Consider the following 144,179-nt stretch of genomic DNA (forward strand, 5'->3'; position numbering starts at 1 on the left):
TCAAATTCATAAAATTAGACATCAAGTTGGCAAGCAATGATTTCAACTCTTAGCAAAGTACCACTGTCCTTACATGAATCTGGAGGCAGTAGAGATATGACTCAAGAGCTCCCTGCCAGAAAGTGTCTCCCATTTCCAGAATTTTCAGTTCCAGCATATTTCACTGTTATAGCTTCTATACAAAACAGTGAGAATGTTGAAAAGAAGACTTTGGAGATTAACATAAATTATTTCTATTATCACAGTAGAAGGTCTTCAGCTACTCTAGAAAGCTAATTCTCTTTAAGCCAGGACTGGCTGTTGTGGATTCTTAATGCTGGTGACAACATTCAAACCAAGGATTTGCTATTCTGTCTCCAAAAGTGCTCATAAATGGACACTTAAAGCAGAAAAACTTACGTAATACCTTCCCCTAATATTCTCTCAGCCTCCAGCTTCATACATCTCTGGTGATTTTCTAAGTGTCTTGTGGCTTGTTCGTTTAGAATCCTAAATCATCTCTTTTTCAGGTAATTATACAATTTTTCCTTGAATCAGTGTCCACACTTGCACCCACAATAACAAGGAATCTGCTATCCACTGTGTTTAAAACCAGCTCTCCTGGCTTCATTTGATAACCCATAGCTCTTGGAATGAAAGAGATAATAAAACAGTTGATTCCAGTCTTTTACTTACATGCCATCCCTTATTTTGCAGACTTGTACCAAATTCTTTCAGATCAGCTCATTTTTTCAGCCTCTTCATTTTGACCCTAGCTATTTTTTGGTTTTTTAAACCCAGTCAGAGCTCTTTCTTTTCTCCCTTAGCTAATTGACTTTGGTGAAGAATTTTGTCAAAAACCTTTTTGAAATACAAATAGATCTCCCTTTTCTGCAAGGATCAGCAAGGCAGGATTTCCCTTAGCAGTTTCTCACAGCTCTGGCAGTTTTCCATACTCTGTAGATGCATCCTTTATTACAGTTTCTGCTAATTTGCCCAGCGTTGTCATGATTACAGGCCTGTGATTCCTCAGATCTCCCTGGAACCTTATCTTAAGGATTGATATTGCATCCATTCTTTAGACTGGAGGATATTTTAGTTGGTTGGTCTGCTTACAAATTGCCATTAGTAACTCAACTATTTGATCTGAGTTTTCTCACACCCCCTGGGTGACTGCCATCGGTTTTTGCAAAGGCTACTGGTCATGTGGAGCTGAAGCTAACCAGTGTAATTGTATTATCTGCCCTCACTGGCTCTCTGGTTCCTCTCAGCACAGAGCAGTCACTGTCAGCAGCTCCCTAAGGGACATCCTTACCGCTACTGGATGTGGTTCAGTATGGTCATGTGCCCCTCTTCCCCCTCTAATGATGTTTCTGGAGCTAATCCTCCTCTGCAAGCCTCTCCCCATCCTCTTCCTGGGAAGATGCACTCAAAGATAAATGGAAACAAATTTGAATACTGGACCTTTCTCTGCTTCCAGCCTGCTCCTGCCCCGTGCTGTGCCATAGTCAGCTCCCTTTGTAGGTGGTATCTGGTTGCAGCATTAGGGTTGAGCTGAGAAATCAAGTACAGTTGGGACGATGGCATCTATTGTTTCAAGGTTTTTGCAGGATGGGGTGGGTTCCAAGTTTAGTATCTGAGAAATATTTGATTTTTCTGTAATGAATCTGGAGCTCTAATCTCATCATGGGATCTGAAAACGAAGTAAGATCAAATAATATTTACTCCTCTGCCTTGGTCTGCTGTCAGAAATGTGCCACGTGACCCTGACAGATCAGCTGAAGACAAAGAAGAGATTAAACAGGAGCTATTTACAGATGCTTAACTTTGGTGCTGTCACCTTCATACATGGCAGAAATGTCACCTTCTCCTACACACATGGGAGAATGCTCCCTACAACAGCTGTGGTCTGTCAGTGACGAAAGCCAGAGTTTGTGGTAGGATGTGAAAGTGTGAAAATTGGCCATGATCAGCCTTGGGAACTTTTTCCTGTTACTGCTGCTGGCAAGCTTTCTGCCCAGAAGCTGGATGGCTTTCTGGTGTTCTGTCACCAATGTAGCTTTAGATTTGGACAAGTATCCTATCTGAAGGGCATATTTGGTCTGGGTTTCTGTTTCCCAAAAAGCTTTATAGACCTTCGTAGTGGCTTGACTTGTGTACCTTGACTGTTACTCCTTCTATTTTTCTTTATGCATAGGTGTGCCTACTGTTAATGCCAGGATGGCAAGGTTGCATAACAACATGCAGAGGCTGTATATTTTAATTTTTTTTTTTTTTTCCACCAAAGACTCTTTGTAAGTCATTTTATTCCTCATTCAAAATTCAATCCTCTTCCCACAGTTCAGTGTCATTGCTAGCATTTGGTAAAATCGCTCCTATAATGAATTTGAATTGAGATGTATGAGGGTGACCAGTGGCTTAATGGCACAACTGTAACTACTCCTTGAATCAGCTCCTGGGCAATAAACAAGGTAAGAATAGCTCCTCATCTTGTGTGCTGCACTACCTGAGGTTCCTGCAGGCAATCATTATTACCTGCTACTTCATACTCTGTTTGGCCAGATAATGTCTTGCAATTAGGCCTTAAGAGCAAGCGATGGAAAGCTCTCCATAAAAGCTGATTATATTTGGGCCCAGCAGCACATCTCCACCACCATTCTCCAAGATTTATGACCTTTCTGATGTCTCTCTGCTGCTGCTCTGATACAGAGGCAAGCTGTTTATCCAGGCTGCTGCAGTGCAAACCTTCAGCAGTGGTGCTCTGGCATAGCTGCGCTGAAGCCAAGGACAGTATGGCTTGGCTCCTTCTCACTTACATCCCCTCATATTCTGTAATGTGAGCTGTAGCCTCTTGGCACTTCTTCACCTCTTTTATTGTCACACTCATTTTCAGCGGGTAGAAACACCATGTTGACATTTACTCAATGGATCCACCGTCAGAATCAGGCTGGCCTCACAGTTTTTACATGATGATGCTGAAATGTTTTTGGGGGCTGGGGGAGATAGCACAGACGCAGAAAACCTTGAAAGTTTGGTGAATGTCACTAGAGTTTGGAAATGAATCTTCCCTGACATTTACATTTACACTGCCATGTGTGGAAGGGATGGAGAGTTAAACTGGCCCCAAGAGCAGCCCCACATCCCAAGGGCATACAAGCTCCTTTGCTCCTGCATAGCAGCAAGCATGCACAGCTGGCTCCCAAGGAGGAGCAGCACTGCAAGCCCAGGCTTAACAGATAATCCAGCTGGGAATCTGTAAGGGAATCTTCAGCTTTCCTGCACTCCAAAGAGGCCATGCACACATGGCAAGATGCCCTCTTTCCCCTTCCCAGAGCTGCTGTGGCCTGGGAGGCTGTACAACAATATTCTCTTGCTTTGTATTTGGACAAACATTGATGTCCCCAAGGCTGACAGTGCAGTCTCCAAGGGCACACCACGTGTTACGCTGTGGGCAAAAGCCACATCACTTTACCCATGGGCCAGGCCAGTCAGGAATTATGTCAGGAGATGCATTAGTTAGCACCAAACATGAGCTAATGAGCCCTAATGAGATTTCTGTTCAGCTTGGAGCACATGCAGAATAAGCTGGTAAAATGTAATCATATCACTTTCTAAGAGACAGAACAAAAACCTCACCTGAGAGCTTCTGGGTCTCCAAGCACCTTGAACTTCTTCTGGGCAAGCAAATGCTATTCAAGGTCTGGTCTTCATTACTTCATATGACAGCGTTTAACAGATTGTGTTTCACCTTTGTGGTCCATCTTAACAACACCAAAGGAAAGTGGCCATGAAAGGTGAAACAGTCTTGCAGTTTGGTTTGGGCTGTTATGCCTAAACTGTGGTCAGCTTAGTCCCAAAAGTATTTGTTTTTTTCATCTCATACAACAGGATGTGTCAACTGTTGATAAACTATATCATGTTAAATCGTGTCATATGAGCGAAAGAGTAAGGAAAATTGTAGTAGAGATAGGAAAAAAGGAATATATTGAGGTAAGAAAAGTTAAATATTTGGTGGGGTATGTCCCTTCTGCTTTTAGCTTACAGCATTCAACAGATTTAAATGTCTTTTCAATATCTAAAACTTTTCTTCTCTAACCCAACAGTGAGCTACATCCCAGCATTGTCACAAGGGTGGTAGCAGCCACAGGAGCCCTTCTGAGTGAAAGACATGCAATCTGTCAGGGTGGGCAGGCTAACACAAATCTGTTAGCACTTGCTTTTCCTACACAGGTCAGAGTCTTCAGAACACTGGCCAGATTTCAATTTGGGTAGCTATACATCTGTTAGGACTTACTGTGACTTGTAAAGTTTGTTTGGATCCTTTGAAGAGCAAGTAAATCCTATGGAAATGTCAGGTGGGATGGGGTTTCAGAGACAAGGGAAATTTGAGCTCTTGGCTGGGATGTGAGGAGGAGCCACAGTGCATCACTGTCCTTCCCCAGCTTCCCATGGCTGATGCCAGTGAATCCCTGCAGGCAGCACGGATGCTTCTGCATTGCCAGGTCACAGCTGGATGTGCAGAGAAGCACAGTGCAGATGCCAAAAGTGACTGCAGGCGGGCCAGGGGAGGTCAGAAGTCCCGTGTGTGTGTGTGTGTGTGTGTGTGTGTGTGTGTGTGTGTGTTTGCAGCTCAGGACCCCAAAGCACAGCTCCCCAGCTTGGGCACATCTCTGTGGGGTTATACTTGTGCACAAATCCGCACCTCTCTGGGGTTTCTGGCTGCACTCCAGGGGATCTACTCATCACCAGGCAGTCGATGTGCCATTAGTTTCCCTGACATCATCTGTAAAATGATGCTGGAGGTCTTTCTTTGCTACAGAAGTGGGACAAAAATGGGCACTGGAGCTGTGGAGCACTTTGATAACATGGTAATGAGGACCACAAAGCACCTCAGAGAGATGGACAAGCTTCTTTTTCATCATCTGCAGAATCTCATTAGCCTACCTGCCATTCCATTCTGTGCCTTAAGAGCAATGTCAGGACCTTACTCTTCTCCTCTTGCAGAGAGCTGTGCCTGACCTGCTCCCTCTGCATTGAGAGCAATTGCAGGCAGATCAAGGACCGGAGGCTCCTCTTTGTCCCCTTCCATGCAATAACCTGCTTCCTGACAGAAAAAGTGTCAAAGGACAACTATTTCAAGGATGAATATATCACTGCACAGTCTTACAGCACTAATTTGAGCTTTCTGAAGCAACTTGGAGCTGTTCTTTTTCATTTTTTCCAGGGCTACAGCTGCATAAAGACTTAGACATGCCCAGCCTTCCTTTCAATGCTCATTTGCCTGCTTTTAAGTGCATGTGTCATTTTTCATTATTTTACATGCTAAGGGGCAAATCCTGAATTTTTTTAGGCTTGTTTGGCAGAACCTTATTCCATAAATAATCCTATTAACTCCAGTGGATCTTTTTTGTGGAAAACAGCACTGTTCAGCAGCAGCTGAGGAATCCCAGCAGGAAGCTCAGGGAAGAGTGGAAGAGGAAAATGGCTGCCAGAGAACAGAATAATATTTAGGTTTTAATGTCGTTCCACATCAGACACCGAATTAAGTAAAATAATTTTTTTTACTTTGTTGTAAAAGCACCAGAAAAAGTAAGAAAAAACCTTGGATGACCTTCAAGAATGCTTTAAAACAAATGTGCAATATTCATTCTCACTGTATGGTGCTAAAAGAAGACTCAGTGACTCTTTGGCCCCTAATTGCCACCTCAGGCAGCTTATTTAGCCTACTTGTCATGAAGGTAAAAGTATACAAAACACTGTAACTCCTGCAAAGAAATTGAGCCCCCTTTTTAGACTCCTTCTATCAATATTAATAACCTATTCTAGTTGCACAATGTTTCTTTTTTTTCTTTTCTCCATCTTCTTCAATCTGCTATAGGGATTAGTTAGTCATCTGCTTCTTCTTTAGAGGCTTTAACAAATGTTAATTTTTCACTCTTCCTTCTTTTATTTTTTTTTTTTTTATTAAGTGTCAGAATGAAATTAATTTCCCGGAAGAGTATTTAGTGTCTTTCATGTATCAATCATAGCCGAGTTCTTCCATTTCTCATGCAGAGATGGTTTCTCTTAGGCTGTATGAGGTTAAAAAAAAACCAAAACCAGAAGATAGGTATATTGTAAAGATATTTCCATTTCAGACCCCTTTAATGTACTTTAATGCTAGAAATGCTCACCTAACCTGAGTGAATTTAAGAAAATTTGGTTTCCAAGTGGACAAACAACAGGTTGTTAGCACTGTCCATGGGCCAATTTTAAGTATGAAAGGAATTAAACAATTTTTATTTTTACAGATATCTCCATACTTCAAACTTTGAAACTTCTCATGTATGCTCTGCCAGGCAGCTCTCTTTCTTTAATATGAGATGATAATTATGGCATGTTGTGGAGGCATCATTAAAATTTCTTTAATTTATTTTATGTCATAATAAATTGTACTTGAAAGAATTAATAGCCTCTTGAATTCTAAAGAGTAAGAACTTCAGGTTTGTCGCTAAACTGTCCTGAATGTCAGGTTTGTGAACTTTGAAATGCTGGACAGAAAGCATTGCTGGCCTATTTTGTTCATGCTGAAGAACATTTCTCCTTTCTTTAGGGATTAAAGACTAATAGCTGAGTAGTATATTGTAACCATCTCAAAAGCAAGTGGCAGTGTAGGTTTGAGGAAAAGCATGAATAGTCAGTCTCTATTTTAAACATCCTAGGGAGATTTTTTTTCTCCCTGAGTCATAAGTAGAATCACAAAAGAATTCAGGGGAAAGAGGGACCTGGGGAGGTCCCACGTGTTGCTCAGTGTGAGGTCAAACTGGGCTGCTCAGGGACTTATTCAGTCTGGTCTTTCAAGCTTCTATGGAAGGAGAGAGTGTGACCTCTGTAGCAGCCTGTGCCTCTGCTTCACTGTCCTCAAGGTGAAAAATTATCACCTTGTAGCCACTCTGATTGCCATTTATTTCAACCCAATCTTCTACTTTTTGCCCTCTCACCTTTCACCTCTGCAATGAGCCTGGGTTCACTTGTTGATCACCATCCTGCAGCAATCCTGGGAACTGCTTTTATGTGTCCACAGGCCATCCCTTCCCTAGGCTGAACAAACCCTGTTCTCACAGCTTCAGCTCACAGAGCAAGCACTCCTTCTCTGACCATCTTGGTTCTCCCCTGCCCTCCCTCAATAAAATGATGTCTGCCTTCTACTGGACATCCCAGAATGGATGCAGTGCTGTCCACGTGGTCCAAAAGTCCTGAGTAAAGGGCAATAATCACATCTCAGTTTACCAGCAGATCTGCTCCTTGAACAGGCAGTGCCCAGCCTGCATCCCTGCAGGGAGTTTGTCCCCCAGAGGTCTGGGGCTCTGTGTTTGTGCCTGTTGGATTCCATGGGTTTCCCCCGGTGCTGACGTGAGCACTGCATGGTTGCTGATGTCTGTGGGCAGGGCTCCTTGACTCCACAGTCAGGCAAGGTTTCTCTTGCCTCACATCTCTGACCTTCAGGTACCTTCTGCTGGCTGGGAAAGGCGTCAGAGGAGAATATTTGATGCAAAGTGTGATTCTAGGCAGGCTTTGGTGCCTCTTGTGCATTATTTTGGTCTAGTCAAACCCACTCATGGACAGTGCAAAGAAAAAGTACTTCTATAAGTGTGCTTCTACAGACATGTGATAGAAACCTAGCAGATGGGCTGCGTCTTTTATTATCGTCTGGGGATGAACAGACCTGAACCCGAGGAGCAGCACTAGATGGAGTGACAAAGATGATTCTCTAACTTTGCTCTTGTCTCTTGCATATGTCTCCTGTGGTCTGAAAATACATGAGGTGCTTATATCCTCAGATTGCCTCAGAAAAATCACACAGATAAAGGGCTGAGTGGGAGCTTGTTAGCCATCAAAGCCATAAAAGTATTGGGGCAGAGTGAAATAAAGAAAGTCAAAACTCCCCCGTTGCCCCCCAGTCCCTAGCACAAGCACAAGTCCACTGCTGAAAAGTGTCAGCAGAAACATGAGAAGTGTCTGAGACCTTTCTGAGCCTACCTTTAGAGAGGTAGGACTGCTTACACAAGATCCTAATTTGTCTTCAAGGAGGAGGGAGGGAAGAGCCACAGCACAGCTGATTGTTGCTGCATCGGACACAGCTCCATGTGATGTGCAGTTTTCTGCAGGGATGTACTTTAATAAGAGACCAACTCATCACAGCCAAGGTGTGAAGCCAAGAGTCAGCCACACGAAATCGGCATGAGCATAATTCCATGCAGTTTCTAATCCTTTCCCTTACACGTGTGTGTTCTATTCCCGAGTCAATGCACTCCCTCTGGTGGCTGATTTACTGTCTCAGCTTCACTCCGTGTTGGAGTTGAGGTTTCACTCGAGCAGATGGCTGAAGGAACTGAGAGAGCAATAATACTGCTTTCATTAGTCTACTTTACCGCTTTATGTTCTCGACACCAAGGGCACAGATAAAGCCTGTCCATTCAAATGTATTTAAAAATAATCCCCATCCGTAGAAAAAGGTGAAGCTAAAAATATTCTGTTCAGAACAGCTATTTCTGGAAAGCGCCTAAAATATTATATTTTTATCAGGTCTATGATCTGTTTGCCTCAATGATCTGCTGATTTAAGACCCATGTTGGTCATTCACAAAAGGTAAATCAGTGATGTGTCAAAGTCCTTTTCAGTCATTTCCTCTATTTTCCTTTTAGGATCTGCTCCACCTCACATTGCCAGCTTTTCTGGATAGAAAACACCTTTTTCTTCTCATAGCATGGCAGTCAGGACAATAGAGGCTGTTGCTGCTTGCAAAGCCACAGGGAGAAACTATGTGCTGGATATCATCAAAAGAGAGGGAAATAACCACTCTGAAAGGATAAACCTCTTTTGGATGTGTTTTTTATATCATCTGTTCATGCAGGTGATTGATTTCCCTACACATTTTTAGAGAATGCTTATTGTTAAGCAAAGCCACTGATAAAGAGGCATTCAGTAATTAAACACTGTTCTGAGGCTGGGAAACATCAGTAGAAACAGTATTTACTTAATTGGCTGTCATGCTGTGTTTCAGAGGAGAGAAACACAAGCAGATGCTGCTGTGAGCTTGCTTGCCTGTAGCTTGATGCACTCCAGCACCTGGTGACCTTCCTGCCTTAAGGAAAAGAGCTGCTCTCACACGTCCAACAGCTGGATTTAGGTGCTGACCTGGCCACATCCACGCTGTGGTGACGGAGCTCAGAGCTGTGTTTGAAGCAAGTTTATTGAGGGCAAGAGAGAGAGAGTTGGTATGGCTCCTTTTATTTCCCACTGTAACCTCATCGACCCAAGTCAGTCAGCACAGCCCAGGACAGGCACTGCTGCTTGGTCAGAGGATGGAGTCTGCAGATCCCCTTGCTTCCTCTTGCAAAATTCAACCTGAGCTAATTTTAGAGGCCAGTGCTGACTCTAGAGGCAGTCCTATCAAACAAACTCCCTTACCACCATCCCCAAAAAGATCCCCTGTTGACTATATAACCTTGAATTAACTATTTGTCCCAGACATCATCTAATTTCATAATCTGTAACATCATCATTGAATATCTGTCATAATTCATTTAATTGCATCTCTGTTGCTACAGTGCTTCAATTTGGGGAAATTTCTGTTTTCTTACTCAGAAAAACAGTTTACACTCTCAAGACCAATTTGCCAGCTGGAGCATAGTTCTTCTGCAATTGGATGCAAAGATAAGGCTCTCATAAATATCTGAAAGCACCATCATCTCTGCATTTGCACATTCAACAGCATGAATCTCAATGGCAGTGCATCCTTGCTCCTAGCACAAGATGCTCTGATGGTGTTCCCCTGCAACAGGTCCTGTGGGTTTTCAGGCATGGTCATATCTCCAATCTGGCACTCAGGAAAGACTTGGGAGTGCAAATTCCACAGAAAGATACCCGGAAGTTTTTTCCCCCCTCTTTTATAAGAATTTTCTTCCCGAGAGGAGATAACTGTGCTCCTGAACTGGGAGTGACAGGATCACCAGCTGATTAATCCATGCAGGGGATTGTGCAGATGTGGCTGTGTGCCATTTGACAGTCATGTGCAGAAATAGGACAGATTTTCCCAGTTCAAAACATTAACAGACACCAGAATCTATTCTTTAAGAGCTAGGATCATATGTTTAAAACAACTCAAGAGATCCTTCTGAATCTTCATGTACCCTCAGGGAGTTTTAGTGTGGTCCTGATTTAGTGCTTATTCCAATATGAGTGAAATGTCAGTTCTGTTTAGCATACTAGCCTGATTTTATTGGATGTAATGATACTTGCATATTTCCATCAAAGTCTTATCTCCGTGGTATTATAAGAGAATCTTGCAGTCTGGTAAGGGGTTTATATTACTTAATAATTGTCATCTCATTCTTAACTGATGTAAGTGAAAATGGAGCAATGTAATGTACTGATAAAATGGCCTAACTGGACAAAAATGGAAAAGACACAACCTCCCTCCAATTTTTGTTCATTATGTTCATGATTTGGTACTGAACCAGACCTGATGTTTTAAAATACCTCTGCTTTACTAGTTTTATTAAAATAAAACATACTTATTGTAGTTTTGGTTTCCACTAATAATTGGAAAAACACTTTGTAATCCTCGTGATATTTTTGATCTCCTGACTTTTGCACATAGAGGAACTATTGCTATCATCTGAAACAACTTTCGTGGTTTGACATATGAAATCCAAAGTTAATCAAATTGCAATGTCTTCATATCTGTGAAAATTGTTTTGACATTCAGAGAATGTTACCACTTTTTACCATTTATATCATAAATATTACTATCCATTTCATCAGTATAATATGACCATTTATACTGATGTATTTCAGTATGAAGAGATACAGCTTAAATTCCTCTGTATCCACATATTCCTGTGCCACTTACATTCCTCAAACTTCACATTTCATATTTTGGAGATTTTTTCAGCCTGCTTTTACTCTACGACTGCAGGAATTAAAGACTTTGTATTGAAAACACAAAACCCCAAAAGCCTCAAATGATTTGTCTTCCTGGCATTTGTTTAAATCCTGAAGTGTGCCGTTATTCCAACTTTCAGTAGGCTACAGCAAAAATTTAACTAAATAGGAATTTGTTTGATCATAGGGTGCAATTCTGCAGTTTTCATCCCATTGAGGATGAAGGTGACTGAAGGTTTCACTCATTTCAGAAGACCTTGCAGGTTGAAGATCTTTCAAAGGAAAGGGAAGAGAGAGAGATAAGGAAAAAGTCACTAAAGTTTCAGAAATTCTTTTTTTCTGGCAGTCACTGTCATTCTCCTGAAACTTAGAAAAATGGACTCTGTTTTACACATACAACTAAAAGAATACTCTTACAACTCATTATAAGCCTACCACTGTTAGAGAAAGATTGTCATGATTTTTCCTTACTTTTTTTTTGTACGTGAATATAAATTCTCATCTTGTGTAGGTTTAAATGACTGGGTGAAAAAATAACAAATATTTGGTACAATTTGGATTACTCTTAAGTTTAAGAATTATTGTAATTGTTTAAAAAAATCTTAATTAGCTCCCTGAAGAAGCATCTATATTTGAGGCTTGTTTTAAAAGTGAGAATGATGGAAAATTTTGGTCAACACAATTCAGAGAAAAGATGCTGTCTTTTGTCTCATTACATTTGTTAATGCTTCTTGATTATGAAAGAAAAAACAACAATTAAAAAAAATATGACAAACAAGCTAACAGCAGTTTTAACAAGATTAAGAAAACCTTCCAAGCAATGGGAAGGATTAAATGTGAATTAGGTTCAGCAGAATTACCCATGTCTCCCTCACTTATTTAAAATGCACATGATTTATAAGCTCTGTGTGTCTGAAAAAGCTATTTACAGTTTGAATGAAAAACAAACAAAACACACAATAAAACAAAAAAACCAAAACAAAACAAAACCACAAACACCTTTATGTCAAAATTCTCATTTCACCTCATTTCTCTACAGGTGTCTTGTAGAGAAGCCCTGGCAATGCCTTGACTCAGTCACAGCAAAGAGTTCACAGGGCCCCTTCCTCAAGGATTAATATTTGTAGAGAGATAGTTTAGCTCACTCAAAAAAGTAAACAAAAAAATTAGGGACTTAAAGACAAGATTCAACATCCAGGCCTTCTGATGATATTCTTAAAGCTGTTTTCCTCCTGTTGTGTCACAAATAGTCATTTGGCAATATTTCTGGGATTTCTGTTCCAGATGATGAAATTAGTTTACCAGTCCACAGGGACAATTTGGATTGTGCTTTTCTTCTGTTCAGGTTCCAATAAAAGTGTCAAAGAAAAAAAAGGAGATGAATCAGCAACTGCATGAAAAATAATCGCAGTTGTGAAAAAAGAGGCGTTATTTAGCGCTGGCTTCAGGTCTGTAGAGCTTTTACCCCATGAAGTAGACTATATAAAATAATAACACCTTACATTTTCCTAGAAGCATAACAAAAGCTGGGGCCCTTGGATCTATGGGAGCATAAATAGTGCTATAAATAGAGTGCTTCTCCTTCAGGGACAAAAAGGGTCTGGGCTGTAGAAAGTAAAAATGCTTTGTTGTCCCTTGGTCTCACCAAGCAAGACATGAAAAATAGTGTAGCTGAGAAAGAAGAACCTTTTCCCAGCATATTAAAAGAGCCCTGGTTAGTACAGCTGGGCCCCCTGATTTCAACACCACTTGAAATAAAAAATACTTGTGTCATGAAAAATCAGCATTGCTCATCTCTATCCCCACTCCAACTCCAAAAGGAATCTGGGGTCATGAAGTGAAACTTGCTGAGAAGTCATCCCCTAAGAGCCACATGGTTTGTCCCAGCTTTTGGGGCGGATCTTCCATCCAGGGAGTTGGCCTGGGAGGTCTCTGCGTTCTTGCCTTTGAGATAAAGGAGACGGGCACAGATGTGAAGGCAGAGATGTCTCCAGCCCTTGCCTGCCTGCTGCTGTTCCTGGCGGGCTGCCTGGGATGCCAGCACCCCGCCTGCCGCTGCCTGGGCAGGGTCTTCATCTGTCAGGAAAGCCAGGTGCTCCAGGCTCCCCGGGACATCCCTGCCAACACCACCGAGCTGTAAGTAGGGAAAGGGAGCGGCTGGGAGCTGCAGCCTTGTGGCTGGCTCTCCAAAGGAGCTGCTGCTTGGCAAGCCAAAGGTCAGGTTTGCAGGGAGTCACTTGGGAGACTCCAGGCCAGCTGTTCGCAGAGCACAGCCCTTCCTCCTACGCTCACTTAATTACACCTTGAAGCTCCTCTCCCTTCCTCTGATCGGGCTCATTGTAAGATCTCTGTTAAGAAAGGATTTTGCACGCTATAACGCAAAGGACAGGCTAAATTTGAAACAAGCATCCTTGGTGCTGTGACAGTAATTTGAAGTATAAGGTCTGAGCTTTTTTACGGCTTTGCTTTAGCGTTGTCAGAACGTGCAGAGCGACTTGTCTGCCCCAAACAACTTGATGATGAGTGTTTGTTTGTACTGCGGGAGCTTTGCAAAGGTTTGTGCTTTTTTGCCAAGAAGCAACTTAATGTTTTCCCTTTGAAACTCAAAGGCATTGCAGAAAGGACTCTCATACATTCAGGAAGGGATCCTCCTCCACCAGAGGAGCAGTGTGGCTGTGGTTGGAGAGAGAGTGAACAATGTGAAGATAGAGGAGGGGTTTTGTCTATCTTAAAGCTTCTCGTTATTTTTCATAAAAGTAACGTGAGCAATAGTGTGTGGCAGCTGTTTTCTGTGTCAGTAGCACAGGCAAGCAAAAGAGGTTGCACAATGGCAAGTATGTAACTGCTAGTGATTGTTTTAATTTCAATAGTTTTAAGGCAATTTATATCACCCTTTGCCAACGCCCCCACAGACATCTGGCATGGTTACAACCTAAAGCAAAACCAAAAGGAGTAGTCCTGGATAAAGCCTTTGATTAATAAGTGGAGTGGCGAGTTTGAACAGAGGATACAATGAAGAATAATGTGTCCCTAGTTAGTTACACACCACAGTATATCCCATGGTTATTACACCACAGTTTTCCTAGGGCTGAAGTTTAGTTTTGTTCAGAAGAGTTGTTATGCTCACTGACTAAGAAGACTGCTTTGAAAACTTGAGAGAAATGTCTGAATTAACCACAAAAGGTCAGTAAAAGTTTAAATCATTCTCACAACTAGAGGAGAAACTAATCCATCTGTGATTTAGGTCATCTAAATCCTGAGTGAACTGTGCTCGAGGCGTATACGGTTAATTTTGTTTAATTTTGCTTCGATTGTTTCTTTAGATTACACAGTTAAGGTCTGCCTTCTAGGGATTAAGCAAAAGCATTTTTTAATTATTTCTGCAAAGAAGTAGAGTATCACTGAAAAGCACCTGTTAGTAAAATGGGATTTGTTCTCTCCTTGTTAACTTCTCGAGAGTTTGTTGAGGATGCTAATTTGTGTGTTCTTAGCACAAGTGTTATTCTCTGAAACAGGCATAATACAACATTAGTGTGACTGAAAACAGCAAACAAATCCTTTCTTCTGCCAGCACTGTGAAAATACTAGAGTTAGAATCTCTCAACTTGACTCTCTTCTCACTTTCTCAAAATAAACCAGCTTCTGGTTTCTCAGGAAGTAATTCAGGTCCCATTCCATTAGTACAGCCCTGGGACTGATTTCAGCATGCCTTAAAAATTTGAAAACTGCCTAGAGTAGCTTTGAATATACCAAACCTTAGCATTACCAAAGCCAGATACATTAGCTGAAGAGCTATCAAGTGACAAATAAATCTTAGATTTTTCCTTCAGGATCAAAGGGGAACTCTTGAAAAGTGCTTTCCTCTGCATCTCTCCAGTGAGTGCCCAGTGGGGTGATTCAGGTGACTAAAATAGGTTTTACTGCTCCAGATGACACTGCAGGTGCACTCTGCAGGTCGCAGAAAAATCTTGCTTTATGTTTTCTCAAAAAGTCTCAATGAGTGAAAAGGGTTTTTAAATTGGTATACCAGCTTAAGCACAGAAGGCCATGGTGTCTAAGAACCCTACACAGGACACAAGCAGATACTTCTTGCCATGTACGGCTCCTGCAAGGTACTTTTTTCACTTAAGAGCTCATTCTGGGAGTCTGGATGCAGTCTGTTTTTATTTAATATAAAGGAGAGAGGTTTCTCCAGTACACTTCTTCACCTTCCATTATGTGATCTTGATAACTTTCCTAAGTTATCTTAGAGGCCTTCCCTGGTTCCTTTAAAATGTTGAATAGCATGCTGGTGAATGCTTTAGAGTGAGAACAGGAGCCTGATCAGCCCCAAGCACTTCTCCCTCTGCTGCATGTTTCTATTTCACTGCAGCTGTGTCTGAAGTTGGGACACTGGTATATGGCAGTTTTTTTGGTAGGAAAACCCGTGATGAAGGTAAAAATAGGGCCCTCACTAACAATTACCTCTTTGGCATTGCTGAATTTTTTTAACTGTTATTATCTTTCAGTGTTTGAGGGTTGCTCCCAAACATGTGCTGCCGTGAGGGATTTCTTTGTGATTGGCTTCCCAACAGAGAGAGCTTAGGCTCCAAAGGAAACACAAGCTCTTCATTGTGGTGCTTGAGACAGGGGTTTGATCCTGGCTGGATTAGCATCTGCTCTAGCAAGGGTGTTGCAAAGGGAAGGCTGGTAGCCTCTTACGGTGATTTCATTTTGTACTTACCTTGTGGAACCAGAACAGGGATCAGAATCCACGGGCTTTCATCACTCTAATTTCTGTCACATCTACTTTTTCACTTACAGGCCAAAATCTCGTGAGAGGATAATTACAGCTTGGTTTGTACATTGCTTTTTGCAGATTTCCAAGCGCTCTGCAGTGGCATATTCTGAGTGTTTACAGGGGAGGCTGTGGTTATTAGCTGTTTTGCTTTATAATCTTTGCCTGGATAGAAGAATTTTTGGTATTTTTTTATTGACCAAAATGCCTGAGAGGTGGCTCTGACTTATGAATTTGGAGTCAGTCTGCTAGAAACCAGAGGCCAGCAGTTCAAATGGGAGATATAGGCTCATCTGTGTCAAGTATTAACAATTCATTGTCTTGGGGGAAGAGGGGAAGGAGTGACTCAGTAGTAACTGCAGGTAGTTTGCTCCTTGAAGATCTATTCCAGCCTTAAAATCCAGTGTCAAGTTTTGTAATCCATCATCAATATTCAATAGGATTTAATTTATTCATTAGAGGTTTTTCTTTGAGATAGTAATGCAGACAAAAATAACATTCTCAGAAGGGAACCTTCTTAAAATTTAACAAACCACTTTAACCAGAAACATTTGAATAGCACCAAGCAATAGGATAACAGGAAACGGCCTCAGGTTGTTCCAGGAGCAGTTTAGGTTAAATATTAGGAACAATTTCTTCCCTGAAAGGGTCGTCAGGCATTGGAATAGGCTGCCCAGGGAAGTGGTGGAATCACCATCCCAATAAGTGCTGTGGATGTGGCATTTGTGGACATGGTTTAGTGGTGAACAAGGTGGTGCTGGCTTCATGGTTGGACTCAATTATCCAGGAGTTCTTTTCCAGCCATAATGATTCCATGATTCTAGGAGGCAGTTTAGCCATTGTCAGAGCAGTTTAGAGGTATGTTATATAGACTGTTTTCTCCCAAGCATCTGCAAACTATAAACAGCAGGGTTTTTTACTTGCTTGCTGCATAGGTGTTTTTGTGCAATTGCTCAAGGATATTTACTTTAGACTATCAAGTCAAGGCTGAGTAGATGTCTGAGCACTAAAACATCAGCTGCCTAGAAATAGCAAGTCCTGTGTTATGTACTGAGTGAGTCAGATGTGCTTCCCAGCGACAGAAGCTGCAAATGATGTGAATTGTAGCTGCAATACTATTATTGACAGCTGCAATTAGGATTTCTTTTTTTTTTTAATCTTTCACACCTAGAGTTGAAATTACACTGAAACCTGCAAACAGCTACACTTCTTGCTTGAGTGTTTATACTGATGGGCTGACCTTAACCTGAGAAAAACAAGGTGTTAGAGGATAAATAAACTAATGAAATGAAGACCCAGGAAGCTTTGAAGTCTCTGTGTTGTGGTGGTTAATCACACAGTTAATCAATAAACCCACATTTTTTTGGGAATGAGATGAGAATATTTTCAAAGCAAAGTATATTGAGAACCTATTACATGCTGACTAAAGCCTTTTTAATTATTTTAGTTTTTAATTCAAACCAGCTTTGCATCTGTTAGGGTTACATTCTTCTCTTCCTGAATTTATGATCAGTTCCTGCTCTGAAACAGAAAGCAGCAGAGTTGCTGTAAGATCGCTGTCTGTATATCAGTGCAGTGGTCCAATGCTTAGGCTGGATTCTGTATCTGACATTTTAATTGGGAGGATAAAAAGAAATAGTTAGATCATAAGAGAGGAAGAGAAAGAAACAGAAGAAAATTACACAAAAGGGTAATAAACTCAGCAGGAAAGATCCTTGGCTGGTATAAATGACCAAATATATACCCTTACAGAAACATTCCATTTCTAAACCTTCAGGAGCTTTTGAACACAAGGAGTTATACTGCACACAATGGAAGCTGCTTTGCAGTGCAGTACTCTGTTGGCTTGCTCCTGACACTATAAATAAATACCTGCACATGGCTCTCACCTTACTTACAGGGTCTGCAGCTTGATGCATGTATGAGAGAGGTATGGCCAAGTCTGAAGCTGAATAGTTGTCTGTATATATATATATATATGTATACATATATAGATATAGATAGATATAGATATATAGATATATATACACACACACACACATATATATATATGTATGTATTTATAAAATATATCTTTGAAATGAAAGTGCATTCGCTTAAAATTAAATGACTTGCTCAAACACTGAGGTTTTTGCAGGAAAACAGTGAAAGCCTAGACTTGATTTTGTTTGCATGCAGCACTGGTAGGGTACCAAAGTGATGCCCTTCACTGGGGTCAGCTACAGAGAGTATGAATGTATAAATTCTGGTTTTTCCAGCAGTCTCTTACACACACACACACATGCACAAACCAGCCAGTGTCACATACCCAAACATCTGAAACCAGGCAAAATGGGCTCCTGGGCTGATGAGCTCCATGTCCTGAAATAAAGCCTCTCTGTTAGATATTTTAGATATGTTCTGGTTCAGTTCCTACAAAGAATCAAAACATGCCTACTGAATGAGATAATAATAAATGTTTTTTCTAAAATGTTTGGAAGACTAAAGCATTTGTAGGAGTTACATTTCTTGTCTCAAATATGGTGTCTTCATCTTGTGTGTCTCCCCACTCGAGTCATGAATATAGTTAAAAACCCAGGTGAGCTTGACAGTAATGTTATTCATGAGATGGGGTCTGGTAAGTACCAAACTTAGTGTTGAGGCACAGCAGGAAAGAAAAGCTCTACTAAGATCTTAAATTAGTAGTTTTAAACTAAAATGTGGTAAAAATGGAGAAGCTGGTAAGCCTAGGGGATATTGCAAAGTAGGATGGAGGTCTATCTTTTACTTCTCCAACAAGAACATGAATCACCAAGCAGATTTGAGGAGTCATGAATTCACTGGTGTCATGCAGCAGTTAATTTCCTTTGCTCTCAATGTTATGTTAGGCTAAACACTTCAACAGTATGGATGATTTCCTACCTTCATTTACTCCCCTTACGACAGTTTCTCACAACTCATCAGTTTTCACTCAGCAGAAGTAAAACCCTGTATTTTAGACTTTGTTGCCTTCTCGTGTCTAATATTAAAATGTATTAACTCCATCTCTCATCCCATGCAGGGACACTTTGGCACAGGGACTTCTATTGAGTATCACTCAAAGATGACTACTGCTATCTGGGAGAGCAGAGCTCTAGGGAAATGCTTTCACGAGTTTGAGTGACATTAAAGTGCTTATGTGGTTCAGCCTCAGCTTCAATGAGCTGCCTTCCCATCCCTCACACGGGGAGCTCAGGGTATTTATGAAGAGAGGGATGCAGAAAAGGGCATGTGCCACTCATGCTCTGACCCAGCAGGGTACAATTGTACTGTACAGTTGTACTGAAAGAGCTACCAAGCCAGGACAGTTCATCTCTTATCCCTGTATTTGTCTACGCTGTTGTGCTTTCAGCTCCTCAGTCAGGTTTATAAATGGCATCTTGGGAATTTGAGCTAGTAATTTGCTAGATCACACACTCAGTAAATTCATATCAGCATTGCAGTCTTGAAGAGTAAAGCTCATTATTCCTTCAATATCCCAGGCCATGCCTCTTAAATAAAAAATAAAATTTAAAAAATGCTTCTCAAATACTTGATAATCCCAGATACATTTCTGAGATGATTTCTGGAGAAGAGATCCCTAATGGGATGTGTCTTTTAAAGCTGCAAATCACATTCCTCTGGAAGAGTATCACACATTTTATGTGTTACCTGATAAGCCAGCAGGAGCAAGTCTACTGTGCACCTCCAGGTTTTTCTTTGCAGGTGCTGAGGGTCTCTCACCAGGCTGACATGTCACTGGAAACACAGCTTGTGTGAGAGTTTAACAAGGGTGACAGAAGTGAGTAGATGAGGAATGCCACAAAAACAGGAAAAGAGCTGCCCAGAGGAGAGATGCTAAGTAAGAATATACGTCCCAAAGGGAGAGCTGCTCTAAGTGCCAGCAGTTTGTGTGCAGGAGGGGGTCCTGCAGAGCCAAGCAGAGTTATATGCCAAAGAAAAATAAGCAAACCTGTGAGACACCCAACTGAGGAGCCAAAGAAACCCATGCAGAGTTCAACATGCCTCACTCTCTCCTCTCTTGCTGGCAGTTTAGTTAGTTCTGCTTAACTTTCCCAAGTCCTTGTGCAGTCAAGTCAACAGATAATTTGGGTAGGCTCACAGTTAATTTAAATTGTCATAGCTTCATTAACTTCAGTGGAAAGAACTCTGTTCATTCTCACCCTCTGGCAATGGGGACCTCTCTCAGCCATGTGTTGTTCATTTTGGCAGCAGCAGCTGATTGGGAATGAGTGTGTGTGTCTGTGTGTGTGTGTGTTCAGTAAACAAGATAGCTTCAGCACAAAAGACAGGTATTATTTTTCATAGCAGTCTATTAGTTTTACACAGTGAGGGGCAAGCACTCTGGTAGGAAAAGCCACTTTTCTTTGTTTAAGACCTTGACCTTTTCAGACAAAATCTGTAAATTATTTCACACACTTTGCCTGTAGTTTGATTGGGCTGCTCTTATTAGCAGTGAAATTTAAGTCATTAAAATCAAGCTCATTTCAAATTATAGGTCAGACCAAGCATGGATCTCATGTAAGAGTACTGAAATTATTTCTTCTAATTGTCTCGCATATATTATAATAAGGAGCCCAGTTTCTGCCTTTTATTTAGGTGTAATTTCTTTGAACTTGAGGGTCTAGGGTCAGAAAAGCTTGTGGTTTGTTTACTTTTGCTCAATGTTTTCCTCCAACATTCCTTAAGTCTTCCAGGAGCTCAGCCTGGGAGGTAGGGATGCTTTTTATCTCCCATTACCTTATCAAGCCACCTACAATCACTTGCTCCTGGGTAGCTATAGGAGAATTTACAGACTGTTATTATATGCAGAGGGAGATATGTGTCTGAGTGAAATGAAAACAGCCTCCAACCCAACTCAGCTGAACGAATTCTTGCTTTTCATAAGTATATTGAGTTTGCTGAGCCTCCCTCTTTGCCTGGACTAACTAAATAATGCTGTATCCTTAAATGTAACATACTCAGATCTTCCTGTAGACAGGACAGCCTCAATTTTAAGCAAATACCCACTGGGTGAGCTGCAGGCTGAAGCTTTCAGCTCTGCTCACTCTCTTATCTATTCAAGAATGCTATTACTAGTCAGCACTTTAACATATTTGCCTGGAAATTCTGTTTTCTGAGCACCTATGGAGAATGATTCTGAGAATGGTACTATCGACATGAAGTTCCCCCATATCCACATACGTGAGGGTGTGCTTGCTGATATGAATCCTTGTCCAAATACAGCCAGTTAATTGGAATTAATTTGTAAATATTTATTAGTCAGGAATCTGTGAATCTTCAGTGATTTTCCAAAAACACTGTGTGCATAAACATGCAGTGGGGAAAACTTCCAAGTTTTCAGTGTTTGATTCATCTTTTGTTTGAGAGTGAAGCAAGGGGGAAATATACTTTCAAATGAAGATCAGAAGATTTTTTTTTTTTAATTTGGACTAGTAGCATGCAATGAAGAACTGGATGTGAAGGCTGGAAAAGTGGTGCTTGTTTTCTCAGGAGAGTTTCTGGTGTCCTGCACCTATGTTCTAAACCTAAAACTTTGGGATACCATGGGGTACTCACAAAGACATCTTCCCTGCCTCTTACCCCAAAAGCAGATCCTACCCCAAGAGGTGTGTCCACACACCTGTGTATGTGCACAGGGTGTTTGTGTTTAACTTCCCCCACCAGTTTGGCCCTGGGCAAAGATGAGATTGGGAAACAGTAGCATGGATCTCTAGCTGCAACTCCTAAAATGGCCCAGGGTGAGGTAAGAGAGAGTAATAATTGAAGAAGGGACCTTCTGCCTGTCCCTTTTTCCCAGAACCAGGAGCACTGGGTGGGAAGAAGTGATATGTGGTTACTTGGGGTTGTTTTTCTTCACTGAAAAGGATTATCACATGGGCAGGCTAAGAATTATAATGGTTTTCTTTTGAACACACCTTTGAAAGCCTTTTAATGGTGTCACATTCCGTGCTATGTCTGGTGCTCAGAAATAATCTCTGGTGTAACAGTCCTGCCTACACTTGGCTTTGAGAGGTTTGGATTTCAGTTCTTACCTTCAGGGTAAGCTTTGATTTTTAAAATTTTTTTTACACTTGTACCATCACATGGTATAAGCACATTAGTCTATTGCTTTTAGTAGCCCAGTAGGTATTTTTGGGGGCCAGACCATTTGTAAAAGGGTATCCTATTCCATGGGAAGCATTCATGCCTGTGAGAGCCACAGACACTCACTGAGGTAAGAAAGCACATCCATCCCCAGCAGTGGAAGCACCACCTGTGCTGCTTTCTCTGGCGTCTCCAGTCTCTCCACAGCTTTAAAAAAAAGGAGCACAGATCAGCCAAATCAATTTTTTCCTTCTTGATAACTACTGGGAAGCAATCACTTCTGAAGAGTCTTTCCTTGGAGTCCAGTCTCCCAGCAAGGATATTTATAGATGCACATAAATTTCTAAACAAGCAAGGTATAAGGAGAGGAACTATAAACCCATGGAAAGACAGTGCTGAAAAACTTCTCTTGTCCCCAAAGTTTTCTTTGGCCAACAGAGCTGCTATGGAAATTTTTGCTTTTCATTTTTGGCAAGTGAAGAGTCATAAAAGAAGCACAGGCTGTGCTAGAAAATGACAGCAGACCAAGAAATGCCTTGGCAGAACAACTCTCTCTAGGTGGAATTGCTGGTTTGGGGAAATACTCGCTGCATCCGAATCCCACGAGCTGTAATTTCCTATCTGCAATATATTGTTGCCATGGCAGATGAAGCCCAGACCTCATTCTCCACTCCTTTGAAATCAGCATTAGTGGCCCCTGTGAGGGAATACCCTACAAAAAAATCCAGGGTCTGATTCCACAGGCATTCATACACATCCTAATTGCTTGCCCAGGCAGCTCTGCTGCTTCCCAGTTGGACAAATCACAGGTGCAAAAAGTACCTGTCTGCACATATTTGCAGATTCAGGACTTTGTGCTATTGCAGTAGACAGGAAACCACTGTGGGGAAAAATAAAATGGGCATGGAAAGCACAAGTGAAATAGGTACAAAATGTTTGCATTTATTTAAAATTATTAGAGGAGATTTTATTTGTTTTAATGGGCCACATGGAATTGATGAGACTGTCTTAGGGCTCACAAAGTTTTCTGTAAATATTAACAGATTTCACAATATTCCTGGTAAGTATGTAAATGTAATTTTATCCATTACAGTAACAGCAAAGCTCTGGGTTACAAGAGATGAGCAATTTCCCAAGAGTACAGGGTTTAACCCAGTGGCTTAGCCCCACCTGGATCACCAGACTGTTCTCCTATGGCAAAATATTTCCCTTCCCAAATAGCAAACAACAACAAAAAAATTACCTCTTGCATATTTTTATTTCTCTCTAATAACTATTTCTCAGCAGAGAAAGTTATACTTCTACTATTTTTTAATGTCAAGTGAGGCATAAAGTTTCAGGGTTTTTCCCCTCAAATGCATTTTTATTGTCTTGGTACATCTGTGTCATCACCTTTTCCACTTTCTTCATTTCTGTACTTTTCTTGTATCAGTTTCTGTCACTGTATTAGAGGAGCAGCATTTTATAGTAGTGTTACAGTCAGTAATTTAAAGAGAGCTGAGGTGGAGATTTTTGTGAGTATTTCAATTATGGCTAACTGTTGGCTCTGTTATGGTCAGTAGGGCTGCCTATGGAGCACTAATTGGAAGGTTTTCACCCTTTTATGAGCTTAATTGCTCTCTTTGTATTTCTCCTTAGCTAAAGATCTTCACAAATGCACGAATGTTACATCTACAGGAATTTTTTGATATGTATTTTCAGTATTCCCATAACAAACAATGTTTCTTTGACTTCCTTCATTTCTCTACATGTTATTGCTGTGTTATGTCAGTGTGGCTGAGCAATGCCTGGGGCCACACCCCAGAAATCATGTTGGTTTTTGAACCCTTTACCATAGGAATTGGAGCATGTCCATCCATCCAGCAGTCTCCATGAGGTTTCCACTGAGGAGTGCTTGCCCTTGGATGTACTGATGCCCTGGTCTGGTAGGGACAGCTTGTAGCCTCGGGGCTGTGGACCAGCACCAGCTCAGGCTTTGCCATTTTGTTTGTCTGTCAGAGGCGTGGACACTGTCTGGAAGAGACGCTCTGGCGGCACTGGAAATCAGGGAGACTGGGTCTTTGTTCAAGGCTTTGAAAGACTTCGCTTTTTTTTCGCCCTCTGTATCAGGCTGCCAGGAGCCAGCCTTGGTTCTAGGTGTGGATTCATCTCTTTAGTGTCCTCCAGGCCGAGTGCACACGGTGGTTATCAGCTAAAATAGGCAATGAGGCAAGGGGTGCCTCAGAAGTTCCTGCTTGCGTCTGCTGGAAGATTTTTTGCATTCCACAGAAAGCGTGTTAACCTCTGATCTGGTGGGGTGGCAAACTTCTATTTTTATTAGCCTGACTTGCCAGCTAGAGTACATCCTTACAATGTCCATTGTACAAGGAAGTTTATAGATTTCTGTAAAACACCACATGCCCGTATCCTACTTTTCTGAACAACTTTGGGCTTCAGCCTATGTTGCATAGCAACACTCAGGGTTTTGTTAGTCTGAACGCAAGGGATTCAGGATGGCGTTCAATCCTAGAATCCCAAAAGTCCCAGAAGCCTTGAGCTTCAATAAGATAACAACCGCTTTTCTAAAAATTGCCCAGAGAAGGAAAAAGGTGCACCCAGACTACGTGGAGGTCTAAATTTCACCTTCAACATCAATATCATCAAGTGTAAGAGTTTCCATGGCTTTGAGTTCCTCCTAGTGGAAGGTAGTTTTCCAACCTCAGTATCTGTATTTCAGCAGCTGCCTAATAGAAGGCACTGCCCATGTTTCCTCTGCCAACCTGCCTAGGAGCATGCTTTCCAAGGTATGCTTAGCTTGCATAGTCATCTGAATGGTCTTTGCCCTTGCTGATCTTATTGAAGAAGTGGTGATGGAAAATACTGTCCAGAAAGAAAATGGTGTCAAACCAATCACTAATCATTCCCTGTTATCTCCATGCTGAAATAGCAATACTCACTGAGAGCCTACTTCTGACAGATAAAGGATAATCAGCTAAAACATCTGTGTGCCTTGGAAGATTACCCTTGAGTGAAGGAGCTAGGAAAATCAAAAAATCATACACAAAGGCAGAAAACATTTTGGTAGTGCCTTTCTATATTTTCAATACTTGCTATATAGGATGAAGAGGTTGTGATGCTTAATCTCTTTTCTGCGTCTTTGACAGTAAGACCAGTTTTCCTCAGGGTAACCAGTCCCCTGAGCTGGTAGACATGGATGGAGAGAAAATTAGACCCCCTGTAATCTAGGAGGAAGTCATAAGTGATATGCTGGGCCACCTAGAAACTCACAAGTGTATGGAACTAGATGTGATTCTCCCAAAAGCACCAAGGGGGCTGGTGGAAGGGCTCACCAAGCCACTATCCCCCATTTAGCATCAGTTCTGATTAAACAGGGAAGTCCCAGACAACTGGAGGTTGGACAATGTCACATTCATCCACAAGAAGGGCTGAAAGGAGCATCCAGGAAACTTCAGGCCTGTCAGCCTGATCTCTGTGCCAGGGATGGTTATGGAACAGATCCCCTTGAGTGACCAGAAGTGCTCCCAGTGTGAGCACACACAGGACAACTAAGGAAGCAGACCCAGTCAGCAGGGCTTTAGGAAAGGCATGTCCTGTCTGACCAGCCTGCTCCTTTGTGCCCAGGTGACCCACCTAGTGCATGAGGGAAAGCCTGTGGATAAAGTCTGCCTGGACTTCAGTGCAGTCTTTAATGCTGTCTCCCACAGGACTCTTCTGGAAAAACTTGCAGCCCACAGCTTGGTCAGGTGCACTCTTGGCCAGGTTGGGAACTGGCTGGATGGCTGAACCCAGGGAGTGGTGTGGACATTGCCACATCCAGTAGGTGCCTAGTGCTGTCCCCCCAGGGCTCAGTACTGGGGCCAGTCCTGTTCAATATCTCTCTTGATGATCTGGATGAGGGTATCAAGGGCACCCTCGATCACAGATGACACCAAGCTGAGTGTTGATCTGCTGGAGGGCAAGAAGCCCTGCAGAGGGATCTGTAGAGGCAGGATAGATGTGCTGAGACCAACACTATGAGGTTCAGTAAGACCAAGTGCTGGTCCTGCTCGTAGACTCAGGACCACTACAGACTGGGGGCAGAGTGGCTGGGAAGCTGCCCAGCAAAAAAGGACCTGGGGATGCTGGTTGACAGCACTGAAAATGAGCCAGTGTGTGCCCAGGTGGCCGAGAAGGCCAGTGGCATCCTGACCTGTATCAACAAGAGTGTGGCCAGCAGGAGCAGTGTTTCCCTCCTGTACTGGGAACTGGTGAGGCCACACCTGACAAGTGCTGTGTCCAGTTCTGGGCCCCTCACTGCAGGAAGACATTGAGGGGGTGGAGAGACGCGAGAGAAGGGCAGTGGAGCTGGGAAAGGGACTGAAGCAGCAGAGAATATTCTTTTAAACACTTCAGCCTTATAAACAAAGCCCTGGGATATAAACATCCTTTACAACTGTCAAACTCAGAGCAAATGTTCATTTTCTCATTGCCAGGAGCACTCCTTAATCTGAGAAAGTGAGAGAGAATGACTGCGATCATACCTACTCTTTGAACAATCTTTTTGCAAGAATAGATATGAATGTCACATTAAAAAAAAAAAATAAAAAAAACCAAAAAGAATAAGTGGTTGGCTATTGAGGTGAAATAATCAAAAGGGCTGAAATAACAAGCACTGAATCTAACCCAACAGGTCAAGGGGCATAAATAAGCGGCACATTTTCTTGACAAAGTAATCAGCTACAAAATCCATGCATTCTCACTTTTTTTTTTTGCAAGGCCAACTTGTCTTTGAAACTTAAAAGACTTTTTGCCATATAAAACAGAGGAAAAAGATAGGAGATTCTGCAAGGAAGCTGCAATTAGAGCCGAGTAATGATGCAGACCTTTGAAATAAATCTGAGGGAACACATAATAGTTCTGGAACGGTAAGTGTGAAACTTTGCAGGGACATTTCAGGTTCAGTGGTTGATGCTGACTGTCATTTTTCTTGCCCTTAAGCTAAACCAAACATGGTTAACCAAGCCTCTTGCAGCAAATTCTATCAGCTAGATAAGATGTGCAGCACTTAATGTACAGAATGTTGGCTGATTGTGGATGTCGCCAGAGAAGAATGTGAGGCCAACTCATTTTTTTGTTAGAAACTCTGATTGGGACAATTCCATCTCAGTATGAAGAGATTATCACTGCACCACTGATTGGTTAACCTCTGTTCCCATTATTCAGGTTTCTGCATTAAATAAATTGTCTGTCCAATACATATTGAAAAATCAGTGGAAGAATTCCTATTGATTTCCATTAGATTGTGTCGTAATATTGGGTCCAGCTTTTTACTGCATTGCTTTAGCACTTGGTCATCAGCACTGAAGTGTCAGCTAAAAAAAAAACCCAAGGAGTCGTGTCAACATTTTTCTCATGTGACTCATGGATGGATGTTTAGAATAAAAAGGGAGCATTAGAAATAGCCAAGTTCTTATACAACTTATACCCTTTAATTACTTTCTGTCACAGCAAGTTATCATTATTTTTAATTTAGCAGACACCCTCAAACTGGCAAGATGTGCTGTTTCATCCCTGCTGGAAATGTTGGTTTAGTTTTTTTTTAAAAATTTTAATATGAGACATCAAGGAGGTGGAAGGAGAGCCGGGGTTTCAAGCGCCCTGACATCCAGTACTGTATCTTATGTTTCCCTAATTCTCTCTTCAAGGTGAGCAGTCAAGATAAGCCAATGATCTGCAGCCCATCTAATTTGTTTTTCCATCATTTTCTTAAGTTGTCTTATGTTCAATAATCATTATAGTGTAAGTGACACTACTGAGAAAATCACTTCTACCTCACTGAATAGAAAATAAATTACACTACACTAGAATCATAATTGGTATTTTGTTTATTTTGTTGGACTTGGAGTTAACCACTGGGTACTTTGCCCAGGAAAGTTCTGTGTCTTCTGGCAAAGGCGCTGCTTGCTATAAACATTAAGGAATCTACTTCCGATCGAAATGTAATAAAAAATGTTTATGGATCTACACTGAATTTTCTGTCAGACGTTCAATATTACGTCCTTGAAGACTATAAAGTCTCTGAATATTTATTAGGAAGATGGAAGTCTATTCCAGATAGTCTTTGAACCATGCTCACCACTGGAGCATGTGAATGACTTTCAGTAGTGCATCTGTCATATATTCTATTATTACAAGATTACTATTCCTCTTCTGCTGTTTATCTATAATTCAACCACAACAATGAAAGTCTCTTCTGCTCTACATGAGCACAAAGCCCACATAACTGATGCCAGCTTTTTGACCTGAGGATGAATAGGAGTTAGCAGAGGTTATCAGCACCTTGCATTGTTCTCACACATCAAGGGTGTTGTCCCATAGTGTGCCAAAAACCTCTTCAGTTTTACTGTATTTGGGAAAATAAATTTGGGACTGGTAGTTTGTGCTTGGCTTAAATTTAACAAAAAAGTTTTATGGGAGGGGATAAAAAAGGGGGGTTGGGGGTGTCTAAGTGCTTTAATTTTCTGTGTGGCACTTATTCTTCAGAGCTGATGCTCAGGGTGCTCAGGATTAAACCCCTGGGGTGAAAGGGGAGCTCCCCAGTGGCCAGGTTCTCCCGTTAGTAAGACACTGCAGCTTCCCAGGAGCAAAGTCCCTTTGGAAAAAAGAATCAAACAAAACAAACAAAAAGCATAAAGGGGAAAAAATGGTGCTTGTGTGCACCTATCCCCTCCCATTGCCCAAAGCCTGATTGAAATTATTGACATTTCCCTAGCTCCCTTCCAGTGGATAACCCTTGGCTGATTGCTGGGGTTCAAGAGAACTACTGAGTGTTCTCCAACACCCTTTCCTAACCTACTCTGTGGAAAGGCACTTTTCCAGTGATCTGAGCAAGAATCTCTTCACCTGAGCCTTAAATCCCATATATAATGCAGGATACTTGGTGCTTGCTTATCTATTTAGTTCTGTCCTCCCTGTAAATTCCTGCATTTATCTTCGGGGGAAAAAAAAAAAAGGATTATTTCTGGGTTTTATTTATTATTTTGGGTTGGGTTTTTTTTTCCCTTCTGGGGAAAAGGAAAGGGAGTCTGTGTTTATGTTTGGATAACCTGGAGTATTTTCAGCATCCAGCTCTGTGTACAGCTGTTCTGGGAGAGATACTGAAAACCTGCAAGTAGATTCTTTTGCCATCTTATCACATTCAGACAAGAGAAGACACCCCTTGTCTTATAATGATAAGCTACAGCCTTGATCGATTTGATCTGTGCTTTTGTTCTTCTTCATAATTTGAGCTATTGATTCTATTTATTAAAACTAATTTAAAAAACACAAGCCCTGAGTGCTCTGCTGTTCCAGATCAGGCTGCTTCAGGCAGTCTGATCTGAAGCTAATCCATTCACTGCTGATTTATTTTCACTTTGTTTTCAAGCAGAGCTCTGTTCTCTGTTTCATTTTTTTGGTCCTCTGTTTCTCTCTGAGAAAAAAGGCATTTTGTTTCACACCTCCAGAGCAAGCAGTGGGGTTTAGGTTCCTTTTTCTGATACATGAAGTGAACTCCGCAAAGTTTACCTGACTCTTTTTCATGCAGGTTTTGTTCAGAATGTGGCCCACTGTGTATTGTTCTTTGTTGTCTTAAATCAAAGCACTACTTTTATGCTAGAAAAAAAGAAAAGTATTTGCTTAAACTCACTCAGTCTTGCCATCTTGGAGTTAATGGGAGTCACCATGTTCCTAAACTAAGGGCCAGCAGAGGAAACCTTTTCCCTGTACTTCCTGGGAAGCACAGGTTTATCTAAGGGCTGGTTGCTAGGTCTCTAAAAATAAATACCTTTTTCAGACTTAGATAAATCAAATGAAGCCCTTATTATTCCAAAAAGATTAAAAGATGAACCTTGAGGAGATGGACACTTTTCAGCACCAAGCTGGCTTTGAGTTTCTGGGAAAAGATCAGCATTTAGTGACTCAGAAATATTTTATTTACTGTTGACGCATTTTGTTAATGATGTTATTGGGCCCTCTTTTCCCCAGTTTAACACAATTTTTTTAAATATTTAACCTCCAAATTATTTAGCTGGTTCAAAGCTCTCTGAATGTCCTGCTTGTGCAGGGACTGTATATTGTGCCTGCTGCATCTTTCAGTGTTTGCTGCTGTATTCTTTCCACAGTTTAAAAAACAAACTCATAGTCAGTTCCTAATTTATGCTGAGGTCTGTTTGGTCATCCTCTCAGTCTAAAGTCTGCAATTTCTTTTGCAGTATGTCAGAACTACCAACTGAAATCAATCAGGCAAAACATAAGCCTTGACATTGTCATGAAGGAAACAGGCGCAAGGTAATATGGAGTAATATCCTCTGAAGCCTCGATCTGGCTTTGAAAACACTGCTTTACTTCAGGATCAATATGGGCACAGCAAGATGGAGTCAGTGTTGCTGAGTATTTTGTAGGTTAGAAATGCCTTATGTAGTGCATTAGGGAGACATCTTTGTTTTGACTCGAGAGCCACAGGTAGATTATTGATGGGATACTTGCTACAACCAACATGTAAGCAAAAACACAGTTGTTCAGATGCTGTAAGAAAGAAACTCCCCACAGCTTGTTGGGGAGACAATGTGATCTTGCCCAAAACCTTCTCAGCAATGTTGTATAGTCCAGAGAGCATCTTCTGCAAGGGGTCAGCAACTCAAATTTGACCCATCAGCTCCAGCTAAGGCCATGCTATTCCCAGTTTCCACTTCCTTGCCCAGGTCTCCAGGCAGGCTTACAGCTCAGCAGGGCAGATCACAGTAAGTTTTTCCTTCTGTAGGAAGGGAACCCCTCCTTTGCCTGCTCTCTCCCTGCAATATCAGCTGTGGCTGTAAGTGAATCAAGTATCCTATGCACTACAGGGAGTCTGATGAGGGTACCTTAAGAATCAGACAATACTCCTCCAGCCTTCAAATAATTCCAGCCCAGAGGGTTGCCTGGAATTTGTGTTGAAGCATCAGTCCTTTCCCACCCTCTCCAGCATTTCTGTTGACCTCTAGCATCTTTTTAAGCTTTCCATGCCAAAAAAACAGAGTAAAATTGGTTATTCCTCTTACAAAAGTTGTATCATGTCTTTGATCAGCATTAGTGCCCTCCTCTTTACCTCTTCCAATACTCAAATACCCTTTTTGAGATGAAAAGGATCAGAACTGCACCCTCTGTTTTTACAGTAGAGAAGGGAAGAGGAAGGTTTTAGAAAAAGAGTGCAGCAAACAAGTGACACAATACCCTTAAGCATTTAGAGTATTATGAGGTTCAATTTGCCTTCTAGACCAACTCCCAAAGAGAGCCTGGGAGAAGAGAAAGGGACAACTTGGGACTTTGCACTGGCAGTTCAACTTGTCTGATTTTACAAAGATTATCAAAATTACCTAGGAAGACAATTTGTGGTGAGCTGAAACATTTTTTTAATATTTTCATTATTAAGGAATGCTGAAACGTTCTTGTCACATTTATTTTTGGTAGTGACTTGTGGAGCCAATTCTCTGCAATGAAATTAGGAGTCTGAATGAGGTGCTGAAAGCATTAAATGGTATCAGCAAGTGCCACATCCACATGCCTTTTTTTACCCAGTTTTGTGCAAGGAGATGCCTATCACAGTCATTTAGAGAGCTGATGTCACAGTCAAATCAAGAAATATGATGGAAGGGTGTGTAGGAAGGGGGCAGAAGTCTCATCCACTGAGGTTAGATGTTGCAAAGAATATATTTTCCCAGGCAAAACTGCTAAACTCTTTCTTAGAGGTCTTCCATAATCTGCAGCTGTGCCATGAGCAGGTCGTTTCTCCCATCACTATCATCCTTTTTAGGAGGACTATGTGTTTATTATTTTTAAGTTCTCCATGGAGGTTTCATGTTTGAGAAGCACTCTGAAGGTGAAAGCATGAAGCACATCTTTATTCTGAACACAACCTAGCATTTCAGTAGCCAGTGTGGTCAAGGTGGCCTCTTTCTGAAACAATACTACTCACTTTCAAATGCAATAAAGATCCATGCTTGACAACAGTGCAGGCTTTGTGCTGTGTGTTACTGAGAAGAGACTGTCAGTCTTAAAGGAAATAGTACAGTTAGTATTTTTAAGGATAGTGTCACACTAGCTGCCATGCTACATTAATATGTGAAAATAAATCCACAACTAATGGAAGGTAGACAGATAAATTCAGCTTTTTGCAGTGACAAGGTAATTCCTGATGAAATAATAGGAAAATGTAATTATTTTTTTGGTTTTGTACAAGGAGAAGTAAGGAAAATTCCTTGCTTTTTCATTCCCTATCAAACTGGTGATGTCCATGGGGAGGGACCTCAATAACAGAGAAAGACTGTGAGGGAGAAGAGATATTCTCAGGAGAGTGCAGGACAATATTGGAAGAGTCCAGGCACCTGCAGCTGATATCCCTATGATTGTTTCCCTCAGCAATCTCCAAGAGAAGAGCTAAGAAAAGTTCTTGACATGGGAGCTCTGTGACTGGGAGGAGGACCAGTGATCTTGGAGTGTGTGGTGAGCAATGGCAGTGAACAGGTGTTCACAGGACTTGAATAAAATGTGCAAAGTGCATTAAAGTGCAAGGACTGTGAGCTCTTTTACAATTACAGGAACCTGCTACTCACTTTAATCTCATGGGTGCTCCCGTTCTCAGCGTGCTTCACCCCCTTGCACATGCAGCAGCAGCAATTCCAGGAGCCAGCCCCTGAAAGAGTCAGCAGAGGCATTCAGATTAGAGGAAGGCATGACCAGAGGAGATTTCCTTTTCTGCATGGTGCTGGAGTGACCAAACTTGAGGATTTTTTCCACTTTGTCAGTTTTAGTTTTATTGCAAAACTTTGGCATTTAAAATTTCAATGTGTGCTTCAGTAGTTAAAAATAAGTAAATTGTCCACTTTGCCATGGTGCTGGAGAAGCAGGAGCATGTGGCACAAGGCACAGCACGTTTCTGTATTTCTGGATAGCTGTGTTAGCACACTCTGGCTGGTGCCCTGGGAAGAATGGAATAAGTGCTATTTGCCTCTGGGACCTCTCTTTCCAGAGAGGCTGTTTCCCGAAGAATTCCAGTTGAGTTACATGTGTTTGACACTCACTCTGCTCTTTGGAAAATACAGCACGTAGTAGACAGCAGAGAGAATATTTACTTTTGCAAAGCTTATATTCAGATAGGAAAGAGGAGTACAGCTGAGTGTCCAAGTGCTGTTTCTTAAATGCTTTCTGACTGCTCTGGCATCAGGAGTATCTGAGATCTCATTACAACTTCAAACAAACCTTTGCATGTATCCAAATTAATCCAAATATTTGGTGGGGACCCTGTTACTTATTAGACTATGTGCTAAGTAGGGAATGTAACAGTGACTGTCTTTCTTTATATTTCATTAATATTCTGGGATATTTCAGCTGTGTCCCATTAAGCAGCATAGGCAAAATGCCTATGAAGATATTGATAAGAAAGGAGATTAAAAGCACTCTGGCTGTCTCTAATGAATTTATCAAGATAAAGTGACACAGGTAAGTTATTTGGGGTTTTGCTATCCACTGATGGCTTGGCAAGAAATTTTGCAGAAAAGCTTCCTTTTATCTTTTACCTTGCTAAGGCACCCAACTCAGAACTTAAGGGATTTTTTCCCTGGTGGCTTTGTCTCAGTCCATAAAAATAGAATCATGTATGGTGGGCCTGCCAACATAGGAAGTCCCAGAGTCTTAGAGGTAGAAATGCTACACATAAAGAACATTTGTCACCTTTTGGGTACAACTTCAGACAATGAACAAACCTGTGTTCTCTCCCTGCTGTGAAGACCTTTTTTGACACATTCTTGGGACAGGAAGAGTCTAAGTGACTGGCTGTGTGTGAGCAGGATGGCTATTCTTGGACTGAATCAAAAGAGGGGAAGAAAGTTGTGAAGACAATACCTTAAAAGCCTCCCATCTGATTGGACTGTGGACGTTTTCCAGAACCATATTTGCCTTGACAAGTTGCCCATGGGAAAGAACACAAAGTAAAACATTGTTTTTGCAAGAACAAAATACCCAGTACTTGTACAATGCTCCGTTTGTTAGGAAAATATGCAGAGATATTAATATAAATAGATATAACACCAAGAATGTGCTCAGAGTGAATGAATTTTTAATGGCTCCTCCTCACCATAAAGATGGCTGCAGATATCAAGGTCAGGTTTTAAGGAAGTTGTACATTCATCACATGCTGTATGTTTCTCAAAGGCCCCTGTGAGTAAGCTGTGAGGAACAAGGATGTGCTCTTCTAAAAGTAGCATAGTGTCTTACAGGATAATCAATACTAATAAAAGTATAGCTATCTGTAAAAATAAAGCAATCACTATTTCCTGGCTCTCTATAACCAAGACAGGATAACTTCATTCACTTGTGTTATTTATCTTGCACAGAACAATTTTCACAGCATGCCTTTGACATTAATAGAAGCAATTTTAACTGTGCTTTCAAGCTTACTGCTGGCCTTTTTTGTGGTAACTCATTCCAAACAGTTAAACTCTTCCCAGATGCGACCATGATAACTGTAATTCTGCTCAGAGGCCTAAAGAGGACTTGTTTGTTGCAATTTGTGCTCGGCAGCAAACCCTTTTTCTCTCTGTTTGTATATCCTGTAGAGGAATCCAGAGCTCCAGCTTTGCTTTGCTACAGCTCTGGGTAAGGTTAAAGCAGGGAGGAGATCCTTCCTGCCAAGACAGCATTGCTTTTCCTGCTTTACCTGATGTCATTTGTGCTGGTGACATATCTTGTGCACTACTGATATTTGCACCTAAATCCTCAACAAAATTGATTGTCAGGGACTTTACATAATGAGTTAACACACACAAGGAGCTGGTCTGAATAATCACAACTCTTGTGCCTCTCCAGCTTTGCCACAGTGTAAATCAAACCAAACAAATACACTGAAATAACTACAATAAGTGTAGACCATTAAATATCTCAGAACTAGTAAAAGTCTTGGTGTTGCATTCCTTTTTCTGACTGGGAGTTTTGCCATCCTCTTTTTTTCTTCTGTTCCTCCATATCCAGATTCCTCCCACCCTATTCAAGCAGAGCTATTTAAAAGCACCTTGGAGCTTTATTTTTAACTGGCTGCACGTGTGACCTCAGAAGGAAGCTATCTGTGGGGGGATGTAGCAGTGCTACTGAGGACAGTGTGTGCTTTGTCCAGAAATGAAAAGGCTATCAGTGCTGAGACTAAACATGCCATGGCTTTGGAAAACTAAGTCAGGGAGGAGGGAGAGTAAACTTTACAAACCCATTGCTTGACCACTTTTACAGTCTTTTAGATGCTTGGTTGTTTTGTTGTTGTTTTTTGGGTTTTTTTCTCAGCAGTTTTCTGTTTCCTTATCTCTCCTTATCAGCTGTTAGCTGCCTGCGGGCACTGTGTGCAATTAATTAGCTGACCTAAGCAAGGTCCTCGGGGAAAAACAAATCCCACAGCAAATTTGCTGTGTGCCTGTGGGAGCAGCATCACAGCTCTGCTGGGAAAACAGGCATGTTGTTATCTATCCATGCTGTGGTGTTGTGGGCACCCTGCAAGTGAAAAGCCTTCAGGACATTGGGGGTGGGATTTTGAAATGCTCCCCTGCAGCTTTTTGTGGCTGGGGGAGCATTATTACATTGGGTAAGTGTTAACTAAATTTAGAATAGGAATGCAATCAGTACTATTAATTATCCTTTTAATCTAATTCTAAAAAGAAAAGGAAATTGATTTCTATGGGAGGCCACTGATAAAGATTAAGGAGTGAATTTTCATCAGCTGATGCACTTATTGCCTTTTGGATTCAGACCTGCAAAGCAAACAGACATCACTAATAACTTTATCATCAGAGTTCTAATTGTATTTACTTTGTCTGTACAATACTTTGTTTAATAGCTCACAAACCAAAATATTTTCTTCCTCATAGATGCCCTTTACATCACTCCCAGACCTGAAGAGATTCCCAAGTGGCCTTCCTGAAAGGACTTGTTCCTTCCCAGATCAACCCTTCATTTTCTGTCTTCTTCATAAAATGTGCATTGCCTAGATTTTCCTTGGAATACTCACCTTTACCAGCTTTTATTATCCCACAAGAGGAATAGACCAGCTGCACTGTCTAGATAACTTCTTTCTCAAGCATTTAAAAGGGATGAGCAGCTGACTTAAGCACATTAGGTGGATGCAGTGATCAGATGCTTCAATCCAGATTGTGCATGTTAGCAAGGGATTACGCTCTTTCTCTCATAAATCCATTTACATGTGTGTGAAGTAGGGCCTCTCAGACACACAAATCCATGGATCATGTCTCAGCTGAACAAATGAATTGCAAAGCTCTTCCTCCATTATTCAAGTGTGCCTGCACTATCGGGGTCCACTCTTTGAAATGAACCTGTAGTTACATGAATAGGTATTATTAGAAAAATATTCTGCTTGGCTTTAGTTTTCTCTTAAAATAATGCCATATCTCTCTGAAAAGACGAGCCAGCAGGATGGTGGGAGATGTGTTTTATCACTGCCTGTGCCATTCCTCATGGCCCTGCTTTACTCAGCTTTACAAAGTCCCTACTTCAGGATCCCATGGAATTGAGGTGACTAATACAAATCTTTCCCTATTCTTAAATTAAAGCCTCATGAGTGTTGAAAATAGCTTAGCAGCATGATATGAACAAACTCTAAAGACTTTAAAACCAAAAAGCAAATAAACCCAAGCTTTTTGCATTTAGCTTGATGGTTTTTGAAGCCTGATGTTTCAGCATCCAATTTATGACTTTTGTACTCCTCTCTGCCTGCTGTTAGGAAAGGAAAAATATAGCTTTGTCTGAAAGCACCTACAACCTACCTAATAGATACCAGAGATTTTCCAGCTAGGTAACTGAGTAGGAGAAATAATTTAATGTTCACATATATCTACATATGTCCCTTCCCAGTGAGATATTCACCAGAACCTGTCCCTAGCCACAGTGAAGTCATATGGCAGTGTGGACCCATTTCAGTGAGCTGGAGGCTTACAAATGTTCTTCATAAATTTAAATTAAATCACATTTAGCTCTAAGGAATCTCATGATTCATTCTAGTGAGAATTAGGACAGAAGTTTAGGGCCAAACTGACAGAGATCAATTGATTTACACCATCTGGGATGTGGTCTGCAGTATATATTTGTCTCCTATTACAGCATGAAAAGCAAAATACTCCTTCAGTGTTGTATTGACTAATCAAGCAAAAACAGAAAAAAAAAAACCCACCAGGATGCAGGATCTTGTTGATTTGTTCATTTAATCAAGAGCACATTAAATAGGTCATAGAATCATTTTGTCTTCCCCTGATGTAAAGCAAAAATTCTTCTGTTGCTTGTGCTGGAACCTCCAGCACATCTCCAAAGCAAGAAGCAAAAACAAACAACAAAGAAACAACCAAAAAGAATTACAGACAGTAAATTAAATTTCACTGTAAATCTTTGTTTGACAAAATGCACATTTCTGCAAAGGATTAGAAGGTGATAGCATCAGTCTATTAGCTCAGAGATTAAAGTAAAAATGTTCTTCAAAATCCTATCACATTTATTTCTTTGGAACCAAAGTTGGTGATTTAGCATTATGGTCACTGAATCTTTTTGGCTTTTTATTTTATTTTCCTTTGGTCTTTAAGTTATAAAGTTTATAGTATCTGCTTGATATAGTTCATTTTAACGTCAAGAATTTGCAGTTTACATGAGGCAGGGAAGATAATTCTACAATGCACACACTTTTCTGATTAACTGTGTGTGACTTAAGTAGATGTAAGAAATGAGTTTTAAAGAGTGTTTTGAAAGACCTAAATTCTGCCAGGCTTTATGATGCAGAAATCATTTTATTTTCTTTAACCAGTCTCATTTCTGATAATCAGTGCAGTTCTTTGTTGTGCAAGGTTATTGCCTGTGGCATGGGGAGGTCTTTGCCAAGGAAGGAATCTGGGAGGAGGGGACACAAAAGCAGTGTGGAAGTGAGTTCTGGTGGAAAATTTATGCCAAAGAGCACTTTAATAATTATTCAAGAAAAACTTTTGGGACCAGAGTCTGAGAATTCATTTGATGAAAATGTAAAATACATCATTCTGAACACAAATGGCTAACCTCACAAACACAGTGTGGTTACATTGGCTTCACAGGTTTCCTATGCATTTTTTTTTCAGAGACAATTAGCAGAAATTACCTGTATAGATCCATTTTTTTTATCTTTCATTTTAACAAGTCTTTTTAATCACCCATACCTTGAGCATCAGATATTTGAATAATGATGTCCAGTCCTCCATCCTTTTGCAATGAGGTCAATCTCCTTTCTATCACTGGAATCACGTGAGTTTGGATGAGAGAACATTATTTTTTCTGAAGATTTTTTTTTTTTCATGTCTTATGCTCTGCCTGTCTGAACTAATTCAGCCAAAGAAGACTCTATTTTAAGAAAAGATCAATAAATCTCCTCATCACTGGAAATGTTAGAGGGTTATTCAGGGACATTTTAGCAATAGCTGCTAATTTCTGTTCTTTGCATCATGTCCTCTGTAGGCTTTGAGATTAATTTTATTGCTGTGATATTTCTGTGACACTGGACACAGCCACACAGAAACAACATGCATTTGTATTGTTTGTTCTTCATGGTGGTATAAAGTGCAAGTCACCTGTGTCAGTGGCTTCATATTAACTGTTTTAAATATCAGATTTAGATGTCCCTATATAAATAAACAAATCTGTAGGAGTTCTGTCTTCATCCTGACACGTTTGCCTTTAAGCAGCAACATTTTTATTAGCTTCATAATAAAGGAGTTTACTCACACCCATTCATGAGACAAATGAAAATGCTATAATAAAGAGACATATAAAATAATTAAAAATGAAAAATGGAAAAAAAGCTGGGGGAATTTTGCATGTTCAGTCCAGAGAAATGTAGAAAGTATGAGTGTGATTGTAAAACTGGAGGAGACAGCTTCAGTTCCTACCAATAAATTCCTCCAGAATTATTTTCAATGGATATTTAAGTCAGGATTTAGAAACCTCTCCTGGATATCAGGGCATGTATTGAAGCAATGGACCAGACCTAAATCTGTCCTTTTACACAGTGAATAACAATAGTTAATATTGTTATTAATTGCCATTTTTCTATTCCCAGCTGCATGTACTGCCTCCGCACAACAACCGAGGATGGCTATGATGTGACCATCTGGGGCTCCTTTCCTTTTTCCTTGTTTCCTGCTGTGTCATTTGTTAAGTTCTTGGTGATTACAACCCTGGAGTCCTTTCTAGGACTTTCTCATGTCTTGTGTTGGGCACCTGGCTCTGGGTTTTCAATTCCACACCGCACATTGAACTTTTAGGCCTTTCAGTGCTTTCCTTGCTTGTGCCTAAGTGCCAACATAAATTTTTAGGACCAAATACTACATCTCTCTCTTAAGTACACATTTTTTAAAGGAAGCTTTTCTTTACTTGCTCTCTTGACATGAAACATGCTTCAACAAAGGTGGGCTATATTCATTTATTTGACCCTGAAATAGCACCAGAAACAAAACCTAGGAAATGCTTTCCATTTATTTTCTCCGTGTACCTCCAAAAGAATTGGTACTGAACAGCCAGTGTCTCATGTTAAGTACAGATTGATTCTTGGAGACTAATTGGTGAGATTTATTGACAGTAGAGAATTTGGCTGGTTATAATAGATTCTATTCATTATACAGTTGATAATTCAATGAGTAGCTGATTCTAATTTTCACTGTTAGTTATGCCTTTAAGTCTGACTTTCTATAGCTCATTCAGAGATGTTTAAGAACAATTAACCTTAATTTTTTTAAAGTGGAATATGAGATTTCAGCTATTAAACTTCAATTCTGTTTTAACTGCTTCAGGGCATTAGACCCATGGATTCTGGCATTCTGGCACCTTATTAACATGGGATATCAGGATCTTCAACAAAGAAACTCAAGGTCTGATTTTTAGTTCTATGCAGACGTGGCTTTTCTCATATCAGTAACCCCTTCTATGAATGAGGTTCCCTTTTTTTCATTAGTTTCTGTATCAGACTGTAATTTCTTGTTGTTGTGAGGCATGGCATAGGCCAGTGTTTAATTAAAAATTGCTAATGTCCCGATGACCTGCGCCTGCAGGAGGATTCATTTTAGCACATTGCCATAAAAAAAAAAATGATAGGTGGCTTTTCAGACAAAGCCCTTTTTCTAGGGCTCAGAAATTAGGCGTGCATTTCTACAAAGCAGAGTTTGAGAGAGATTTCAAAGCAGATCAAAGTTAAAGGGTTTCCTGATGGTTCAGCTTTGTAGCACTAAGCCTGCTGGGTGTTCTGCAAGGATCCATTGTACCCATCCACTCTGAAAGCACAGCCACAGCTTTGCATGCATTACAGCAGCCCTGTTTTCAGTCGGGTTTTACAAATTGCCTAATCCAGGTTAGGCCTTTTCTGGAAGCTCTTTTATCCTTCTAACATTTGCATAATGATCTCAATACTGTAATTCTTGTGTGACAGTGTGTTGAAGCTCTTTCTGATTTACATTAATGATAGTAAAGAATAATGAAATACCAAATTGACTTCATCGTCTTTCACGACTGAGAATATCATAAATTTCAATGTTTAAAAAAAGTGTGGGACCAAGTTCACTCCTGGTGTAATCACTATGACATCTCTAGAACTAGGTGAGCTGTGCATTGACTTTTTCCTGCTTAAGTAAATATTAACTCATGAGGGGGTAGATTCTATTAAAAACCTACAATTAAAAAATGTGAACTTGTCACGTTGGTACTGTGACAGAATAATAGTTTTTTCCCCAAAATTTCTGATTAAAACATAATAATCTCCCATGAAAATTCTCAGCTAATCATCTGAAATAAAACATAGATGAGAATTGCATGAATTCTTTATGTGAATGGTAAGGAAATAAGTCTCTAGTTTTGAGGCATTATGTTAAAATTTGCAGGACTGCACTGCAGGCTGAGTCCCCATTTCTGTCCTCCTGCAAACCTTACAATGAGACAGAATATGGGCTGAAAGGTGATCCCAAACAGACATACAAAACCAGTTCTGAGATGATGAAAATTAGGGGTGTCTGGCAGATGTGTTCAATGAAAAAGAGACTTCCATGGTAATGTGGAAAAATATTCATTTCTGTTTCCAAGGAAAAATAGACTAAGAAACTGAATCACAGGGTGTGATGTATGTATGTAACGGGTTCATGTATGTAAAATGGGTGAGAGTTTTTTTTTAAAAAAGAAAAAAACATCTTTTAACAACTGTCTCTCAATGCAACCAATATTATCTGATGTCTTATGATGAGCAGGTCATGTTAACATATGCATTTGTTCATGCTAGCTTCTTATCAATGATTAAATGTGTGAAAGAAAACAATCATGCAGATATTTTCTCCAAGGAGTGGTAGAAACCCTATATATAATTTGCTGACTGCCATCAGAAGTTTCCTAGTCCTTTCTGTTTATTGCAGTTAAATGAGATGACTCCAGGTTAGTAAAAAGGCTCACATGGTATTTCAAATGGGTTTTCTTCATAAAGCATATTCTGTGACCTTTAAAAATGATAAAAATGTTGTCCTGGTGCATGCGTGATCCGGTATTCCAAAGTCCCAATTTGGAGCACATTATGAACTAATTAGAAGAGAGACTGTGAGAAGCCATAAAGTTATTAAAGTTGCAATGATGGGAGACAGTAGCTGACTCCTTAAATTAGCTGTGCAACTGGTTAAGGAATTTTCCTGCATGAGCATGGATGGACCACTTTACAGGCTTGAGTAAGCACCTCATCCCAGCCTGGCTCCACAGGGGTGCTTCATCCTGTGCTTGAGCATCACTCAAAAGAGCAGCTGAGATGAGAAAGATGCTGTTCCCTCTCAGCAGACAGAGAAGCTGCAAGTCTGGATTTCTTCCTGAAGCAAACAAGGAAATGGCACCTACTGATGGAAGCTTTTTCCCCTGAGGAGAATGCTGTAATTTCCCCAATGCTGTGCTGTAATTTTGGATATTAGAGCTGTACTTAGATGCCAAAACCTTCAGCCCAGAGCTCATCGTTGTGCCTGTGAGAAAGGCCTTTCCTGTGCTGGCAAGGCTGCGCAGTCCTGTGCTGTGAATGGTAAATAATTACCCCATTTTCTCTATTTTCAGGAGATTTGTCCTCACCAAGATGAGAGTCATTCCCAAAGGAGCTTTTGCAGGACTTGTTGACCTAGAGAAAATGTACGTATTGTGTCAATATTTACTAGGAATCAACTATTTTACTCTAAGCAGCACTTTCTGATTGCAGCTCCTTTTACAGCCTGTGAGCAAGTCCCTATCACTGAGCTTCATATACTTTTATCTTTCTATTTAAAGAAAAAATGGAATGCTTTTTTATTGACACCTTCCAGAACAATGTTGTCATAAATGTATTTTAATATCAGCAATGGGGCAGCCTTCAGTCAAAGGGCTGCTTGAGCACAGAGTGTCATTGCAGTTGATAAATACAGTGTCATAGCAGAGGAAGCTGATTATTTTGTGAGTTTTGGAATGAAACAATGGAAAGATTAGGGAGGAAAGATCTCCTGTTAATAATAGGTCAGCTAATTCTCTTTCCAGTAATGAGTAAATAGGATTGTTTTGTGCATGTTCAGAGGCAGCTGGCAGGATGTGTGAGAGAAGTTTCTTACAGGTCATAGATCCAAAAAGCTTCATACACAAAGAGTAAAAGCAGCTCATTTCTGTGAATTTTAGTGATCAGCCTGGAGATACAATTATGAGCACCTTTCATGAACAGATGTATCTTACATTCATTAGTATGCTATTGTGGAGATATTGCAGCTCCACCACTAGAAGGGAAAACCCTTAGTAACGTGTTTCCTACTTCTCTTTAACAACAGAAAATCTATAGCTGGTGCTAGCATCTGAAATTATAACCCTCACTGTCCAAGCTGAAATATTCTGCCTGATGTATGATTTTTATGAAATATTTCATCTATGGGCAAATCACATTTTGCTTAGAAACAGAGCAGCACTTTCACCCTGACAGGAGAGGATCACAAACAGGCTGTTCACCCAAGAGCAGTCTGAGTGGCAGTAGGGAAATGTACTTAAAATGCAGTACATTTTTCAGTGCTGTGTGTGTAATGGCAAAACTCCAAAGCCCCTTTCTCTGCATCATTTCTACCTACTTCTCTCTCATATTTTCACATGAATAAGGGATTTAGCAAGAAGGTGGTGAGGGTTTGTTTTAGCCCAGTCCTTATGGAAAATCATTGAGTACTTTGGACTGTGAAGTGGGTTGCAAAGTGCATTTTGAACTGCTTCTGTTATCTTTAATTACTCAGAAACCATATGTCAGACATGTATGAAGGCATTGAATGGGATGTTTCTAAGTGGTGATTTATTGTTAACCAAAAAAATTATATATGGAAATGGGCTCACTTTGAAAATACATCCATCTACTAATAGTACATGGAGGAGAAACGGGGACAGTCAGTTTATAGCAAAACATCCTTGAAAAATAAAAAAATTATAAATATGTAAATGAGACCAATCAACATCAACAAAACTGTGGTATTTGCAGATGATATAGCAAACAGATAAAATTTGAAATAGCTCACAAATCCTAAGCCTAACCCATAAAACATTCATCAGAAATATTCATGATAATGTAGGGACAAAAAAAGTGGGTAATCAAATAATAGATTTGCATATAAAAACACAGCCTTTGTGTGAAAGCCTCTTTACTCTTGCAAGATCATGCACAGAAAGAAAGTTTAAGCAAACTGTAGCCTATTTAAAGAAAACAGCTATTAATAATGTGATATCTCCATATGGTAAAATGTGGATGGCCTGATGGATACAAATGAGACACTTCAATGTAGTTTATGTGTGTGCTCCCCTAGAATGGAGTAGGCTAAAAACAAAGAGTGACATTATTTCCTGAATGTGTTGCTGAAGAAAAACAGTATCTTCTGCAGTCCAGCATAGCTGTACTCGTGATTTTCATCACTAATACATCATTCCTAAGTGTGTTTCTGAGAACAGGGTAGGTGTAAAAGCCCAGAATTTGGAGGGAAATGGTGGGCTTTGGAATCATCCACAGGGGATGAGGCAGCTGATTACAAGTTGGAAATGTGATGGTCAGAGGCTGTCTTGGGCATAGCAGACTTTGGCCTGTTTAGGACACTGGTTCAGAGAGTCCTTTGGGAAAGAGTCCTTAATAAGATAGAAGTTCAGAAAGGCTGGACATTCTTCAAGAAAGAGATCTTAAAGGCACCAAAGCAGTGTCCTTAGGTGCTGAAAGATGAGCTGTCTCAGAAGACCAACCTGGCTAACACAGAGCTTTCACAGGAGCCCAGGGAAAAAAAATAGAGTTTATGACCTTTGGAAAGGTCAGGCAACTCAGAAAGAATACAAAGATGTCATTAGGTCATGTAGAGAGAAAATTAAAAAGGTAAAAGCTCAGTTAGAATTCAATCTAGCCACTGCTGTGAAAGGTAATAAAAGGAGTTTTATTCATATATTAGAGACAAAAGGACCAAGGAAAATCTCATTCCTTTAGTGGACCCAGGGGGAAACACTGGCACCAAGGATGAGGAAAGCACCGAGTTACTTAATGCTTTCTTTGCCTCAGCCTTTAAGAGAAAGACTGGTTATCTTCAGAAAATCTCCTGAAAAGAAGATGTAGCCAGGTGGGGCTTGGCCTCTTCTCCCCAGCAAATGAACAAGAACAAATGGCCTCAAGTTGTGCCAGGGGAGATCAAGGTTGGACCAGGGAGAATGTCAGAATTTCCAGAACAGGTTTTAAGGCATTGGAATAGGCTGCCCATGGAAGTGGTGGAGTCATCACCCCTGAAGGTGTCCAAGAAATAGCTGGACATCACAGGTTTACTTGACATGGTGGTGGTTGGTCAAAAGTTGGACTTGATGATTTTGGAGGACTCAATGATCCTTGAGGGACCCTTCTAATCCAGAATATTCTGTGAAATATCTGTCTTTTCCAACCTTAATGATTCTAGGTTAAATGAGAGATGAGTCCTCCCTAAGAATCCTAGCTCTGTTTCCTTTCAAAGTGAATGAAGGCTTTTGAATTTTCTGGCTTTCAAAGAAAAATAATTCCTTGATACTTTCCTGCTTTTGCTATGCATTTTAGTATTTTCCCAAACATTTAAACTGCTGAGATCTTTAAATAGATGTCATTTGCCTGAAAATATCAAATACTTTTCAGTCAGAATATCCAGGCAAGGTCTCATTTGTTTTCTATTTGGACTGTCCAAAGACTTTCCAGAATGGACACTAATGACTGTGATTCATAATGGAAAATCTAGTTGACTTGGAAATGTTGGTATGGAGGTGTTGATCTGACCTCCCTGGTGAAGCTCCAGTTTTAGTTACCAAGACCAAATCTTTTGGGTTTCATCTGATTTTCTTTTTTTTTTCTCTTTCTTAGAGAGTGAGAGCCCATTTGAGCAATTTTCTGGTTTGTCATTATCTTCTCAATCATCTGAATTCCTTCAGTTGCTGACAAAGCATGAAATGACCATTCTGCAGACTGTCATGTGGTGCAACAACTTTCCTGTTCTGGGAGAAGGATCTTTTCTTCTTAAATAAAATGTTAATAGTTATGAAATAAGCTTATGGGCTCTAATTATCAGAGACTTCTCTTACTAAATATGCAACTTAAATTTTCCTACATAAAACTCTTTCAGAATCCCACAGGTCTGAGGTTGCCACAGCTCTCCAACTTCTGCACAACTCTGGCTTCATGTTAATTTATCAAATAAGTGTTCAGGAAAGAAGATTGGTTGTTTTTGCTACATGTTTGGTCTACTCCTAGGTATTAGTCAACTGGAACGTGGCAGTTCTTCTGGACTTCTGTTTAACCAACTTGTTTACACTCCCAGAACTAATTAACCCTCCAGTTACTAAATTAAAAAGCAGTACCATGCAGGCACAAACCTGGCAAAATCAATCTGACATGCTCTGCAGTAGCTATGTCATCTTCAACCTGCACAGAAAGAGCTTAATTTGGAGTAAAGATAGTCAAAAGCAAAGCTAAGTCTCTTTTTTTCTGATGCTGAGTTTCCTGGTGTTACTACGAGGAGGTAAAGTAGATTTGTGAATCTTGATCTAACAAGGCCTGATTTGGGCATCATATTTATAGGAAAATTGGTCTGATTGTGTTACCCTGTGCAAGCAAAAGATGCTTCATGTCTGTACCCTGAGGCACAATCCCCTTTAAAATTCATCATCAGTTATTTGCTCTTTTTGAAGGGTTTAAGGTAAAACATAATGCTTTGGTTCATCATTTGCTCTCAAACCCAACCTGTGTGCAGCCTAAGGAAACTCAGCTGTGAGGATGAAGTGCTTCTTGAACTAGAAGATGTCACAGAGGAAAAACAAACAAACACCATTACTGGCTCTGTTTTTATTTTGGAGGTATTTTATATTTTATAATTCTTTAAGAGATGCTGGAAAAAAACACATTTTAAGAGCATGAACTGTGGTATGGATAATAGAACTTGATGAGCTAAACCCTTAATGAGCTCTGGAGATCATAGAAAGCTGAAGCTTTTAGGGTTGGGGGAATCTACCAGAGCTGACACTCCTGGAAACAACTTTTCTGTCCAAGGAAGATAGCAGCCATGTACTGCTTCCTCACAAATTTGTAGAGGAAAAGTAGCCCTGAATCATGTATTTACTCAACTACTTAGTGCATTCAAGATTTTCTGGTTTTCTCTTTGCTGAGACTGTGGATCCAGTTATAGAACCTAAGGACAAATGCTGCTGCTCTGTGACCCAGATACAAAAGCACCAGCTTATTTCATAAACAACCAACCTGATAGATGATGCTAAAATCTCTCCTGCTTGCCCCTGTAGGCTAAAAGTCGAGTCACACTTTCCTTTGACTCAATTACATCACACTGAGTTACCTTTTATGTTTTACCCAAACTCAGAGGAGTTGTTTGCCGACAACAAAGACCAGAAGACAGAACTTTGAATCAAGGATTGTGTCTCTCTCTCTGTGGCTGGGGAAGGACCAGAACTCTTGGATTGATTTTAAGTCTCAGCTAGAAGCTTTGGCAGAATGAGAAGACTTCAGTTTCTTTAGCAAGCTATGACAACCTGGCAAATTGATGAATTCACCATCCAGACCTTCTTCAGCAGTAGCCATCAGGCTTCCTGGGCTACGAAGTGGCTAACCCATCCCATGTGCTCCTAAAATCAGCTTCATTAAGCTCCTGCAGGTGACTCTGTGACACTTCTCAGAGCCCAAAGACATGGGAGGGAAGGGGGGGAGGCAGGAATCACAGGATCACCTAAGGACGAGCAGTCTGTCTTCTGCTACCAAGAAAGCTGTTCAGCATTTCACAGCTTCTCCAGTTTTTCTTGTATTGTGTGCTGCCTCATTTGATATGCAAAAGGCTGGGCTAAAATAAGTTCATTAAAGCTATTTTGAGAAAATGGCTATGATTCAGTGTAGCCAAAGCATTTGGAAATTGTACCTAGGCAGGAGTTGCTTTCTACCTTTCATTGCATCATTTGGATTACCTGCTATTTATTTTTTTTCAAGCGGAAAAATATGTATTTTTAGGATCTGCTGTGATATATAAGTTAAATAGTGCATGCTTATAAAAGTATTTATTTGCATCCCTAAGGTGAAAGTGGTACACAGACCATTCTGTATACCAAAACACATACTGAATAAGGTAAAAGTCATCCTTTGGTAGTAAATACTCCAGGGTAAATTCTCAAGGTGCAACTCTATGGATATTAAATTCTAATTTACATTATAGGAACTTCTGTGTAACTTTCTGCATCTTAAGGGCAGGCTGTGAAAATAAGTATGCTACTTAATGCATTTAAATTAGTCTGTGCATTTTCTCTCAGGGAACAGAGGACTACTCAAAAACATTAAGGCAAGTAACCAACATAGGCAAAGAAATTCAAGATTCAGGCTGTTACCCCAAAGAATAAATGTTTGAATGGGGCCGTTACTGTGTCCTGGGGTTTTCCCTGTAGCCCTGGACAAGTCAGCAGGCTGGTGGTCAGGCAGGGAGCAATCAGGGGAGGCTTCCTGGCTCCAGCAGCTGGATTTGCAAGTCCCAGATGCCCCCACCCCAGCTGACAGTCTCTGTTTGATGGAGATCAGAGGGTTGGAGGAGGGTTTTTCCTCAGTGGAGGGGTTGCTGGCACTTCAGACCTCAAAATCGCGTAAGAAAGCTTGTCCTCTGCCAGACGTGCATGTCACAGCCTGACAGCAGCCAGGGTGTGTCAGCCCTCTTTTGGCCCCCTGCCCTTTGAGAAGGGTTCCCACGGATGGGATGTGAAAGGCAAGCAGCCACAGGGGCTTCTCCAGGGGTCCTGTATCCCATGGTGCTGGGGGAGCCGGGCAGAGCAGCGCCTCGTGCCGCTCTCCGTACAGCTGCGAGCTGCTGGGGCACTTCTCCAGGCAGTGATGCTGCTTCAGGTAACCCTCCTGCAGCCTGTGGAAACATCAGCCCCTGGGTAGCACACTTTTGTGCTTGGTGTGAAAATATAGGATGTTCTGGGTGTTCTAAATTCAGTTTGCTTCATGCCAGTAGCAGCTATGCCTTGCGTTGTAAAGACAATAAGCAATGAACGAAGACTGGGTGGCTTTATTGTCATCTATAAACCTTTTGCTGCATCATCACTTGGTGTTCTGCTTTTCCCTGCCAAAGCTTATCCGTGGAAGAGATCTTCCACTTGCAGTTACTGTTGTCATCCCTTGCACAATTAAAAAAAACGAAGGAGAAATTTATTATCCATGTCAGTTACTCACTGCCCATGTCAAAGAGCAAAGATTTAATTACAGTTTTGCTACATTTCAGGGAAAGAAAATCTGATCTCAGTCTTTTGCTAATGCTTGGGTGAAACAAAATTACAAATAAAGTAAAAACCCTTCGAAGAAGAAGCTAGGAAATGTAAAATCAATTAATAGTGTCCATATCAACATTTTCAAAATTTTCTATTCAAAAAGTCCCTGAAAAACATGCTAATATTTGCATATTTTAATTGAAACACATCGGAGCACAAGAAAGAAGTATTTCATCATTCTTTCTATGTGGTTTAGTATCTTGATGCTTGCTTTCTTTGATAAAATGAATTTAGAAAGAAAATGCATTTTGTCATTACTTGCTTTTGTTGAGCAAGAATGAGATTTGTGGTAATGAACTGTTAGCAGAACCTTTATTTGTTAACTGCATCGGTGTGAAGACAGCATTAAAGACTGAAGTATTTAATGGGAGAATCATCCTGCACATCATTTCAGGTCCCTGTTTTACAGCTGTCTAGACAGAGAGAGAGAGAAAAAAAAAGGGAACCAACTTGTCTGAATGTATGCTAAATGCTTTAATGCCTCTCCCCAGTGACATACTGTTCAGATTACCTGAATTCATAAAACATGAAACGTGGGCAAATGCTTGTGTGAGTTCCCACTTGTGTGAGTTCTATTTTAAGAGGAAACTTTGATCCAGTGTTTTCTGCCCTCCTCCATGCTAACAAAACAGATAAAACTAAGTGCATGCTAAATTAAGATAGTCTTTTTGCATATATAAATGTAGGCTTTTAAGTAGCCTCATTCATCCAAAATGAGATTTGAGGCTGAAATGCACAATTCTTAAAGAAGGTCTCAGCCCAGTGGTAAAAAACAAAAAAAACCCAAAAAGAAACCACCACACACAAAAAAAAAACCAACCACAAACTACCCACCTCTGCAACTGAAAATGTTGTGAATGATGAAGGGTTTTTTCTCAGTAAGATTATTTCTCATTTGGCTTGCCCTGCTCCTGGGCAGTTTGCTGGACTTCCCCTGCCACCACTAGAGCAGACGGGCTGGAGGTTCAGCATCACATGGAGATATTTCCTTCCTCTGGATCATTAAGTTTTGCAAGGCAGCCCCAGCCCAGGTCCTTGCATTAGAGGCATGAAGGTGATTATTGTGACTGGCAAACCTAGCGAGGAGCCTCAGAATTGATGGTCATCCTGTGGCACAGAATTAATCCTGTAATCCTTCTTTTCTCCCGTGGCTATGTTCACTGCATGCTGAGGAGGCTGCTATGTCTGCTTTCTGGCCAGCTCTTTGACATTCACCTCAGGTGCTTTTGGGTGGGATTTTTGTTCCAAGAGGGAAGGATGGATGCTGGCAAAATCAAAAAAAAATTTCCCCAAAATCTGTCACTTCTTCACTACTGTCACTTTTCATCTCTTTCCTCCAGAAGATTCACTCTGTTTGGAAACAAAGGAAGTTTCAAGCTGTATTTTATTATGAGATTCATGTGCTTTCAAGGTAGAATAAACGACCATCAAAGTGACTTTGTAAATATAAGAGATAAATATTTATTAATTAATATAAATAATTCTTAAGGTGGCTGAGTGGTACATTTATTAAATTTATTTGCATATACTACAGAACTAAGAACCCAGAATTGCCAGTTCTATTTACATTTTACAATTTCCAAAAAAATTCATCACCCATACATGGAAAAATATGTCTTTTTCTCATGTGATATGTCAGAATATTAACCTGAATTAAATAACTATCTTTTTATTGATAAAATCAGTTTATTCACTCTACTATCTCTAAATAATTTGCAAAAATTGTTCCCTTTTGTGTGTTAGTTACGTTAACTCCCAAATTTCTCCATAGAATTTAGAATTAAAAAAAAATGTACTGATTTGAAAACAGAACTGTAAATATAAAATTAAAGTTTTTAAGGAAAAAAATAGACATTTTATAACTACAAAAAAAGATTTTTATAGGTTTTTTTTCTATTAATCTTGTTGAGTGTATTGTAACTGTACCAGTGAGTGAATGAAAAAGGTGTGGTCTCCTTGGAATTGTTCCAAATTTGCTCTAAATGAGATTTGCCTAAATATTTATTGTTGCCACTAGTAAATATTGTTTGTAGAAAGAAGAAGTCTGGCACCAGATTGGAAATAGCAATTCAGTTTCAGGGGGATTTCAGGAACACCTTCCCATATTAATTTTATCCAGCTTTTCTGTTTATTTTAGGTATAATGCTAGTGGAATTGACATGTTGCAGTGAAGGAGTGTTTCCCATTGCTATATAAATGCTGATATAATCCTCAGCATTTATGGAAAACAAATGTTGAGATTAAGTCAAGACATTTATTTTCTAAGCAGGAAATGTTGATTCTCTGACAATATTATATTGCACAGCCTTTATTTTTATTATGCCCAATGATTGATGTGGATTTAATCATTAGTTTGATGGCTCCTTTGCTCAGTGGAGAGGCAACTGAGCATTTTATCATTATTAGTGAGCTGCATTTTGATTTTTCTATCAAAGGCTCTGCTGGCCCTAATTCATCCCAGGTGTAAAACTGGAGATTCATTTAGCCCTTTGTTTGTTTTGTGACCAAGCCAAGAACAATTTGCTCACAAAACACTGTGAATATTTGTTTTGATTTCTAGAGCAGGAACCTGGTTTGGATGAAGACTTCCATATATGTGTGCGATTCTTTAAAAATAAATAAGAATGGTGTACCTTTTGTGACTAAACTACTCACCACATGGCAGAATATATATAGTTATACACTGAAATACATGCATGTGTGCTGGCATATACATAGAGAGTAGTCTGGGAAACATTTAAATTGCTGGGATTCAGAATGGTAGACAGATACTAAGCCAGAAAATATTTTGAATGCTTGGGGAGCCAACACCACAGATGGAAATTGGAAATGGTTGTGAGAGAAATGGAGGAAGCTGGAGAACTCCTAGTGTCTGTAAGTTTTCCAGAGCAGTCAGCAGAAGACTGGGACCTGGGGACAGGGACAGCCTTTTGACTTTCCCAGCTCAGAACCTCCCCTCTGAGAGCTGCTGATGCCACTTTCTGAAGGAGGACATTCAAGAGAACATTTCTGGAATAACTGTGGGATATTTCATCCACATAGAGAATATACTTGTCCACCTCATTTCCTCTTCTGAGGAGAAGAAATGCACAAAATAAATAGGAGGTTTCTCAGCACAAATGCTAGGAATGGTCTCTCCATTTTATCTTGTGCTTAGAAGTTTCTTCATTAAAAGCAGGAATAATGCAGAATTTCATGTGGGGACAGAATTAAACTAGTTTTTGTAATTTGGAAGCATTGTTTACTTCTGTCTTGCTTTTCTGCTCAAGAGCACAGAGATTTACATCTTTATCTGGAAATGTTTAGCCTTTCTAGTGTAATTATGAAGTGAAGGTGCTCATTAGACATGTCTAATCCCTTTGTCAATCTTATCTTTTATTTGGAATGAGGTTTTTGTAGTGATCTGTTTTTTATCTTTATTCCCCACATTTTTCAGGCTTCTTGTGCTGGATTTTTAGGATTTGTGCTTTTCCCATCTGTGCTGTGAGAAGGGGTGAGCACGATGCAGTGAAAAGAACGTGCTTATTTATTATTTCTACTTCCAATTAGATGAGATTCTTTAGGAGAGCTGGCAGCAGCAGAGCTCCCTGGAGGAAGGGGTGTTGGGTATTTCTGGGATAAAGGGGCTTTGCAGATATGAGGGGCTGCAAGTGGTAGAAGAGTTAGAGGCCAGAGATGGATATGTGTCGCTCAAGGTCTGCCCTGGAGATCAGGGAGCAGCCCCAGGGGTGATGGACAGGATTTACAGGAGGTCTGAGCAGAGCTTACAGCCACTAGGAACAAGCCATTGAAGAACTTGGCCATTCAATGTTCAGGGATGGACTGCACAAAAGAGGGGCACAAACTTTTCAGCGGGGCCTGTTGCAGCAGGACAAGGACCAGTGGTTTTAAACTAAAACAGGGTTGATTTAGATTGCATATAAAGAAGCTTTTTAGTCTTTGGGCGCTGAACCACTGGAATGTGTTACCCGGAGAGGTGGTGGATGAGCCATCCCTGGAAACATTCCAGGTCAGGTTGTTCTGGTCTCTGAGCAACCTGGTCTAGTAGATGGATGTCCCTCTGGGAAGGTGGTCTGGCTGACCTTGAAAAGTCCCTTTCAACCTCTACTATTCTATGATTCTCTGAACTCCAAACCTCCAAAGGCACTGGATGTCAGGGTAGGGAGGATATAAAATCTTCACTGTTCGCTTCCAATATCCTGTAAGGTTTTTCTGCTTTAAAATTAATTATCCTAGTTGATACTCTAATAAAAGCTGCCTTTTTTGAGCTTAAAACCCTTTCGCCCTTCTTTGGGACATCCTGTGCAGGGGAAGGTCAAGACACATTGCCTCAAAACTCATGACTTGAAGTGCCCCCAGACGGCACTGTCCAGACTGTTTTGTCATTACATTTTCACCGTGTGCCACATCCTGGCTCCTCCATTCCCTGATCCTGACCCTCTGTTGGGAGATCCAGTGCTGTGAGCTGAGGCTGAAGGCACATTTGCAGCAAAGGAGTAACCTCCAGGCAAGAACAGAGGACAGAGCCAAGAGGCAATGAATTTCTACAGGGGAAAGTAAATGGATTTCAGTTCATCTGTGACAGCCATGTGCCCAGGCATAATTGACAACACAAACTGTTTATTTAAAAATAAGCTTGGTTTTGCCTGTGTTTCTTGGTTGCAGACTTAAACACACTAACAAGTAAAGTGGCTTTTCACGAGCCTTCATCTGTCAGTATCAAGGATCCTGTTTCGTATTCCCAGGACCCAGAGTAGCTCTGAATAGCACATTATATTTCCATCCTACTGTGCTGCCAAGCACTGTGCTTTCAGGGTAACAGATAACATGTTAACGACTGAAACAGGCTGTAAAAATGAGGGGAGAATTGTGTCAGCAGTGGGCAATCACTCAGGTCTCCAGAGGGAGGGCCTCCTAATGGGATCTCAGCTAAGCACTGCACAGGCTTAACTCCCAGGCAGCACCTTCTTGTGAGCTGGACAGTCTCCAGGCTTCAGGCACTTTTCCCACACAGGGAGATTGATTTCATATTCATAAAAATCTAGGGCGTATTTGCTCTTGATTTTGGTGGTGTGCAGTCAACATCAGTCCCAGAAATGTGACAGTAAGGTATCTTTTTATCTGCACATATAGGGATGCTTCTATTCCCCATATTTTGTGAATCTGTTGGCAGGCTGAAAGCTCTCTGCACTCAAGTGGCAAAGCTCTCAGTTGCCACAACTCCTCTGGTTCACAGGAGAGTGAGTAATAGCAGAGCAATAATTGTTCTTTGGGGAAGACCACCATTCTTGGAGGAAGACCAGCCAGGAGCCCTCCCTTCCTCTTCTTGCTGATATTCACTCTCAGTAGCCTTTTTTAAGCTTACTCCAGCTCTTACTCCAGCGCTGACCTTGTCTAATCGTATTGATTGTTAGTAACAGAAGGCTAATTAGGAAGAGAGTTGCTATGGCAATTCTTGAGTCATACATATAAAGAGAAAATACTGCTAAAACCACTAGTGCATGGTGACTATTAGCATAGTTAAACAAATTAAAAAATATAATTCATTCAGATATATGCTGGAATTCAAATGAAGACCTAGTATGCAACAAGCAAGTTTTTCCCTTGCTACCACATTTTCCTCTTTGGTGGTAGTTTGTTTTTTTTTTTTCTTTTATTTCTATGTTGAATGAGTTATACATAATTTTAGGATTAAATGACAAAGTAGGCTTTGGGTTGTTCTCCACCCCCACCCAGCAGCCCACACAAAATATGTCACAACAAGTTTCATGTGACAGGAGAATGGCTCAGGCAGAGAGTAATAGGACTTGGAACCCCCCAGATTTCTGGGTCATTTGTTCATATCCAGTCCGTGTGTGTGTGATGAATGTTTTATTTTCACATGGGTAGGCTGATGGCTGGCATACCATGAGAGGGTGATCTCAGCCTGTGCCCTCAGGAGATGGTGATTCATTGCAAGCTAAGGCTGCCACAGCTGGTTGTCAGCAGCAGCAGCCTCTTTTGGCCAGACTTTGAAATGGGGTCTCAGTGGGTGTTCACACTCCTTTGTGGGGCACTGTGGGAAGGTTTGATTGCTTTGGCTGTGCTCTGCCTCATCTGTGGATAAATGGAAGGTTTTGCCATCCACATCAATAAAGTATTTTTACCTCACTTTTAACTAAATGTAACCCAAAAGAAAATCAAGTGCACTCTCGCTGTTTAATGGGGGCCTTCCTTCTTGTCCTTTGGCACCTTCCTAGGTAATCATGTCACTGACACATCTGAGCTCTCCTAACAGGTCTCAATGCACACATCTTTAGGGAGGAGGATACAAGAGCATCCTGGTGCTGCCCTTCTGGGCTCTGAATGATGAGGCAAAATGTATCTAGGAGAGTCACAGGTCTAGATGGGAGAGACTCGTGTCCTGAGTTCAGGTCATAACCTGAACTCCAGGGGCATTTCTCTGCCCCCTCAGTCTTCAGTGGATGAATGTCCTTAAATTGACATTAGCAGCACACAAAGTGAAAAAAGTGAACAGAAGTGGAGTCATTTCGCAGCACTAAGCTCTTTTAACAGATCTCATAAATAAATATACTCTGTGTGGCTTTTTGGGACTTACATGCTCAGAGGTTCATTCGTTTAACTGAAAATAAGTTGCAAAATTGATTAGAAGCGTGTGCTAGTTGAAAAAAGACAACAAAAAACAAACACACAAAAAAGCACACCAAAAAAAAATCAAAATATACAAATATGTTTGAATTCATTAGGATCAACTAAATCTGAAACACCTGATGTGGGGCATGATATCATTAATTCAGCCTCCATGGCAAAGACAAAAATGAAAACCCCACATACCTAAGTTGGTGCATAGTCTGTCCTCACCAAGGGCATTCACATGGAGCACAAGGGATTCACTTGGGGAATCTCTTAGCCAGAGCCATGCTGCAGTGTCATCTGGGAACTGATGGAAAGAGCATAATGCAACCCTGTTACCTTTGTGTAAAAGAATGTGGTGTGTGCTGGTGCTGTTGGTTGTTTTCTGTTTGCTGTATCTTTATTCATGTAAGAAAAACGCCCTTCTGTCCAGGTATCTGGTCCAAATTTGAGTAATCTCAAGACAAATCATCTTTCAGAAGGAATTCTGATCATGTTCCGTAATATTATGCTATATTTGTTTCTTCATTTTGATATTAAAATAATTCCAAAATGTATGTCTTTTTCCCCATCTGGGGGAAGAAGAAAGAGTATATCATTTTTCTTTTAGCTTTAATTCAGTATTTAACATGCAAAAAACATTCCTTTAAATCTGAGCTAATTTGCTGTCACAGGATTGCCTTTAAGTTTGTGTACTTCTGTGTCCTGTGTATTGAGCTGTGTGCTTTCTAGAGAAAACACTTATTCAAAATTGCAGAAAAATATGCACTCCTCTAAAATGTAGAATGCTAATGTAAACACAGATCCACTATTAGAACCAATGGATTTTCATTCCTTCCACTGCAGAGTCTGAAATCTTCTTCAGTCTCAGCTAAATCAAGGGTATTTATCAGAAATGATGGATTTAATTTTCTTTATTTATTTTTTAAGTATGTTTCATCAGCATGACTTTTCCAAATGGCAATTTTTGTGGTTTGGAATCTCTTCAGGAATTGTTTTTCCCCATTATCAGTAGTATTTTCTCAAAAGATTTTACTGGAAATACAAAAAGGTTTCGCCAGGCTTGCGTGCGAAACAAACTTAGAGTGAAAACACTGTAAGTTCCATTTTATTTATGTCAATACAGGAAGTCATACAGAAAAAATATAAGTATATGCAATTCTGTTCAACAAAGGAATAGACACAGCAACTAAGGAAAACATGATATTTTTTATTCAAACCACATTCCTTTTTTGGCTTCCTTCTTTAGTGCTATGGCCAAGGAGGAAGATTCCTCTTTTCTCATGATGAAGAAGGAAGAGCTAATTCCAGTAGGGCTTTTTGCATCATGTCTAGGTCAAACTTCTTTCTATGCCCCAGTTATATATGACCCAGAATAGTGGGGAGGAGAGGGGCTCCCAGGTAGGGCAAAGTACTCTGACCCAGGAGGAATGGGTTGTTCCCAAGCAGATGAGAATTGCTCTGGGTTCTCGAGGGTATTGCTTCATCCCTATGGAATGGCTCTTCCTGAGGGCTCCCCATCTAAGGGCTGGGCCCAGTTTAGGATTTCCTGGTGAAAGCCCCACAGGAGCAGAAAGCCTTTCTTTGTTTAGTGCTTCTCCAGAGTGGGTTACACAGCAGTGATGGCAGCAGCCTCCTGGTAAATGGGGTGAGATGTGCAGAGAGGCAGCTGCTGCCTGCTTGCAATAAGAACTCACTGACCACACCCTGTGGCCATGGGTTTATTATTATTATTATTATTATTATTATTACTATTATTATTATTATTATTATTATTATTATTATTATTATTATTGCTTTTATTGGAATATTGTCATATACACACAAAGAAACATATTATAGTGAATTTTGGCCCAAGTTCAATGACATCTTCCCTCCCCCATTAAGACTTTCTTATCTGTGTGCAGCCCTGCAGTGTTTGCTGATTAGGGTTATAACTCAGGTGGGAGCATATGATTTTCCAAGGTTTCATAGTGGACAGCTGTTCAGTTATTTGTAAAATAAGACTCTAGGTATTTTGATTCAGGCTCCTCTTTGCTGCCACTTGGCAAAAGAGTTAGGGATTGTGTGTAATTCCCATGTTTGCATGTCATCTCTGCATCCTCCAATACAGAACCTGCTGATTTGGGGTTAGTGGTAATTTTTTCTGCTCATGATGGTATCATAATTAGATCAATAAGTCTCACTGCACACTTGTTTTGTAAAGCTTTTGATTTAGTAGCTTCTTGGTGGTACGTGTTTTTTTTCCTCTGGCAGTCTATTGCAAGGCAGAGGTTTGGATTTAACTTTGGAAGCATAAAAGAATATCCTTTTCCCTGGTGAGGCTATATGTAATCATACAAACATTTATGCAGTACCATCTTAGCTGAGCCTGGTGTCAAAGCTCAAGGATAAGAGTTTGGAGGGTCAAGGCTTCAGCTGGACACAAAACATAAGAATAGTAAGTAGCTTTTATGGAAGGGAAGAATGAATGCAAATAGAAAAGAGGAGACAAGAAAATCTCTGAGCTGGAAAAGAATATTTCTCTGGGAGAACTCTTAACACTGAATAAGAGAAACCTAAATCCTTTCAGGAGAACATTTGAAAGATGTAGTGCATGGTGCTGGCAGCTGTTGGATGATGTCTGTATTCATAATTGGGCTTAACATTAGGCAATGCTAATATTTTTCTTATGATGGATCAAGTCATGGAGATTTATTTTCATTGAAGTGGGTGTATGTACTGTATGATTTGCTCTGGTGAATAATACTCAGTGTTCTGGGAGGATTTTTAATACAAAAACTGAGGAGTAAGAATTATATTTTTTTTTTAGAATTTCCTGTCTTAGCTAAAATGTTTAATTGTGCCTATCTGAAGCACTTGTTATTGTGGATATTCCTGTTTCTGTAATGTGTTTGAATTAATAATGAACTGTCCTCCAGAGGCCTCTCATGAATGTGTGCTTCCTTAAAACATTTCAGAACTGTCTGCTGAAGTATCTGGGAGCATCTGCTTCAGGATGATCTGTTTGGAAGGGCTGTCACTAGACTTTGGGTTCTGGAAGCCACACGTTCTCCCAGTCCAAAACAGTCTGCCTATTGATTTTTAACAGAAATTATTTGCTGCACTTCCTCATTCTGCTGCACTCCTGAATGATTATCTCAAATGCAATTTCTTCATCTTCCCAGGTTATCTTAATAAACTATTCATCATTAGCTGGCTACTAAATGCAAGAGAGGAGTAATAAAAGATAAGTAGCAATAAATGCTGCATGCTCATTTCCATGGAAAGAAATGCAATTTAGGAATATCAGCATCTCTGAAAGAGAAGGTCCCTTGCTCAGCTGAACACCCATAATTGTCTGCCAGCATGGTCTCAACATCCTCTGGAGCCCATCATGCCTGAGGGGAAGTGCCATGGACTGAGGGGGTGTTTCTATTTTACACACATTTTTCTGTCTTCCCTGCAAGCTTTCATAGTCAAAGACAAAATTTAGTAATACCTGAAGCCAGGAGCAGGAGGTATGTCTGTCCCAGGGGCTGGAGGGCACTGAGTTCTAAGCCCCATCTCTCTCTGGACTGCCTGTGTAGAGTCAGATTTCTGTGGAAAGCTGCCATTTCCTCCACACAACCTTTTTCTTGTTTGACCCTACAAAGTTTCATGCATTTTCAACATTGCTGGCAATAAACTAAAAGGAGTATAAAACACTCCCTTAGTTCTGGAGTATGAAGAGATATCTATCCCCCCCCCCCAAACTGTACTGATTATAAAATCAATTCTTATAATGATGCAGCTTCGTCTGTTGGATCTGGTTGTTATCAGTCCCAATTCTGCAGACTAATCGTGTGTTTTTTCAGATTAGAGAGACCAATTTAAAACCGTTACATGGACAATTAATTTGAAGGAACCAAACTCTCCACAGACTTTCATCTGGATTGCTGGCATGGTGCTAAAGCACCAATAGAAATAAAATCCCCTTTGCTACTCTCTGCCTTGCAGAAATTTGCATTTTATTTTTTTCCCATGCCTGCAGGGATTTATTTGAGAACGTGGTTTCACGCCCTTTGGAGAAGACAGGAAGGTACAACATTGGCACGTCCTGATAATCTCCCCCAAAAACTCATGCAACTCATCTGGCTCTAAGTGTGGAGTTGCTATTAGTGTTCAGTTGGTTAAATGGCTTTTCCACTTAATTTAGTAAGGCCAGTACAACACGTGTGTGTATCTTCAGCAAAGTAAAGAGATGATGAGAAGAGTCAGTCCTTGATTTCATTTCTGAAACATCAATATCTGCTAAAAGATATTACCCTGTAACTCCCTGGTGTTCAATAAATCATGGTAGAGAGACAAGTTTTTCATGTTCACAAGGAAAAGTGACAGGAGAAAGTGTCAACTATCTATTTTTTAAAGGTCAAAAGTCTCTAATATTTTTAAGAAAAATGGCTTTTCTTTTGTAACCTGTTTAAATCAATGTAGTAGTATTTTGCTGTCACTTTAGAGGGAAGGTTTCAAAAGTAGATTTTAGATCAGCTTGTTTCTGATCAGGCTGAAGAAGGAAGAGCCATTCCATCCATGGCAGAGAGACAGAGGAGACAGAGGTAGTCAGGTGTTTGATTTTTGAGTTCAGACACGTCTCAGGCTGGCCCCGTGGGGGCTCACCCAGTGAACGCTGGGCAGGATTGCCTGGGCAACACCATATTTACTTCTGAAGCTTGGCATAAATTGTGGTATCAGTCAAACCACTGAGTAAAACTGACCTGGAAAATTGCTCAAAGTGTATTTATATTTATAGAAAAGGGGGGAAAATAATCATTGCTGGACTTTTTTCCCTTCCCTTGTCCCTTAAATGAACACAATGCTGTTGATTTGTGGCGGTACAGAGAGCACAGTGAGGCCACCTGCTCTGGGAATCAGTACCTTAAACCTCCAGTAGCACTGCTGATTGCAGGTACCTTTAGAGTGAAAGAAAAGCATTCATGGGAATCCACAAGATAGCTATGCCACAGAAAAATTGCATTAAAGGTGCAGGATAATAGCCAATAAAGACACAATTATAATTTATCACACGGAATACAAGGCGAACAGATCAAGTGTGTAGCCTGTGCTCTGGAAGAGAGTTTAAGGAAGCCTGTAGGAGTTTACAGGGATGGAGTCACCACCAGGACCACAGAGCAGGACCTTGTGCCTGGGGAGGGGGAAAATCCCTTCTTCACAATGTGTGCTACATCTGTGGGCAAGGTGCACACACCAAGCAAGGACCAGAGAAGCCTTGACAGACAAGGCAGTCCCCTCTGCTAGTCCACCACAGGGAGGAGAAATGCAGGAATCCATAAATCCCACATTTACTGTGGCCATCAGACAGCCAAGCTCACCAGGTGGACAGTAGTTTCTCCCTGTCGTTCCTGCTGCTGGAATTACAAGGTCTTTGTGCTCGAAATCACACATCCCTGGGCATCGTGTAAGGGGCTAATGCTGGTCTAAGCTGCTGTTCTCCCTCGTGTGTGCTCTGCTCTTCTTTTGACATGACTTACCACTTGCTGATCTCTGCTCACCTTCTGTATCTGTATATAGGCACGCATATATAAACACACACTTTTTTTAAAAAAAAGTCATATTTCCAAGCAGGAGAAGGAATTACTCTCTACCCTATCCCTGCATGCTTCACTCTGATCCTGAAAGGAATTCCTATCATAAAAGCCATAAACTTCCAGTCCATTATTCTTTTGTTATTTTGAAATATGAGACCACTTGGCCCCAAGATCATTAGTTTGTGTGTTTAATACAGTCATGTTTTTTTCTGACTTTGGTTAGGCTAAGAGACTTTTCCTTTAGTGGACTAGAAAGAAACTGCCATGAAGCCTAAGTCCCTTGTTAACAGAATTGTTTAAAAGGCCTTTTCAATATATCTTGATTTTTACGAGTTGCGCTCTGAGTGCAGTTGGTTGGAAGAGGAATCCTTCCTGTGGATCACACTGGGCTCTGCCACAGATGTCATGAAGTTGTACCCCTGGCCTTGCCTAAGGGCAGCTCTGCAGGCAGATTAAATTATTCTCCATCTCTCTCTCTTCTAGCACAGGCTCTGACTGTCTCACGTGGAAATGATGCACTGCACTCAGTTGCTGGAGAATGGGTAATAACGATTCCAGTTTGCTGCTTTAGTGGCAAATAAGAGGAAATCCCTTAATCATGTGGTGTCACATCTTGGAGCCTTACATTCCCCTTGCAGAAAAATAAAACCAGTTTTCCTTTGCGCCTTTGGAAAATGTGTGTACTGAATGCATTTTCATCTTTTAGGCTGGATTTGGGTAAACAATTTATGCTTTCAAGGATCACTGTTGATTTCAGTGCAACTCTGCATGTAGTGAAAACTAAGCTCAGGCAGATGCCTAAGCGCTTTGAAACCACTGAGTGGTTGGGATATTTGGGGTTGTTTTAAGAAATTGCCCCAGACTGCTTTGCACACCATCTATTCCAAGGCTTCTCTGTTTCAGAAGTGATGCTGGGATTGCCAGCTGAGTTTCCTGCCATAGCTACCAGTAGCACTAATAGTGGCATTCATTCCAGACAAACAATGTAATAACAGCCCCATATTCTCTCTTGATGACATATAATCAGATCTGCATTATGAGCAATCATCTGTTTGTGTGTATTTATACTGTAAGACAAATCACTTGCACAAACACTAGCCAGCAATCCCTTTTTTCTCTTTGTAGCTACTGCCTCAGGTATTATTTGCTCTTCTCTGCAGAGGATCTGAGTCTGCTGGGTTGGTTGTTTGATATGAGCAGCAGTGGTTTGCACTTTTAATGTCATAGATACCTGTATCCAAGACAGTGTTGTTTGGGATTTCCAGGAGCAGATGTGCACTTTTTGCTAGGTATGAATAAATAGTCCACACAAATTATGGAAGCAAACCCCAGACTGGTGCTGCCTGTTGTTCAGAGTGTGTGACTGATCTCCTAAACAGAATGCTTTTGTTTTGTTTTATTTATTCTTCTTACCTGAACAACAGCCCTGTCAGGTTTATGTGCAGACCAAAACCGGGATTCATCTGCAAACAATGATAAATAAAGTCATCAGCAATGGGATTTCCTGGAGAGAGTGGAGCAGAGGATGCAGTTCATTGCAAGGGACAGAGGGTCTTTTCCCTCACCACTGCAATCCCCTGAACACAGAGGGTGCAGCCCAGCACCAGAAGGGTTACTGCTTTCTGCCACTGACAATTTTCCCTTCTGTGCCTTTTGCTGATCTTGAGATGCCCATAACCTCAACAGCTGCAAAAGAGGTTTGCTTCAGCTGGAATACAAAAAAAAAAAAGTCATTGTAAATGGAATATTTATATATGTCCATATTTTCATTACATGTTTAAGAAAAAAAAGACTGTTGCCTTTGTACCTGTGAATGGGAATGTTGGAATGAAAGCCAACTCATTTCCCACATCTCTGAAAACCCTCTCACACAGCTGTTATATAATTCTGTTTAAAATATAATCTCTAGAAAACTTACTATTTTAAAAACCTAATCTTGCAAAAGCAGTTTAGAGATTCCTATCTTCCTACCTCTGTACATTCCTTTCCTTCACCATGCATTCTCCAGGCCTTCCAGAGTGCCATGGCCTGCTTGTGCCCTACTTTAATCAGATCTGTATCTTCCATTTCTTGAATCAAAACAAAGCCAATAACCTACCACACTCTTAGGAAGCCAAAACACTCTTCTGATGCAGAAACATTCATTTTTTAGCAATCCATTTAAAAAGCTGTGTCATCCAAGTTGTTCCAAAGTTAGATAGCAGATTGGATCATAAAAAATTATTACCCTCAGCAGCACTGTCTGCTGGGTGAGGTCACAACTGTATTATGGTTTCTTAATAACCCTTTTTTCCCTGTATATGGCCACCACATCTGCAACATTTTTTCCCTGAATTTCTTAGTGGCATGACTTATCTTCTGGCTAAGTGTATTTGTCGGTAATAATGTCCTGCTTCTTCTGAAGATTTGCATTATTCTAGAAAACTGATTTTTAGATTGTGGAGTATAGAAAATATACACCTAGACACCCAAAAAGAGCATGAAGAAAACCAAAGCAAACCTTAAAAGTGTGAGACACCTCCCATGTTGTTAAATTTTTGAGACTGTCGTTAGGCAAGTGAATTTTATACTGTCATATAAGTACCTCGTAGAGAGTGTTTGCTTCTATTCTATTCTATTCTATTCTATTCTATTCTATTCTATTCTATTCTATTCTATTCTATTCTATTCTATTCTATTCTATTCTATTCTATCCCATTCCATTCCATTCCATTCCATTCCATTCCATTCCATTCCATTCAATTCTCTTCTATCCCATCCCGTTCCGTTCTATTCTATTCTATTCTATTCTATTCTATTCTATTCTATTCTATTCTATTCTATTCTTCTGGATATTTTTACTTATATTTGTAATTATTTTTAAAGAAAAAAAGGAAGTTGATAAAATCCTTTGAAGCATCCCTTGCAATGGCTGTGTGTCTCATGTAGCATGAAGGAATCCCTGTCTCGGTTGAAACATTTTGTTGCCGATGGAAATTAAGTGATAAAGAGGAACACACTCACATGTTAGCTGGTGGTTCAGCTCTGCTAAACAAACCCAGTCCTCAATGCACCTGCCAAGCACCTGTTGTCAGTCCTCATGTACTTTTGTTTTCTTATTCTCCAGCCAGTTTAGAGCTCCTGCAGCAGAGCAGAGCTCGATTTCTTCCACAAAAATAAACTTGAAAAAACTTCTTATTAAACTAAAAAAATATAAAATCACTAAGGCATTTTTTTAAAACTGGAAAGGTCAGGTGAAAATATCTTCTTTTGCAAGGCTTTTGTTTGTCTTAAATAGGCAGGTAATCTGTCAGGTATGGTTCAGCTGCTACTTAGAAGAGACTAGAAAACATTTATATTCCTCTGATTAATTTTTGTGATTACTTTTTGACTGTGCACCTGAAATTACAATTTTTTGCTTTACCTCAGGTCTATTTGAATCTATTTGCAACCATCATCGTTTCAAAATAACAAGATATCCAGGAACAAGTTTTGTCCAGTTTGGAATCTATTTATTCAAGGTTTCATTCCAAAGATGTGTGCAGTTACCTTATGATTAAAATGCAATAGACCATGACACCATCACTGAATTACAGCTGTATTACAAATTTTACTTCCTACAGCTGACCTCAGCCTGAGAAAATAACATTTTGGCACCATTTCCAAAAGAAATGGCAGTGAGGAATCTTTTGGCATGGCTGTCTTTACCTCGACCTTCCTGGTCAGTGGCAGGATAAGCGATGTGACTGGGACAGGGGACGCTGCAGTGATGCCCTCTTGATCCACCGGGAGAACTCCTGAGGTTTAAATTACAGCACAGCCCCAGCCCTGGTTTTGCCATCCCACAGATTAAGGAAGCAAGGAAATATGTGCTCTGGACTGGCTGGAGATGCATTCTGGTGTGGTGATAGCAGCAAACTGGCCATTTCTGTTCTGCAGTTCTCTGGCTGCAAGTGGGCATTAACTGTGTACAGACCATGTCAAATAGGGTTTGTTTCAAGGAAGACTTCTTCACTTCTATGGTCTCCAGCTGCTGTTAGCAAGGGCACACCTGCTGGTGGCTCTATTTTAATCTCTGTACTTCCCATTGGGTCAAGACAGCAGTATCTTGTTGCTGAAGTTGTGTCATTTTTCTTGGGAACTTTTTAGCTGTCTTTGCTTTCAGTCACCTTCACCCCCTCTTTTCTACACTGAGTTAAAAGGTTTCATTAAATTTCCATCAGTAATTAGTAATGTCAGAAGTCCAGTAGCCCATGATGGATAGACCCTGACTTCTAATGCACAGGGAATGGTGCCAGCAGGACATGCAGGGCTGCTGCTACAGACACAAACTCCAGCCTCAGATCTCTGTTCCTGGCTGTTGTTGCTTCTTGCCACAGCAGTACTCACCAGTGTTGCTGTTTCCTTATCTAATATCCACCTTGTGTTTAAAACACATCAGTAGTCTGAGAAGTTCTTTGTGATTTTTTTACTTCTCCATTTTCTGCTTCACCATGACTTGAAATATCTTGACTTCTAAATTATTTTTTCAGAGAGATCTCACAGAATGATGCCTTGGAGGTCATAGAAGCAAATGTGTTTTCCAACCTTCCCAAACTACATGAAATGTAAGTAATGAGCAATCTAAATGCAAAGGAGACAATTACAAAGATTCATTATAGGCAAGTATCAAAGGTTTTGCAGTTTGGTTCAGGTAAGCACTGAAGAATTTGTAGCATTATAGGAGTATTTGAAATCTCCCTTTGTCTTTTCCATCTTCTTATCTAGCTGTCCCTTTCTTTACCTGCTCAGGCAAAAATGTATCCTCGGATCACTGCCAGGATCAAAAGGTGTTGGGGTCTGTCTGTCTATGGTAGGCTGCTCCCTGAAATCATCCAGATCTTCTGCTGTCAAAAACAAAATCTCAGCATATTGTTCCACTACATCATGGGACAAACACAATTTTAAGATAAATATATTGATATCTTTTTCTCTGATGTTTCATTTCCTCTTTGCAGAAGAATTGAGAAAGCCAACAACCTTGTGTACATCGATAAAGATGCCTTCCAACACCTTCCGAGCCTCAGATATTTGTAAGATCTTTTGCTCTTTACAAGTCCTAGAGTCACTTTGAATTACACACCTGTGTATCTGTGCAGCTGGTGCTGAGCACTTTGGGTGATAAGACAGGATGATTCCCTCTCCTCACTACCAGTTGCACATTGTCAATACACATTTTCATGCCTGCACAGTCCTCAGAAAAGCTGAAGATAAAAGCTTCCACAAAAGAGTAACACACAAACAAGTTCCTCTAGCCTTTCTAAGCAACAGGTTGAAAATGAGTGATGAGAAGAGGAGCTGTACCTTTTTCTTACATCTATAGATACAAATTTAGATTGAAATTCCTGCTGGGAGCTTAGGGACACAAAAAAAATTCTCTCATCTGTCTTTGCTATGGTGCTGCCTTCTGTTATATGTCATATACATGGTGCTAAGCATTCAAATTATTTTTTCTTTAGCAAAGGTTGTGTTATAGCCATGGAGTTCATAAATTCCTGATGTGAGATGATTAGATCCTCAAAATACAAACATATTGATGAATGCTACAGCTTTATTTCCTCAGCCAGCCTCATCAAGAATGGCATTTGCACCGCTGTAGTTGCCACATCAGCTTCTGTGGAGTTGGTGTCAAAATTCAGTGGTAGCTAAATGCATCCTTCAAGTAAGCTGGTTACTCAAATGTATTTTCACAGCTTTTAGTGCATGGTTTTAACACAATTAATAACCTCTCCTCTGCATAAAACCCCAAGGAAATCCAATGAATTCCATTTAAAACTACTTGGTTTTAATGGTGGCAGTTTATACAGTCAAATGGTGCCCTTTGGTGAGCAGTTTATTCACCCAGCAGGATACCAACTTACCTTTTGTGTGTCTGTCCACCTGAGCACATAAACCCTGCCTGATTTTCCTGACTGACACTAGAAACCTTACTCATACAAGAAACCTTGCTTTCCTTACTCATGCAAGAAGCCTGGTCAGGGCTTCTACATTTCAGTAAGTAATAAATAAATTAATATACTTCAATAAAAGTAAGCATTTAATTTAATTTGTCTGGTCAGAGATTTCATAAAGACAGTATGAAATCAGGTCAGTGGTCTGATAAGCATAGCTCCCAGTAAGCCAAGGAGTGTTTAAAGTCTCTGAAAATCACTAGTATCTGACAGGTTCTGGGCTCAAAAATGCCAAGGGGCATTGCTTTGAATTTGTTCTTTAAGATTTGCGGTTTGAGACTTGGACTTCAGGAGATAAGGTGTATTTAGCACTACAGAAGCCATTACAGTTTAAACCCTCATTGAACTGGAATATATGGCTAGATTTGGAGAAGGATTTTCACTCTTCCCTGTATTTTGACTGATTCCCACTTTATCAAATTTATCAGGCAAACTTTGGTAAACTTTAACTTTTGTGTTTGCATAACTGACACACAGATCTTCTCTTGGCAGTGGGGAAATAAAGCTCTAAGTTTGCATTGTCATGAGGAGAAATCATGTGCCTTTTTCCTCCCATTTCAAGCCTGAGTCATTCATCAGTGGCTGCTGTCTTTGAGTAGCTCTGGCCACCTAAGAACAAAACCACAGCATTTTTTTATCCCATGTAACATCCCCAGAACAAGCTGACATGGGGAGTAAAGCTGTCAGATGTACAGACGGGTAGAAAGAGTGAGGCATTTACCTCACACAAAATTGAAGAAGAAATGTGGACACACAAAAGAACACACTAATTTCAGTGATCATTTAGATGTGAGACACAGAAATCACAGGTGAAGGTAAATTCACACTCCAAATTCTGAAATAGTGAACATTTTTCTCTTGGTACTAGTGGATGTTGGCTCTTCTGAACACATGTCATTCCACATTCCCATGCATGTTGACTCAAGCATTCAGAGATTCCACCTATGTAAAAAACCAGCTGCAGCAGCAATCCTATGACCTATAGAAGCAGCAGATTGAAAATACAGAGGATTGCTTGTCTACCTGACCATTTCTCTGTCCTCTTCACCTAGTTTTATTTGCTAGTTGACATCAGAGAAACTGCATTTAGAATTTTTTTTTAAGGCTTTGTCTCTTGTGAGCATGGAGGGCTAGAAGAGGCTCTCCAGCTGCTGTATCCTATTTCTTCTCAGATCCACTTCATATATCCCATTAATTAAGTGTTTTATTGACATTCTTGATGCTCTTCACTGTTCCCTTCTTTCCTCCATTTTCCAGGAGAGGCTCTTCCAGAAACCCAGTGATTTGGTGACTGGAAAGCTTCCTCTAGTTTTATTTACAGCCCCTTACTTCATATTCATTCTTGTTGCAAAGCTTTTCTCTAATTTATGTTCACAAAATCCATCTTTGGTGTTTACTCCACTAATGGATTTATGCTGCATCCCCTCTGTGCCTTCATTTTAGGAGGTAAAACCCCCAAGTCTTGCATGACTATAGATAGCACAAAAGGTGCAGGTTTTTTTTGGCTTGGAGCTTCTGAACAGGTGAATGTGGGTTTTTTTCTAAAAACAAGGGTTGAGGAAGATGTGCTGGGGGTATAAACCTGTGCAATATTGTTAGCTTCAGTGGAGCTACATCATTTCCCAGCACAGGGACCAGGAGCAGGACACAAAGTTCTTGTTGGGGACTTTCTGCACCCAATGAGCCGGGTGTGATGCTGAGTAACATCACACAGATCATCTCTCTACATACAGCCACACCTTGGTGTTCTCACCACTTTTCTGGAGGAAAGATGCCATTTTCTCCATCCCCCAGCATCACTGACTGGTGCTTGCCCTTTTGGAAACTGAAAAGGTGGAAAGCTTTGCTGTTTGAAAGGGTAGGATAGTTAATTTAATGAGAAAGCAGAAACCTTGATGGAAGGCTGTAAAACAGCATCTGGTAAAGGTAACCCAGTCCTCATATTCACCTTCTTGTGACATGCAAGGAAGAGGCAATGCTGAAAATATAAGGTAAGATGTCGAGGAGGTTAATAGGTTGATGGTTTTTCAGTTCAGTTAGGGGGGTTTTTGTGATGGCTGTTCAGGGTTTTTTATACAACACACAAACAAAAGGCTGTAAACATGTGGGACTACAGTTTAAAATAATTCATAAAAGGGTAAAGCATCTGTGTGGAACAGCTATTGCAGAAATGATAAAAATTTTAAGGCCATGAAAGGAAACTTGTAAAACCTAGAAGCTTGTAAACCTGTACATCACTGCCTAATTTTCACATTAATTGCTGTAAGTTAGGAAGGAATAGCACATGGTTTTGTCAATATCTTGTCACATAACAGATTAGGGGATTGTGTCTGACTGTGTAAGGAGAGACCAAGCTGCAACCAGCATCTCAAAGCACAAGGACTTGGTACATGCCCATTCCTGGATCATTGTTGTTCTTCTGAAGCTCCCATCTATGGGGACAGCCTGGCAGGGTACAAGACATCTGCTCTGATTCCTTACACAGTTCTGTGGCTGTAGCAGGACTCTTAAAACGCAATGCACAAAATATTTCAGAAAAAAAAAATAATTATATTTACTGGTGGTTTCCATTTAGAAAACACTGAGAAAAAAAAATTAATCAGTCTCAATGTCCAAAATTGAGCCCAGGTACTACAGCCCATTAGTTTAGTGACCTTTGCAACGCATTGTTTGAAATTGTTTTTGAATTTGAAACATTGTTTTTTTTCTCAGTGTTTCTACAAAAATAGTTGAATAGCCACTAGGTCATGTTTACGGGCAGGCAAGAAGCTCTAGCTAGCCTTGTCAGTCCCCTCATCAGCTTCATGGGCTCATTATGGCCACCAGCTTTTGAATATTAATATGCATTTATCTTTGCCAACTTGGAGGCAAATACATTTCCTCCTCAGCCCACTCCCTTCGTCTCCTGCATCATCATTACCAGTATGACCAAAACACAAAGGAGAGGAAAATGCTGAAAAAAACACAGTGCTGTATAGCATAAACCTTCTAGAAACAGGCAACCTTAGCTTTCCCACCAGTCTCTTAGAAGCAGAGAAGAGAATTGCTAATTGGTTTTCTTGGGTATAAGACTGCTTCAAAATGGTAACTTACTGACCTTTTCACGAGTACAAGATTATTTATCTGGCTCTCATTAGGGAGACCTGTGGCATAGTCTCTTTAATAGTGTAGTGGTGACTTTTCAGACTCATTTTCTTTCCAAAATCAGCTCTCATATGTAATCTATGTCCTTTGGTTCATTTTTGAGGGTTGTCAATGTCCTGTTTTAAGCAATCTCAGTTTCTGATACAAAGATTTGAACGTAACACTCCTTTCAGGTTGATTTTGAGGGCATAGAGCTGAATTGTTGGAGGGGAGGGGAAATGTAGATCCCAAAACCATGGTTTTTGCCTGCAGAAGGAGCAGAGCCCAACTCCAAAGTCTTGCAGCTGCTTGTACCTGCCTGGTGCTTCTTAAACACAAATCTACAAATCTGCAGGTGCAGCAAATTCCACACAATTAGAGACCCTTTTCTTGGAGTTCAATAAAGAGAAGTGATGCCACTCCTTCCTGTGGCGTGGCAGCCTCACAGTTAAAGACCTTTTAACTGCAGATTTAAGAAGCCTGGGATACATGAATCAGAGGAATGTCTCACTGGAATCAGGCTCACATGTACCATCAAGTAACCAGTGTGATTAAGGGACACAAAGATAATGCTTCCCGAGTGAGGTTGTGTTTATCTCTGCCCACCTTGAGTTTGCAATTTAGCAAATACCCACAGTAAATTGATGAGGTAAACTGTGTCCCCAGATTTGTCAGAATAGCTCCTACAATTTGGCACAAAAAAGAGCAGACATGTTGCTATATCTGGAGATAAGCAACCAGAATCTTCCAGGAATTAGTTTCTGAATTTTTTACTTTTTTTTCTCTGCTGATTGTGGTGCTCTGTTTTCTTAAGTGCTGACTCCAGTAAGCCTTTTCAGAAAGACAATTAATACCTTGGAAAGCAGCCATCAGCCATCTGACAAAAAAAGGTTCTCACCAAGCTGTTTATGCATGGCAAGGGGGGACTCAGTTATAACACAGATTAAAGAGGACACTTGTTTAAAGTGAGGCTACTAAGGATGTATACATTTTATGGTAAATATATTGACAAAGCTGTCCTGCAGGAAAGATATTCAGTAAATTGGATTATCTACATTCTAAAAAGATTATCCACTTAGAGGCCTCTGGAGATTTGCTGGTGGAGTAAAAAGAGAGGGAAGATCTAGGCTGCAGTCTAGCTAAATATTTTTTCAGGTTTTTTCTGTGTTTAATTAAAAGAACATCCTCTCCTGCTCCTAATCACCATTCTGTGCCTCTGTGCAGTCAGTGCCTTGTGTCACCTGTAGATTTACTTCAATATGTAGTGATTTGTCAAAGATGCTTCCCTCTTCATCTCATGCTGCTCAGTTGACACCAGTGAAAATTGAACCCTGAACACTTCAAAATTATTGGAAAAATCAGAACTAACTCAAGGCATTGGGGATGGTTTTTTCTCAGGTGTATGGTAAAAGTCATGATAACCAACGTGGAATTTTGATATGCTGGGATTAAGTTGCCCTTGGGAGCAGTGTTTGAAGAGCAGATGTTAGAGTCCTGTCACCTTTCATTGCTGCACCATGAGGACTGAGATTTTCTCAGGAAAGGACTGTAGAAAGAAAAGCTTCTTATGTCTTCTCTGTCCTGCAGTAGCCACGCACTACTTGGCAGCAGTCTCCTCCTTCATTTTCCTACTAAGGGAAATGTATGCCATAATTTGTGTTTGAAAGGGGCTTGTAAAAGAGGATTGCATGAATTTTTAGCATATGACTCATTTAAAATTAAAGGCAGCTTTCCACTAAAACCCTGTATATCTCCAGTAATTTAGAGAGTGTATTTTAAAGTATTGTAAGGGGGAGTTACAGGTTCTTCTCCTATTGCTTCTAATTTTTTTTTTGGCAAAGTCCTTTTACGAAGTGTAAGTGCAGAAATATTGTAAGTAGCAAGGGCCTTGCATAATCCACCTGCTTCATTAATCATGCTTTCTATTTAACTATATGGAATAGTTTTTCAAAGGCATTTTTGTGGAGCTTTCTTGGTCACATGTGACAGCTGTTATTTTTAAGTTGCTGCAATGTCAGACCACTCTGAATCCTGAGACGAAGCAGTCTTGACATTTCAGCAACTTTCCCAAATTGGCTTCTTGAATATTCACTAATACTACTTTAATTTTTCCCTGCATATGAAGTATTGCTTTCTGTTACAAGATGAGACAGATCAAAGTTGGCTTTTCAGCATCTGAGGATACCCAGATAGCATCCAGATAGCATCTCAGGGGGCTCAGAGCAGTACTTATGCAAGTGAATGACTTTTTTATGGACTTATGTGTCACCCTGAGTTCCCAAATGTAGAATTTGGTTGTCACATGGAGGCGTTCTGTTTCAGTTCAAATTATGAAACCTGAAAGACTGCAACTCTCCTGAAATAATCTTGGTTCATAAAAAAATATCATATGAACAATGTTACCTTTTTCCAGTCTCAACCAGTCCTTTGATCACAATTCAGCTATTCAGTAATGATTCTGTTTTAAAAAAAATATATATATAAATAAATAAAGTCACTTCTAATAATAAAAGAATATTGTTCTAAGTGCCAGAATAAAAAAAAAACTTATGTATCCTATGTTCCTTAAGAAACCAATATCCTCAGTGAAAGGTTACTTTCTCTACCATCTCCTATATTAAAAATACAAAGATAAAATCAAACTTTCAAGAATCCAAATTTTCTCTTTTTTTTTGGTGAGGTAAACATGAGACTTTTTGGTGTCTAGAAAAAGCTCCCAAATGTTCAGAGGCCTGTCCAGTCCAACTCCTCCCTCCAGCCATCAGCAGCCACCAGTCATCTCCTGCTGCATGGCAACATGACATTTTTCCTGTCCTTCCTCTGGATGACAAAATCTGACCAAATTAGACTTGGTCCATCTCTGTGGATGCCTGTGACCTCACTGGCTGTGAGCACAGGGTTGTTCTTCAGAGTCAGCAGTTCTGGGGTGGTGTTTCATGGACAGGAACCACACACAGTGCAGAGGCCAGTGATGGTCAGTGCAGTGGAAGGGGGGAAGGTATTTAAGGACAGAAGCTTGGGTCCATTTCCAGCTGCACAATCTGCTGAAACGTTCCCATGATCTTGGCTCCTCACTATCAAAGGTGCTGGGGTGTAAAATGTGCTAATTCTCTCCTAAATTCATCAATTAATTTCCCCTGCAATTATTTTTGTCTCTGTTATAGTAGAAGGTTAAAATTGTGGTGGGTCAACACTTTTGTCATAAAACAGCTACTATGAAAATAATTAGCCCATGTCAGTGCAGTTGATTTCTTAGAATATTGTTGGCAAATTAATATGGACAATTTACTGAGATCACCAGGAGGGACTTTATCATCAGAAAGTAGAGTTTCTCCCTTTACCTCTGTGGGGCAAAATTCATCTTGTACTTTGGACAAGGACCTTTTTAAATTACAATGTCATTCCCTACAGGGAAACCCCACTTTTGTGGCTAAACTCTGCCTTTTGTGACAACCATTTTAAATCCAATGCTCTTTCTCCTCCATTAATTGCTGTCTTCTTTCCAGGGGCAGACTGAATAATCCTCATCTTCTCTTCCCCTTAGGCTAATATCAAACACTGGCCTTCGGTTTTTACCTGCTGTCCACAAGGTTCACTCTTTCCAGAAAGTTTTGCTGTAAGTTTGAATGTTTGCTTTTCACTTTTTGTCTTTGAGTGTTTTTCTGTTCCAGCAAAGCCTTTCAAGACATGATTTCCCATGTGCTCATTTATTAGCTCTGCAGTGGCATGTTGATTGCAATTTTGCAGGCATTGATGATAATGTGGCTCAGGTCTCAGCTCTCTCCAGGTCTCCCTTCTACAAAGCCTTAGAACTTGCACTTTACAGACCACTCTTCCTTTAACTGCAGTGTGAACACGTGTCTGGGTGGCTCAGGGGACAGATAACAGCCTTTGACTCCTCTTTCAGAAGTTGAAATCCAAACCAGGATGGTGGCAGTGGAAATTTGTTGCCACCTGGTGAAAATTCTCTGACCTGTGTAGGATGAGACACAGATCTCAGACCTGAGTTCCATTGGAAGTGGCCACATCAGAGAGGAAAGAAAAATATAAAATATATAAATTAAAATTAAAATTAAAATTAAAATTAAAATTAAAGACAAACCTCAGGGAATTATCTATCGTACCCTTTTCTGTTTTCCCTATGTGGTAAAACTGCCCAGAGTATTAAATTTTTTTATTATGGAAAATCCCTGAGAAAAAATTTTTCTACTTTTTCTGTAGAAAAGATGCATGTCAGAAAAACTTGGTTTCTTTTTCACCGAAAAATAATTTGACATACATTTCTCAATCAGTTCTTAGTCTAACTGAAAGCATTCTTTTGGACAAGATTTATTGTTAATTTACACACAAAGTTCTGCACCTTCAGATCTTTGATTAGGAGATTTCAACCTGCAGAAACATTACTCCTGCAATTATTCATGGCTATCTTAGTAATAGCCATTAAAATCAACAAAATGAGTAAAAAACATAGTGGGGGGATGCCTGAATATAATATACAGACATATAAGATAAGAAATCCATTTCAGGAATATGTCTGACATGTGTAATTCTGAGAACTTCAGTTCATCGTTCCTCGAAACCATCAAGGAAATTCAACAGCTATGGCACTACAGAGATTTTTCACCTTATCATCAGTCTTAACTAGACAGGAATTATTGTGGCTTGTACCAGCAAGAGCTTTTAATTTTTTAGGTGCAACTTCTTACTTCACTGTAAAAATAGACCTTGATACTGATTGAGTCCCAGACTAGACCTTGGTTAAAACCTTAGTCCCTCTGAGGTCAATAAGAAAATTCCCCTTGGCTTCAGTTGTGCCAACATTTAAGTTCCAAAGACAGGTCTTGAAATTTATAAAGGGCAGATCTTCAGTAGAGGGATCCAGTTCACTTGCATGGGTGCTGTGTTCCTCCCCATCCCTGCCTCTGCTGCCCTCAGTTTGCTTATTGAAGCCTCCGTGTAAGTGTCACTCAGCACAGAGTTGTGGCTGTATGGAGCTGTCAGCATCAGACAATTTTGGAACTGCGTTTAATTTCAAGCTTTGCAGATAATTAATTTTCTTCTGTGATTTCCAACAGAAACAGCATGGAAACAGCCATATCCCCACTCTAAATTATGAGTAACACTATTTAACTTCTTTGAGGCCTATATTGAACCAGCAACAGAACATCCCTATTTTTTTTTTATCAGTCACAACTGAGGAAAGACAGAAATTCCTTCTTGTCCATTCAACAAACTGCACTGACAGGGGTCTCGTATTTAAGTTCTTAAGCACATACAAAGCTTATAAGCAACCCTGTTGACATCAGCTGGGGAATGATTCATGGGCTGGTAGGTACCCTGCTGAATCAGGCCAAAAAGGCTAATGGCTTTCCTCCTTCTGGTTGGGAGGCTGGGAGAAGGGGTGGCCTCGCAGCCCCTCCAATTGCATTTTCTGAGGAGTGTGTTGGCTGGAGGAGCTATTTCATCCACCTCGGGTTATAGACCTGAGCTTTTATGCATTTTAATGTCTTCAGCCTATTTGGGAGGAAAGCATGGGGGTGTTGGAAATGTTTTACTCCAGCCTTTTTTATCAGGAAGGTTTGTGCTCTGCAGGCAGAAAAATGTCTTGGAAACTTTGGTTATTACCCTCTGTGTGTAGTACTTCCTCAAATTGAATATAAGTATTGAAAGGCTCATAGATGTACAAAAAGGTGTCATTTCTATTGTATTTTATTTTTCAGAGATATTCAAGACAATATCAATATACGTACAATTGAAAGAAATTCATTCATGGGCCTGAGTTCTGAAAGTGTCATTCTGTGAGTAGACATAGCAAATTCATTATTCTCCTTGTTAGTTCATTTCTTTTCCAGAATAGGGTCAAGGATACCAGGAGTTGGGCACTTTTGCATACACTTCCAAATTCAATTTGAGATTTCTTCTTGCCCCTGAGATCTCTGTATGCTGTTTCCCCTCCATGAAACAAATTAATGCTTTTGGGGCTTTTTGTTGTGTTCTAGTCCTGCTCTTTATTTTAGAAGCACATCAGAGAGCAAATTTAGTAATTACCGATGCCAAGGTTAAATACCTACAGCTACTGTTCCCTGTGATACAGACTGTGTTCAAGAGGATGCCACAACTCATAAATATTTACAGTCAGACACATCACTCAAAGACCCTTATTACTTGGGCAGAATGTATGCAGGTGTTGTGGAAATGTGGTTTATTTGTACACAATTGGTACGGGTGGGTTCACAGTGCTCTTTGGAACTGCATGGCTAGATGACTGCATTCGATTTGAACAGTCATGTATTTTAATGAACTAGCTGGCTTCTTTTATGCTTTCTCTCTATATATCAAAACATACTGTTTGCTTGCTAACAAGCTGCCTTCCTTTCACTTAGCCAGTGGCCCGACTGGAAAAAATTCCCACCATGTTTGTGTGGTTTACCTGGCACACTGAGAGAGAAAAGCAAGGTTTGAATTGACTGATTGAGCTCACGTCGATTCTGGGGGGAGCAAGGTCAGACCATCAATAATGAAGAGAGGCCAGTAACCACTCATTTAGCTTTATCTCTCCCTTTTCCCTATCAGCTATGCACAACCTCTATTTCAAGTTCTGAAGTTTTAAACACACACACATACACAAAGACTATTCTCAAATACATATTTCCAAAGCACTGCACAAAAAATACTGTATTTGTTTTCATAATACAACCAAAGGATGAAGTAAATATCCCAGAGTTTTGCTGTATTTTGGCCTCTCTGTGCATCTTGGAAGCTGGCATCTCCCTCTCTCTCCAAAATGTTTCATCGCTTATATCAGGAAGAAATTCTTTACTGTGGGGGGGTAAGGGAGTGGAACAGGTTTCTCAGAGAAGTCGTGGATGCCCCATCCCTGGAAGTGCAGGAGCAGCAAGAGCTTTGTGAGCAGACCTGGCCTCCAGCACCCTGGTCAGAAAATGTCCTGGCTTTGCTCTAGTTCTCCCTAGAGCAATTCAGGACAGAGGCCCTGTGTGTGCCCTTTGAGAGTCCCTGATTAGGCTTTCTTTGTGCTGTGGTGAACTTAGTTCATTTTAGGCACAAATTTGCCATTTTTCTGTACAAAACTGAAGTCACGGCAACTCAACAGAGCCACAGCAATATCACTTAGCAAAAGCAGGCATATCAAGATGATTAAAATCACCCAGGACCCACTGAACCCCCACATTCTAGGGGGAAACCATTCTAATAGGCTTAGCTGTGGCAGGCTATGAGCACATTTATGCCAGTAATTTAGATTGCATCTGATCCTATGCTATGCATGGGATCAGCACTGAGGAGACTGAGGGTAATGAAGTGCTAGAAATTTATGAAAGAAATTCACCATGCTTCCAGGTCTGCATGCCACATAGGTTCTAAGACAGGTCTTTCCAGTCCCAAAATAGAGGGGAAGTAAATGATACTTCAGGGGCAGTAACCTCTTGCACTGGAAGAATTTTAGAGTTTTAAAAACCTGCTCTAGCCATGAAATGAGAAGGAAAAGCCCCCATGTCCAAGCTCTGATCTCCACCTAAATTATCAACTTGCTAATGTAAGAGAGTGGAGTCAGTAAGGATGCTGGTTGAAGTGAGGGGAGAATTTGCCTCAACAGGAATTTATCTCTGTGTACTATAATGAGGTCTTGGGATTTGGGTAATTTTTTTGCTCTTTTTACTACTTAGATGCTATTAGCCAGGTGACAGCAGTGTATAGTCCACCCTGTGTGGCTACAGTGACTCTGTTTTACAACCTTAGTATCTCATTGCATTAACATCATGTTCAGTGAGAGAATGCAGTAAGTGCTAATAGTGTGATTAAAAACATATCTATCAGCCTGGCAGCTACAAATTTATAAGATCAATGTAATATAATAAATGCTTCAAATTCTGTAAGCAGGGACCTGTCTCTCCTCCATGCCTGCTCATTCATGTCTAATAGTGCTGGCAAGCGAAGGGGACGGTGACAGTTCTCCTGATCCAGCCTGACAGACATTATAGACACAGAGCTATGTGCATCTGCCTGTCATGGTCAAAAGAGCAATCCTTTCAGCCAGACCCATGACTGATTTCCAAGCTGACCTTAGCTCACCACCTCAGACCTCAGATAAGTGGGTCACTTGCATGCTCAGCTTTCAAAGTGAATTAGAAAAGAGTCCAGGTTTGCTGACAGTTTAATTAAATCAGGCCATTTTTGCCATCAATCAGACCTGTCATTGCCTGTTGGAGAGGGCGTGAGCTGCAAAGTGACGTTTAAGGCGCGATGAATGATTACGCAGTAAAGATGATAAATATAACTGACCTAAATGTAAATTTTTAGGACCACAAAGGGACAGAGGGAAGGTCATTAAACATTAATTAGGTAATGCACCAGAGCAAAAACTTGGCAGAGAGCCCCAGTAGCTTCAATTGCCAGGTTCACTACCTATGTCTCCTCCTGGGGAAAGGAGCCTGGGGAGGTAGGACTGGGCAGCAGAGCAGACAGGGAGTGTAATTTGTCAAGGCAGCAGTGTAGGAGGAATCACCTGCTTTCTGGGCAGTTTGGCTGCCCCTTCCTGCTCTCCTGCCTGGCTCAGTGAACGTCAGCCCACCTCCTCCACCTGCCTGGCTGTGGATGTGAGCCCATGGCACACAACAGGCTTTTTTCCCTAATAACTGGCAAAGATGAAGCGGTGGCCCAGCGTTTCAAAAGCATCTTGCTAAGAGTAAAACTGAGCAACACTGACAGCACCAACAGGAAAGACCTGGGTTTCCCTGGCTCCTCTGCTCTGGAGCCATGAGCAGCACCAGCATTTTCCCCCATCTCTGCCCTTACTTCAAGAATTTACTCCAGCTGCTGTCTCCGATGCTAGCACTCATCCACCCTATTCATGTCTGCTCCCTTCAAAGCCTTCCTCCAGCTACTGGGATCTTACAGGCTAGGATTTGTAGAAATTTCATCATTTCAGTGTCCATTTAATGATTTCATTTGTTTGAGATTCCCTGGTTTGAGCTACATGCATTTTAGTCATGAAGCATAAATAAGAACACAACTCTCTTTTCCTTTTCTCTATTGCAGATGGCTCAATAAAAATGGAATTCAGGACATTGAGAATCATGCATTTAATGGGACATACCTGGATGAGCTGTAACTATTTCTGTTGTTTGCAATTCTGAAAAATGAAGATAGCAACTTCTGCAAGATTTTATTTTCTTTTTAGTCTCAGATTGTTTCAGCATAAAATATTGTGTTTTTCAGAAATCTAAGTGACAATCACAACCTAGAAAAATTACCAAATGAGGTCTTCCAGGGAGCCAATGGACCTGTTGTTTTGTAAGTAGTATTTGGATTACATTTTTCTCATTACTGACTCCTTAGAAAAAGTCAGAGAAGAACATATGAATGCCAGTCTGGATTTCAACCTCTTGCAAACCTTGGAGTTCAAGACCAGAGGTCTAGTTCTGAATAAAAAAAAAAAGGAAGCCATAATTGAAATTTCAGTCTAGAACTTTATTTTCACTTTATCCTCAAGATTTTGAGAGTATTGAGGGTGAGAGATTTAGATCCAGGTTTCTCTCCACAGTTTATTAAACTGTGCAGGAGAGGAGTAGTTCTGCTTTGTTTTATGCTCTAGAAAAAAATGCTTTTGGTTTTCTCTTTGAGCAAAATCAAGACCGGGTGAGTGGTTCTTTGTGCTGAAATCTGAATTACTTACCACTGAACATCTGCCTCTGCATCTGTGCAGCTTAATTCCCATCCTACAGGGATGGGGATTGGGGTAGGTATGAGATACATCCCACATAGTTACAGCAGGATGTCCTTGGTGGGTGATGAGCTGGGGATTGAGAACTTAGCAGTGGAAAATTCAGCTGTAGGATGCTCATGGATCTCAGCCACTATTACCTCAAGCCACAGTTTGCCATAGGCTCCAAAAATATATGAGTTTGCACAGCTGCCTGTGTTTCTGAGCACAAGAGCCACATGTAAGGTCTGCAAGAGAGATGTGGGATTCTTTTTTTTTCCTCACTGATTCATCGAAACTTTCTCTCTTTGCATCTACCCTGGTTGTCCAGAGAGGGCTAAAAGTCACCCCAAATGAGTGAGAGGGGTCATGGGAGCTGTTGGATGATTTTACACAGATGCTAGAGTGGTTACAAATCTGAAAAGGAGGGAAAAAAATAACTGATTAACCTTGGGTTGAGTCCAGAGCTCTTCTGAAGGCCTCATTTTCTACTGTGTGATGGTCAATGTATCTATGATATAAAGAGCTGGGTTTACTGCATTATGCTTCACTTCCATTTTTTCTTCTAAGCATCTTCTTATTTTGGAAAAGACTGACACGGGAGCATCTTTTCATCAGTAATGTCATAGGCGTTTCTTTGGGAAATCATTGTTTCCTGTAGCGAAAAGTAAATGCATTTTCTTTGCAAGCTATACTTGATACAATCATATTCTGAAGGTTTATCAAATTGATTTGCCTGTAGTTGAGATTCATTTGATAGTTCAATTTCTAACACTGAGTTATTTGTGTAAAAAGTTTTCTGTTCCATTACCAATACATCCACTATTCCGCGGATGGGAAATTACCTTTTTATCCTGGATGAGATCATGAAAGAAGAGCCTTCTTACTCATCCATCACTGTGGTGTACACCAGGGATGTGCTTTCACTTGTAGAAATGATTGACCCATAATCATATCTTTCCTGGGACAAATCATATTTTTGCTGTTGCTGCAATCAAATCCATGTTGCAGACTGCAGTGTTTTAATAGAATGAACATCAAGGTGGTTTAACTCTTGATCTTCCCAAGCCAGTGTTACAGAGTCAGTTAATGCCAACTTCTATTTTATAATTCATCATATTAAAGTAATGTGAAAGAAACACAAACACAAAGAGACAGCACCAATCATAGGCCTTGTACAGGCTACAGAGTTTCACAAATTAATTCCTCTCTCAAACTTACAGCTCCTGGCTGAACTGGAATCTCTCTTTGGGAAAGACATCAAATTTTGAGTTAAAGGATTTTGGCATTGACAGTGGGCCAGTAAATCATATAGCTATTAAATCCCACAACTATATATATTCCTTCTATACAGAGACACGCGCTGTTTACAACTTGGAGTTTCATAGCTTCAATTTTCAGCTGCACTGTTTCATTTAATTGTCTGTTGCTCTTCTCAGAGCTGAGTGGTTTGCACCAGCCTTTGCTGGTGTCCTTAGCTGTGTCCTGACTCAATGCAGGGTGAAGTATGGCTGTGGCCCACCCCACCCTTGCAATTTCTCTCCATTGGTAACCCCACATATGGAGGCTGCAGGAGAGCTCCAGTAGATCCCAGCTCAACAGCTGAGTCCCTGAAGAGCAGCCAGAGATCAGTTTAGATACAAGCACAAAGAAAATTGTTCTCCCCAATCCACCTACCCTGCTTTGATTTCTGCTCCAGGAGCTATTTTTTGCCATTTCTGTAGGTGCCTTTCAGACCTCATCAGCCGGTCAGTACTTTTGCTAATCCAACAGAGACTCCCAGTGGGAAAGGGAAGTGATTGGAAGAGAAGGTGGATTCATTTTGCTGTTCCTGCACCGGCTGCTGTCAAGGCTGATGACTCACAGCCAAACAACGATAACACAAGAACACGTATTTCAATTGCTGATGCCTTCTGGTTTGATTTCCTACTTCCACTTTATAATCTTGTTCATCAGGCTTATTTAATGTATCAAACCTCTAACTAGAGAACAGCATCCCAAATATCCTCTGTGCTGAGGGGTGTGTGTGTGGTATCTCAGTAATTACTCAGGAGTAATTTACTAAACCACCTGCACAATGTCTGTGTTTGCTTTTTGGGGCTTGTCAGTGGTGCATCCATAGGTATCCCTCACAGACATACTGAAAAAAACCCCACAAGGGTATGCAAAGCACTTTCCCTAACTCAATTCTGTTTACATGTGACAATTGGCATAAAAAGAAAAGTTCCTTAAAAAAGAAACATAATTTGTTGAAAAAATATTTTATATCTTTAAAACTGTTTAGTGATGAGAGATTTAGTAAACTTTTAGTTATTTTTAAGTGCTATTCATATATTCATATATTCAATATTTGCTTATTTCCACACAGTGTAATACCAGTTTGGACTCAGTAATTATTTTTAGCTAAAAAGTCAAAGAAAACATTTTCTGTGCTCTTGTTCAGAACTATGAAGTTACACATTCTCTTAATGATGTCATGAGTGATGCTGTCATGGATTTAAGCAGAAACCTGCTGTTTAGTTTTTGACTCATGAACATATACTGTGGGTGACAGTTTTCATTAGGCAGAGCACTGAGGACACTGTGAAAATTGAGGCTGCTCATTGCAACCAAATTACCTCTTCAGGCATCTAAGGGAGAAATCGATAGCCTAAAATTCCTCAGCAGCTGCCAGGTTTAGCTCCTGTAGAAACAGGCCCAGGACCTCAGGACGTCTTCAGTGAGAGATGTGGCTTCCCTCAGCCTGCCCTGCAGAAGTTCATAGCACTTTGTAGTACATTCTGTCTCCCAGACATGGTCCCAAATTGGGGCAGCAGAGTGGAGTTTGTGTTTGTTCCTCTGCTGCCCCAGACCATGGTCCAGTTGTTGAAGGTGGAATATTCCTTCAGAGACTGGATGTAAAGCCTCAGCTGTGGGCACAGCATGGACACAACGATCATCTTCACCAATTTTACAAAATGCTTTATCATCTGCCTGTGACTTCTTAGGCTTGGCTGGATCTCAAGCTTCCTTCCCCTTCCTGGTATTAATTTTGCTTTCTAGACCAGAGAACAGAGGTGCAAATGTGTGTGTGGTACATAGCAACTGTCTAAACTTTATTACATGCTCCTAAAACCTGGTCTCCCCTCACATAGCACCACTCTTCTGTGTTAATGCAATAATAAAAAAAACAATTTGTGAATGTTGGGTGATAGAGATCAAATGACATGTCCTGATATCACACTGTCAGAGATGAATTGGAAACTGTAGCTTCGAGGGGACATGGAGAAAACTGCAAACATTGTCAGTCCAATTCCTTGATTAGGGAGAAATCTTTTCTTACCTTGGAGAATAAAGAGCAGCCTCAGCACACTACATCCTGGATCAGTCTGAGGCTGTGAGAGCACAGGGCTTCATGGAGGAAAGATGATTTTGTGCAGTTGATTTTTACCTTTGCTCTTCAGAGCAAGGAGTTGATGTCTGGCAGTCATGATCTGCAGGGCATGGTTTGTGTCCCAGTAAGGGAAATGCAGAGATGTTCTGCCTCAGCTGTTACAGCCTGGAGCTATGGGGATATGTTCCCAAGTATCTCTTAGCCTGGAGATGGAGCACTCTTGGTGCTTCCTCCCTTTCTTCACTTGCATGGTACAAGATTAAGTATTTGCAGAACATGTTTCCTTTTAAAACCCCTCTAATGCTCTTTTTAGTCCATTCATGGCTGCTGATTCCATCTCTGCCTCTGATAGCCTGCCCCACAGTAAACACTAACTCATTTCTCCTAACCTCCTGCAATTGTGCCTCTGTCTTTTCCTCAGTCTGTGCTATATTTGTTCTTTAAACCTCCAAGAAGGATTTGTTGGGATTTTTTTGCTCCTAACAGCCTGAACAATGCCACTCCTGTCTCTCTTTTATCATTTTTTCTTCCTAATGAGTACAAAATCTGATATCCCCAACCTGTCCCAACATCTGTACCCACATGTGAGCTTCTCTCTTTGTGTTTATTGCTTTTTCTACAGCAGCCTTCCTATGATGTGATGTTCATATAGCAAACTTCTATCGTGATTTCATCAGCCTTTCTTTTTGTCCTTTAACAGTATTCTGGGATGTTCACTGTAGTTGCTGAGTATTTACTAAACCCAGCATCATATGGCAGTAATAGTTTATATGCCTGCTAATTTTTATCCAGAACATTATGGGATTTTTTTCTTTTATTCTCACAGAGTAGCATCACTTGATTGCTCCTTACAATGGATATTAGCTCAGTTTGCTGGAGGAACACCCAATTTAGCATTGGATCATCCTTTCAATGTAGATTTCCAGCTGATCTGTTTCCAGTCACTACTCTGAGAATAAGTAGGACAGTCTAAAACACATATCCATTGTTGAGCAGAAGTAAATTTGCTTTTACCAAGATTTTTATATGTTTTCTTAAAGGGATATTTCCAGCACGAAAATCAGTTTCCTGCCAAGTCATGGATTAGAATTCATTAAGAAGCTAAGAGCAAGGTCTACATACAATTTAAAAAAGCTTCCTGACTTAAGCAAATTTAGATCTTTGATTGAGGCAAACTTCACCTATCCTAGCCATTGCTGTGCATTTACAAACTGGAAAAGACAAAAGTAAGTGATTTAATTTGTTTTTCTTTCTGGTGCTTTTCAGCAGTTGATAGTGAATTAAATAAAATTCCTCAAAATGTGGATAGAAAAGGTCTCTTCAGTGCAGGTGAGTAAATGGATGGAAATAAATGAATACACAATGCATACAGGTTTATGCATGCTACACAGTACACTGCCTCTCCAATGCAGGGAATTATTAAATTTTGGAAGCATCATCGCTTTCCTCAGACACAACTCTGCCCACACCTCTCATAATTCCATCTTTCACTGGGACCAGCCTGGAGCTACACCAAAGACATTAAACAGAAAAAATTTGATCACTTTTTCAGAAGGTAACTGGAGGGAAGGCTGTGTTTGCAGAGAAGCTGGTCAACACTTGTTCATCAGTCCAGGAGGGCAACAGGACCACTGAGTGATCCCAAAGTCTTCTTTCAGAAAACCTCATTGATGTTGGAGCACTGCCAGCCAAGCATCACAGATACATTATCTGTTGAGTTCATATTCACAGCATTTTGGGACATGTTTTCTGAGCAGATCCATTTCACAGAAACCAACAGAGCAGGGTGGGAGGCTAAGGTGTCTTTTTAGACTCCAAAGGTAATTTTCCATGCTGTTTTTAATTTTCCATTAACAAGTTGCAGCAAGACTTTAGGTATCAGTGATTCTCATTGAGTATTTTCACCTCAGTCATATGGTCTTGAAGTGTTCACATTTAGTAGTTAGTGAACCTCCTGAATCTGTGCCACTGGAAAACATGAGGAACTGGTACCCATGAAAACCCTTGTTATTGTTGGAAATTCTTCCTTTACTGTATGTCCTGAAAGACTTGGGCTTTGCCATGGCGGAAAAGAAATTATGAATCATTGTTACAATTCAAGACATCGTCTTCATAAGTGGCATAAAACTTCTAAGAAAAGTAAAACCATGCAGAGAAAGCTTAAACTGTTAGTAGCTTATATTTTAATACTAATACCCTTAATAGCCATTTCTTTTACTTTTAGCATTGTATTGTCACCAGGCAAGGGAAGATAACTGAGTTTGCTGATAGCTAATAAATATCATTTACATGTGTTTACAAAACTGTGTAAAGAGTGCAAGTGTGATGATGAACACCGTAGTGATAACAGAATATCTGACAGGATCCATCCCTCATTATCCATTTTTGATCCAAAATGTTAGGTTTTCACTAGAACAGTTGATCAGCAGGTGACTTTTTTCACACACTTGTGCAGTCTTGTTCAGACACAGTGCCTGGTAGCTTCTAAGCAGAAGGGGAATGCAGAATGGGTCCAGTCCTTCCAGAACTGGTGGCAAAGTGTTATTTTCCAATGAGCCCAGTAAAAGCATGTGTAGTTCTGGACCTGCAAAGGAACACTGATACCACTGTGATTCGTATTTTTGAAGGCACTTGGCGTCTGGGCTGTTTGGGTCTAATCAGGACCCAAATCCCAGAACCTGCCACTTAAATTGGGCAACTAGATTTTTCAAAAACTAAGAGTTTCTATTGAAGGAAAGCTACAGGAGGAAACAGCCCTGACCTTGTGGTAAGCACTCAGTATCTAGTCCCCTCACTTGGGCTTTGAAAAACTTCCATGCCACTCACTTTCTACATGGAATTGAAGTCCACAGCACTCACTTCCCCCTAGCTCCACTTTTGGAAGCCTTTCCCTGGCCAGCAAGAAGGCAAGGAGAATAAAACAGAGCCCTTTCCACAGCCTGGGTAAGTGTAATTTTGCAAAGAAATGCCAAGAAACCTGTGAAGAGCTCACATAGCCCCAGAGTGGATGTTCCAGGGCTGGAATGCCATGGCATGGTGGGGCTGCTTCTGGAGCAAGTCTGGTCACAGCTGCACCACCCTGGTCAACAGAACAAAATTGAATATATTTACCCATGCCTTTAATAGTTACCAGATGTATTTTCTATCAAACATTAAGCATAAATGCAAAATTATGAGAACCTATTATTTAGATGAACCCTTCCTGTCAGCTTCTTTTTAACATAATTAAAAATTGTCATTTCTTTCATACAGTCATGTCTCCTGTACTGGAATTGGTATGAAACTGAGATCCTTTCTTCAGATTAAAGAGAGAAAGTGGATGCATGGTTTGGTTTGAAGACTGAAAGTATTACCATACACTTCAGCAGAGATTAGTCACACATACAGTAGCTACACCCTCTTTCATTTCAAAGCAGTTTTTGTGACAGCTGGCACAAGCTGCTTGTGCACTGAAGGCTGCTCAAGCTGTTTAAAAGTTATTAATAGTTTGCATAGTGCTTGATCACACAATGTGTAATATCCCTTTGGTAAGAGCTGTGCTCGGCTCAGAGCAGCAGGCATTGCTTGTGGTGGTGGGAGCCCTGGTGTGACCTGGCTTGTCGTACACCTTCACAGGAGACAGTCATTCCTTGTGGCCATTTGGGTCACAAAATAGTTCCAGGTAGTCCAGGGAGCATAAAAATGATGCTTCATCACCCCCAGAAGTGCATTTCTAAGGATCACAGCAGCAGCATCTGGAGTTCACACAGGAACTCTGGGAAAAAATTAAGAAAGGGATGTGTGGCCCCTTTCTGGCTGCCCATTTATGTTTGATTTTCCCTTTTTAACATTCTTGCAGCACTCAAAGCCCTAGATAAAATAAGTTACCATAGTGGATCATGCTCAATCACCTCTCCAAAAACTCTCTGCAGCAGCAAACAGACGCTGTTGTGATAATGGAAAGCTTAAACCTGATACAGCAACAGTGCTTTCTAAGTTTTGGAGGATGCCAGGTCAAGCTCAGCTCTGCCAGTCTGAGACACACATTAAAACATAAGATAGTTTTGATGTTTTTCTCATTCCAATAAGGATTACACACTAAATATTGATCTGTAGTTTGAATATTTTGGTGCTAGCCTAAGAGAAGGTAAGCTGCATTCTTAAGGCAAGTCTAGTACAGTATGTTGAACTCCCCTCACGTTTTTCTATGACTGGAAAATAATATCCTTGAAGTGTAGATAGGGCAGAGGCCAGATGTTAAAACCCTCAACTTGACATAGACCATTATGAACTTCAGCAAGATTTTGGCTTTCTTTGACATAAAGATCACCCTCTGCCCAAAAGAATGGCATTGATATGACTCTGTCCTTACACTTGATCGTTTTTCTTTGGAGGAGCTGTCACTTGAAATCCTCCTTTTTCAAAAAATGTGGCAGCATCACGAATGGTGTTTGGGCCTCGTTTCGTAAGAACATACTATCAGTTGCTCACAACTCACTTAATGGCACTTTTTGGTGAGGATGATTGGTGTGAGATAGGACTTATTACAGAACATAGGTCAAGACTATTTATTCTGCTGAGAGTGTTTCTCAGCACACAAGATCCTGCTGCCACCAGATCCAGACAAGGCGCATAAAATAACAACTTAAATAACGGCTTGTACAAAGGTAGTAATTTTTGTTTATTTTTGTCAGAGCAGTCTGCCAATTTCAATTTTGTTCTCTAAGCTGCCCTTTCTCCAGTTTATTTTTATAGTTTACTTGAGAAAAATAATGCTAAACAATAAAAAATGTTTACAAAGAGAGGGAATAAATTAACTGCCTAATGACACCCACAGTCTCAACAGGAAGCAAGGATCCCCACATCCCTTGGCAAATAAAGTTTTAACCTGTTGCTCTGAATGCACTGCACAGCCCAAAGGGTGAGAAAAACAGGGCAAAGATATGACAAGGAGTCAGTATCAGAGGATGGCTCTTCCTTCCCTTGGGAGTTTCATCTTACCTGCCCCCAATACAGGGAACCAGCAGGACACCCTCGTTATCCTTCCTTGGAGCAAACACCTTATTCCTTGGGACCCTGCTTTTATTTGGGACACTGGCTGTAAAAATAAGGCAAGAATCAATGAATTGTAATGATTAGAAATATTTCATTGTCCTTATGTGGCACTCTTGCCTGGGCATATATTTAGGTCCAGGCAGTGCCTCCAAAATTTTAGAAAAGGTTTATTTTTACTTCATGCTGAGAAATGATTGGCTACAAACATTTCCCCCACTTCATTTTCAAAGAACCACCAATTGCTGTGGCTTTCAGTGCCCCCAAGTGCCTGTTGCACTAAAAAATGAGGGACTTTTTCTCCTGTTATTGCTCCTTGGAAGCCTGTATTCTCTTTCAGCCAGAGAACTGTTGATATATTGATCAATACTCTGGACCCTTCAGTCATCCTTATGCGAGTAGAACACAGGAGAGCAAAATGTAATGCCTTGTTATTGCTACTGTGACCTTCATAGTGCATATTTGACCTCACAGAAAATCAGTTTTCTGACTCAGTTGACAGGCAAGATAAAAAATATTGATAATAGTAGAGGATGTTCAGAATCTCATAGGAAATGTCCCTCACCTTCTGGTGCTGGACCTTCATTAGTTTTCCCTTCTTGCAGACCCTTTAAACTCAATTTTCAGAAGATATAGTGAGTGCAGAAAGTCAAAGGGTAAAATTAGGTTACAAAGAATTCTCCTTTTAGGCTGCTACCAGTTGTTCAAAATTTTACCTTTATTTGCCTAGAGAGTTATTCTCTCAACTGTACTCAGAGTCAGGGTGGAAGATAACCTGGGGTCCTGTCCTAGAAATTACACACCTAAACTGCAGTCTGGGTTGTAGCTAAATGTAGGCAGAGCTGAACTGCATTGGTTTCACAACAAAATGTCAACTGTTTTATTCCATAACTCAGTCTGCATCCAAAACTGTGGATGCAAGTTCATGGGACAGCCAAATTCTAAAGCAGCCAAAAAGTTATTGTAAAAACTCACCATTCATTTCATGTTTATACTTGATATTTCTTGATATTATTGTTCAAGCTGATCATCTTTCTATCATCTCAGCCAAAATATTAGTTTCTTCTGTAGGTCTAGGCATGGAGAAGAGCATAGAGCTAATACTCTACAAAACAAAGCCAAACACAAAAATATCAAAAAGGGTAGTATTTACCTGTGCTGCTAAAAATTCTTAAAATGCTTACAAAATACTTTCTGACAGAAACAAAAGCAACTACAGTTTCCATTAAAATGTCAAGTTTGGTTTGGGTTGGTTTGGTTGGTTTGGTTTGGTTTTGCTTCACTTCACTCGATTTCTAGTCCACTTTTTATAGGGTTTTTAAGCAAAATGGTCTCCTGTGCCTTGTGCTTCTGTTGGCATCTGTCATCTAGAGATTATCTGGAGCCCTGTATTAATTTATTTGTGCTATTTACTTGTGTTACTGGCTGGTCACTAATATGAGGTACTCAAAATGAACAGCACAAAATGGAGTTATGTGCCCTGACAGAGTTACAAGATGGTGGTGGTCAATACCTTTTGGAAAAAGGGAATTTGAGAGTAACTCTAAGAGACAGTAGCATTATTTTGGTTATACAAACTCCTTATAAGCACAGCTGACTTGACTCATTCATCAAAGCTCAGTCTTACATTGGTGTTCATTGCCATGCATTTCCCCCATGCACAAATCAGCTTCTCAGTGACATCTTAGGTGAGAAATTCATTTCAGATGAGGGAGGTTTCTTACAGAGTGTGTTATTCAGGTGGATAACTGCAGCATGAGTGTTAGGCAAACATTAGGTTTTCCTTTCCCATGCAGTTTATGATGTTTCCAAGTCATTTACATGTTCTTGTTGTATTTTATAAATGGGGACCAGCCACACTATTAATTTCAGGCTCCAGGGTAATCTATATAATCATCTAACCAGAAAAACTGCACTGTTAATGGAAACTGGATGATTTTGTGTTTGTTTTTTACTTCATATTGTGTCTCTTAGCTTCCAACTCTACTCTTTCTACAATTTCAGGACTGAATTACATCCGATATGTAGCATATCTCAGGTGAAACAAGACTTTGAGGAGAAGCCTGGCAAAAGACTACAGAGAAGGTCTGCAGCTGAAGATTATATTTCCAACTACGGCATAGGATTTGACCCAGCGGAGAATGAATTTGACTATGGTTTATGCAGTGAAGTAGTTGATGTAGCCTGCTCTCCTAAACCTGATGCTTTCAACCCGTGTGAAGATATCATGGGATACAACATCCTGAGAGTCCTGATATGGTTCATCAACATTTTAGCCATTACTGGGAACACTGTGGTCCTCATTATTTTAATAAGCAGTCAATACAAACTCACTGTCCCTCGCTTTCTAATGTGCAATCTTGCCTTTGCAGACCTCTGCATAGGGATCTACCTGCTGTTTATTGCCTCTGTAGACATCCAGACCAAAAGCCAGTACTACAACTACGCCATAGACTGGCAGACCGGGGCAGGCTGCAACGCTGCAGGATTTTTCACGGTGTTTGCCAGTGAGCTCTCAGTCTACACGCTGACGGTGATCACCCTGGAACGCTGGCACACCATCACCTACGCCATGCAGCTGCACCGCAAGGTGCGCCTGCGCCATGCCGTCATCGTCATGATTTTTGGCTGGGTCTTTGCATTCACAGTAGCACTCCTTCCCATATTTGGGGTCAGCAGCTACATGAAGGTCAGCATCTGTCTGCCCATGGATATAGAAACGCCATTTGCCCAGGCTTACGTTATGTTTCTCTTAGTGCTGAATGTACTCGCGTTTGTCATTATTTGTGTCTGCTACACCTGCATCTACTTTACTGTGCGAAACCCCATCGTCGTCTCTTCCAACAGTGACACCAAGATTGCCAAGCGCATGGCCATACTGATCTTCACCGACTTCCTCTGCATGGCACCCATATCTTTCTTTGCCATATCGGCCTCGCTCAAGGTTCCCCTCATCACGGTGTCCAATTCCAAGATCCTCCTGGTTTTGTTTTACCCCATCAACTCCTGCGCTAACCCTTTCCTCTACGCCATTTTCACGAAGACTTTCCGCAGGGATTTCTTCATTCTCTTGAGCAAGTTTGGTTGCTGTGAAATGCAAGCCCAGATTTACAGAACTGAGATCTCCTCATCTGCCCATACTTTCCACACAAGAAATGGCCATGGCCCTCCTACATCAAAAAACAGTGATGGCACTATTTATTCTTCAGTTCCCCTGAATCATTTGAACTGAAATGCTTGCATAAATTTGTGTCTGAGGCAGAGTGATAACCACTTGCAAGTATGTGGATTTGAACAATGACTTCAGCATAGCATGCAAACTTATGTTGTATGAAAAAAAAATTATTTCAAATTTCCTATTTTTGTTCAATGAACAACCATCAGAGATGGCATATCATCTTCATCAGTTCTTGAAGAACAAAGTGCCGAAGTGTTCATATAGAACTGCCTCAAGAAATAAATGAGATCATAAACTGGTATCTCCCACCATGCAGACAGAGATTCCCTTCATTTTAGGGAGATGTTAGTTGCTTATTGAGAATTAAGTAGTGGTTATATACAGTTTCAAAAATATATAGAATTAATTTCTTTTCATGTGAATTGTGTTATAACAATACAGATAATTAGCTTTTTTCATTAATCATATCTCCTGGGGTTACAGGAGACAGAAGACGGATTTAAGCCCTCCTCCAGCACAGACTTACTAGGAATGTGAATATCTCAGGATGTTTCCATTTCTGCTGAGCACACCAGGGAGGCAGGAGGCATCTCCAGCTGTGCTGGACCTTTGCTGTTCCACACTGTATGGACCTGCCCTACTCTGCACAGAAGTGTCACTTTGGGTGGTATTTGTGTTGGTTTAGATGGGCAGGCTCAGAGAAATCTGTTCCATCTGAGTTTGCATCAAGAAGTTAGATTTGTTTTCAAGGTAAGAAAGAGAAAGAATGAGGACAAGAGAAACCCCTCATAATAAAAAGGGTGCTCTTTAAGGTTGTTTTCACAAAGTTGAATTCACTTGTGTGTTTGGAAGCCTTGGCTATGTCCAATGGGCTGCTCCACCAAGACATGTGAGGCAGGTTTGCCATACAAAAAGCATTTGTCTATTATACTACCTGGGCTCCACAAAGAACAACAGATCTAGATGTGACTTTCAAATCCCTGCACAAAAGTTCATGTGAAATCCTGATTTTTTTGTAACATCTTTTTGGGATTTCTCCTTCCCTTCTCAAAAAAAAAAAAAATCCTTCATGCATACATTATCAATGCTGGTCCAGATTGAAAGACCTGAAATAAATCATGAGCTGTATATGTTGAAATAACAACAACAATGAAAGAAAAATAAAATTAATCAAGATTTCCTGATTTTACAGGGTTTTTTACTAACATCTCAATGAATGTACAGACTTTTTACATTATTTGAATATCTAATTTTTGCATGGATCATCATTCCAAATTGCAACAAAGATTCATGGGTGGGTAGGGTTTTCTCATGCTGATTATGTGTCTGTGTGTGAATATGTGGGCATTAAGAAAACACCAGGAGAGCAATCTGGGCTTCATTCCCATCTCACAAACAACTGACTGTTCTGCCCCATGAAATTATAAAAGCTTGGAGTCTTCATGGTTAAATGTGATGTGCTTTGAATGTTTCCTACCTACAGCTCATAAAATTTCAGTAGCAAATCTTGATGCTTTTATCCATAATTTCCCCTGTCATTGGCTTCAAATTTCAGCATCTGAATTTTACATGAATAACAACAGGAGGTGACTATTCATTCAGTCCTAGCCAGGGAAGGAACTATCAGCTCCCTACTGCATAAAACAGGGGAGATCAAAGACAGTGTGTTTTGGCGGGGGAAATTTCATTACTCAACACAAGTAACACTCCCTCCAAGATCCAGGAAAAGGAAGAATGAAAGAGAAAAGTGGGAAAGACACTTCATCTCTGGGAAGATCATCTGAGTACTCAGAGGAATCATTTTTTCTCACAAATGTTTTATATCACATACAGTGTGATGGTGTGCAGCCATTAAAACCCATTCTAATGGAAGTGACTGAATGATGAGGTTTCAAAATGACAAATAATCCAGTTATATTTTTAAAAGGGTCCTGAATCTATTATTTGGCTTAAAATGAGGGATGTTCTTTGGTAAATACCACCCCACTTTTGATGATAAATAGGGAAAATTCTTGCAGCTTGTCAGTTTTTCACATGAGTTCTGTCCATTTACCAGGAATGAGACCTGGCAGCTCAGGAAGGCACAGGCATTGTAGTCTAGAAACCAATCTAGTAAATCCTCTCACAGATACATCAGGCACACGAGCTTGATGCAGACCATCTACTCCATGCAAACCCATTGCCCAGACATTTGTGGAATCAGGACACAGTTAAATACATTTTTCTAATTAACATCCCTGAAAAGAGACCTTGCAGAGTTGTGTCTTGTAGCCAGAGTCAGATCAGGGCTCAAGCGATTGAGCCGCCTAGCTCATGGGTCTTCCTCCAGAGGACATGTGAGTTGATACTTGAGGAGCAAGTAAAGCCTGCAAAACTGGACATCTTGCTTCATGGAGGACGTATCATCCTGCCTACACATTCTGTTCAGGAGCTCTGGTGGCAGCTCCAAAGCTGAGAGGTTGACTGCCATTACCCAGACAAAATTCTCCCTCTTCTAGTCCTTAGATCTCCTTGGCTTTAGCTAGGCTTTTGATTATAATTTTAATAATCTTTCAAATTGTGATGGACACTGTGGGACTTGTGTCTTTCCTTGTGTGAGATATTGGTCTTTTTGTATGATTTTTTTAGTAGTGTTTTTATTTGAAGAAAGCAGTATAAGAAAAAAAAGAATAAACAACTCAAGATACGTTTTGTCCGTGCTTGTAATGTACAAAAAAGCCTGCTGGTGTTTGGTGTGGATTTCCTCAGCTCTTGACCATGTTTATGTTGCAATCTCTAAACTATTTTACATTTCCCTGTCTGAAATCTATTTTAATAAAACCAATATCAAAACAGAGTGCCTTGAGAACAAGTGTGTGGCCAGAGATATGTTGACAAAGTATGCAATAAATGTTGCTGCTTATCTGGAGAGCTCCATTTATGCAGTGCAGCCCCCACAGTCAGGTCACTGTGACCTACAGATGAGAGGCTCTGCAGAGAAAACCCTCCTGCAGCCTCCTGGAGAGTTAACACTGCACAGAAAGGTGTGCTTGAAACCTCTTCAGCAAATAACACAGAAAGACTGACCTGTCTTTGTTTTAGCAAATCTCTTGCATTAACCCATATTTCTTATGAAATAAGATATTAACCATTGACAGAACTCAGGCATATTTCTCCTCTTTAATTCATATGAATGGCTCTTCATATGTGATGCATTCTGATTTTTTTTCCCCCTCATTTTTAGAGCCAGGGCTTGTAATTCTCTTTTATTTAGTATTTTGCTCAGACAAATAAGTATGTGTCTGTGTGTTAATATATGCTCATGTGAGTAGAAGAGACAAGCCAAATGTAACAATGAAACTGAATCAAAACCCAGTTCTAATTCATAGGAAAAACCTGGGAATTGGTCTATTATGGGTAGAATTACTATTCATTGTGGCCAATCATTACCTTTTAGTCTTCACCAAGCCCCCAAAAATGCTGTGTGAAAGAGTTGTGATTCTCTTTGCCCTTATGGTAGCATCACCAGAGCGACACAATGAGACTGTGCTGGCAATGAGGACACAAAAAGCAAATTCTTGAGCTTTTTGATAGGAGCATCACTCCTTCAGGCATGTAGCTTGTGGAGAACCCAAACCTGACCTCCCCAAGAAGCATTCATCTGGTGTTGTGATGGGAAATGAGAAATGAGGCCATTCAGCTTGGCACTCTAAAGGCAGCATTGAGAAAATTGCTACCATGGGTAAAGGTAATAGGAGCACCAGGGGCACCTGGTCAAAAGTGCCAATAAAAACAAAAACTTGACTCAATAGAGAAAATGAACCATGATCCATTTTCTCTACAGCTTTGCTCTGGGGGTTGCACAGATATGCCAAGCAGAGTTTGCTCATTAGAAGGCAGGTCTGTGTTTGAGCTTGTTAAGAATTCAAGATGAGATTTGCATCCCATTTAGCAAGTCTTCAAATCATTTGACCACATTTCTTTCCTGTAGATTCCCTCCTAATCATTCCACAGAGAACACAGCAGATAATCTTACATTTAATTTATGCAGCTTTGTTGTTAAGAAGAGTTAATAATGCGAAATGATTTATCCTCAAGGAATAATTTAAGCATCCCTCCCCTCCCTGAATGAAAGAACAGAAAAGAAAGGTAGGTCTGGTTCAAATGGTCAAGTAAGCACATAGAAGCCTCCTCACAGATTTGCATCTTTAATATGGGCATATGCAATCTCCCATTGTGTATGCAAATGGGAATTGCACATACACACTCTTCTTCCATGAGAGCTTTTGTCTAAGTACTTGGCTTCAAGCACATATTTGAAAATCTGGGTGTTGTTGCTTTAAAACGTTCAAGCACAGGAGTAGGATTTTATAGCTGTCATCTGGATAATTAAACTCTTCATTAACAGTTGTTCACAAACCAGTAGGTGACCTTTAATTAGGGATGAAAGTACTCAGGAATGGATTTCAAACATTAAGAAACTGCAGAGAAGTCCTTTTCCCTCCACTTTTCCAAGTCCATGGAAAATCTTTTGTAAAGCATTGGTTTTCCAACAGAAATTATGCTAGGTGAGACAAAAATATGTTTCCAGGCCCAGCTCATCAGATATATGCTTTGTTTAACCTTGCTGTAACTAAAATATTGTACTTTCTGTTTTCTGTCTCATGCAGAGTTTGCCATATGTTACCTGGGTCTTTTTTACCCCAGCCTGGACACCTGCACCAAGTCATATCCCCACCAAAAAAGAACAGGAAAAATCAACAAGTTCACAATGAGAGCAGTGCACAGATGGAAACGTGCTGTATTTGTGAGTGGGTGGAAGATTGCAGGGCAGAATTGAGCAATATGGACATTTCTGTTGAGTCATTTGAATATCCAGTGCTAAAATTCTTCGTTAAAGGGGTAGTTTAGCTGAAGTATAGTTCCCAAGAAGAAAGCAATAGAAATTTGCATGAAAAAATCCTATGGAGAGATAAAATCTAAAGGTAAAATTGAAGTTAATGGTGTTTAAAAGCAAAAGATTGTTATAAGGAGAGAATGTCTCTGGAAAGAGAGATAGCAGCTCCTTTCAGGGCCATCTAGGCACCAGTCACCTTTGCACTGCAATTCTGTGTATTCATTGTGAGTTACAAATGCCTGATCGGCTTTAAATGCTCCCAGTTTCTTCTTTTCTTGGCTATGTGGTGTGGACAGGCACATACCCCTTGGAGATCTATACTCTTGCCTCTTCATTGCCTCAGCTTTACCCCATCTTGTCCCTTTACACAGTCATGGTTTGTGCTGTCTGTGCTTGGAAGAGCTCTGCTTTTATTTTCAGTCATGTGAGGAACAGAATCCACATTCCTTACAAACACTTCAGAAATCAGCAGTTGGAAGACCAGAACACTGCTTGTAGCTCTCTATTCTGGGGTGCACAAGTCTTCTTATTCTGCCTTCTATCTTCTCCCTCTCTCTCATTTTTTCTTATTTGTTTGAGTGACTGTTGTGAGTATAACCAGCCCTTTGCTAAGCTTGAGACATTCTGCTTTGAAACAGTCATTGTTTGAGCCAGACAATTTCCAAAAATCAGGGTGATTTGAGTAGATCCCTCTCTCTGACTCTACATATTCCCTGGACTTTGCTGGAGGGGAAAAAAACCCTAATTTTTACATAGGTGATTCACTATTTTCCTCTCCCACATTGCTAGCTGCATTTTTGCCTTGTCCCACAGATGTCATGGTGGCATCTTAAGTGCCCTGGGGAGGCTGCAGAAGGAGGAAGAAGGAAACACAGTCCCGATAAAGTGGGGACATCAAATTTAGAAAAGCACAGCCAAATTAGGGCAGTTTTTAAATGACCCCCAAATGCTCCAAGAACTGCCAGAACCCACATCAAAGAAAAGCCCAAATCCAGTCTATTTTTTCATTCCTGCCACCAAGGCCTGCAGTCAGAGAGGATTCACTCTGATCCATGGGGTCTCTCAGTATAACCATGGGGTCTGTCTGTCAGGAGGCTGGGCCAAATACCAGGTTTAACAATGGCACCAGAAAGAGTGATTTTACTCAGTGCTGTACCTGTGCTGAAACACTCTTTCTCTGCAGAGCTAAGAGCCTGGACTGGGCAAAAAGTTGTGTCGAACTAGACTTTTTTTCTAGAGGTGGCATAGCTATGGTACTGTTTTCAACCACAACAATTTACCCAAGGTTTGGGAGTTCTTTCCCAGCAACTCCTCCTGCTACCAAACATTACCTTTCTCCCAGAATTCTTGTTCCTCCTTCCTTCAAAAACCACTGCTGCCCACAACCACCACTTCCAGTACCAGTTTTCCTTCCTTTGGTGGATTACACTGAAGTCAACCAAAACATTCATTATTCACTGAAAAAACCTTCAAGGAGTCAGTACTCTGTTCTTTTTCCCAGAAAGGTGTTGTTTTTCTTCATGGCAACACTCAGAATATTTTTCCACACACTTAATACCATCATAACTAATGCTCTGCTTCAGTGTCTGTCCTACACTCACCATTATGCAGACATGAACTTGGTCTTGGACCAAAACAGCTTTTGGTGTCTGTTTCAGTGTAAACCAGAGAAGTCATCACTCTCAGATCCTCAGCAGAGACCTCTCAGTTTGACTGCCCTAATTGTAGGTGCTAGTCCTGTTTTGATGCTCACCAGAAGAGACCTGCTTTCATCCCTGAGGAGGGCAAGCTATGAAGTCATGAGAAATTGGGGAGGAAATAGGCAACCTGTGTTCAGAACAGCCTCACCATTGCTCAAACACCTCGAAGGACACTTGGAGGGCAGCCAAATCTCACGTGTGAACATAGTAATTACCATTTTGCCTCTCTCCTTGTTGCTGTAGATAAACCTCCTTGTATCACACAGCACCACCAGGGCTGTGTCCCAGAACTCACAGTGCTGGAGCTGCATTTTGTAAAGCGCAGTGGGACCTCTCCTGTAAAACATGCACCACGAGTCAATAAAGGTCTCTAAGAGTTAACTAGTTAGGCAATCAGACAATTACTTATGCAACTAATTAGGTCTGACCTAATTTCTGTAAAATAACCATCCAGGAATCCTTTGGTTTGTTTCCTCTCTCAGAATAATTCATCAGCAAATACATTTATTTCCTTTCTGTGAAGAGTTCCCCTGTGAGTTCTAGCCCAAGTGGCTTCTGGTTACTTCTTTCATAATTAAAGACCCTTTGTCACATTTTTCAAAAGGTGAGAAACACTGCCAGTGCTGTGTCTGGCATCCCCTTGCCAACCAGGCACAGATGGCAACGCCTGAGGCTGCGAGGAGTGAGGAGCTGAGTCTGTTTGCATAATGCAATCTCCACACTTCCCTCACGTCTGCAAAGCTCCAGTTAACACTTGCATGTAGACAAGGGTGAACAAGGTAGGCAGAGAGCTCCAGAGGGACCTCAGTTGTCCAGGATTCATAGACATCCATGTGGAGAACTCCTTTGAAGGCTGGGGGGTTTAGCATCCCCTTAGTCTGGAGAAACCTTACGGGGAAAGGGTTTTACACGAGACAAGATGATGATCTGCCCTATTTTAATTACTTGCTGACACAAAGGCACGTCTCCAGCAGCTCCCTTCTTACCCCCATGGTTTTCATCCCCTCCCAAAAGACCAAAAGAATAAAAAGGCATTTGAAAGGTAAGCCTGGAGTAGAACTCACTGCAACTAGAGTGAGGAGAATTTCAAATAAGGGAGGGAGGTAAGGAGGGAGAGAGGGAAGGAGGGAAATGGATGGATGGATGATGGATGGATGGATGGATGGGTGATGGATGGATGGATGGATGGATGGATGGATGGATGATGGATGGATGGATGGATGGATGGATGATGGATGGATGGATGGATGGATGGATGGATGGATGGATGGATGGATGATGGATGGATGATGGATGGATGATGGATGGATGGATGGATGGATGGATGGATGGATGGATGGATGGATGATGGATGGATGGGTGATGGATGGATGGATGGATGGATGGATGGATGAATGATGGATGGATGATGGATGGATGGATGGATGGATGGATGATGGATGGATGATGGATGGATGATGGATGGATGGATGGATGGATGGGTGATGGATGGATGGATGGATGGATGGATGGATGATGGATGGATGATGGATGGATGGATGGATGGATGGATGATGGATGGATGGATGGATGGATGGATGGATGATGGATGGATGGATGGATGGATGGATGGATGACATCCAGGAAAACAAGGTGCATTTAATGTGAGCTTTTGCCATATTTCAGAAGTAGAATGATTTTCTTAAAGCTGTAACCAAAAACCAGGTGGTATTGAAGCAAAATCTTCTGTATCCTGTGCCCTGCAGCCAGCAAAAAGAACATGGCTGTCTGAGGAGAGAGTCTTTCAAAGGCTTTGTACTTTTTAATGTGGCAAACTCTGAGGAAAAAGTGTTGGGGAAGGAGGGAAGAGGACGACAAGGAGAATGAAATTTCTCTTACTTAAAATAAAGTGATACAAATAGTTCTTAAGAGGGGAGTGAAAAGATTTGCACTGAGGTGGCTCATAAAAAAAAAAAAAAGGAATGTTTAATTTTGTAAGCTGGGCCTCCTAGAGTGAGCAGTGCTCTGCACAGAGACCAATATCCATCCCTGTTCAGAGAGCCAGCACAAGAGCTATTTCCACAAAAAATGACCTTTTAAAGTGGGGCTGACATGATGTGTAAGTTCTGTGCTGGCCCTCTGCACTGCAGCAAATTGCATGTTGAGGAGGGAAGGCTTGTCTTTCGCCTATGAATAATGGCCCACGCCTGCCCCGTCACCCACAGCCACTCCTAACACACATTTGTTTATGTGCACTTTGGGCTCCAAGGCTCTGCATCACAGAATAGCACCAGAGCAACACACTGTTTTAAAGTAAAATGTGTGGTAAAATCCTCCCCCAAAAGACAGGTGACTCCTACCTATTGCCTGGGATCAGGGCAGTCTTTTTTGAGCTGAAAAATCACAGAAAGGGGATTTTCTACATCTACAGGATGCACCTGAGCATCTATCTGTTCAAGCTCTATGAAAAAAAAAAAAAAAGACAACAAACCAAACACAGGAAAGAAAGCCTGGGAAAAGGGGAAGGAACATTTGATTTGAGTGTCTCAGCTCTCAGCCTCTTCAAGCCAACACCCTTCCCTTTGCAAGAGGGTGGTTAAAGGGCTGGAAGATCATGAGAACCCACCAAATCTATCTAGTGGGCTTGTCATTACTTCTGAAATAGATTTGTATCTGCTCTTACTTAGAAACAAACCAAATTAACTCCTCTGTTGTATTACAGCCAAATTTACACACACAAAAAATACCCTCATGTTTCATCACCAAGCACCACTTTCACCATTACTGAATGCAATTCTCTCACTGCCTCATCACTCCAGGTTTTATCTCTCTATTTCCTTACAGTGTTCTTGAAAAAAAATATTTTCCTAATCAAGCCCATCCTCGTGCCAGAAATCCAGTTTGCAATAAACCACTCCTGAAGTCCTCCCATGTCTGCTCAGGGTACTGATATCTCCACTACTGGCAGAGTAAATTCTCTTCCTGCCTCATGCCTGCACAGGACAGGCAGTCCAGGACCCCATCCCTTTCTGTTTCCTGGGCAATGATATCAAATATCAGCAATCACAGCAGGGTCTGCAGGCTGACTAAAGCCTCACCCCTCAGAGGTCACCAGAGCTGTGCAGCCTGGCAAACCCAAAAATGTATAAGCAAGGCATGCTCTCCCCAGACAGAGTGGTAGGTGCTGCAAAATGAGAGCAAGACCTCGGTGCTGTCACAGAATTGCTTTTGTTCACGCTCTGCATCAGAGCAACTTGCAGAGAAAAGCATGTGAAATAAGAGAGCACATACTGTCCCACCTGCTGTGTGGGCATCAAAGCCAAACAGACAGTGGGGGCTGTGTGGAGGAGGGCAGGCAGAGGCTGGACAGTCCCTGCCCTCCCCTCTGGTTCATACAGGTCCCTTGTTCTAGTGCAGAATTTTTTTATACAGGTGCATATGATGAGCAAGAGAGCAAGACTGGAGCTCGGGAGATGAGGAAATGAGCATGTTGTGCTTTGCTAGTGCACTCTTCTTGCTCCTTGCTCCTTGCTAAGAGCCAGGACACCAAAATAAGGTGGTGCTTGAACACCATTAACTACTCAACAGCACAATGTGCAGGGCCCATGAGAGCAAGCTGAGCTCCACAGGGCCCTGGCTTTGGGTGGGAGGAGAGTTTGCCCCCCAGGTCTACATATTCTTTGTGTCCAGCATTCTAAAAGCTAAAGCATCCACTTGTGCAGAGCAGGAGAAAGCATTCAGTCAGTCTGGTTACAAGGAGCAGGAGGCACTTGCAGCTCTGCTAAAATTACAGCTCCTTCTTGTCTCCTTCACTGTTCACCAAGTTGCACCACATTTCTCTTCTGTTATCCCCTTCTGTGTTTTCCTCCACCACCTCCCAAGGAATACGTGTCCTCTTTCCTTCTTTTTTGCTCAAGTGCTTTCTGTTTCTGCCCTTTCCCTCTCTGTTACATTTCTTTGAACCAGCCTGGATGTTTCACTTCTAACAGGAATATTCTGTGCTCCTCAAGCATACAAGCAGCTGATAGGGGAGACCAGAGAGGCTCCAGGCAGAAAGCCTGAGACTTGGGTGGGACCATTTTTTCTGAGGGACTTAGGAGAAGAAGAGGAAGGATAAACCTTGGCTTGGCTCAAAAGATCTGTCCTGATTTGGGACAGACTTTTGAAACCAAGGACCAAACCCTTCAGAAGGAGTAGGTTTATGTACATTGTGATGGAGAGGCAGAGATGCTAGCAGTTATGAAAACACATTATTTACAGGACACTGCCTGGCATTTTCCAGCTAATAAGAGGAATTAGTAAGGAAAGCTGCTGTGCTTGCACTGCCAGATAAAAAAAGCGCTGCTAAGCAGCCTCCAGCCACAAAATCAGGCTGACTGGATGTATAAACCCCACACTCCACAGGTGGCCCAGCCAAGCTCCTAGGAGTGAGAAGCTGCTCCAGAAAGCAGAAATCCCAGATGCTGGGAAATTGCTGTGAACATGAAATTTTCCCCTCTTCACATTCCTATCTCTTAGCACATTCTCTTTCTGCCTGCTAAGCCCTGTGGGCAGAGGGGACGGGCACAGCATCAGCAGATGGGGACCTGGTGATGGGCTGTCCCCACCAGCTCGGTGTGGTGGGGCCAGAGGACAGGACAAGCTTGTGCAATGCACCTCAGCTCCCTGAGAGCACCCTGGGAGCCGCCTGGGGCTTTGTGACCACTTGATATTTTTGTACTTGGAAAGTTTTGTCATGGTTTCTTATCCATTCCCTTAATGGGATTAATTCACAGTTGCATAGAATACCCAGTCTCAACCATCCATATTAATAATTCAGAAGCTTCCCTTTCCTCTTAAAGTAGAAAGCAGCTGCCCTGGATTTCTACAGTGCCCAGTGTTTAGCATATGAATGGATGGCATTAGCTAGCCTGCTGCTCAGTAGTTGTTTGTCCATTTAGACTCCACCTCTGCACCTGTCAGGAATGGACTTCAGGCTTTCCAGGAGCAGTGAGTATTTCCTTCTCCTTTCTCATGCCTCAGCCTCACCAAATTTTTCTGGACAGCTCATTTAACCCTTTCTCTTCCCATGGCTGAGGGAGAAGCAGCTGCTACACTGTTTCCTCCAAACTTCTCTTAAAATTATTCCTCCTGGAGCTTTTTCTATTTTATCTGGAAGAGGGATGTGACATTTTAGTGTAGCCTAATGAAAATGTGCACATAGTACTAAAAGAAAAGCCAGGTTTGGCTTGTTGCTTTGAGGTTAGAGACCAACAGTCTTCACATAGCAACACACACTCTATATTTGGCCAAGCTTCCATTGACCTCTGTGCCATTTTGGACAAATGGCATAAATTTTTCTGCAGAGACTTAAGGTCCTGACACATTCAAGATTGTTGCAAAGTAAAATGTAGTGACTTGTACAGCTGCTCAGGTCAAAGATCCATTTTGACCTCTGATTTATTTTTCTGTCTTAGAAAGTAAGGTTCCATAGAGTTGCAGAGAATTTTATTTTGTTTACTGACCAATTCAATAGGAAAAAAAATATTGTGGATTAGCAAATCCTATGCTTTCACACCCCAGGAAAATGTGCTCATTATACCAAAGAACTTCTGACCTTGCAAGGCTTTTAGGTGAGGCATTTAAACAAAACAAATCACCACACCTTTCTCATAGTAATGCCCATGTGCTGGCTGCCATCAGGACATTGCTGGGCACCCCTTATTCAGTCCTCAGGGACTCCAGCATTCCTAGCACACGTGCAGCAGCTGGAAATGCTCACTCACTGCTCTGCTTCCTGAACATCTTTGATCAGTTTCAGGCCATCACATCCCAGAGGAGTTTATCATGATGGACTTTCACAGCAGTCACTTTGTGCTGGTGAAACAGGAAAAATACTAATAAATTCTGGGCTTGCTTTGTGGCAATACAATAGGCTTTTATGCCCAAGGCTCAGGCTCAGAGAAGGACATGAAAACCAAGGCTGAACAGCAGGAGCTGACAGAAGTTTCTGAGTAACTGAAAACTTTTGAACAGCATAAAAATCAGACGTTTTGCCTATGGGAATACAGAAGAGCTTGCAGCCAGGAAAGCTGGCGCACACATGATGGGCATAGCCCATGGCAACATCAGGCTCCTGGGGCAATCCAGGCATAAACAGAGAGGGCACATAATCCCAAAGAGGTGGATGAGCAGCCCTCCAAAGGCCATGTCCAACCTGCTTGGAACCATCAGGGTGCCTGGGCAGCTGACCCTTATCCTGGTCTCTGGAGAGGTTTCAAGCTGCTGAACATTGAGGGAAATTTTTCCCATTGCCCATGGAGACACTGACATTTTCATTCCATGCCTCACGTAGCTCAGGCTTGCAAGGTGGTGGAAAGGACAGGCTTTCATTCCTTGGAAATGTCTGAAATCTCCCACAGAGGGCACAAACCAGAGGGTACAGCAGCTCCCTCCTGCTGCAGCTTCTGGCTCAGGAGACAGAGGGGAGGTGAATGAGCCATGTGGGACAGGTCTCTGGCAGGAAGCCGGCTCCACAGTGCTCACTCTGCCTCATCCATAGCATGCCTTGCAGGGAAGATTTGCCTGGATCCACCATCACTCCCAGATGGCAAGCAGCAGGCAAAGCAGCCTCTGGCATGAGACTGTCTCCTGGCTGCTCCCCCCATCCAGGTCAGCCCTGTGCCAGGGAGGTTCCTGCTCGGCGCTGCTGTGCCTGGAAAATGAGTTTTTCTGAGAGTGACACTGTGGTGTGCTCCCACACACAGCTGCACAGTGAGCTATTTAACTGCACAGACATTATTGAGGCACAGACTGCAATGCCTGTTTTCTTTCTGAAGTGAAAAAAGGAGCATTACATCATGCCTATACTCAGAAACATTCCTTCTTTAAGGACAACAGCACAAAGTTTATCTCAAAATGCATGATTAAAATGTGTGATTAAAATGCAAGGATGGTCACAGGTGGGAAAGGGGGAGGCTGAATTCTTCCACCCTGGCTTGTGACCTTGTCCTCGTTATTCCTCTACTTCCCACCTGTGGGAGACAACTGTTTGGAGTTAGGATGGGGTGTGCAAGGAAATTTTTGTGGTTCCACCTATAGAAAAGCAGTGAGGCAGCCAGGATATCCTGGGGTCTGAGGAGAGCAAAGGACTGTGAGGGTCCTGGAAGTGCACACTCAGTCTTGGCATGGTAGGGTGAGAGGGAACTTCAGGGCATGCTCACGTGGTTGGGCTTGACCCATGGCCAACCCTGTAAACCCATCCCTGGAGGGACCTCAGCACAGGCAGATGGTGAGAATTTAACCTCTCTGCAACCATTCTGCAAGTGCTCAGCACTTTGCTGCTTTCTACACATCAACTGGAATGTGCACAGCAAAAAAAAAAAAAGAGCTGTAACAGAGCTGAGTCAGATCATTGGCACCATTTCTCCTGTGCTGTGTAAAAGACCCCAAATTTTAATTCCTCTGCCCCTGCTGTTGAAGCTGACGGGATGCATTTAATTCCAGGTGAGGAGCTGGAGACAGTGCTGCACACGTGGATGAACCCTTACAGGAGCCTGACAGAAGAGATCCCCTCACAACAAAAAGGCAGATTTCATCTTTTGTCACGTACTGCTGCAAATATGTCATTTTGTTGCTGTCTCTCCTCTATCTCAAATAAATATTGCACCTAGAAGAAAATTCAGAGGAACAGATTATTTCCAGTCCTGTAAGAGAGGCAGATTCACTTCAGGATTTCTCTCTCTGCAATGACAAAGACTCACATTGTGCTTTCAAGGACTTTTTTTAATGCATTTCTGGGTTTTTCCACTTATGGGACAAAAGATTAATTGTATCAATAAAAAGACAATGTGCTCTGTGAGTCAGTTCTGCTATACTGAGGTTACAACTCCTGTATAGAGGTCAGCTCTCTGAGGTCCCAGTAACTCCTACAAAACATTCCACACGCTCAGAAGAGAGAAGAACCTCTGAGTTTCCTTGTGAAGACTGTGGAAATAAGTATTTTCCATATGTCCTTGGACAAGAATTGATGTCCAGGTTATAAATTTTGAATATAGGCAACTTGAATGGGCTGCAGTGCTGGTGCTCTCCCTTAGTTTGCTTAATGATATCAGATACTCTTTGGTGATTACACTTAGAAACTGGTGTTAAATATTCTTTAATAAGAAAACTTTTTTTTATTTTATTTTTATGCATTGTTACCTATGCCACCATAATCTATTGATAAAATACCAAGAATATAAGTATCCTATATTGGCCCAACATGTTCACACTTTATTTATTAATTACAATGATGTAAGAGATGATTTATTTGAAAAATTAGAGAAAAGCCTGAAAATTAAAACAGCAGAAGCAAAACCCCCACTAAAGGAAACTTGAAACACTACCATGTTCCTGGAGCTATTCCTGGAAAGGTTGTCATGTTTGTGTGAAATCCTGGGGAGGGAATGTATGCAAGCATTCTGCTCATCATGAACCCCAAACACCCACAACACTGCTAGATTCAATGTAATAACATGTTCTGAAAGAAGAAACACTGCAAAGCAAACTGAACAACCCTTCAATGCTTTTTTGACACCCAGAAGGGAAAGGTGCCCAGGGAATGTTGTTCTTCCACCCAACACACCAGACCCACAACAATCATCCACAAGGCTCCAAGAAAAGCGTACAGCCAGGATGCCAACAACAGCAAAACCTGACCAGGGAAGAGAGAGTCAGTGTCTGAGGAACAAGGGGTTCTCTGTGGGATGGTTGCTCCCATTAAAGCTGTATCTGTGGTCTCTAGGACCATAGATAGAGGCTCTGCCCTGGAAAATATTTATTTCTTCTTAGAAGCAGCGTTAGTGAGCATCCATGTCTGCTGAGAATGTACTTGGGGGTTTGTGTAACAGGAAAATCAGAACATGAAATAGAATTCCTAGTTTGCTGCCTTTCTTACTGCATGCAGACTAGAGATTCATTCCAATGGGATTGCCTGAATTGCATTAATTAGTAATTAGCAAAGGAATAATAACAACAATGCAACAATAAGTGTGCTTTATTCATATGCTCATAACATATGTGGTTTTATATCCCAGAGGGTGTCTGGGCACTGGAACAGGCTCCCCAGGGCAGTGTCACAGCACCAAGGCTGACAGAGCTCAAGAAACATTTGGACAACACTGTCAAGCACGTGGTGTGACCCTTGGGGTCTTCTGTGCAGGGCCAGGAGCTGGACTTGATTATCCTGATGGGATCCTTCCAACTCTGCATATTCTGTGATTCTGGGGTTCCTTAATATCTCCCTCCTGTCACTGATCTTGCAAGAGTGCTGAAAGCTTGAAGACAAAGGACATTCCACCTCACATCACATAAATATGATTTACCCTATGAACATACATAGTGGCACCCTAACAACACAATCAGAGTGCAAGGTAAACCTTGAACCCAGGAAGGGACAAAACTCATTACCTAAATCATGGTGTAAACCCAGACTGGACCATCCAGTTCTCCATCAGGTATGCTCAGAGTGCTTTCCAGATTGCTGGAAGACTATATTCTTCTTAGGGCTAGCTCAAGGCTCCTTGGCTGTTTTGCTGCCTCAAGGGTGAGGACAGAAATAACAAATGCAGACACAAAGCAGAATCACAGTGAGAGCCCTCCAGAGCTTCCTGGCTAAACCAAGCCAGACTGATTTTGAAAAACACTCTTTCTTCTTTATTATCTGCTTGATTGGAGGGTCATAGGCAAAATTAGAGCTTTTTAGAAATATTGTGACACATTATATTATTGTTTTTCTTCTAGAATTTGAAGTGACTGGCCTGTCTTTATTGGAACAGATGCTCTACGGCATAAAAATCTAGAATTAATTAATTGTCTCCCTGCAATTAATCAATATGTCCATTCCTATAGGCAGGTTGGAGAATTGTGGATTACAGACCTGGGCAGCCTTCCACATTCAGCTCACTGAGGGTACGAAAAACACAAGGAAATAAATAATCTGGTACATAACAAACATCTAACAGGGACTGGCATGGAGTCTATTCTATCAGCTCCTGCATGTGAACTCTGAAGAATGAAGGCCCAGAATACTTGCCATGTTGATTTTATTAATGATCATGAAACAAATCAATGGAGATTCTGACACAGGAAATTTGTGCTGCTCTGGAGGCAGCTAAATTATTCCATTTGCAATTTCTGCTTAAGATTTGCAGTCTCTAAGAGATCTCAAAGAAAGCCCTGCTGGAGCTAGAACCAGAAACCAGTTGAGTATCACATGACTTTTGGGTGTGATAGAAATCTTCCTCACTGCTGGGTAGAAGAGAGTTACTGAGTTTAAATATTTCAAGCATAAGAAGGAAGAAATTCAGACATATTTGTCTTTGCTTCGTGAGAGGGAGAGAAAGAAAGGGGGAAAAAAAGGATGAAAACTATCAGAACTGTTGTCAAATTGCACTAAAAGGGTTTGTTACCGTTGTTAGCAGAGTCTGACTCTGTGTAAAGAGAATGCTTTAAATGTGTGAATATATTCAGCACATCTGCATATGAGCCCCAGTTGTTTATGGTGGCTGCCCCCTGAGGACAGACACTCGCTGGAGCCAGAGCTGCATGAAGCTGCAAAACCTTCTTCCCAGAGGGCACACATCTCCTTGTCTCCAGCAGAGACGTTCTGCAGAGATGCTCTGCCAGCTCAGAGGCAAAGGCAGACACATTAATGATGTATTAGTGCACCAAAGACTGTTCTAGGATTCAAAGCTGCACTCCAGTGATGTAGTTTAACCACAGGAGGCTTGTGCTGAGTATTGAGGTTACGCAAGGATTTTTCTTTCAGAAGTAATCTCACTCTCAGTTTATTTTGCTTGGTTTCAGTGTTTCTTTGGATAACTTAGGAAATGGTGAGTTTGTAAATTTTTTTTTTCTCAGTTTTGTGTTTGATCTGAAAATTTATAAGAAATTTTTTTCAGGTCAGATCAAGATATTTACATTTACCTGAAAAATGTACAGGAAATTTAGAGGAAAATTTACAGGAAAACTATAGAAAACATATATTCTGGAAGAGGTAAAAAGTCATATTTGACCTAAAACTCAAATGCTTTGGATATAGTTTTCTGTTGGATATACTTTTATGTTATATAATTGGGCCTTATATTTTAAACAAAATTTGTGTTAGGTTTAAATGGAAAGAAATATGTTTTGTGGAAATTTTAAAAAGTAATGTAAAGCATTGAAAAAATCCTTTTGTTTCAAAAATAAATAATAAATTAAAACCATTTCTTCAAAAACCATGGGGTTTCTTTCAGTAAATTAATTGTCATGTTTTGGGTGGTTTCTTTCCCTCTGCTCAGGTTGTTGCTAATTAACATCAGTTAGAAACATCTGGTATCACAAAGAGGAAGAGTTCATAAAAATTGCTGTGATCACTGTTGTAAGCACTTGGCACAAGTCACCAATAATTGTAATGATCTCAAGAAAATCCACAATTTAGTCCTGCCTTACAGATGGAAAACCTGGGGCACAGTTCCTGAAATCACCTTGCTGTGGTCATGCAGGACATCTAAAATTAATCAATTAGCACAGGCCAGGAGGAGTGGAGCTGTGGGGAGAAAAATGTGAAGAGGTCCACAATAGACAGTCCTTGTATATTTTTTTCTAGTCTGGGCCCATAAAGCTGGACCCACATTCACAAGCAGAGTGCATGCTCTGAAAAGGCCACATGATCCAAAATTACCCCTCAGTGGGAACCAAAAGTAGAGTGAGGAGAAATGGAGAGGAAATTAATTTCAAAACACACTTCAGTTCTGCTTGAAGATGCTAATGCAGATACTGCACTTTGTGTCCTAAGAGAGCCCAGGTCTCTGAAATGCTAATTCCGGGCCCACTTATATAATTTTCTCACTTCTAACTTGCAAGAGGTCTATTGTGAAATGGTTTGAGTGTTTCAGTAGTACTAGCCAAAAAAATGTAAGTTTCAGGAGTAGTCACAGTCTCAGTCAGTCAACAGTTACTGCTCATTGCCAGAAGAGGTAGCCTGTCCCAATTCTGCTTTTCAAACACAGTTTTCTTGGTGACATCACCATCATCATAATTATTTTTAATGGTTTTGAAAGCACATACCAAGATAATAATAATAGTTTAAATATTAAATATAATAATAATAGTTTAAAAACTGTTCTGATGCAAAACCAAATAACCCTGAGTGAACCAAGAATGAGTTCGGATTGGAAATCATAAAACTGATTCTGATTATTAAAAAAAATGAAACTGAAATAGCCTACATAGAACTGGAACTGGAACCTCCCACTGTTTTAAAATGAGGATGATATATTAATGGAGTTGTATAAAGAAGAGACTAAGGCACAGGATTGCTGTATCCATCCTGAAGCTTCCAAATTCTCAGTATCTGCAGATCAGGGAGTAGATCGGATCTCACTTGTTAATAGTGCTTGTTCACACCCTATTTATTCTACACTTACACATGCCTCAAATCTCTCAGACTACCAGCACAGGGGTGTGGGAGCTTCTTTTGCTTTTTTCTTCCTCTTTATACACACACAGTGTGGGTTCTGAAGGGCTGGTCTTTTTCCAACTTCTGAAACACAAGAGCTTGTCCACAGGAGACAATGCAGTGTGTGCTCAGTGATATTAAACTCTTCCAGGTGGCCATCTGTCAGTTTTCCCCCATTAGTTCAGGGTTAAACTCATCACCTAGTCTGGACTCAAATCTGTTTTTTCTACCAATCACTTTGCAACAATCACTGTTTCCTGGCTGTCTGTTTTTAGTTTCTTTGCTTTCCATATTTTTCTGTTGCTTTGTATGGGCCCCTTTTCAGGGCAGTCAGGGATTTTTCTCCAGCTAAAGCCTCACCTTTATAAGTCCTGGGACTCTGGAAATGCCCTCAGGTGTCCTGTGACATACTGTATGTGGAGGTTTTGGTCTTTCACCACATATCTTCAGTTTATTTTGTAGCAGGCTAAGCAAGCAATAAATGTAAGAGCCAAAGGGATGCTGGGACACCCTTAGAGTTTTGACCACGACCCCGTGTCTGCAGTGAGTGGAGATGAAACCCAAGATCCAACAAGGACTGAACTCTGGCCAAACCCAGGGTCTGGACTGTGACACAGTGCAGGTTTTTAAATCTCTAGTTACACCTGTAATTTATTCTGGGGGTGCCACTGTGTGACACATTTTTCCTGAAAGATGCATTCTGAAGGAGAAGCCAGCAAGGAGTACAGACCATGTCCAGTGTTAAAGGGTTATGGTACTAGAGAGAAAGGGACCATCTCTTCTTTACATTTCTCATGGAATTTGCCAGTGATAGATAGTGTCAGAGTTCCTCTGAGCTCATGGTGCGTGTGCATTATTCAAGTCACACCTTTTTTTGTGGTAACTGTTACAAGGAGGAAGCAGGGATGGGTAAAATGTGCTGTGTAAACAGTAGGTGGAGAAATTATCAGTATGTTCACAATGATAATATTAGGCAGTAAAGGTGCTACCATAATTGATTGATATGCCTTAATAACGCTTTTTCACATTCCTAAGGGAGCCAGAAAAAAAACAGAGTGGAGACTGTTCTGTGTTGGAGATGATACTTTGTAAATTCATATTTCTTTTCAATCACTATCTAAGAAAGGATTTTGCACGGAGAGTATAATCTTCTCTTAAAGAACTCTCCTGGTGTGCTTCCCTTTATGAACTGACGTTAGCCGTTATTAAAATACGTATTTATTTACATGGAACTGAAAACACTCTTGTTTCATTTGGCTTCTACAAGTATATGGTAATGGTAAATATATCACATCACCGTGCTCTTTGCATGAGATTATCTCTTTTTAGATCCTGCTCACAAATATAGGAATAGATTAGAGCAAAATATACTTTAATACATAGTAAAATGAAAAGTACTTCAAAATAATATCATTCTTTTCCAACTGTTTGGTTTTTTTTTTTATGGGTTTTGCCTAAGGGTTTGATTTCATTAAAGTTAGATGGGTATTCTGCAGTTTTTGCCATCCAGAGACTTTTATTGCATGAATGAAGATTGTAAAGGTGGCTTGAGATCTCCAAGAAGAGCACTTGTGTTCATAACAAAGCTTCCCATAATGGCAAAGTTACATCTGTACAGGATGATTAAAATTCTGGAGGAGAAAAAATATGGTATGATTCTGTCAGTGTAAAGAGCACTACACTTCATAGTATTCAACTGCCCTTAAAGCCAAGCCTGACAGCAGACTCCCAGCTTTTTTGCCAGCTGAGCTTATTCACCTCTTCAGACTGATGCCCCTGCTCATTTAAAACAGCAAGACATTCTTCATTTCTAAAATGTTAAGGCCAGAAAGTCAGTACTGACAGTGGTACCTCCTTGGCACAGACAACCTCACCCAGCACCACCTGCAGCAAATTTACAGCTTGGGCTGAGTCCCCTGGGAAGGTAACTAAGCATGGGTAGAAGTCTAAGTGACCCCAGTAAGATGGGTGATTATATCACTGTTTGAAGAGAAAAGAAAGAAAAGCATGCTTTAATATATTTATGCCATCCTGAGTAATATCTCTCCCATCTCTGTCCTTACTCTTTTTTTGCTGCATTATAGAGCTGGCTTTTACCAGCAGCTTCTCCTCTGGCTAGGGTAGGATTTATACAGTGAACAGCTTGCCTCTTTGCCTTGGATAAATGAGACACACCCTAGTAATACTTTAAACAACTTTAATCTCTCTTTTTAAGCAAGGACCCACCACAGTATCTTCTCTTGTCTGCTACTGTTTCCGTCAATATGGAAAGTTCCAGTTGTTTTTCAGAAATCAAAATGTACTGTGTTAACATCATTAAGATAAGCAAACTGATATTTCATAAACCTAAAGCAATACTTCTGCTTTTATATTTCTTTCATTACTTATGAATGCTCTTCTATTTTTACATGACGTCTCCTCCAGAGAGTTGCTAGATTAATTTGTCTGTAATTTGCTGGGTCATTCAATTTACCCTTTTGAATTGTGACATAATATTAGCTCTGGCATCCCTCAGCGCTTTTGCTCCAAGAGTTGCTAAAAATCAGTACAAGCAGTTCATAAATCTCCTCAGGCAACACTTTCAATGCTTCTGGATACAAACACTGTAATCCTGAGATTTTAAAATGTTTTACTTCAGTAGCTGCTGTTATATATATGTTAATATCCTCCCTAATTAATAACAGAAGAGAAAGTTTTACCACAAGTCTTCTTAATGTGAAACCATCATTCTCCTTTCTGGGCAAAGAACAATTATTGAACAATCCTGAGGCAAAGCTTTTGGGGAGAAGCAGTATCTTTGTTGGACTATCAAGTAGATTTGATCATGCTGATAGCAGGTATAATAAAGTATTTTATCACTGCCTGAAAAATCTGATTTACCTAAACCTTTAAGCAGCCATGATTCCAACAGCATCCTCATGGTAAAAATTTCAGGTTTTTAGTATCAAGATAATTTTATCATCCTTCTCTATGATTCCACATGTAACAATGCTAAGGTCTCATCTTCTCCTCAGGCTGTTCAGCACTGTCTTTAGTTTCTTTTATCAATAATCTGGATTTTATGTTAAATTTAAGAGCCCCACATTCCAATTTCCTATCTGAGAATGTGTATGAATGTGTATATACGTATTTGGTTTCACCTACAATCACTGCCCTTCTTTCTAATCAGCAGGAGGTTGTGGCCTGTTTTTCACCCACTGCTGAATAGCAGAGGCTTGAAATTTAATAAACCTTTCCTGAAGAGTTTTCTATTACTGTGTGTACTCTGGTGTTTCAATTTTTCTCATTATGATTTTGTCTTTTGAGAATTATCCCTTTTTAAAGCAGAGAGGAAGCAAGAGAGAAAATTGCTGGATATGTCTGCCTTCCAGTCAGGATCAGCAAATGCAGCTGGGGTTTTCTTAAAGATATTTAAAATACATTTGGGGTTTTTGTGCTTAGAAAACTGCCTGTCACATTTAGAAACTAAAAGGTCATGGTATGAATGGAAGAATGTACACGTGCTTCAAAATTTTACCTCCTTCGCTTATTCCCTCTGCTTAACTCACTTAGGTTATTGTATTTTATTGTATATATTGATGGTGGCCTCTTGGTGAGCTCCCAGCCCTTCTGTATCCACCCTGTGACCATCAGCGTGTAAGAACTCTTAGTCTTCTAGAAACAGGTGACTCTGGGCTACAAATGGCCTCCTTGAAAGAGAGAGATGTTTCCAGCCTATCACAAGCACCCAAAACACACACCTCTCTGCAAAATTTATTGTTTCTACAGAGGTTATGCCCAGTATTTGGGCACTCCAGGTATTCTGGGCTTCTGACCAGCTCTCAGTACTCCTGAGGGCATCCAATTTCTTTTCATGTGTAATTCCTCTTATTTATTGCCCAAGCTTCTTGTGTTGGTAGGAATGCTGCTACAGGTCTACTTTTCTTTAAATGCCTCAGTGCTCTGGTTCTTTACACTGCTGTAACCTTAAGTGACTCGACCAGAGCAAATGTGCTGTGTTGGTGTTTCTTAATTCTCTCTCATTTGTACCCTGCTTTAAAACCTTTGGGGTAACTTTGGTCAGGAAGCTCCCCAGAAGTTGGACAGCTGTCTCAGACCCCATGGCACACGTCTTTCCAACCACACCCCTCTGGTGTGCTGCCACCCACAGCTCTGCAGTGCCAGCACACACAGGGATGAAACTCTCTCCTTTTAGAAGGCACTTAAAAGTAATGGGGTAGAGAATCATGCCCAAACCCTTCTGAAATATACTTACTTCTGTATCTTCATGTCTCTAATATACATTTCATGATGCTTAAGCCCAGCTGTCCCCTCCTCCTCCCAAGTGCATTCGCTGCAGAAATCTTCTGGATGCCCATATAGCACAGTGACATGTACCTATTACACTGAAATTATTAACAGTGCTGGTTTTGCTGACGACTATTAGTACAATTCACTGCTGTGGCACATAAGAAGTGCCTCCAGCCCCATTAATCACATCATTTCCCTAGGATGTTAGGCATTATGACCACCAGGATATGAACTGCCTTCCTTTAATATCTGCAGGTCATGGGCAAGCCACCTTATCAGGATGCAAACTCGCAGCATCAAAAGCAGCCTGAAAGACTAAATATTCATTCTGTATTATGTGAAAGCCACATGGAGAGCTCTACCCTCCCCCAAGCACTGTTCCTCCTGGTTTCACTGCTGTTATAAATAAACTGCATGCTGCCTTCACAAACTGGTGTTCCTCAGGCGGCTCTTCACAGCCTTGGGACGAGCTGCAGAGATTAGCTCCGGGTGTGCAGCCCTCAGGGATGTACTCTTGTCAGCTTTTCTCTCTCTCTTCCTAAAGGGGAGAGGAAATTTGACGAGTCCATCTAGTCCTGATAACAAAGCCATTATGGGAAATGGAGTGAGAGTGGTGCCGGTTGCTGTGTTGCGTCTCCCTCTGTTTCCTCGGCGTTTATGAGCCTATTTGAATTCTTCCTTGTGTCCACAGACCAAGTGCATCTTTGCAAAAGCCTCCTCGTGTTCACATGGTAAAACATGGACAAGCCAGTGCAGAATATTGGCTGGGCTAGAGAGCCTGGCTCGCTGACTGAGGCATCTCGCATGTTTTAGCAAAGCCACCTAGAAAAAGTGTTTGTGCTCTAAAGCAGCAGCAGGATGAACATTCCCCTGGCTCTCTACAGCAAACAAACATTACCTTCAGCAGGAGAGATTTGCAGATAATCAGTTCAGTGGGAATTCTTAGTACAACACGGTGGCCCTGGACAAATGCAATCATTAGGTGCATAATTAAAGAGTATTGATAGAAGCAGGGAATTTAGATCTTCTCCGCCTATGAGACTTACCCATCTGTGATGGAAATGCAGCATCTGCCACTCAAAAAAAACTCTGAAAAGTTGGAAAAGATTCCAAGAAATTTCCTGTCAGTTATTGGGGGATTTGAAAGTATGCTTACAAAGAACCAATTCCAGGGGCTCCAGCTATTTATCCCTTCAGGCCTGAGGGGTTACTTGGATAGGTTCTAAAAATTCCTGTCTAGCAGTCAAATGCATCAAATACCAAATGGCTAGAACCTGAGGCTAGAAAAAAATGGTGCTAAAAATCCAGTGCAATTTTTAAACAATATTTGTATTTAATCACCAGATCAATTTCCCAAGGCAAAATTTGTTTCTCCACCACAGCAAAATGTTGCATTAAAGGGGTGAAGGGTTGGTTTGGATTTACTTATAATTCAAGCAAGAATTAACTCGGGCCAGTCTTGTGGCCTTGATGGCTGCTGTGAGCTTTCCATTGTGTGGGATTTCTGTTCCTGACCTGCAGAAGAGGGAGAGAGCTGTCCTGCCTTCTGCCATTCAGCCCTCCTGCCACAGCCAGCACAGATCCCTCCATGGGAAACCTCAGCAGGCACTGAAAGAGACCACAGACACAGCATCCCTTTCTCTCCCCATCTCCTTCTGCAGGCAGGGGATCCTGTCCAGGTCAGGAACGAGTCTATTCATGCCCTCACTCCCTTTTATTTCCTTTCCTTTATACGCAGTGCTCTGACATTTCTGAACTTACGCCCCCATGGGGCTCAGCTCCTTCTACACCTGCAACACACTGGCATCTTTTTCCTTGAAGTGGGTAATAGAGATCTTTTGTCACTCTGCATCCCCGCCTATAGCAGCAGGCTCAGGCTTACAGCTTCCATAAGAAAACCAGACAACGTAAAAAGGCAAAAGGCAAAATCCCCTGTTCATTCCCACATGACTGCTCCTGGGGTGACAGGTGGCAGGAGCACTCAGCTGTCCTCCCTCTCCTGTTTGCCTGGGTAGGACAGAGACACCCCTCTTTTGGGTCCTGTTTACACAACACACACACACACAGGAAGGTCAAAGCAAACCTACTGCAGGCAGGAGACGCTGCACGTAATCTGAGCATTTGATCTGCCAGAAGATGCTAAGGTGGCTTCGGGGTCCTAACACTCTGTGGCTCTACAAGATTTAGCTGGCACGACAGAGGACACTGCCTTTTCCACCTGCCTGTCCTCTCTGTTTATTCCCAGCACTGAAGCAAAAGCGCAGGTGATGGGGAAGTTCTAATTCCTGGTGCCACAGTTCATTGCCTCGAGAGTTAATCCAAACTGCAATTGATTGTGTAAGCAATTAATAAGACAGAGTGATAACTGCAGCACTCACTGCGGAGGGGATGAAGGCAGGCCAAGTTATGACCCTGCTGGAAGAAGTCTCCAGCTAGAGGAGGGAACAGCCTGATAATCGGTTAAATCTTCCCCACATAAATCACTGGAGTTTGTGCAGCAGAGTCTTTAATTCACTATAATTTAATTCTCCGAGGCATAAACCACAGAGATCTACAGCCACTTAAAACTCCTGAGTGAGAGCATCCAGGCATGCTATGAATTTTCCTACGTCTTCACACCTCCAGTTCAATTTCTACCTCTCACACAGACGTGGACCTAGGGCCATATAACTGCTCTGCAGGCTCAGATTCTTGCAAACTCCCAAGGAGAGGTCTGGCCACACAATATGTCATCACTTTGACCAGAAATGGAGTTTTTTGAAACCTGTACACGTGACTCCTGCCCTGCTTAGCTGATTACATCTTTTACCGGTCCTGCTGTGAGAGGTGCATTTTCCCCTGTTTCTGTGATTAGGTGGGAAGTGCTTACCTTTCTCATTTGGACTTGATATTGTCTTCTGCAGAGATTTTTTACTTGATGTAGGTATACAGCAGAGTTCCAGCTGATAGAAAATTGTAAATTTTGAATGCATATGTTCTTAAAAATTGAGTATCCTTAATAAGGCCTGGATCATCAGCACTTCTGTTTCTCCATATCACTAAAAGCTCCTGTGTAGACTAAGGCAGCAAGGTTTGGAATTGTATTTTAAATATTATGGGTATTTTATGTAAGAGTTGTTACTTTAGATGCATGTTGCTGAATACATACCTAAACCTAGCTGGGTTTTAAGGATAACATCTTTTGATTTGTCCTTTATTCAAGTCAATTAATATTTATGTTTTTATAGAAGGCTAAAGCTAGGCTTTTAAGATTAACTAATCCTCCAGGTTAAAAACTATAACTTGCAAAATTATCCTTATCTTGTCACAGAAAGTTGCTTCTTTTAAATTGTGAGGGTTGTGCTTCCCTGTACACCCTTTTATAGGGAAAATACAGAGAACTCCTTGCAGTTATCTGGTCCTGCTGTTTAATAAGCCTTCAGAGCCCAAGAACCAAACCTCTCTGGAAACAAAGATTTTGTCCTGATGCCACTGCAGCTCCCTGCTGACAGATACTGTGAACAAGCTCTTACAACTTGTCTCCCTTTTCTGATTAAAAGCATTATCTTTTTGTGAGGCTAGTATTTAAGGCATCAGATTGGAGCCCAGCCACGGCTAAGTGACAGGGCTTGCTAGATAAGTATCCTGAAAGTTTTGCAGAGGGTTTGCTCTTCTGAAACAAACTGTAATGATACCATAAATAAAGAGCACCACACGGGAGGGCTCAAATTGGATTTCAGCCTTAGCTGGGTGATAAAAGGGTAGCACCTTTTAACTAGGACACGAAAAACCTTCCTGTAAGGGGTCCTCCGGAAATGAAATCCAATAAACACACACAATTAAAAGAGAGAGAGAAAAGCAGAAGGCTGGGCAAAGACAGACAGTTTTCTTAGGGAGAGTGGAGATAATAAGAGAATATGTAAAATACCCAGTTGTAAGAAAATACACATGAGCACATCAATCACTTTAAACCATAATCCTCAAGTAAATGCTATTCTATTTCTTACTTCTAAAAATAGAAGCAGATCTCTCCATGTCAGAGGAGTAGATAATAACCACCAGGAACTCAGAGAAACTTAACTACCAACATTAAATTTCTCCTCTCTATAAGAAACAGCAGAATTTTAGCTTTCCAAACGTAAATAGGAAATGACATAGGGGAAATCATAATCTGCCTGAAGGGAATATTTTTTCTGGGTGGGATGGTAATAGTTTTTTTCAGCCAATATCACTCAATCAATTGGTTCTCTTCTTTCATTAATGAATTTCTCTCTCTGGCTTTATTCTGAACTAGACCTCATGTACAAAGGTGATCTAACAAAAAATAATACTCTTTACACTAGTAAAATCAAACACTTGAACTGTTGTGTGGGAGAGGAGAAGCACATCTGTGGAAAAAGAGAGCTTCTCTCCCATACATCCATATAAATGAATGATTTTACAAATGTAAAGAGAGATCTACCACTGTTAAGCCTTGTCAATGAGATCAGAGACAGGGCCCTGCTGTCTGCTCCTTAAAGTATATTATTTTTTGTTAGATCACCTTTGCTCATAACATGGCCATTGAGAATTTAATGTTCTTACATATTTCACTGTCAGACTTTATTGCACATTCACGAAGGAAAGTAATTTCATCAAGTGATAGACTATGAATGATACTAAATATAGATTTATTGGAAATTCTGGTGGAAGGTAAGTGAATTCTTTCTGCCAGCTGCAATAGAAAGCTACAGCCAAGCTATTTTCTTACCTGTCTATCATACTCAGTGTAAAGAAAATGATGAGTGCTAGTTCTAAAATCAGATTATCACAGCCATGCCTATAAGCCTATTTTTCAGTACCCAGTTTTTGCCTTACTTCTGGAAGAAAATCCACTTCAGTTTGTAGACTAAATATTTGGTCAGAATTTAATAATTACAGCAAATTGCTGGGGAAAAATAAAAAATTCCCTTTGCATTGAAGTCCAGTTTCTTAAGCTATACAGAACATAGTATCACATTTAAAAGTTGGTAATATGTGAAGATAACCATGGCCCTGAACTATCAGTGGTTGTCTCTTTTGCAGAAAGTTGAGCATTCACTGAAGTTTGCTTTGGGCAGCATTTAAAGTGAGGACAGGACTGACTTTAGTAGGTTAGATTTGATAAATTTCATGTTTTCTTTCTAATACACCATAGGCTTATTTTAAAATAATCCCCAGAATATTTTATTGCCCAGCTTTTCTGCTGCTGCTTTCTTTTTACATGCTCTGGTCCACCAGCTGATGCCTCACACGTTTGCATTCCTGCCCTGCAGGTTCACTCTCCATGGGCTATTCCTAAAACAAGACACAGTTCCATACCCTGCACTGTATCTGGTGGCACATCTGAGTCTCAGGGCCAGGAGAAGACAATGTGAACAAAAACACCAAGTATTTCCCAGTGCTCTCCCTGGTCCTATCATTTCTTTGTAGCCAGGCAGAAACATCCCTCTAATGAAAAGAGCTGCAAGACTCAGCCATCCATGTGAAACTTTGCCTGGATGTGGCAGAAAATGCTTGTGCAGCCTCTCAGGAGGTCAAAGCTTGACTTGAGAGCCCCTTTCTGCCTCTGAGGAAGAAATATCGTGGTTCACCAAGAGCCTGGGTCCCCTCCAGTGCCTGAGTGATCAGGACAGCAGTTTCACTGCTCGCTGGCAGGCAGCCTCGGGGCTGGTCTTGCTGGGCCAACCAGGGGCTCTTCAGCTCACTGCCTGACAGTGACCAAGAGCAGAGGCTTCCAGGAGAACACAGAGAGAAGCTGACAGAAACTGCTTCCCAGGCCCCAGGGATGCCGCTAGGAGGGATCTCTGAGCTGCCTCCCTCCAGGTCACTCTGCCTGCCTATTTCCATCCCACCAAGAGAAACTCATGGACTGACCAGCAAGCAAAGGAGGACCCTAGGCTCTTTTGTATGCCCCTTTTTCTTCTAAAATATTTTCTTGAGACCTTCATGAGCAGAAAGATTGCTGACTGCTTATGTCCACTGCTGCTCTGTGGAGGAGAAAGCAGAAAATCACAAGGGAACAGATGTGCAGTGGAAAGGAGTAGGTGATCCAGAACTTAGCCACGGGAGACAAAAGGAAGAGAAATAGTGTGTGTGATAATCAGAGAACTGTAAAATTAGCAGGGGGGAAAAAAGAAAAGGGAAAAAAAAAAAAAAAAAAAAAAAAAAAGAAGAGTGAAAGAAAAGAAAAGAGTGAAGAACAAGAACATAAGGTGACATTGCTTAATCCAAAGCCAAGTGCTCCAGCCTGCTACAGAAGGAAGAGTCACTTCACTGGCAGCAATACCCCACTCACAGGTTTTGATCTGTAAGTCAATCACCCACTATTTTATTGATAATTACTCAGCTCAAGACTATGAAACTGAAGATATAAATGGATACATATACATAGAAAATTAATTTTAGAGCATTTTAAGGAATCAGTAGTATTTCAGGAATACAATTCTTTGTCTCCCCTATCTTGCACCTCAGTTATGCACAGCCCTTGCACATGAATAGGTTTGAGAAAGAAACTTGTTACTTTTGAAATGCAGGGAAGGAGGTTTTGACTTAATATTTTGGGTGTTACTGATGACATTCATTATCCAGTCCACTGTCCCATCATTCTTATTGTCTGCTATCATCTAGTTGGAAAACCTATAAAGTAGGATTTATTTCATTTAACTTCTCAGAGCTAGAACAATTAAGGTTTTTATATCGTTCCATTTCCTTGTACAGTCAGGAATATACCTGAGTGCATCTACCTCAGATTTTATCACTTGAGTTAATTAACTTAATTTGAACTAAGTTACCACATTGTTACAGGGCTGGATGTAGACTCTAAATATTGTTTCCAGACCAATAAAGCTGGTGGTTTATCCTAAGACTGCCTTGGGCACCAGATGTGCCCACCCAAGCACTCCATTCAAAGAAGGAGCTCTGTCATCACCACAGATGGCTCCAGAGAGCCTTTGATGACTGAATGCCACCTGCTCATTTCCATCCACTCCAGCAATTTCACCTTTATCATCAGGTACTCTCTTTCCATGGGGGTGGTAAATGTACCCCAAACTCAGCATCTTTATTTGAACCACAGCCAGAACTGTGAGATCTCCACAAGTTCACAATTCCTAATACAGCTCCCCAGAAAAGCCTGACTGGGCCACTATGGGAAGACACCACTTATAAGAGAGAGGCAAAGATGCACTAACCACGTTAAGGGAAACAACCTCTTCTGTTTAAAAGGCAGTATTCAAAGTACTCAGGTGCTAATTTATTTTACCTGGGGCCCTACAAGAAAGGGCTTGAGCTCCACCTGGAGACTCTAGAGCACAGCTGAAAGGAGTGACAGGTTGATGGAACACCACACTGGCCTTCCAATAGCGACCCAAGGATCAGGCAGTCAGATCTCATCCTTTCCATCTGTCACTGTGACAGCCCAGTCATCCTCAGAGGCTTCCTTGAACTCTCACACTTCCCACACAATGGGGTCAAATAACAATTACTTCAGTTAATGGCATCTGCAACACACCTGGTGACAGCACCATTTCCAACAGCACCCAGTGAAGAGATAAGTTCTGTGGAGAGATAGAGCCTGGTGCTCATAAACCAAACAAATTTCATAACATAGGCCAAATAGCTGAAAGGCTGTCTAGCTGCCAGATTTCACATCCACTGGGTAGCCAGGGGGCACATGCAGTAGCCACCAAATCTGACCTACACCCAGTCTATGTCAGCTCACATCAGAGAGCTGGCAGGAGCCTGGGAAAGAAAAATGCATCAGTTTGACTCTGTCAAAAGGGGTTTTGTTGCAGAATTTTATCTGGGGAAGATGTGATCTGAGAAGAACAGAAGATGCCTAGAAGTATTTTCAAATAAAAAGTGACAAAATTCTTGCAGGGAGGTATTAGGGAAGGGGAAGCAAATATGGGATGGGCACAAGGAGAAAACGAGACGTGTGACAGGTTGAAAAACTCAGGAGGACTCACATGAAGAGTAGAGGGGTACATAAGGATAAGAATAATTTAAAAGCTGTGTGAGGATAGGGAGCCAAGCAGGATAGGAAGAATAACAACAGAGAAATTTTTGTGCTCTTCTCAAAAATTTCCCCTAACTGACAAGCAAAAGTATGGGGACTGCTTGTAAGATCTTGGACCTAATAGTCCTTGAATCCCTCGGGGCTTCTGTTCCCTTTTGTGAGCTGGACTTGGGAAAGCACATCCATGTGGCACTGTACTCGTGTCCTGCATGTGCTGTATGTGCTGTGTTCCCACCCTTGGAAGGCCCTGAGCCCCATCCTTGCAGCCCCACAGACTTAGATCTGGAAAATCCTTTCCTGTGTGTGCCAGACTGAGTTGCACATTGAAACCATGTTTCTAATTAGAGATTTAATCCCCCAGGATTCACCTTAGGTCTGGCCCATCCCTGTCAGGAAGCAAAAGTGAGAACTGCTCTCAGCAGCAGCTGAACTCCACTAGTCAGGGATCAGCTCTTGGGATCAGGGCAGGGGGTGGGGGAAGGGGCTGCAAGAGGCAGGCAGAGAGGGACCTACATCGAATACTCAAAGTGTTATTACATCTCCATAGAGTAAAATAAACAGGACTTTTCAAATGGAGAAACTGGTCTGTGGGGAATTTTGGCACATGTTTCACTACCAGGAGAGTATAAACAGAAGAGGGTGGAGAAGATCCAAAAATCACATGGACTTTTCAACCCTGCTGTAACATGAACTGCAAATATGGATGGTAATTACAGCTCCCTGTCTAATCCTAACTTTTACATATAGCAATTTCGTTCCCACCAGAGAGAAGGAGGGATTGATTTGCAAAGTGAAGAGCTGAAGTTGGTTGATGGAACTTTTAAATTCAGGAAAAGACACGTCTTGAAAATCAGAAATTGGTAAATGAATGTAAATCCACATAAGACCTTAATTCCACTCAGTTAGAACGATGCCTCTAGATTCCCTTATCAGTTTGCTGTGACTCTGCTTTTGAACTGAACCAATCATGAGCCAACATCCCCAGACCTGTAGGCTACCACTTTCTGCACAGACAGAGCAGCACAGCTGCTGAATGCAGAGCACTCTGTCCCTCCTACACCCTGCAGCCTTTTGCATGCAAGGCATTGATGCTGCATTTTCCTTGCTCTAATCACACCAGCGGCCCCTGATCCCTCCCCACCAAAGGGGACACTTCCTTGGCACTTCCTTGGCCAAAAAAATTGCTGTGCCTTTCTATTTCCACAGCTGTGGTGAAATTGGAAAAGGCACACTCATTTTTTCCAGGGACCCACCAACATCTTTACTGGCACACTGGTCAGGCAGAGGGTTGTGGCTTTCCCAGATCATTTCAAGTGGAGCTGCTCCAAAGTGCCTACTGGCTGTGCAATGGCACTGCCTGCAAATGCAGCTGGTGTGCTTGCCACTGCCAGGTTCAGGGAGGCCAGCTCACATTTGCATGTCTATGCTTTGCAATTGAGCTTGCAGAAATGTGGTATTTATAAGTACAGACCTTCTGGGAGGACCCAAGCTCGCTGAGATATTGGGCAGAGTCAGCTAAGTTTCTTATTTGATCTAATTTGAAACTTGCTTGTAAAAGAGTGTAGCAAAAAGTTTTATCATACATTAAGCTGTGTGAGTTTGCAGACCTTTTAGGACCTAATATATGAGGGGAAAGAAGCAGAGAAGGGAAGAGCAAGATAAATTATAATGAAGTCTAAAATGCAGTTAGATATTTCATACACAAAGGAGATGGTTGTGCCAAACTACCCTTCTGGGCACGGTCTTTTCCTGATGCAGCACATGCAGTTCTGACCTGGAGAGAAAGTTGAGATTTATATTATTTCCTAATTAAATTAGTAAGGAGAGTTTAAATGCCATTTACATTTGTATTGCAGAAGGGGCAATGTATGTTTCATTTTGAGAGCCATATGAGCCCTGGTTGGGAAGTGCTGCTCTTGGGGCCTGCCCGGTGTGTAACACTCCAGGAGGTGTCACCCAGGCCAAGGGTGTCACTGTGCTGCCACAAGGCAAGCAATTGATTTGGTCATTGAATATCCTGCTGGTACCCATGGTGCAGGATGGTACTGGTGGTAATTTTTTCATTAGAAGCACATCACCAGTTTCCTGAGGATATAGAGGGGAATTAAAGCCAAGTGCCTCCATCCTGAGCGTTTGTGAATAAAGACTCCTCTTTCCCTATAAAACCTTTAAAAAGCATTTCTACCCCCAGGACTGCCCCCTTCTCTTTTCAGAAGCGCTGTGTGATGTTTTGTGTCGTGATGCAGAGCGCTGGGTACTGTCTGTCAGGTCATGTTAAGCTAAAGGAGTGGCCTGCAGCAGGGACTCAGAGCGATTCCCAATAAATTCTCAGCAGACTGGAAAGCAATAGCTGCCCATAATTTGAATTTCATGCCAGCTTGTCACGGAAATCTTATGTGACAGTTTGATGTGCCCAAGAGCTTGCTCAAATAGATGCCTGCATCCTCAGAAATTCTGTATTAGCTGCATCTTGTTGCCCACACGTCTTGCTGGACACTCATTGCACAGCTTAACATTGCTCTCCCAGCATCATGAATGTTTAAAATGAAAGCCTCATCAGTAGTTTAGAGGGCCCAGCTCCTAATTGTAACAGCTGCGTAGAAATGCAAAGCTGGAACTGAGCTTTAGCTTGGCAACAGGAAAAAACAAATTGAGATGGTTTTGTCCTGGCTCAAACAAGGTGTACATGTGTCATTCTTCTGGGCTGCCACTCTGGTTTAGGCTCTGGTGCTACCTCAGGAGAGCTTCCTTTGGCCTCTCCAGGAGGCAAATACTTCTGCAGCATCTGCTCCAAGTCTGCAGGAGCTTTATCCAGCCTGGGTCATATCGAAATTCCACTATTCACACAGGAGAAGAAATGAAGGCGGTACAGATGTCACCTGCTGGGAGAAAACTCCGAGGTCATTGTAAGGAGCTGTGGTCTCTACACCCAGGGGTCTGTTATCAAAGAGTTTCTTGTGGGCCTAGGAGAGCTTTTAAAAGGGATTTAAAGGAAAAATAATGAGGGGGCTTGTTTATGAATTTTTACAGGAAGCATATTTTACAGGAAGTATATATTCATATATATTCATATATATTCATATATATATGAAAGGCAGCGTGGAAGAAGACAAGGAAGCATTTGCAGCACCAATAAGGCAAAGGTGTTGGAGGCTGCTGCCTTGGGCAGGAGAGGCAGGCGTGACATCCTAATGAGAGATGATACTTAAGGGTAAGATCTGTCATTCACTGAAGTGAGGACACATAACAAGTGTATTTACTGCTTGACAGCAAAGGGAGAGCTGTGGAAAAAGACAAAATGAAATACATAGCCTAAGGGATTGGTTAAGAAAATTCTCTCTGCCACAGCACCAGGGACTGATACCTGCAAGACGTAAATAATGGGCAGTGCTTTCCCATTTTGCATACTTTACATGGATGAGAATGAAACCAAGGATCTTGCACTTGGAAAAATCCTTGATGAATTCTGTCCTTCTCACGTCATTTCACAGGACAGCTAGAACACCTCCAGGACACTGGTTTGTCCTCCAGACTTTTAGGGTTATATCTGTTCAAGCTTTTCATTCCTGCATGAGCAAATTCTCCAGGTTTCATTTGCTGCAAAGGAGCTACCGGTGGCTCATTCCAGCCAACATTTGTACTCACTGCAGCCTGAACTCCTTTTTTGGCCACCAGTTGACCAGCTTATTGAGGGAGAAAGCAAATCTCAAAACCATCAAGAATTCCTTGCCAAAACACTCAGAGATCCTTCAAGCTTTGTACAACACCACCATAAATTCAATTCACAAGCCCAGTCAAATGATGACAAACTACTTAACCTCAGCTGGCACCTTCCCTGAACTTTTACTTATGGAAAAATCCAGCAGCCTTCTGCTGAGACTGGGTTTCCAGGCACAAATACAGCAATACTGTTATTGCTGGGATGATTTCTTCTACAACTAGTTGTTCTTTAAGAATGAGACGTGCACCTAAAGGTGAGAGTGCATCTGAGATAAATGGCAGTCTCTGATCTCTCCTGCTGACACAAGGCAGAAAGTATGTGCCAGCTCTTTGCTCAAGATAATAAGCAGAGGGCAAGTGGCAACTCCCCATTTTTCCAGGGAATACAGAAGGTGTTTTTCTCTCACATTGCCAATGAACAGGTTGAATCTGTTTATGATGCCTTGTAGAAGGCAGGTGGTATCTGCTCAGAGTGCCAAGGAACAGGTAAGTGGCATCTGCTCATCATGCTACCCAACTGTGAGTCAATTAACATTAGGGTGGATGTTTAAAATGCTCTAAAATGTTGAAACTAGAAGCCAATTATATACCAAAAAAGAAAAAAGAAAAAAAAATGCAAGATTTTTTTTATCCCTAGTTGTTTATCTCTGACACTTTGGAGACCATCTCACTTTGCAGGCTACTGCCAAAACCAGACTCCTTTAGGGACACCTCCTGCAAAGATTTGTCACACAGCTGAACTGATGAACCCAAGAAACTGAGCTAAGGAGTAGGGTCTGTAGAGGCAAAATACTGCAGGACTTGCAGAGGGTAATATGGTCTGGTCCCTCTCTGCATCCCCTTTATTTCATAGTTTCGACACGTGAAAACTCCAAATGCTAAACACATCTCATATTTTTCCTTCATGGTAATATAAGGCAGAGGGCCATAAAGAGGGACCCAGTGCTTTCATAGTGACATGTACTCTCATAAATGGTCTTCAGACAAACTCATATCCTTGGACAAAATCTATTTTTCCCTAATTTACCTTCTTCAAAGAGCAGAAACTATGTGAGAAAACTTCAGGCAAAATTACACTGAGTAACAAATTTTTTTCAAAAATCAAAATTTAGTATTTCCCTTGGTAGCCAAAGCTGCACACCTAGGTTCTTTAATTGTTTTCTAGCACTACCAGCTCCTTTCACCAGTTTCCCAGGCTGTTTCCAAAGCGATGGATACACTTATTCAGCTTGTGTCCTGGAAAATGATAGCTGTTTGGACACCTCGCAGTGCCTACCAGATCTCCCCTCTGTGTGTTTCACCTCTGTCTGGGGCTCACCCAAACACCTCCCAGGGCTTATTTGGGAAGGGGCAGTTTGTTCCAGCCCAGTACCAGCTGGCTTACACTGGGAGAAGACATTTCAGCAGGCATGGTATTTAAATACAGGCCAAAAAGGAGTGGAACAAATGCTACACCAGTGATCCAGGTAGTCAGACACTGCCTCTTCATGGCCAGTAGTCCCTCTGGAGGCTGCAGGAGGCTCCAGACACTGCTGGTGGCAAACAAAGCTCAAGCCCAGTTATTAATCCCATTGATCTTATAACACAAACTCTGTGTTAAGGCCCTAGAGAAGCCCACTCAATTTCTGAGCCCTTAGAACAGCAACCCAGGAGAAATATTTTTTAGAGTGAAACTAAACTCCCATAGACTCTTCCATTTCTACTTCAAAAACATGATTAAAAACTGGAATCAGTCTCCCAGTTTGAGGGCTTTATAAACCTTCAACCTTTTAGTTAAATGTTTTATGTGTTAGCAAAACTACAATTATTTCAGGGGATGGTTAAGGCCCTGACTTGTAATGTTAGCTCAGCTCACTACCTTCTCAAGACTATAAGAACAGACCAAAAGGATAGACTGCTTAATTTTGGTAAAAGGTAAGAAAAAGTGAAATTAGCTTAAGCCTTCAGGTTCTGAGACAGCTTCCTGCCTGACCTGTTTTCACACCACTGCCACAACCCAAACCATATCTACATTTAATAAGGAAAAACACATTAAATTATACAGGCTCAGCTGACTATTAGATAGGCAACCAATATAAGGCTAAATAGAGCTGACAAAATCAAGCAGAAGCAGCATTAGCACATCCTTTTCATGCAACATCAGTATGCACAAGCTCTGGTAGTCTGTGATTTACAGTACAACTGAACATTACCTGTATTTGACAAACACACATTTGAGGCCATCAGATCAAATGAATTTCAATGCCTTCAGAGGAATAACTCCATTTCTTGTTCTTTTAGTCTTTGAATACACGTCCTCATCAAGCGAACTACACCAAGCATTCTTGAATGTGATGTTTCCTCATGACTGTACAGCAATAATTATTGCTATGGAGTGGAAGCAATTCTGAAAGAAGCTTTGAAACTTGTAGGTACCGATTATAATTATGTGTTCCCAGCAGTTTAGCAAGAAAACAGGTACTTCAGACTGACATTGGCTCCCTTCGCCCCCTGCTCCCAGCCCCAGTGCTCTAAACATGCACAGACACACTCAAATAAACAGGAAACAAATCTTATTATGCTAGCAGGAGGTCCAGGGAGCTCTGATTTTTAGATCTCTTAGATGCTATTTGGGGACTGAAGGGGTATGTGAAGAGAATAGCAAGTTGGAGTACCAGTAAAAACCCCCAAAGCCATTTGAAATCCCTTGTATGAGCTGATAAGATCTTTGAGGAAGGGCGGCATATTGCTTCCCTCTTCTAGGTTTGCCTGTTTGCTGCACTGCAAGGTGTGCAACACGTTTTGGAGGAGTGGAGGAGCAACCTGAGCTCTTGCCCAGAGCTGTTCTGAGCCATGGCTGCCTCCCCACAGCAGAATCACGGCAGAATCACAGGGTACAAAAAAGTCCTTGGCCTCCCCTCCCTGTTCATAAAATACTCTTCCTGCTCTCTGCCTTTTTCAGGGGTGAGTGGAGAGAACAGGAGACCAAAAGCTGTCATGGTTCAAGCTCTCTGGAAGAAATCACAGCACGAGTCAAGCTCTCCCACCACTCCCAGAATTACATCTCTGCTTGCAAAGATAGGGCCAATATTATGCTTCCACACCTCCCAAACACCAGAAAAATAAACTTGAGCAATCCAAAGCTAAATAGAAATAAAATGCAAGCTTTGTGCACACAGTGAATTATTGATATTAAAAAAAAAAGTCATTCTTTGAGGATTGCTGCTGCATTCAGCTTGGATTTCAGATAACCCAAAAAAAACTTAAGCACCTTCATTTATATTCTTAACAGGCATTCATTGCAGCCATGTTGATTTCCCATGATGTTTGATATTGGCTACAACAAAGTTTTGTCTGGACAGATTAGTGAAAAAGGATTTTTCTTCATGCAAGCATACGTTTATCCCCACAAGAAAAAAATTCAGCCTGCAAACAAGATCATATGTGATTAATTATTTAGCAAATGCTATCTCCCTGTCTTCCCATTTGAGAATTTTAAATTACCCAGCCAGAAGCCAGAAACTACTCAGTTTAAGGTAGCTGTTCTGTTACACAAAGGTAACAGGAGACAGCGAGACTGAATTGTCTGAAATCAACACAAAATCTACAGACACTTAGCTCAGACTGGGAAAAAAAACATTTAAGAATACATTGACAGAAAAGCCCTCTCATTTCAGCAATGCCATGGCTGCAAAAAATCCAGGAATGCTGATGCCATGTAAGTCATTACTGCAATATGGCACAACACATTTTTCTGCAGTCCTGATGAAAAGACAGGATTGTCACCCACACATTTCTCCACCTGTCATTGCCAAAGGTACCATGTCCTGTGCTTCCACATGCATATTTCTTGACACTGACTGTGACTTGAAGTGTACATGGAGCCACTTGCCAAGCCCAGCTGGAGGGAAGCCACTTCTTTACTCACCACACAAGTGGGATGAAACTACATAAGAACCACCACATATCCGCTCCCATCTCCATGAGCTGCCAGATCCAGGCACCACCTGCAGCCCTCACACTGTGATTTGGTATATTTTCTCAGCCTTAACTACATCTGTACTAACAACTGTCCTGCAGGATGAACCCACTTACCACATCCTGCAGAAGATGGCTCTTGCTGCACCAAGGCTGAAGCTCAAGGGATTTTTCTTGATGATGGCCCTCAAATTCATCCCAGACTTGGCAGAGCTATCTGCATTCATACTTCTCCACATTCCCTAATCTGATCAATTTTTGTGGTTTGAAACTCACCAAATAAATCATTTCAGATGAAAATCCTCCACAGGGAAAACATGTCATTGCTGTGTAACTCTGTGATAGTAACCTTTGTGATAGTAACCACCTTTGTGGTAGAAACTAACTCTAACCCTGAAAAATTAAATCAAGGAATTCTATGTAGAATGGTTTTATAGTCAGAAAAAACGCTGACAGTGTCAGGATATTAAAATTGAGTTTTGACGTTTATTATTTCTGTCTTAGCAGTAGCTAAGTAGCTTCTGCCTTTTGACAGAAGTCCTGGTTGGTTGTCATCCCAATGTCTATTTCCCCTATCCTTTTAACCTATCCCATAATAATGTGGGCTTTTAAAGCTGTATCTTTTCACAAGTTCAGTCCAAATTCTCATTCATAAATTAATGAAAATTAAATGTTTCTTGGGTGAAAATTGATGCTTTACATGGGCTTCTCCAGAAGGCAACCAACCAACCATTTGACTAATTCCTCTGTCACCACTAGAAACAGCTGCTCCTTTCACTGCTTAGGATGAAAGGTTAGCAAAAGTCCATTATTGGGGGAGAAAAAAGTGCTTACCTCTTGAATAGATGATATCGAGACAGAAGTTTTCGTAATATCTTCAGAATCATCAATCAATTTCCTTAAGTACCTTAATCCCTCTTCCATCTTATTTCTTTGGGAGATGGACAGTCACAGGATTTAGTGGGGGGGGGGGGGGGGGGGGGGTGGTGTTTAATCCCTTTAGCAAGCATTCTTGCTGTCCTATGCAAATATTGCTACTATTCAGGTGGTTTCTCCCCTGTCTAAGCCAAGAAAATGGTTTTCCTTTGTAGGAGCAAGAGGGAATATTTAGCTGGTGTCTGAGCCCCATTGGATAAAACTGATCCCCCCTGGTTCAATTCAGGACACCAGAGCACTCCTTAGACATTGGAATATTACTTCTGCAGGTCTTAGAATAATTCAGTCTTTTGCCTTTCTTCCCCTAAGGCATATTTAGTATATCCTCTGTGTAAGTCATTCAAAGGATCCCAGAAATTACTTCAGAGCCTTTGTGAGGCTTATTGGGCTGCTGAAACTGGCCTGAGGCCATTCCACCTGGTGCTGTGATTCTGCCTGATTTTACAGTCCAAAATCCACATTAGGTTGGTAACTGATGGGAATATGTGTCAGTGTGGATGCACAACAGCTGTTGAGGAAACTCCCGTAAGCAAAATGGATCTTATGCAGTACAAAGTTTATTTGCGAAGTCTTAACCCACAGCTCTGACGGGGAGGTTTCTTCCAGAGCGGTGTCAACTCTGAATAGTCCTGTCTCTGGCCTTTCTGCAGTCCACAGTCGTGTAAAAACCCTGTCAGTCTGCAGATTTCTTTAGTGTTTCAGCAGTATCTCACAGCTGTTTATTTGGAAAAGGATTTTGCAGTGATTTTGAGGGATCCAGCCATCTGGACACCCTCACTGAGCACTGAACACTGTATAACAAAAAAGACACATCACAAGAGTCATTCCTGAACCTCCAACATGCTGCTTGACAAGAGCTGATCTATATGCAAGATGTGCCTGCAGAAATTATTTTCACCATCGCCAAGGTCACACACAGGCACCTTGATCCAGGCCAAACGCAGGCGCTCCATTAGCTTCGTATACTAATTGTAATTCCTCTCAAGTATTCCTAGATTATCCCAGTTTTATCTGGAGCTGGGTCACAAAACTGAGATGGAAACTGAGCAGCCACACACTACTGCAGTGTCAAGGAAAAGCAGCAAGGGTCCTCACAGACTGTTTATTCCTCGTTCTCCTGCAGAAGGAGCAGGGATTCATGAAGCTGTGGGATGATCTCCAGCCACGTGATGAGGATCACGGCTGGATGATACCAGCTCAAGGTATCTCAACACCCAATTTTCAGACCCAGAAGGGCTAGGGCCTCCCTTCTCCTTTGAAAAGCTGTACTTCCTCCCCACTTTTGCCAAGCAGATTTCCACTGGCACTGTCCACAAGGGCACCACCAGGTGCCTAGAAAGGCACAGGAGCCCTGCTGACAGAAGGCTGGAGCTTGTGCAGCTCCAGCTGAGAGCAGAAGTCTGGGTGTGCTGAAAACCTAACTCCCATGCCTCCATCTGGGTATGCAGATGGGGATATTTTTAACCTCTTTCCCTGAATTGCATTTTATGATCAGTAAAGTGGAGTTATTGCATGTCCAGGTGAATGGCATAAAAATAAGTACCTTAATATTTGTGAAGCATTTAGGTACTGTAGCAATGAACATTAAAGGAGAGCCCAGGAGGAAAATAACAATTGTTTGCTGAGTAAGGTTTGAATGGTGTCTGCAAGTAATTCATGGGGCTGCTCAGGGAACAATGAGAAAAACAGAGCTAGCAAACACCCACTCATTCTTTGAGCAACCCTCTTCTGTGCAATGAAGATATGGAGAACCTGTGGAAAATAGTGTGCAGGCATGTACATATTGCACAGAAACTCAATGTTTGGATTTGGACAGGTAGTCTAATTCTCTAACTTCTCCTTTTACAGGAAGGGGACTTAAAATAGTAGGATAAGCAGGTGAGATGAAAGAAAATATATCAGACACATGTTTCCATCACACCTAAAACTGTTTGTGCCCATCCATCCCACAAAAATGGCTTTGCAGCACTTCAGTCCCCAATAGTATAGAAATAAGTTTGGTTCAAGTTCACTTTTCTGGTGCAACTTAATGTTGTTTAGTCCTCAAGACACCAGAAACAAGGAAGAAAAGAGACTTGATTCTAAAAAGTCATGTGCTACATCTTTTGCTGCTGAAGGAGGTTAGCCACTGTTCAAGGACTTTTGGTAGAGCAGCTCTATACAGAGAAGAAATGCTCCAATGTACATAAAGAATTTTTTCTTTGCCTTTCTAGCTGGGTACAATATGTATTTGTACAAAGTATTTTGTGCTTTAAAGTGCCAACTTTTTGTATTTGCTGATGAAATAATAGAATTCTGTTGATCTACGCATCATTAATTTATGTTATTCCATGGAAAAAAATGCTGGATTTGCTCAAATATTTTATTATCAAGCATTTAACGTATGCTGCAGAAAGAAATCCAAACTAGATATTAGTGCAGGAGACAGACCTGAAAGAGCAGGTGCTCATGGTCTGTTCTGAGTCATTAAAATCAGTGGAATTACTGGGATTTATTTCAACAGGACCAGGCCAGCACATTCATAGAGGAGGATGGCTTTATGCAAAAGAGACCCATAGGCCTGTTCTCTATTTTCAGTCCTGACACAGAGCCTCATTGCAATCCTGATTTAAGTCACCTAATCTGTGGTGCAGCAATATTAATCCTGTGCTTTATAAGCTCACCTGGCTCCTCCACAAATTACTGTAAGCCCTTTTAGAAGACTTAACATGTTTCTGGCTTTCAGTGATCACACTCAAATCCACAGGCCAGGAACGAAACATACCACAAAAGCTCAAAATCAAAAGAAACATGGATAGTGCAGGGAGAAACACCAACTGCTAATGCCAAGAGATGCACACAATTTTCCTTCTTTGGGACCTTTCAGCCTCCAAACTTTGTCACCTTCCCCACAGGACACATCCTCTCCTGTTGGCCCCAGTCAGGCACAGCACTTACCAAGTCTGACCTCTTCCCCACTGCATCTTTCCAGAGCAAGGCACCAGCACAGCCCCTGAAGCATGATCTGAGAAGAGATTTGTGTGTGTGAGAGCCTGAAAGGTCCAGCCTTAGACCAGCTTCACTGCCTGGAAAGTTAGTACTGATATCAACAGGAGGAACACACAACACTGAATTTCTCATTCAAAAAACTTCTCAAAAGTCTTCATTAAAAGCCACAGCACCTACCCATTTTGATTTTATAATTTTTCTTAATTTTTTTTTTAACACCACTTGATTTCACTGCATTTATTCGCTGTCCCTCTTGCATACAAGGTCCATATCATGTAACTCTCTAATTCATATGTGACTAAATCTGCCTCAAACAATAGTATTTCCACAAAAGTCAGTGTTGAAAAATGACCCCACTCTTAGTTCACTCTGGCATCAGAAACTGGAGTTGTACCAGCATGACCCTTGGTCTGTATTCTCTTTATAGACTTAACATGAAACTGCTCCTTCCAGGACACTCCAGATTCTCCCATATGCCAGTACTCTCCTAACTTCCAGATCTGAGTTACTGCAATGCTACTTATGAGGAATTATTTAAACCAGTTTGCTGGTTGTTATTCATTGCACAACACACTCTTGGAGTTTACTGGCAGGTTCACAGACAAAGGACTCTCCATTCTGCATGCTCTGAGACACATTCTTTGCTGAATTTGATGAGGCTCATCCAATTTCCTTCAAAATAGGTGGTTCCTAAATGGTATTTATTTGTTTTTCTGCTTATGAACAGTATGAAATTTAAATATTTTCCTAGGGAGGCAGTAGAGATATACTCTACTGGGTTTTGTGCAGTAAAATTAAAAAGAGCTTATTTTAAACTTATAATGGTGGTGGTTGTGTTAAAGAGAAGTAAATTATTAAATGAAGGTAACCATAAATCTGTCAGAGTAAGCTGTAGAAACCATTGCCATAGGGTGGTAAAATAGCTATGCACTGACTATTGTTTTACTATAACAGCTACCATTAAACTGCAGTTTTATCACCACCATTATTGATTTATTTTCCTGAACTTCCAAAATACAGCCCTGTTAAAATCTTAATTCAGAGTGTATTTCTTCTTTGTTGGCACTGAAAAAAGGGTATCAGGATTTTCACCTTAGGTCAGAGGTAACTGTGCCACTCGCACTGGGATGCAAAGAGCCCAACAAAATAATATCTGCACTTTAACCTGGAGGTGAAACTCTGGCAGGAGTCTGGCATTCCAGTCGAAATGAGGGGAGTGTTTTGGGTGTTTCTGCCATGGAGTAGGGACTAGGCTGTGACTCCAAAGGAGCTCAGTCACCACAGGTCACCGGCTGAGGAGCTCAGCCTGGACACCTACTAGCCAGGCTGACCAGAAACCTGATAATACCAGCCAAAATTATCCCTATCCATGACACCTGAACTTGTCAAAAGGTGCAGTGAAAATGCCCAGTCACCTTGCCAGCAAAGCCTTGGAACAGATTTGGCACTTTGAGGGGAATTCTTGGAAGTTTTCTAGATTAAACTAGCCAGGCTGGAAATGGATGCTGAGTTCCCAAGATCAGCTTCTGGAGAAACTCAGAGCATCAAGAAAAAGGTTAATTTTGGCCTATCACACCTAAGCTTTGCAGAGCTGTAGACAAAGCAATTAAATCAATGCAGAAAAAACAGATAATTACCCAACTCTGTCATAAGCCTTTCTTTTATATAAACACTGACAGGTGTGGGAGGAGTCTTCCTCTATTCATCCATGAGCATATTACAAAAACTCTCATTTAAACACCCTAAAATTTCTATTAACAATGGCAAGGCCAGCAGTGTATCTACACAAACAGAAAATCTAATGAGAAAAAACCCAGTGCAGGGTCATCAGATGATAGATCTCTGCTTCTGCTGTAAAAGCAACAAAAGGTAGCTGGCTAGGTAGGAGACAAAACTGCTTTGCCTTTGCTACTCTTTCTATTGCAGTGCCCTTTATATATGCAGGCTGAGAGGAATGCATCATAAAAGGTGACATTTTATAACAGCAGTTTGTAAATTTTACAGAGGCTTACTGCCTGTAAATCACACAGCTTATACCCTCACTGACTTTATTACTGCAAACCCAACCATGGATAAACTCCATGCCAGTTTACTTTAAATTTATCTTTTTCATTCAGACCTAGCTGAGGCCTTTTAATATTCCTTTTCTTCTAATGATAAAGCCATCCTGATAATCTTATTTTCTTGGCAGACAATTTGAAGAACTCTATTGTATCTTGAAAAAGCAATTCCTGGTTCTGGTAGTTCCTATCTTAGCGTGTACTTCTGCTGTCAAAAGATGAGCTTTTCCCCTTTATTTCAATTACGTGTATTTATTTGTATTCCAAACCCTCTCATCAACTAACCCTTTCACTTGCCTCACAGCCAGACTTCACAGAATGGTTTTTGCAGGATCTATGCACAAACCTGTCCTTTATTTGGTAACATCCATGTTTATTTCACAGCAGAGAAACACAATTCACTCTCCCATCTGTGCAGTGGATATTATCATGGGTAATCTTCACAGGCATTAATGGAAACCAGTGGCACAAATTCCTTGTGCCTCAGTGAGAGTTTTGTGAATTATCTTGTTTTTCCAAAGAGCTTCATGGATCAGAGTGTCCTAGCTGATGAGTTTCCCTCTCTTTTCAGCAGCTTTTATTCTCTGTTTATGGTCCTGTTCATACTTCATTTTCAGCCCTAATAAAAGCCAAGACTAGGTTCTGCTCAAACCTCTGCTTGAAGGGTAGAGAAGACCACGCTGTTTGTAAACCAGTGGAGAAAGACATTTCCTCAGAGTGGTTCACAATGTGATTATTGGAAACTTGAGACCTATTTTCCCTGGCAAGTCGAGCAGAATTTGCAGTCAGGTTAGATGTAGTGCTCTCATCTGGAGCTCAGCAAAGCCTTGGCTGTGCCAAGGTGTTGATTGCGGTGGAAATCTGTCAACACAGAGCAGCAAATGACATGGCCCCTCTTCAGGCTCTGCTGCTGGCTTTGTGCCTGCTTGGAACCACGTCACGTTTCAGCAAGGATGAAGTTTCCCTGGTATAGCCTGGCTTACACTGAGGGCTTGGCACCAGAAGCTGGCTGGTGTCCAAAGTCTCTCAAGATGCTGAACAGCACCTCATAGCCCCTTCTGGGCTCAAGAAACCCTTTGCTCCTTCACCACAGAAACTCTGCAGTTTTGGGGAGGATATTTCATTGCATGGGTGAGACCATCTCCCCTTGTGCCTGTTCTAGCCAGCAGCATCAGACTTAAAATTCAATTTTATGATGCCTTGTTGATCTTTCAATTATTTAATTAAATTTTACAGTGTCTTGTTGTCTTTTCAATTGTTTACCACGAATAAAGGAGTGACTTGACAAAAATAAACATTAAGACACATTTTCTCCAACAGAACAAGCAGCTTCAGCATGTCGAGCTCTGTAGTTTCAGAGCTCAATAGAAATGGGGCTGTGACACTGCCCAAGCAATAATAATTTGTTAAGATGATTGAAATTTCTGCTACGACTTTGGAATATAATGGCTTAAAGACACCTTAATGCGATATTGAGATGTTTTTAAAGAGCCTTTTGGTCCTACAGATGGAGGGCAATGCCTAATGGGATATTGCCAAATCCCAGGAGTTGGATTTTTTGCATGCTGAGGTTGAGACCTGAAGATAATTTGCTAGGTTAGTGTGAGAGTGACTTTCCATTCAATCATCACATCCATTGACCAATAACCTCAATATCTTGAGAAGATGTGTGTCAAACACAACAGAAATTCCTTTAGTCCTCGTCCACAGGGATGAACAGTCTCTCTGAACACACCACAGAGGATTATGAAGGTGTTCAGTTAATATTTACTGCTGATGCTGAAATGGAGATTTCATCTCCCAGAAGGCATCCTCAAAGTATCCACATGCAGAATCCATGTACTTCATCTTTGGTCCTCAGAGATGCATCAACATATAAAGGCATTTAATTGCTGCATTTTAAATGCCCTGCTTGGAGATTAAATATTACGTAGAAAAATGGATTCAATAAAACAGAGCACAAATCATTACAATTCCAAAACATAAATCTCTTTGTTACTGCTCTTTTGCTGCTGCTGCAAATTGTTGGCATGTTTTATTGGAGCTCTTTTTTGTCTGTTTTTCTTTTAAAGCCTGTACATAGAAAAGAGGGTGTAGAATGTAGGTGGAGGGTGAGGGCATTTTTTTTCAGCTGGCTACAGTGAAACGAGGAAATATGTTTGCTTTATAAAACCAGATTTTTGCAGGGTTCCAGTTCCATATGGGAAATAGAAGGGGTTGGATAATTTGGAAGGGACTTCCTAAAGATATTCCAAAAGAATGAACTTTTGAGATCATCCATTCCATGTGCCAGGACATCTTTTTTTTATATGAAATTTAATCAGCATTGTGTAATGACATTGCATTTTATATTGCAAATTACATATTGTAATTACCTAATTACACATTGTAAATATATGATTACATGAATTTGCACCAAAATTCATAATTACACTTAATTACACTAATTGCATCAATCTAAACTAATCAACTACAAAATACAAGGAAAATTCATGCAAACAAAGCTAAAAAAAGGAACATTTTGAGAGTGGGCCCACACTCCCAGAACACCAAGACGTAACATTGCCTTATATCTGGGAATAAATTCATAAGTAGAGATGTGTGGGAAACAATTTCTCTGACCTAAAGATGTTTTTATGCTCTCAAAGAAATCACTCCTGTTATGGATTAAAGCAAACACACCTCCATATCTTACAACCTTTGGGAAGGTTGGACTGTTGGAGGCTTTTTTGCCTTTCTGTATATAATTACAGAAGACTTCTCATCTGCTCCAGATGGAAGGGATTTGGCTTCAGTGGGCTGCCAGTTTCCACCAGAAAAGCAGATACATTTGGATGCCAGCTTCACCAGGAGCAGCAAGTGCTTCATATCCCTTAAAACTAGTCCTAAATCTCCCACTACAGCATCAGGGCAAGATTTGCCTTTGTTGCTCTGAGGGCAATGGTCAGCAGAGAGGATTTAGCACTTCCTGGAGCACATCCTGGTACATTTGGGGTTCATGTGACAGCCCAAGTCCTAAAATGACCTTTCTTACAAAATTAACACTGGCACGTTCCAACCCCATTAGAGTGGATATTGTCATGCATGATTATCATTTACTTTCTTTACTAATTAGTGGCCTATTTTTCTGTGGGACGCTTATCGTGGCTCCAGGAAAGGTTTTAGTCATGGAAACATATACTGCTTTTGATACACTTTCAGTAATTAAAACTCATCGTACATATTTATATGTTTCATTCCCTTTGGGGAACAGTTCTGAGGAAACTGATTGAATTCCTGCTGATCAGAGACAAAAATAGGCAATTATGGATCATCCCTTTCTTTCCTTCCATTTTATCACTTCTGTATCGGCAATTTAAACCATTGTACTGTAAATATAGCCTTACACATCTCAAATGAAGAACAGCTGTTGCCAATAAAGCACATAGTGTGCCCAGGCAGTGTCATGGTGAAGGCAACAGAGAGATGCAGTGCATTTCTCCATGGATGCACTCTGGAAAGTCCCATTAATACCCATAGTTAGATGATGGGGTGGGTAAGAGGATGTTATTTCAATGCATTTAGAGGTGACATAACTCATCTCAGGTGTAGTAGATGGCTTTAAAATGTTGCATCCCTTCTCCAGCACTTTGTTTCCTAGGAAAATTATCTTTTTGGCAGGTTTTTCTTATTTGCCTAATAGATTTTAAAAGGAAAAGAGCCTTTTCTCTGCAAGCAGCGAGAGGGGAATATTTTCCCTTTGTCACAGGCACCCTCTTTGAAATGCCCCCTCCTTCAGAAGCAAGACAGTGTTTTGCAGTAGATGTGTTGTCACCCTGGAACGTCCCTGCTGGCAAGCAGCGGACTGGGAAGTGTTGGGAAACAGCCTCTCAGTCCAAAGCAAAGAAAACCTCGAGTTCCCACACCCCCTGTGTACTGCTATCTTTAAAGCCTTTTGTAAAACTCTTAACTTGGCGAGTTGTACAGTGTTATCCTTATTCTCACTGATATAATCAGTATATGTACTCTCACATTTAATGAAAACATGAGGGAATGTGCTGTTTGCTGTTTAACCAGAAGATCCTATCCTGAAAAGACTCGACTCATAGAAAGCCACTACAATAAATATTGCTTATGTTCGAAACCAGCAACATTTCTTTATCTGCCTCTAAACTGGCATCAATCACACAAAATATTTTCAATAGAGCTAAAATTTATGATGTTTCTATTCAAAGATAGGCACACCTGAACGTAAATTTATCCATGTAATCCCAGTCCTTGCTCTATGTGACATATTCTTTAAGCATCCAGTTACACATTTTATTTTCTGGTGGATTTAAACTCCTTGGAGGTCTTCCACAGGGCATCCTTGCTTGTATGTTAGGCCTTGATCTGCAAGGGGACTTAGGCTTACAGAGCACAAAACCAGGATGACTTCAAGATCACCCTGATAAAGACCACTGGTTCCACCTTGTCTGGGAGATGTCCCAGATTCCCAGAACTTAATTATTCCACATTTGTCAGTAAATATCCTTAAGACCTCAAGGCATCCTCTGAAGGATGTATGTCCTGGTAACTTTGAGAATCTTTGCATCTCTATTCCCAAATAACACTAGAATCCCACTGGGATCAGGGAGCAAACTCATCATTCCACTGCCTGCTTTCCCTGAAGACAGCTAAAGCACATTTACAGGGTCAATCTCCTCACAGAAGAGAAGCAGAAGAGCATTTCCACATTTCCTCAAGCACTCAGGACTCAGAGGTCTCACACAAGGTATGCAAGATCCACATGCAGCTCTTCTCTCTGCCCAAAAACATTTGACCTTGTCTCTCCCCTCACACCAACACTCAAAGCAGATGACAAAGGGAACCTGCTGCTGCTGGGTTTGCCTGCTTTGTTTCACTGAAGCAATTTCACTGTAGTGGAGTCTAATCCAACACATATCGAGGCAGAAATTAAGCAACACCAGGTTTCAGCCTGTCTTGCTGTGACATCCCCAACAGGAGTGGCAGAGCCAGGCACTGAAACATGCAAGCCCTTCCCTGGATCTACATCTGACACTTCTCTCCAGCTGAATTTTCTCACTGATTGAATAGGGTGAAAGAACATTATTTCACTTGGCAAAGATGGGCAGAGAGTCATGGAGATGAAATTATCCAAAGTATCCGTCAAATTCAGGTGCCTGTTTGCTCCTCAAAGCGTTGCCTTGTTAAGTTCAACCTGGGTCAGTTATTTTAAGTTGCTCAAACCAGTCCAAGCTGGAATTATCTACAAGGTACCAGAGGAAAAGGAAACACTTCTAAAGGTGATTTCCCCTATGTACCCTGGATGCACTCTGCCTGTTCCACATACAACACACCAGAACAGACTTTCAGATACTGCTGGCAGTGGATTTGCACAGAAGTGAAAATGTGATCTTTGCCTTTCGTTCACCTGACACTTTGTACAATGCTGGTTTAAAGGCTCTCCTTAGTTCTGCCCCACAGATCAAGCTACTTTGTGAGGTCAGGAGAGAAGCTGATGACTACAGTGCTGGAGAAATGGTTTCTGCAGTATTCTGCTCTCCCAGATCACATTTAAAGCTGGGTGAATACAAACTGATTTTCGTTTTAATGTCTGTTCCTGAAGGAAACAAACTTACATATTCAATCAAATGAAACTTCTCATTATGATTTTAAGCTAGCATAAACACTTTAACACAAAAATAAAGGATTTTTTTTCTGAAGAGGTAGCTATTTTATGTAGAGAAATGGATACACTTGCACTGTTTTCTCAGGCTGCTTAAAAAAAATTAACAAAAGGTAAACTTATTTCTCAAAAAAAAATTAAAAATCCATATAAAAATATCTTGAGCCATGCTGCTAATTATGATGAACTTTGAGACAGGTTTATGGTACCTGTCACCCTCAGGTCTGGGAGTGATGGTATCAGATACTTTTGCATGTTCACCTCCTCCTCTACCCAGTCTGTGTGCATTAGACTTCCTGACCAAACCACTGAGAGAAAACTGACCACAAAATCCTCAGCAGCCATTTCTGAGTCCAGTGCTGCACCAGGCTGATAATATTCTCATAAGATGTATGAAGCTATGGATGTTGAGAAAACACCTCCAGGGATGAATGTAAAACAACAGGATATTGGCTAATTCTATGTAAGACTGTTCTGTATTGTTCTCTGAAAATATCAATTCAGTTACCATCAGGAGTCAAAAGGTCAGCAATATTTGGAAAGGAAATGAAAGGACTGAAATCCCAGCATTTTTCCAAACCATATTTCTCCATCCCAGGTCATATCTTGGATATCATGCAGTCCTGATACCCTTTTTTCTCCACAAAAGAGGAAGCACTGGTAATATCAGTGCTCATGGCTGTGCTAAATTAGGGAGTGGTCCCTGCAAAGGAGCTGTGAAATGGGTCAGACTTCTGCCTGGACAAAGGATGGCAGAGGGGGCATGTGTAGCAGGTTAAGTTTGGCAATCATGTTCAACCATAGTAAAGCCAATCTGGAAAGATTAACAACTACCACTCATAACCCAGAAATAAGACAGCACCTAATACAGTGATCAGGAAAAGGGCTTAAAGCACAGAGAAGTATTGTCTTCACATAGTATAGAATTAAAGCACAGACCTTGTCTCCAAAGGATGTTGAAAGAGCTGAAGGTATAAATATCCATGGTAGAAAGTTTATCTGAGAGTGTTAAACTGGAGCACTGAGAGGCATATGTGTGCCTTGCTGATGGCTGAAATTTGGGTAGGTAACTGATTTACGTATTTTTCCTCAAAATGCTTTCTTAAGTATCTGCCATAGTCACTGGTAGAGGAGGGGCACTGGACTGAACTGGTCAGAACATGTCCAAAAGGGCAGATGTGGAATGAAAGCAGGTGATGGAGACAAGGTGTATCCAGCACAGCAAGAGTCCTGTTACTGGTGGTGATACTTCTCAATTAATACCAGGAGCATTCCAGAGCAGTGCTGAGTTGTGGCATGGTCAAAGATGGATAAGAGACATTTAGTCCATGAGAAGGCAGCCTGCTTTCACACACTCACACCCCCAGCCCCCTGCACATGTATCCAGAGGCAGTCCTTCCAACGTCAGGGAGCGTTGGTGTCTACAGTAAAACTCATTCTCATTTTCTTTGTCCCAACAAAGGCAGACAGCTCAATTTGCATCCAGGTGTAATAACCAATCTGCTTTTTGGGAGAGCCAGAAAAGGAAGCACCTTCATTCTTCCTGCTGAGGGCTGAAAACCCTGGCACCAAAGATGAAAGCCACAGGAACCAAAATTCACTTTCATAATTTCAGAAGAGACATCCATGTGTGTTTCTCTCCATAACAAGCAGCAAAAAAATTATTATCCTGCCAGTTAATGGGAATGCTCATGGCTCACTCCTCTGGCTCAGCCACAAACGAGGTGACAGAGATTGTGGCATTTGAGTCTTTCCTTAAAATCGCAGCTGGGCAATCAGACTCCTGACTTCTTCCCTTGATAGCTAAGCTGGGAAACAGAGGAAAGAGGCAAAAGGATCATTTGGGGGAAGGGGATCATTTACTAGAGTGTGTTTGGGTCAAGCCAGTGTTGCTTTATTATTTTTAAATTGCATCATGCAACATTTCTAAATTAAATGCTATTTTTGTAACAATTTTCTGTAGATAAATGCCCCCCACTTTACTCCTTTGCCCAGCCCTTTTCTTAAATTCACCACACACGCATAAATAGTTTCAGTCATTCTAAAACTGTGGATTTTGATGAGTAAATTATTTTTCCAAATGTCTTCATCTGAATTTTCTCTAAACTTCTCCACTCATTATTTCAGCATAGCTAGGTTAGAAATAGCATGTCCGTGCTCTCATTCTTTGGATTTCAAAAAAAAAAAAAAAAGTATTTTCTTTTTAACCTCCTGAAAAATTGTGCCTTTGCACAGGGGCTTTGATCCAAAGCTGTGTGAAACAACAGGAATCTTTCCCTTGACTTCAATG

The 144,179-nt window shown here is 41.1% G+C and overlaps 1 protein-coding gene and 2 long non-coding RNA genes across 13 annotated transcripts; 2 read left to right on the forward strand and 1 right to left on the reverse strand.

The window, feature by feature from the left end:
* The first annotated feature begins 12,793 nt into the window (after positions 1 to 12,793).
* FSHR (follicle stimulating hormone receptor) lies at positions 12,794 to 94,071 on the forward strand. Of its 10 annotated transcripts, XM_086878985.1 has the most exons (11): positions 12,854 to 13,041; positions 39,634 to 39,711; positions 41,909 to 41,980; positions 65,355 to 65,429; positions 65,820 to 65,894; positions 73,480 to 73,551; positions 75,656 to 75,733; positions 78,990 to 79,058; positions 79,170 to 79,244; positions 84,067 to 84,252; positions 90,062 to 94,071. In XM_086878985.1, the coding sequence occupies exons 1-11, from the start codon at positions 12,890 to 12,892 to the stop codon at positions 91,287 to 91,289; spliced, it is 2,160 nt and encodes a 719-aa protein (XP_086735111.1). In that variant the 5' UTR covers positions 12,854 to 12,889; the 3' UTR covers positions 91,290 to 94,071. The 10 variants fall into 10 exon arrangements, with proteins under 10 accessions (XP_023778738.2, XP_023778735.2, XP_086735117.1 ...); XM_023922967.2 differs by lacking the exon at positions 39,634 to 39,711 and having other exon boundaries at positions 12,797 to 13,041; XM_086878990.1 differs by lacking the exon at positions 84,067 to 84,252 and having other exon boundaries at positions 12,860 to 13,041.
* Positions 94,072 to 104,854: 10,783 nt separating this feature from the next.
* On the forward strand, positions 104,855 to 106,231 carry LOC111926670 (uncharacterized). The gene is made up of 2 exons (XR_002863108.2): positions 104,855 to 105,060; positions 105,276 to 106,231. It is a non-coding gene; the product is annotated as an uncharacterized LOC111926670 (long non-coding RNA).
* A 6,205-nt stretch (positions 106,232 to 112,436) lies between these two features.
* Positions 112,437 to 121,776, reverse strand: LOC147655101 (uncharacterized). 2 transcript variants are annotated; one of them, XR_015282570.1, is made up of 6 exons: positions 121,737 to 121,776; positions 117,413 to 117,485; positions 116,059 to 116,151; positions 115,590 to 115,632; positions 115,442 to 115,504; positions 112,437 to 115,365 (listed from the first exon to the last, which is right to left on the reverse strand). It is a non-coding gene; the product is annotated as an uncharacterized LOC147655101 (long non-coding RNA). The 2 variants fall into 2 exon arrangements; XR_015282569.1 differs by lacking the exon at positions 117,413 to 117,485.
* Positions 121,777 to 144,179: the final 22,403 nt, after the last annotated feature.

Source organism: Cyanistes caeruleus, chromosome 2, assembly GCF_971803275.1.
Source record: "Cyanistes caeruleus chromosome 2, bCyaCae1.hap1.1, whole genome shotgun sequence".
NCBI lineage: Eukaryota > Metazoa > Chordata > Aves > Passeriformes > Paridae > Cyanistes > Cyanistes caeruleus.

Bases quoted from the DNA above. Each gene is read 5' to 3' on its own strand.
- FSHR (XM_086878985.1), top strand. From the start codon at position 12,890: ATGTCTCCAGCCCTTGCCTGCCTGCTGCTGTTCCTGGCGGGCTGCCTG. The intron at 39,712-41,908 runs GTCTGATTTTTA...CTCTATTTTCAG, and splicing joins CTTCAACAAAGAAACTCAAG to GAGATTTGTCCTCACCAAGA. The intron at 79,245-84,066 runs GTAAGTAGTATT...GTTTTCTTAAAG, and splicing joins GCCAATGGACCTGTTGTTTT to GGATATTTCCAGCACGAAAA.